The sequence below is a fragment of the Acanthochromis polyacanthus genome, chromosome 3 (genome assembly GCF_021347895.1).
Source record: "Acanthochromis polyacanthus isolate Apoly-LR-REF ecotype Palm Island chromosome 3, KAUST_Apoly_ChrSc, whole genome shotgun sequence".
In the NCBI taxonomy this organism is placed as follows: Eukaryota; Metazoa; Chordata; class Actinopteri; family Pomacentridae; genus Acanthochromis; species Acanthochromis polyacanthus.
In genome coordinates, this window is record NC_067115.1 from 1,697,733 (window position 1) to 1,818,156 (window position 120,424).

A 120,424-nucleotide genomic window follows, 5' to 3' on the forward strand; every position below is an offset into this window, starting at 1 on the left:
CAGGAGGTCTGATCCCACAGAAGAGCTGCTGAAAACCTCCCAGCTGCTGATCAGAACATCACAGAACATCTCAGGTGTGTTTCCTTGCAGAGGAGATGCAGCAGGATGGAAGGAGGTGATGTTCTGCTGGGGAAGATGGAGTCCTGCATTCATGTGGACGTTCCTTTGACCGTGCCCATCTTCATGGCAGCTTCATTTCCTGATGGATCTACTGATGGTTAGAGGAACATGACCAAGAGTTCAAGGTGTTGACTCGGCCTCCAGATTCCAGAAACGTCCAGACCTTAAGGGTTCTGCTGTGAAGGTCTTGGAGCCTGAAACCACTCTATTTCTCTACAAGGACTTACTGTCAGCAGTGATGCAGCATCTAGAGAATGTGTTACTCAATGAGGAAGGAATGTCTGAACCACAGGAGACAGTAAACACCACATCTCTATGCAGAGCATCTTTATTAACATGAAGGAGGAAATGTGGAGATGCTCTGAGAACAGATGAAATGTAACAATGGACAGTAACAAAGCAGTGCAAGAAGTGAATACAATCACAGCAATGCAATAAATAGCAAATATTGAAATGTGTACAGGACGGTTGTACTTTTGTTTAACTGCCAATAGTACAGGTTGATAATGATCTGTACATTTTCCTTCATCTTTGGTTTCAGTCAGCTGCACATTAATGGTAGAAATGTGTTTTCTGCTGTCAAACGTGACCATCAGAGTCTGTCGGCACCATCCGATGAGCCTCCAGTTTGTCATAAACTGTTGTCAGATTGGAGAGATCCACAGGTTCTGGTGAATCCGGTAAATTTCCTCCCTGTAGAAGCAAAAACACCAAAAGTAAGCAGTGGAGAGAAGAATTTAAGTGGGAGTGGAACCAGAATTAGGGAGCGTCTGAAAGCAGCCAGAGGGAGGAACTGATCCGTCTGGAGCTTCAGATCATCTCCACCCTGGAGGTCCTGGAACCTGATACAGGCTGCTTCTGGTATTCAGACAGAACTCAGAGCCAAGGGCAGCACATTCTCCACTTATCTTTGAACTGCCTGTATCTGAACCTTCATGTGTTTCTGAGTGAAGCTTCTTCTGTTTTCACAATAAATAACAGTTTCCAGTGATAAGGTGTAGTTTGGTTCAGAGGTGTGGCTCCATCAACAAAGTCCCTGCAGACTCGATGAACTGATGTTGTGGGAGGACAGATGAATAAACATCTCTGCTGTAGAACCATCATTACCACAGAATTCTACTTTAGAGTCTAAACATCACCAACCTGACTGCGTCTGTCAGGACAGACGTTTACTTCAGTGTACTCCACGTCTGGATTCGTGCCCTCCGGATCTGCAAAGACACAAATTTTAAGGTTAATATTAATTTATAAATAAGCCAAATATTATTATTTCCAAATCAGGATTACAAAGAGCTTCATCAGAACAAATCAGACGAGAAGGATCAATAAAATGTTCCAGAGATTTAAAACATTCAGACTTCCTGTTCTAACATTCAACCAGAGCAGCACCAGCTTTGTTCTGAAGAGCTGAGGGTTCAACTGGACAGATACTGTCGGCCAAAACCCTTAAACACGATGAAAAATAGACTGAGTTCAGTCCAGAATCTGACCAGGAGTCAGCGTAATGAAATTGTAGGAACACTTGAGTCTTTGTTTGTCGCTCAGCAAAGTTCTCAACCAGCTCTAAAAGCTCTGTGCTGCTTCTTGGGGTCAACAAGAGAACAGAACTCTCTAACAGTCCACATTAGGAGGAAACAATGCATGCTTTGTTTGAGCTGCTTGAACAGGAAAGGGTGTAGTTTGGCAGATAAAGGGGAATTCTGGTTCATTCCAGCTGCTATTTTCTCCATAACTGTGTCTCTATGGGTCGTCCTAATTCTGTACTCAAACTCTCCGATGTAAAGATTCAGAGAATGTGAACGAAGTTTAGACCAACAGTGCAGCCTGAGCTCCAAGCAGATCTCCACAAGAATCTGATTTTTACATGAATCATTTTAAATGTTTGATTTTGTGGCAGAACAAAGACATTCCAAGTGACTAACTTCTGTAATTTCCTTTAGTCAGACTCTAAACCCACAGTTTGAAATGATTCTTCTAAAAATGTGGTTTCTTTGAAGAGCTGCAGGGAAAGTAAGCATGACGCACGGAAACACGTCAGAGTGAACAACTTCAGATAACTGTCAAATTAGAACATAAAAGTTATTATCATGGCAAGAGAACCAATGAATAGAGCATGAGCAGTAGAAAGTGAATAGAAAAGGTCCCAGGATGGAGCCCTGAGGAACTCCACAGGACAGAAGACAACAATCACACTGCAGTCGATTAAAGAAATAAATACAATTAACATTATTGTAGAGCTGCACCAGATCAATCACCCCACATCCTGAGATGCTCTACTGAGATACTTGTTTGTCTGATACCTTCATCATGTGGTCAGTTCTTACTAAGATCTACTTTAAGCTGCACCACATTCAGACTCCTACAATTCATCCTTTCTTACTCCAGAGAGCCTTTCTCAGTCAACTTACATTTACAAGACAACTTTTTCACCTTAAAAATAAAAGTGTTTCCTCTTGTGACTTTTCAAACCATAAAAAATATGTATTTAGCTGCAAAAACGAGATACAGGCGTATAGAGGATAAGCTCCAGTTTAATATCCTGTTACCATCTGATCTGAGGCTGAAACTGTTAAGTATTAGCCAGCAGTAAAACACTTCCCTGGGAAACTCTGCTCATGCACAAATGTCTCTATGGTAACTTAATGCAGCAAACACTTCAGTTAGCGTCATGACAACAAAGGTATCTAATGACTCCCACACATATCACAGTTACACAGGTAGACTGGAATTAGGGAAGCTGGAACCTGATAAATGATGAACAGTTAAATGTCAACGCCAAACAAGAAGCTCTGTGTTCCTCTGCAAACTTCCTCTTTGCTGCATTATTGATCTCCTGTTCAGTTTTTCTCTGTTGGTCACAGCTGAGTCCATCATGGAGAATCAGGACTCTGGTGCAACTGATTTATCATTTTGGCAAATTTTTGAGCTAGACTTGTAGAACAAAGTGAATGTAGCTGAAATAGCACAATTTCAAGCTTTAATTTGGTTCATTTTCGAATCAAATAACAGAATTTACTGCTGATTTAGAATTCATTTAGGTTATTGAGTCTGCAGATAGTCACTCAGAGCTCTGTGGAACATTCAGTTCATCTACAGATAATGTGCTGATTTGTTTCCACTACGTCCATCTGACTTGTTGAAGACAAAGTGTGATTTCAAAGGTTATACTCACAACACCATCTGTTTCCTGAGAGGTCAATATTTGCCTGGAAAGTCCGGTATGGTTCTGGGAAATCAGCTGGTCAGCATCCCATCATTTCCTCCCTCTGCCACTGCTCTGGTCATTTGTCCAGATACGATTTCTGTTCCTGTCGGTCTGAAATGGCCTCAGTGCCTCTTTCCCTCCCTGCATCCTGTTTTCTACTCTCTAGAACAGTCTTTACCTTCATCATCATCATCAGCAGCTGCATGGACCGCAAGAAGGCCTGCATTTACGAAACTGATCTGAAGTAAACTTGAAGGGTCATTCTGGTTTATTTCAGACTCAAAAAATGTTCAAAATATTAATTTGACCAAAATGAAATAGTGTCCAAAATTAAATAAACTTGTGGAAAAAAACTTGAAATTTTGTTGAAAATGACATGAATGAATACAAAATGACTTAAAACGTTTCCAAAATGACTCAAACTGTATCACAAATAGGCATAAAACCTGTCTAAGGTTTCAAAAGTGTTCAAAAGTGTCCAGAACTGACTACCAAACGACCTCACCTGGAGTAGAGGGACCGGGGCTCCCACCTGGAACCAGGCCCAAGAGGGGAGCTCGAGTGTCTGGTGTCTGAGCTTTGCCCTGTGGGGCTCAGACAGACACAGCCTGAAACGACAACATGTTGGACCACCGCCCAGTGGACCCACTACCCACAGGGCTGGAAACTGGGTTTAGTTACTCTGTCAACTGGGCAGTGGACAGGAGTGGACATTAAGGCGTGCAGCCATCTGGAGGCATAGAATAAATGCAGCGATGTGGATGGAACCTGATGTGCTGCAGGAGGTGGAACGGTGCTGACTAGATACCATTCTGGAACCGAACTCCTGGAGAGGAATTGGGCTCACCTTCTTTTCCAGAGTTGCCCAGAGTGAGAGCTGCTGGATACTCACAAGATCCCAACTGAGCATTGCTTTGTTGGAGTTCTCCTTGGACAACCAGAAGGTCGCCTCTCTGCAAGTGGGCGTCATGGAGGGAAAACTCTGACTGTTGTTGCAACGAACAGCCGCTCAGAGGACCCGGCCTTCTTGGAGTCTCTGGTGGTGTCCTGGAAAGGGTCTGCAAGGGGAACTCATCGTTCTCCTCAAGAACTTCAACATTCACATATGCAACAATGAAGAAACCTGGAGGGGGTTGATATGGAAGAACCACCTGCCTGTTCTGAACCCGAGTGGTGCTTTGTTATTGGACTTCTGCGTTAGTCATCAATATGGCCATGTTCAAGCATAAGATAGCTCATTAATGTACTTGGTACCAGAGCACTTTAGGCCACAGTCTTGATCAGCTTTGAAGTCGTGTCATCGGACCTGTGGCTGAATGTCTCGAACACTCAGGTTAAGAGAGGAGCAGAGTTGAGTTGGATCTGATGGAAGGCTGCTGGTGAGGGTGAGCTGGGAACGTCTGGAGTTTCTCCTGTAGCCCGGGGAGGTTGGAGACATGGAATCTGAGTGGGCCATGTTCAAAGCCTTCATTGCAGAAGAAGCTGATAGGAGCAGTGGCCAGAATTTCACTGGTGCCTGTTGTGGAGGTTACCTGAAAACCTGCTGATGGATGCGAAAATCATTTCTCCACTTATCAGTCTTTTCTATCCAGATTGAGTCCATCTACTTTCACTGATTCCAAGCAGTATGATGTTATAAGCTTTCATTTCTGCTGCTATCTGTGCAGCCTTTCCACTTTGGTACATAGTCCTTACGTTCCATGTTCCAATGGTGGTGTTTCTGGATAGGGAGAGGCAGTTCTGTCGTGTGGCTTCCGAACTTCCTTGACTTTCACCACTTGACGTCATCCTTCTTCAGAGTGAAGAACCTTCCACATCCAGATACGGAATCTCTTGGTCTCTCGTTGGTGTTTCTGTAGCTGGGCGTGTTTTCTGTGGTGAGATAGCTGGCCTTACTCCCAAACCCAACCTGGAGGACCAGGGTGGATTGCCTCGAATGGCTAACGGTTATTCACCAAACCGGGTGTTAGAATCAGAGTTTTCCTTCTCCTAGATGAGCGGCTATCGAAAGCTAATGAGCCCCGTCTACCCATCGCCCCTGTAGTTTAGCCTGGAGCCGAATGGTATCCAGTTTCCATGTATCGCCACGGGGAGGCACTACATAGGACTTGTTGTGGAGAGGCTACATACTGGCAGAGAGAGACTTACGCACTCGGCTCTCCTTTTCACTAAGCTGAGCTAGCTAGCCAACGGTGGAGCTGAAAGCAAGCTACACACTAGACGCATCACACAACATTGATACACCATCAGGCTGATTAAGGAAGTCTTGTAGGAGTATCTGGATTGGGGATCTCTTGAAGCAGCAGACAGGTACTGGTTGGCCAAAACGGCACCAGCTGTGGCAGTGGTGGAAGCAAAAATTCAGATGTGGGATCAGTTTGGAGAAGGTACAGAAAAGGACTTTTGGTTGGTCTCAAGGAGGTTCTGGCAAACATGTCAGGAAGAGAAGGCAGGGCTTGGTCCAGGCTGTGTATAGCCAACCTGGGAACACTGTTGAGTGGTGGAAAGAGCTCTGCGAAGAACTATTCAACTCGGTCAACACGTCCTCTGCTGAGGAGCAGAGCCGGAAGAATCTGGGGAATATCCGTCTGTACTTGTGGTAGAAGTTGCCGAGGTAGTTAAGAAACTCTTCCATGGCAAAGTGCCAGGTGTGCATGAGATTCGCCCCAAGAAGCTGAAGGCTCTGAACATTATTGGACTCTTTGACCGACAAGTCTCTTCATTTTTGTGTGGACATCGAGTATGATACCTGTAGAGTAGCAGACCAGGGAGGTGGTTCATTTTTAAAAATAGGGGGACTGCACACCACTCAGCCTCCCCAGGAAAGTTTAGTACATGGAGCCTTCTTCCTAGTTTCCTAGTATGTACACCTGGGAGAAGAACCCAGGGTCCACCCAAAGACTCTCATATCTCATCTGGCCAGGGAATGCCTCAGGATCCTCCAGAAGGAAATGGAAAGCATGGAAAGCATTACCAGGGGGAGGGACGTCTAGAATGACCTGCTTTATCTTCTGCCTCCATTACACAACCCCGGAGAAGTGGGAAAAAATGGATGGATAAATGAACATAGGACAAAGTAAAAATGGGTAAATCCATGTATCTGGTTTGTTATTTCTATCTGTACTAGAATGTGATGACAAAAGCTGCAGATTTCACTCTTTAGAGTCTTCATACGTGTAATTCTTTAAAATGGATTTCCTGTTTTGCTTGAATAAGAAATGACGATGTGGTGAATACCTGAGAAAACAAAAACTATTTTCATGTCTGAAATGGAGATCTTTGGAAAACACCTGAGAAAACCAGAGGCATTAAACTCTCAAATATCCTTTTGTCAGCAGAACAATGAACCTGAACACGTCTGTCCGCTCTAAGTAACGTGGAAATCACCTTCAGTTCACTGATCTGATTACAGCGGATCAGATGACATAAACAGATCCTATCTGACGCATATCAAGTTATGGGAAATTATCTTTTACACCAGAAGAACACTGCAGAGAAAGTTTACTGTTCTCTCTCTCTGACAACCCAGAATCACCAGATCAGCACAAAAGTCAGATCTGATCAGTCGTTCAGCCATGAAGCAGCAGCAGCAGCGTCTGTTGTGATGAGGATCACCCAAATTAAAAAAGTTTATTTTTCTCAGTTTTTCTTGGATAATTACCCTCTGACTTTGCTCCTTTTTGTTTCTGACAGTGGTAAAAACATGAAACATAAAAATCTGTTGTCAAGCAGTGGAAGTAAAACAACAAAACAATCACCTGCCTTGTCTTTCTGCGGATGTCCACTCCTTTGTCTTGAAGCACTTCCACCAGATTAAAAATGCAGCGACTGCAAGAAGTGCAACACATCCAACGACGACTCCAATAATCCAACCTATCAAACAAAACTTGCATATCAAGCAAACACACCAAAAAATGTTTTAGTGATAAAAATCAGAGTTAGAACTGATCTTACGATGTCTTTGGTTGTCGTCTGAGCCGCTGTCGATTTGAGGACAAAATGTCTTAACGTCCACTAGAAGAGTCTTGTTCTCTGCAGGGTTTCCAGCCACACATCTGTAAGAGGATCTGAGGTCCTGCTTGGTCACAGTGAGAGGCAGAGGTCCAGCAGATCTGCTCTGGTCCACCACCTCCTGGTCTTTGTACCACCACAGTGTGATCTCTGCAGCTTTGTCCACAGCACACAGCAGATAGCAGCTGTCAGAGCTCACATTCAGTGTTTGGACAGCAGGAGGCGCTACAGGGTCTGCAGAGGACCAGATGGACACTGGAAATTAGACAAGAGTTCACAACAAGAACCTGCATCTTCCGTTTTTGACAGAAATTCGACTTAAATGACAAACGTGTCAAATTCTGACGATAATGACCCAAAAAAAGACCTTAAAACATAAAACTAGTGTCCACTGTGACACAAGAATTGTCCAAAGTGGCTCAAAATTTGTCAAAAGTAATCAAACTTTGTCCTAAATGACTCAGATTCTGTCCATATATAATCTAAATTTGCTAACTAAAAATTCCTAAATGACAAAGTTTTTCAATTATGACTTCATCTGACTGATATAACAAATGTGTCAAAAAAAGAATCAAATTTTGTCTGTAATAATGCAAAAAATTAAGATAAATGAAATAATGACTCAGTAGGAACTATCTGGATAAAGTTGTCTGGAGCACCATTTATCGTACCCAAAGAAACCATTTTTAAACGGTTCTTGGGAGACTTTGGTGATCTTTAAAGAACCATTTACAGAAACAATTCTTGAAGGAATGTCTTGCTAAAAGGTCTTTGTAGAACTAAAGTAACGTTTTTGTTTTTAAGTGGTGTCACTGCCAAGAACTGTTTTTGGTTCCAGTTAGGAGCTTTATTTTTCTGACTTCAGAGACTTTCTTTGTCTTCCTGTTGATCTCAGAGGACGTCAACCAGATATTGTTGCTCTGAAGGTGATCAGGAGGCTTCAAAGTGAGTTCAGACACAAAGAAAAGGAAATTTTTTGCAAAAACAGGACTGAAGTCAGCATTAAGGAGCTCTAGTGGTTCAGTCTGGGTCCTTTCAGACATCAGACTTTATTTATTTGGTATCTGGGACCCAAAGGTAAGTTCTGGAAAATATTTTGGCCGATTTTTGAGAATTTTAGATATTTTCAGAGTGGAGAATTTTTATTTTTACCCTAAAAAATGCAGTCTAGTGTCTCCATAAAGTCCCTGTCAGTGTATATCTATGGATGGATCCATGTTTCTACTAAAATACAGTCTTTGGTCCACATTTCTCCAACTGTTGAGGCTCTAACATCAGTAGAATCTGATGGGTTAAAGTTGGACCAGACAAAGTTCCAGTTTTTAGATATTTAGACTAAATGTTGACGTTGTCTCATTGGTAGGAACCAGAACCTGGAGTTCATGGAGGTCTAGATGGTTATTATAATGATGTGGCTCAGGTTGACGTCAGAGACAGGTGTGAGGAGGCGTTAAAGGAAAACAGAAGAGCAGCTGCTGTGCAGATAATGATGGATGAACCAGGAGGTAGAGCAGAACAAGGGGAAAGCTGAAAGACAAGTTCTGCCTCATAAACCACCTGGAAACAGATGAATGTAGACAGAAGAGATGAGACATCGTTGTTCTAGACAAAAACATTTACAACCACATCAGAAACCAGGTGCACCGTTAAAAAACCTTCTGACCAGCTGCATCCTGTCTTTATATCCACATTTATCCATCTAACACACTTAAATTACCTAAATCTTATTCTGTTTACATCCTAAACATGTTCATACTGTACATGTATCTCAGCACATTCACACTGCCTTAAAGCTGTTAACTACACATCTAACACTGCACTGCTGCTACTGCTGCTCTGGTTGGAACATCAACTGCAATTTGTTCAATCTAATCTAATTTAGTCTAATCTAATCTAATGCATCTGACCTTCTATCATGCTGATGTTTCAGTTTCAGGAAGTTACAGAAACTGATGTAAACAGTGACTAAGGATGTAAGACAGGAGTGTCAAACTCCATTCCTGGAGGGCCACTATCCTGCATGTTTTAGATGTTTCCCTCTTCCAACACACCTGATTCAAATGATCAGGCTCGTTACCAGGCTTCTGCTGAGCTTGATGATAAGCTGATCATTTGAATCAGGTGTGTTGGAAGAGGGAAACATCTAAAACATGCAGGATAGTGGCCCTCCAGGAACTGAGTTTGACACCCCTGATGTAAGACCTTTAAATCCATTTTTCCTTCCTGTTTCTATAAACTGTTGTCTCATGCTAAAAACTGATCATCAGCTGATGTCTCCATGTGGTGATTTCACGAGTTTTCCTCAATCACAAGGATAAAGGCCACAGTCTGTCCCACTTTAACTCACTGTGGTTCATTTTTAGAAGCAGAACAACATGAGGGAGGAGACAGAATCATGCTGAATGTCTCAACAACTCGTCAACTTTGTTCTATTTTTGTTTTTGTTGTTTTCTGTGACATTTGTCCCATTTCAGGTCTTTCTGGGACAGTTTTGTCTCTTTTCTGTTGCTTTGCGTCTCGTTTTTGTGTCTCTTTTTTCTTGTTTTGGTTGCAGCTTTATCTCCTCATCCTGTAGATTTTTCTCTATCTCCATGTTTCTTCTCTACTCTGTTCATCATCAGTAGAAAGATGTTTCTCCATGCTGGATGGATCTCCAACTACTTCCTCCTCTGTTCTCTGTTCCTGAGCCGTGCTGACTTTATTTATTCATACAAACAGTACATTTAGGGCAGTTTTTTAACAGAGAGATTTGGAATCAAGCGCTTTTTGCTGAAATATCATGATTTTTAGTGTAAATGTGGCTAATTTTCCTGATGGAACTGAATGATTCATGATTGGTTGTTTCTGGTTCTGATCAATGATTTTTTTTGGCGATGTATAAAACATTTAACACTCATTTAAAACCTGCTGGTGGGTTTTTAGATATTTAAGGGTTCAAAGTTTATTATGCTGCACATCTTTTTAACAGAAAACAGCAGTTAAAGAGTTAAAATCAACTCTTCTGCTTTTATTCTCAGTGTCCAGGCTGTGGAGGGACTTTCAAAATAAAAGGAAGAACATCAGTTTTCTACCTTTGACCTCCAGCTTGTTTCAGAATGTTTTCATACTGGAAGCTGTGGAACTTGTGGAATATAAACATGGAGCTCTGATGTAAACTCTGAATCCTGTTCATGTTGAGAAGCTCGTCAGCAGATGTGATGTTCAGCAGAGACTCAGTACTTCCTGTTATTTCCCTTCAGTCTAAACAGTCGTTTCCATCCAGGAAAGCAGATTCAAACCTTCAGGAGAAGTTGTGTCTCTAATTCTGGCTGCATTGACTGAATTCTAAGAAGATTTGTGATGTTTAAAGGTTTAAAAAAACTGAATTTGTTGACCAGTAGATACAACTGGGAGATAGATCTTCTTACATAATCAGTTATTGCAGCGATGTGGAAAGAAGCTGAACCCAGACATGTGGAATCCTGATCTGTGGAGAAATACTGTGTTTGGTTGCAAAATGTTTTGGGTTTTACAGACTTCCACCTTCAGTCTGTCTCACGCTGCACAGCTGATGTCAACATAAACCAGATTAAGGCTCCTTCATGATGAAGTAAACAGCTCTGCAGGTTAAACAGTGTTTATCTGTTCAGGGTTTATCCAGAGTGTTGGTCCACAAACATCTCAGAATCCTTTAAAGACTGTTTTCATTCTTTTTCAGCTTCTCAGTCTCAGTTCAGACGTTCTTCTCCCCAGCAGTGTTTTCCAGTTTCCTCCTGGAGGGTCCTGAGGTGTTTCCAGGCCAGATGAGATATAAAATCCTTCCAGAGACTTCATGTGGACCTCCCAGCTGGATGGAGTGCTCCAGATGTTTAGCCACCTCCACTGGGTTGTTTTTGAGGTTTCTTCATTCTGCTGGTCTTTAGACTCACACTTGAGTTTCAAAACATGTTTTTTTCATTCCATTGTGTGAAGAAATAAATGAAGCAATCAGCTAACTGCAGACTGTGGTCGACTGTGAGGTAAACAAGATAATTAACCATTGTTGATTCATCTATTTACAGACTGCTGATGTTTAGTTTGTCTCTCTCTCAGCAACAACAAAACCTGAACCCTGAATAAAACACGACGTAGACTGATTTCACCGTAAACTCTGACAGATTCTAGAGGAAGTAAAAGATCTACAGCTGGTCCCACAATACAAACACACATATACAAATCTACAAACATGTAAATACAGACGCACATACATGTACATTCACAGACACATAAATACAAACATACATATATTTACATTATTGCTTTTTAATTTAAAAAAATATGCTTAACTTGGATATACATATATGTTTCATAAACTCTGCAAAAAATAAGTTAAACAAAATTATTTTTATTTTTACATTTTAACATACTACATGATCATATAAACAACATTATTAATTACAATTATTAACACATATTTTAATTATTTAGATTTTTCTTCAGAGTGAAGTTTTTAAAAATATTTAATTTGCTTTTTCTATTTTTTAAAATAATATTCTCTTATGGTTTCTGACTTAACATTTCTAGAGTTTGCATTTCAGGATCCCTTTAACTTAAATTTAATTAGAGAATAAAGTTTTACAGTTTTAATAAAACTCAGAGCAGCAGTCTGAGCTGATTAGTGGTGACGGAATGTAAATGATTAAAATATGACATGAAATATAAAAGTCTTTTTACCTTCTGGCATCCAATTATTGGAAAAAATTAAATTCTATGTTATTAATTTCATTTTATGAAGCTGATATTTTGCATAATTTCCAGACAGAACAGAAAGTCAACTAAGTTATTGATGTCGATGCTGGAAAAGTGCTTCTTTTCTCCCATAAAGTTGTGAAACCAGCTGTGATGTGAGTCTCAGTGTGAAGGGCTGATGTAGGACTGTCTCAGGTGTGTCTCAGGTGTTAATCACTCGCTGGTCGTCTTCATGGTAAAAACATGTGAAGGTTTAACACGTGATGCTGCTCATCAGTGACCTCACATGACCTGTGGTTTGGTCACTGGAAAGGACTGATGATGTCACTGATAGTTACAGGAAGTTATTAGAACAACATTCCTGCCAACACACACTGATCAATATATTAGAAGAAGAAAACCATCTTACCGTAAACTGTGAGGTTATAAATAGATATATTGGAAACTTCTCCTTCTTTAGATTCAATCTTATAAATCCCAGAGTCTCTCCTCTGCAGGTCTGTGAGAGTGAAGAGTCCTGAGGATTTATTCCACTGAAGTCTGTTTTTATAAATGTTCTTTTCTATGATGAGTTTTCCTTCTATCACCTGAGCAATAACTTCTCCATAATACAGAAATCCTCTCTCCAGTGGAGGATCAGGCAGAGTGATGTTTCCTCCTTTAGTTCCTGACAGATTCTTCTTCTCTTCTTCAGCATCACATAAACTGATCACTGTAAAACATAAAGACACATCAGTCAGCTTCAGTTTGATCTTATCTACGCACTATAAACTCATTACACAGGTCATCTCAAGGCAACTGTACACAGTAAAGTCAGGACATTACAGGATTTTATTCCAGACAGTCACCAAATGATCCAAACATCAGCTGAACTGACAACCAGTGAGGAAGAAAAACTCCAGTTTAACCATCAGAACCCTCAAAAAGGTGTTTGAAATGAAGATTATATTCTTTAAAAATGTCAGAATGACACCATTTATCAGCTAGAAACTGTCAGAGTTTCAAAATTCCCACAGTCTGTGAACACATCATGATACTCTGGCAGGAAAAACATCCAAATCTCAGCTTATAAAAATGACTTCTAATGGCAACACCAGATCCTTTAAATATAATAAAAAAAAATCTCAGATCTCCTGAGTCCAACTGGTTCTCAAACATTCAGAGAGTTTTCAGATGAACTGCAGGCAGCGTTTCCAGAGCAGGTAGACAAACTAAACTAAATAGTTAAATATCTGGAGTTTGTAGCATCACCTTTTTATTCTTCCACTGTTGATAACAGCTGAGGAAACGTTATAAATGTTGTAGATTCCAGGTTTATTTGAATTTCTGTAGAATATTTGAAAAATCTGAGCTTTATTGTGCAACATTAAAAGTGTGACATGAACATTTTATTTTAACGGATCACATAAATAGATCCTCCAGAGTTCCTGTGTTGGTCTTTAAAGTGAAGTCAGGGAAGATCTCCATGATGACCTCATGATCTGATCAGAACGTTCTTCCTCTCCAGCAGCACATTAGTCTCTGCTTCATGATTCAATCAGCTGCTGATCTGAGCAACAGGATTCCATCTCCTGGTTGGTGTCAGATTTCAAACAACAGCTTGTAACTCTGCAGAGTCATCCAGGTCATTATGGTCCTACTGAGATCAGGAAGAAGCAGCTGGACCTCTAGCTGGGTTCTTACAGATGTTTCACCTTCATCCTAGAGACTTCTCTGGACTGAAGCGAAGAAACCTCCTGGATGAAGGAGAAACATGTTCCAGGATCAAAGTCCAGCTGTTTCTCTCTGTGCAGCTTTAATGGACTTTTCCTTTAATACATTCAGAGGAAGATTTAAAACTCTGGATGCAGCAAACTCCACAAGGTTCCTCCTTAATGAATAGATGTTAATGTAAATGGGTTTCACTGACAGAGATCCTACAGCCGAGTTCTTCAGAGACAGAAATGATGTGGAGAAATCAAAACAAAATGGAAAAGAACATTAAAAACTATAAATGTAGAGAAAGTTCTAATGTGTTCCAGAGAGCTGGGTCATGTTTTAGTTAGAATAAAGAACCTTCAGTTTAGAGGACATCGTGATAGAACAGATCATCCTGCAGCAGTAAACAGCTCTCCTATTTATACTGATAACATGAAAACATTTACATGGAGGTTTATCAACAGCTGAAGGTCAGTCCTCCCCCCCCCACACTTCCTGTTTACGTTCTGCAGCTGCAAAAGTTTGGTACTTTTACGGCTGTTTTATTTTAATTTCAGTGAATCTTCAGTTTTTATTTCATCAGAAATTACTTTCACCCCCATTTATTGACGCTGATCCTGGATCTTCTGATTCTCATTAACTTTACAAAAAGTGAACAAACAAAGCAGCTGCTGCTTAAAATATATTTTTTAATATTGATACATTGATAAATAATAGAATAAATGTTTCAGAAATGAACTGTCTTCTCTTAAAATCTGCTCCACATTTGACCAGGGGAAAAAAAAATCAACCTATCGATCCATCCATCCATCCATCCATCCATCCATCCATCCACGAAGTCAGAGTTTTCAGAATCTCAGCTGAGGGAAAATGTTTTATCTGTAAAACTGTTGATCTGTACATTACTAAAACCACTGACTGAAGCAGTTTAGTTCCAGTATCACACACTGTATTCATCGCGTTACTATGGGAACCCCACATCTATTTAGTTGGTGATGCAGAAATTGCATAAATACGTTTTAATGTTTGGTCTGCAGCTGATAGATCACAAATAAGAATCAACCAGTAGCATTAGTTTAACTTTGATTTGGTTACATTTCATTAAATTAATATCCTGCTTTATGGGACAGTGTTAGACCTCAATGCACTTTATCCTGTTCAAATGTCTGACAGTTTTATTGTACAGCTGTCTGTAATCAGTAATCTGCTGCATTGATCGGTAAAATAAAAATTAACACACTTTTAACAGTTTCCTACCAGCATTCCCGTCGTCCATCATTTCCAGTAGCAGCTTTTTACCGTCATCATTTTTATGCTCCTCACTGTTCTCCATCAAAACAACTTGATGACTGAAGCAGCTGAACAGGAGCGGATCATTTTGTGTGGAAGACAAGTCAAATGATCGTTAAATGCTCCCGAAATAAATAAAAAAAAACAAAAAAAAACATATTTTTCAAGAACGGTGAGGATCGGAAAGGATGTAAATTCCCGTTTCATCCACATAGATCTTTGTCATGCAGCCAGGTGTTGCTAAAAACGAGACAGAAAACTAATTATTGTCTCACCAAGAACACCCACAACACAGGTTTGTTCTCAGAAACACTCACAGCCTCAGCAGCAGAACATCAGCTGGATCGGATAAAATAAATTGGAACAAACTGAGACCACGTTATCAACACTAGTCACAAAACAATAAAAACACGTTTAGTCCTCCGTCCTACCCGTCATTTCAGAGCACGTTAACCGCTGACAATATGAAATAAGATGGAAGTAAAGGGATCTGTTCTGACAATATTAACCCTTCGATGCGCAGTGTGGGTCAGGAGATGTCCACTTTCCTTTGGATTTGTGTCACTTTTGACCCATGTTGCGCATCAAAGGTGAAAAAAATGGAAGTAAAGGGTCTGCTGAGGGTCTCGGAGCAGACAGAGGTCCGCCAGTCAGTCACCTGGATTCTAGATCCTCCACTGGATGGTTTTAAACACGCCATGTATGTTTAGAAGAGAACAACCAGACTAGAAGTTCAATCCTGACAGAAACCAAAGTAGTACAGAAATAAATATAAATGACCTTACCGAGGAAAAAGAGGAGAATAAATGTGGTCCAGGACTTCATGACGGAGTTAAACAGTCATGGTGGAATAATTCTGATTCTGTCTCTTCACGATCTGTTGATACTGAACAGCTTCGAAACCAGTGATGCGAATAACGGCGTTATTTTTTTTAGTAACGAGTAATCTAACTAATTACTATTTTAATCAAGTAAAAACTAAAGCTGCTCACTGCAGATCCAACTTGGCTCTCAGCCAGCTGCGTTAGTGGTTTCTTTGCTGAGGAAAGGACAACAAAACTACACAAATGATGATGATTGGCTGAAATAGAGAGATAGCTTTCACGGTCAGCCAATCACAGGAAGAGTTCAGTTTAGACACAAAACACACCCAAACCAGCAGAGGAAAGCTGCAGGGGTGGAGGGGAAGTTGGTGCTTTCAAAGTAGAAGTATACAGACACTACTTTATTGTCCTTGAGGTAAAAGGCAAGAACGTACATGTGAAATGTTCATTATGTCCCTGAACAAAGTGTATGTCCACGTCCATTGTAAGCAACTCACATCTAATGAAACATTTAACGGCACACTTCTACAATACTAGTGTCCAAAAACACCGTTGTTGACCCTGTTGATGATGAGAGCAGGACAGGTGTGGATAACCTAAGCTCTGCTGAGAAAGAAGGACATGGAGCCACGCCGTCAAAGCAGCTAAAGCTGGATTTTTCTGCTCCAGCTTCACAAAAACTTAATGATTCCACCTCCTGTATTCATCTCATTATAATCCACTGTAGTAATATTAATAATGCAGGAGGATCCATTAAAGCAGCTTCTATGGAGAGAAACAGGAAATATAGAGAAGGATCAATGCAGACGATGCATTGATTCTGTTTCTAATACTTGTAAACACTTTTTTTTTAAATAAAATGTTGAATAAATGTTGGAATAAACTGAACTGTTTCTGGTTTACAAACCTAAGACAGGTTTTACATGTAGATGCATTTTAACGCAACACTGCAGATACAGGAAATAACATCCCATTCTGAGTACACTGAACTACTGATCTGTACGATAAAGATAAACTTTATTTATAAAACCTCTCATACTGGAAATGCAGCTCAAAATAATAATTATAATAAAAGAGAAGTGTTAATCACTGGGTACTTTATAAGTTGTAAAAATAAACTCCACTTCACGGAAATACTGACAAAAGATGAATATAAAATGAGAACACGTGATAAGAAGAGCTCAGAACCTTTAGGGAAGAGGAACTTAAAGTTAAATATAACTAAAAATGTAATAAATACTGTGAGAAAATGTATACAGAGATGCTGCAGCTAAATTCAGGTTAAAACTCCACTTCTGCTGCATGAAGCTCTTTGCAGTTCCTGTTTAATATTAGAGATAAAACTAATCGGCTTGTCAGTGGTTGGTTGAGAGAAAATAAACTTCCTGTTGACTTCCTGCTCAAAACCAAACAGACAGCAGCAGATACACAAATCTAGACCAGATGTTCTACAACATTAACTGTTAAATGGACATTAAGGTGTAAAAATGGAAACATTCATTAAACACAGACATCAATACCTCTGAATATGATCATAAATCAATGATTAATATTTACAGAGGTGGACAGAGTAGCCAAAAAATCGTACTCAAGTAAAAGTAATGTTACTTCAGAATAATATTGCTCAAGTAGAAGTAAAAAGTAGTCATTCAAAAATTAATCAAGTAAGAGTAAAAAGTATTTGGTGGAAAGACTACTCAAGTACTGAAAGTACTGAGTAACTGTTTGACTGGCTGTATGCTATGAAAAACCAAGATTTGGAAATTTGTGTTTCTTGTGCCTGAACTCGTCATTTTTAAAGATGTTATTTAATTTTGTTATTCTTTATTTTATTTTTTATTTTATTATTTGGAAATACCAGAATTTGCACATTATTTTAAATTTTGTCTGTCTGATCACATCATTTCTAAAGATATAAATCAGACATTACAGTCAAACAGTTACTCAGTACTTTCAGTACTTGAGTAGTCTTTCCACCAAATACTTTTTACTCTTACTTGAGTAATTTTTGAATGACTACTTTTTACTTCTACTTGAGCAATATTATTCTGAAGTAACATTACTCTTACTTGAGTACGATTTTTTGGCTACTCTGTCCACCTCTGATTATTTAGGATTTGACCCAATCTGTAAACCTGCATCAACCTTCACAGGGAAACTGCTTCATAACAGTTAATAAAGGTTGCAGAGTTTGAAAGAACATGATCACATTTCAACACAAAGAGGAAGAAGACGTTTGATGGATCGATTCATTCTCGTCTGGCTGCTCCTTCAGTCAATCAGAACTCTTTACAGAAGGAGGAGTTTTACAAACATCCTCCTGATGCTGCATGTCGACTGTCTACCCTTTGAAACCTATCCAAAATAACAAACCTGAATTTAGTTTGAAATCAACTAGAAATCTGAGTTTAACGACACAACGTTGAGCTGATGCAACACATTTCATCACAAACCATCAAAATACTATGCAGAACTTAAAATGTTGGTTTTAAAGCTGCAGTTCTTGTTTTATTTTGTGCAATAGATAATGAGAGTTTTGCAGATGCAACGGAAACAGATTTAATCTTCAACCTACACCACTGAAGGACGTAACCATGGTTACTACATCCTGCTTAGTTTTAGGGAGTGATGGCTTTGAGGAGATATGGACGAGTTCTCCAAACCTCACCAAAGTATGCACTAATGAACACCTGCTGGTTCTCAACCCAACCTCCACTCCTTCTATGCTCTGTTGAACTTCTTGACCTTTCTTGAAAGAAATAAACCATTATTGGACAAATTCTACTGTTGAAGACAATCTTCATCATCTCAGAAGTTAGAGCTCCACTGGACCAAGGCTCATTAAATGTCCAACACACTCACAACCATGCATTTAATTAAAGTTGTAGGAAAACAGTGCTGGACACGTCATCAACTCAGCCCTTTCTCGATGTTTTCCTTTCCTTTACTACTCCTCAATCAGAGTCTCTACCAGACTATAAACACCTTCCTCAAAAGAGAACCATGCCGGGTCCATTTCATTTCATTGTATCATCAACGACTGATCAGGAAAAGACCATTACACGTTCATTAAGTCTTACAGAATGGCAGCAAATGATGCCTGGAGAATCAGGATCCAACATTTCACCATTTTTTCACCAGTATCCACCATTTTTTTGACTTGATGAAGTAAAAAATAAAAACCCAACTATGGAAACAGGATGCTCGATACAACACAGAATCCACAATGAAGCAGATAAACAGAAACCACAAACAGACGACAAAGAACTCAATACACAAACCAGAGCTGAGGAAGACGAAGAGAAACATCCAGTTGAACATGAGGTAATCCAGCAGACATTTATACCCTGACAATGATTGGGGAGGAGATACAGGTGAGTCATCAGATAGATGGCCAATCAAAAGAGGAAGGAAACAGACAAAGACAGGAAGTACAAACAGAAGCGACACACAAGGGCAGGAAAAACTAAAACAGGAAGTAAGTGACAAAGACATGAAACCTTCATGTAGACAAACACAGGAGATGTAAAAAATGAAAAACAAAATAAAACTAGAAACTAAAACCAACAAGCCTGGACATGTGCAACACCCAGTGTCGTAGTGGTTAGCACTGTCGCCTCACAGCTAGAAGATCCCTGGATCGCGTCCTGGCCTTTCTGGGATCTTTCTGCATGGAGTTTGCATGTTCTCCCTGTGCATGGGTGGGTTCTCTACGGGTTCTCCAGATTCCTCTAACAACTGACTGATTATTCTAAATTGTGTGATTGTCTGTATATGTTGCTTCACCCTAAATCAGCTGGGATAGACCAACAGATGGATGTGCAACACCCAGTAGCTAAAAGACAAATATCTGTTTTTTATCATTTAAAACTCTTGTCTTTGAGAATTTAGACACTTTTATTACATTAATTATCCATCCATCCAGCCATCTATCCATAGGTTTGCCCTCAGATTGGACATACACTAAGTGAAGTAACTGTGAACCATTGCTCTTGTTCTTCTATAAATATTGATCTTCCTAATCCTTGGATGTTGATCAAACTGTGCAGAAGTTCTGTCAGCTCTTTGTGTTGACGGTTTTTAAACCATACAATTATATTTGTACCCAGAAAAGTTATTTTTTGGAGCAAACCGTTGTACTGACAGGAGATTCTGATGTGTTCATGACACAGGTAGAGTCTCTATCATCTGCAAACGGTGTTTCTGTTGCTGCTGCAGCTCAGGAAACCACATGTGTTCCTGTTCTGTTTAAATGTAGACTACAGAGCTGACAAGAAAACCCAGTTATAGCGTCGCTGTCCAGCCTTTAGTTTAGCTTTCTGGTCCACCACATCCTCCCGTACAGAGCAGCAGACCCAGTCAGCTCACGTCAGAACCGTCTTTCAATTCTATAGAAACCAACCACAGAGCAGAGCTTCTCATACAGAAGTTTTAACTGTTTACTGGCCTGTGATCCACCTGTGGAGGGAGTGGTGAGGTAAAAGCAGAAACCTCTAACGGGGTCAGTGTCTCTGTGGTACAATGTGCTGGTTTGAATGACATTTAATCGTTGCAACGAGTGTTTGACGACCAACAGACACGTGGAAGCAGGTTGTGTTTGTGAAAGAACAAACTGTTCCTGTGTGGTTGCTGCATTATTTCAACCAGTAAAGGAAAATTCTATTAAAGGACACACAATGGAAAGTGAAGAGGAGGATCAAAAGAACTTTCTAAACACACAAAACCTCCTTCCAGTCTTTTCTATTGCTGTGCTTTATGCAGCAGCTCAACTGATGTTCTTTCCGGTGTTTTATGGTGCTGGTGAGTTCAAGGCCTTGTTTTGGTGGAAAACTCCCTCTGGTGCTTCATCAAAGCTCTCTAATCTGTCAGAAGTTTCCTCTAACGGAAGAGATCAGGAAGAAAAATCAAGACCAAATAAATCCCCAGGAGGTTCTATGATATGACCAGATCCTAAGAGTTAGGTTTAGAGAATCTTAGTCAAGCTTCAGCTCATCTGAGACAGAAGAAATCCTCTACAAATATCTAAACTTCACACTGAAACCATCCTGTAGGAGCAGATTTGGAATTATTGTAATTATAGTGGTGTCAGTACTCATAATTGATTGTCAATTTTGCCTATAAAAGGTAGGAACCTTTGTGGCTAGGTAGAGTTTCCAGCCGGAAGGGACAAATCAGTTTTTGACCACGGAATACTGTATTTGGAGTGCTGTACACAGAATGCCGAACCGTGAAAGACAACTTATGAATGGGAGCTTGTGCACTTTGGAGTTTTTTGGAAAGCCAATAAAGACACTGTGTGGAAGGCAAGTTAAAACGAGTTGGACATTCATTTATTAGTACGGTTATTAAGCACGTCAATTACGTTTTTATGATTCCCGGTTGGGCGCTCTCAGTGGCTTAAAGCTTTGGCTTAGCCCCTTTACATCCATCAGCTGAAAGAACCAGGTCAAAAGAAGGAATCTGAGCAGCAACACTGCAGCTGTAGTTGCAGGTGGAGAGCTTCAAAAGTTTGTAGCGTGAGGCAACATGAGGAGGTTCAGCCTCTATAATTAAACCAAGTCAGTAATTACTCACAAAACCACAAAAAATGACAAAAATCCCCCAGCTCTGAGTCAATCCTGCTGTTTAAGTTAAAAGTAGTTTTTTTCCTCATCGTAAGGCATAAGGCTGGTGTGTCACTGTCTGAAAATCACAGTGACTAAGGTTTAAACTTAAAAACAGAGATCTTTGTGGATACTGGGTGATTCCAGCTTCTCGTTTCCCACCAAACAGCTGCACATCAGAGGGTTTTTACTCCCTTTTATTGCCCTTTTAGTCATTCTGTTCTTGCATTTCCTTGGAATAAAAAGTGCTGAACCCCTAAAGACTGAGTTAATGTCAGCAGCTACTCTGAGCTCTCAGCGAAAACATTTGCAAACGTTTGCTTTGTAAACTGAATGCTGCCAGCCTCTGAATTTTCATCTTTCCTGTGGGATCAGCCAGTGTGGTAAGAAGAGCATCCATCAGCAGAGCAGAGCATCAGAAGTGCAGCTCCATGATTCTAACCCTAACCCGTCTGAGCTGCTGCTGGAACTGATGGAGACTAGAAGCTTCTCTGTGCACGGAGACTGTGAGGCATTCAGGGAACATCTGGAAACTGCATATTCAGAAAACAACCTCAGTCAAATTGAACCTCCACAACTAACCTCTTCATTAATCTCAACATTCATTCTTTTTGATGAGAAAACTTCTGTAACTATTTTTATTTCTTATTTCAACAAATAAATCCGTGTAAAGATAAAATACAATCAATATTTTGTTCTCTTGTCACTAATTGTCTCAAATTTTAGAAATTAATTTGCATTAAACTTGAATTTAACATTAACGTCAATTAAACGATAACGACATGTTTGAATTGACAATAAATTTGTCTTTTACTGGTATTTGTCAGAAGTTTTTAATTTTTTTGAGATTTTTTTTATTTATTAACATTTTTGTGTAGCATTTTAAATCAGGATTGATGTGTTGTTCTCTGCTCACACTCACTACTGATGCTCCCACCTGCTGTAGGACGTCGGTTTATGCAAATTTCTTGGCTTCAATCCCATTCCGTTGAAATCTCCACCTATGATCAGACTTCCCCATTGTAAAGGCCAACGGTTTGTTAGAGACTTTTTCCTGTACTGACCTCTGATGAACCAGGATACTGAGTCAGCTTGGTGTTGTATATAGTAAAAACGCCTGCATGGTTCAGTGTTTTGTGCAGCTAAAACAACGTTAAAATAGTGTAAAAATATAAAGAAAATTCACACAATGAGAGGAAAGCTTTGATGCAGCCACAAAACCACTGGAATCTGCTGCCAGCTCCACCTGAAAGAGTTCTTTTGCACCGTTTTTTGTTAAATTCTGCTTCCTTTCATTCTTGAAATTCAATCTCCTGCCCTCAGCTAGTAACTAAAGCAGAACAGAACGAAGGTCTTAAAGGACCAGTGTGGGGATTTATGAGGAAATATTAGTCCGATGGGTGATCAAGAAGTTCTGAGACGACATCAGGTTTCACATTTTGTCACCATCTCCTTCAAAGTAGAGTTAATAGCAGTCCAGAGGATGAATGAGTCACGATGAAGGCCGTCCAGTTTCATGAAGATATAAAGACCTCATCCTCACTGAAGGATGCATCAGGTGGATCCTTCACCACCCAACAGATCCCAAGATTCATTGGTGACAGTTTGATCAACAGCTGGAGTTCTAACTGGTCACAGCTTCACTGAAAACATGGATTTATCAGCAGCTAGTTCCAGATATACACCAACCAGACAGAACATTCTGAGCCCTGAGGTGAACAGAAGAACTCTGATCATCTCTTCTTCATGACTCCTGGTAGTGGGTTGGATTTATCAGGCAGCAAATGAACAGAGTTGATGTTAGAAGCAGGAAAAATGTTGAAGCATGAGGACTAGAGGCAGTTAGACAAGACGACTGGGTCAGAACGTCTCCAGAACTGCAGCTCTTATGGGGTGTTCCTGATTTGTCTTCAGGATCATCAGAACTGGTCCAAGGAAGGAACAGTGGTGAACCAGAGACAGGGTCATGTAATCTCTGGTCAAAGAATCACAGATTTACAGTTTATCTGCCTGAAGACGCTCCTTAATGAGGGAATCAGAGAAGACAGAAGGAGGAGGAGCTGAGGCAGGAGTTGACTTGTAGAAACTCTTAGACACACATTCTGGTTGTTGTCTGAAGGAGGAACTTACCAAAGGTAGTGAGCAGTTAAACTGTCAAAAAGACCTCAGCTCATGAAAGTAAATATTTAGTTTTCATAAACCGTTGGGTGTTTGCAGAACTAAAGAGACGTAAAGCTGCTGGATGAATGAGATGGAAACATGTCAGCTCAGATCAGTTCAGTCTCTGAATGAAGCTCAGAGTTTGCTCAATAAAAGTTACTAAAAATTGTTCAAAATCAATCAAATTGTAAGAAAATCCTTGAAATTTATTCAAGACAACAAAAAAATTGTCCAAGATGTTGATCATGATGAAATATTCGCCCCTTAAAATGGGAAAAAAGTGCAAAATGTTCAATACTTTGATGGTCTAGTGTCTCCATAAAGTTCCTGTCAGTGTCTATCTATGGATGGATCCATGTTTCTACTAAAACAGTCTTTGGTCCACATTTCTCCAACTGTTGAGGCTCTAAGGCTACGTTCACACTGCAGGGCTTAATGCTCAATTCCCTTTTTTTTGTGAAATCCGATTTTTTTGCAAGTTCGTTCACATTTCCAATTAAATGCGACTTGTATGTGATCTCCTGTGTGAACCTCACACGACCCAAAAGGTTCCCGCATGCGCAGAAGAGGACACAACAACGACACGCAGAGAGCGTGTTCAGTGTTTACGAAGTAAACATGGACGCTAACAGTAGAGCATGTCTGGCCATTTTAAAGTTGTTGTCCAGCCGCAGCCAGCATATTTATAACTTAATTATTTTAAAGAGAAAAGGTCAAGAAGGAAGAGAGCCAGGATTTTGGCCCTGGTGTTTTGTGGGGCAGTGGCAGCAACATCTGTCCAGAGAACTGTGTGGGTGTGGAGTTGCAGCCAGGAGTGGTGGATAGTGATGTGAGAGGCTTCACAGATGCAGACTTCATTTAGAATTTTCCAATGATAAGGGCGACCTTTACCTACATATGTGAGCGCCTCTCTTTAACACTCTCAGGGCAACACACGCGTCTTCAGCAGCCCGAAGACGTGTTTTGCTTGAAAGCAGAATAGTGACGTTTGTCGTGTACCGATGACGTATAGGTCGGATAAATGTGACTGAAGCCGCATGGCAAAAGATCCGATACGTATCGGAATTAGGACCACATATCCAAGTGGCCTGGGTCGCATTTGAAAAAATCAGGTCTGTGTCGTTCAGACTGTCATGAAAAGATCAGATACAGGTCACATAGGGGCAAAAGAAATTGGATTTGGGTCATTTTAGCCTGCAGTGTGAACGTAGCCTAACATCAGCAGAATCTGATGTGTTAAAGTTTGACCAGACAAGGTTCCAGTTTTTAGATATTTTGACTTGAAATAATAATAAAAAAGTTGTTTTAAATTAATTTAAAACTGCCTTTTATGATTTTACACATGATATGAGTCCATTTGGACAATTCTGAGTCATTTTTGGCCATTTGAGTCATTTTGGTCATTCCTTGGTTGTTTTGCACATATTCTGGAGGATTTTTGTTGCATTGTGGATAAATTTAAAGTTATTTTGGGCACAGATGGAATATTTACGGATGGATCCATATTTCTACTCTAACATCAAAGACTCCAGCAGGTTTAAATAACATCACTGGACTCTAATCTGGAAAACAGTGGACAAAGTTAAAGCTTTTTTTTGTTTACTTTAATCATGAAAATGACTAAATCTAAATTTTATCTGTATTTTTTATTTTTATTTTCTACCTTTCTGGATGCTGGTTCAAAGAGGATCAAGTGTTTGTTCAAAAATCTAGAAAATGTCAGGAAGTTTCATGGTTTTGTTTGATGTTCTTTACAGAATCACACTCAGTGTTTCTCTGTTGGCTAATCTCAAAGCTTTTGTTTGCAGGAGGCTTTTATTTTACTGCTGGTGTTTGCTTTTCTCAGCAGACTGAAAGGTTCTCAGAAGACGCCATGGGACAGACCGGCTGGCGTCAACATGAGAATTTAGTTTCATCTTAATGAGCACTTTATGGCCCTAAGCAGCCACAGAGGAGACGCCATATGTGCAGATGGTGGAGTTCACTATGGAAACCACAAGGACACACTCTTAACCCTTATAGTGCAGCATGTCATGTGCATGAAAGAGTTAAAGAAGCTGAAGCCAGCAGATGGATCATGTTTGCAGTAGATACACTGCCATGGTGTAATAATATTCACATGCAGGCTGTCAGACTGGTTTACAGTATACACATGAGCTAAAAGGTTTGCATGATACCTGAGCCTGTTTTGCCTGCAGGTTCAATTCAAGGACATGTTTCTGCAGAACTACAGATGATAAAGTGTCTAAAGGTTTTCTGAATTTGTTTGACCTCTTTCTGTTTTGAACTGAGGCAGCAGAGATCAGACTTTCTGACTGGATGAAGGAAACAGATGAAGACCTCAGAGCTGATAAAAAAAAAAAAAGCAGGAACCAGACAAAGAACAATAAACCAGACAGGTGAGACAACCTGGACAGGACTCAGTGGATCATTGGAGGACATCTGGTGGAGAAAAGGTGAACTGCAGAGTCTCATCAGTCTGCTGTCAGAACTCAGAGTTAATTCAGGGAATGTGATTCAGAAAACATCTGATCTGAGAAACCACTTTAAGGGTTCAGCATCTCCAGAAATAAAACTCTCACAGCCATGAAACTTAGTGAGGACTCAGACATCCAGCAGGTGGCTTCAAACACTGTGTAGCACTTACAATGAAGACATGCTATCATCAGGAGGGCTAAGGGCTAGGCTAAGGGCTAGGCTAGGGAAAGGATGGACTCTGGGAGCTGTGAGGATTAATGAACACATGAGACAGAAATGATGTCACCGATAATATATTAAAAGATAATCAACAGAAAATACTTGAATGTACCAAGGATAAACAATGGTCAAAATAAACAAAACAATAACACAAAGTTCAGAAGATCAAACATCAGATTCACCTCTTATTCAAACATCCCAATCCATTCAATCAACTGCAGACGACAACAAAGCAGATTCACTTCAAACTATTTAAAGTGACGATGTGCTATAAAATGTCAGCGATGCAACAGCAGTTCTTGGTTCAGGTGAAAAGCTGAAAAGCGAGTGTGTTTACAGTGTTGCCAATGTGGTGCTAATGAAGGTAATTAATCCATAGAACAAGTCCTACCACTGGGGAAGGGATGGAGCTGTGAGGCTGGAGGTCTGCCAATGAGTGGTGAAGGGGTGAATCTTTTCAGAATGTTCTCAGTTCTTTCAAAGGGTAGATCGTCATCCATCCAAATTATCCATAGAAGCCTAACCTGTTCAGCAGACAGGCTTCATCATCATCATCATTAGTCTTAACACTCATCACGTCTTTCATTAGTTTCTCACCAACATTCAGCAAAATGTTTGCTTCATTGTGGTGACATCCAGAAATCCAACAGCATGGTTGTGGAGTTGGAGGCCTGTTAGCATTAGCATTAGCATTAGCTATGACACCAAACAGCTTCCAACATGCTTAACATGAGTTTGAACTCACTCTCCGTGATGCTCTGGTTTCCAGGCTGTTATAAATGAAGGGTTTTCCAGATGAGTGGTGTGGGGTGATCCTGATGTTCAAATGGCTGTTATGTGACTGAATGAAGCTGGATGTGCTTCAAACAGAGGAACAGGCTGGATTCTAGAGGCTGCAGGTGATTGGCTCAGGTGTTGTGAGTGACAGTGAGGAGGTCCAATAATATGGAAGTGACTGATTGGATGTGTCTGTTCATGTTGGGATTCCTGATGGTCAACAATGAACTACTGCAGAGGGAGTGCTACAGCTGACTGTGCTGCCCTCAAGTGGCCAAAAACGTTTTACTTTCAGTGTGAAGAGGCTCTTTGGTGGACAGAGAGATTTACATGGAACTGAAAAGTTCATAAAAAGGTTTAAACTTAAAACCTGTTCACAGCGAGTCAACAGGAAGAGAGTTTGTGTTCTCTGTTATATAATAAGTTATTCTTTTTATTCTTTGATGTATTTATTATTGTATTTAATATTAAATCTACCAACAACCCAGCAGAGAGTTTGTTTGCGTCTGATTGATGTGAAACTGCAGCAGAACCATTGAACCTGTAACATTAGTGACTCTGGTTTAATAAACTGACCTGTAGGGACAGTTTTCACTCACACTAACAAAGTTCAGTGTTTTTATGTTGGACACACTCAGATTTAACACATGTAGAAACACACAGCAAAGAACACGACGACAATAAAGATAAAATCAACAGTTAAAGTTCATTCCAGGGTTTATTATTCAGTTTCATCAGAAACATCTGTGTGGAGTTTGTTTCCTCTCATCCTCCCTGATCAGAATCACGTCTTTACTGTCTCTGTATGGTTTACCTCAGCAATAAGACGCTGTAGCTGGTGTAAACAGTTTAAAAATGCAAAAACAGGAAATAGAAATATTAATAGACTTAGTGAAAAAATAAATACTTATCAAATATACATTATACATAAAAATTATAAAAATCAGGAGATGCATTTGTTCTTTTTTTAAGTAATAATGATGAACATCATGTTAGTAAACAGTTTAAAGACATTTTAAAGACATTTGTTCTCCAATCAAAGAAGATGCCACTCAGTGAAGGACCGAGGATCCTGACCATCACTGTACACCAGAGAGCAGTGATTCTAACATCTCTGGGGGTCATCAGGTGGAAACCTTTCAACAGTGCTTCTCCGATTTAGTCCAACAACACCTTTAGGAAGCTAACCGGTGAACTCTGGTGTCCCAGTTAACTCTGCTCCTACACAATCCAAACAGCACCGCTCCAGATAGTGACCAGATGCTAGCAGTCAGATAGGGCAAGATGATGAATATCTAGTGCCAAATGCTAAAAAAAAATGACAAGGAAACTATACTTATAACCTCTCCAAATCCCTCTAGATGCTAATGTTAGCCATGTCCAAAGCAAACTTACCACTGACAAAGAAACTATACAAGCTAGCTCACCAAACTTGCTACATGCTAATGCTAATTGCTAAAATACAGCACTACTTCAGCCAAGCTCACCACTGACAGAGACTATACAAGCAGACTTCATCTAGGATGCCATTTCTAACTGCTCACTGCTAATGCTGCATAACAAGAAAAAACACAAAAGAAAAAGACAAAGAAACCGGCCACTAACTGACAACACAGACTCACCTGAGATGGTCCCAGAGGGACTCTAACAGGCCACGCCCCCACCTTATCTACACTTCCTCTTCCTGGATTCTGCCCACTGGGGGAGGGAAAAGAAGGCGGGGAAAGCAGAGTGAAGGAGAGGAGAACTGGTGAAAAGATGCTAAGTTTGGTTCTGAAGCAACAGAACTGAAGTCCAGAGGTAGAAATGTGTTGTTTGCTGTCAGACGTGACCTTCAGAGTCTGGATCTATCACGTGATAAACCAACAGCCGGTCAGCAGATCCTGGTGAATCCGGGAAATGTCCTCCCTGCAGAAGCAGAAACACAGTCAGCAGTGGAGAGACTCAGACGTGTTCAGAGGAACCATCCAGAGTTTGTGATCAGGAACTCTTCCCCCCTACAGGTCCCTGGACTGGAACCAGACACTTCCTGCTTCTAAATGTTCTTAGAAGGTCAACAATGAAACTCTTCAACACTGAGGCCACCTGCTGCTGCTGCTGTTCTGTGACACACTTAGAACCATGGAGACCAAGAACAGAAGGAAAAAGTGGACTTTGTGGAGTATTTTACAAAAACTGAGAACATCAACATGTCCAACATCTGTCCACAGATGTGACCAACACTGGACATAATCTGATCTTCTCATCCTGGAGATGTTTTTCTGTCTCCATGTTTCCTCTCTGCTCTGCTCATCATCAGTAGAAAGATGTTTCTCCATGATGGATGGATCTCCAACTACTTCCTCCTCTGTTCTCTGTTTCTGATCCGTGCTGCATTTATTTATTCATCAGTATCTTTGGTTTTCCTCTCAGTCTCTCTGTGGAAACACTGCCTGCAGTTCAACCTGAAATCTCTGCAGAATCTATCTGACATGTAGTTTTTTCTTACTAACACAACGTTCATGTTAATAAACATCACGTTAATGTAAAGAAAAGCACCAACCTGACTGTGTCTGTCAGCACAGATATTTACTCCAGCGTACTCCACTTCTGTTGTTGAGTCCAGAGAATCTGCAGAGATACAAAACTGAAGTTAAAATGACATTTAAAATCATGTTTCCACCAACATCCAGCTGTACAGGTGATGAATAAACTGTTTGACTGAGTCTGTCTGATACCATTAGTCCAATAAAAATAATCTACAATCACAGATGAATGCATTTAATGAGAGAAAAATCTGTTATCAATCATTAGAAACTAATCAAACACCTGCCTTTTCTCTCTGAGGTGCTGAAACACGTCAACCAGATTAAAAATGCAGCGACTGTAACAGTAAGCACAGCACATCCAGTGGAGACTCCAATGATCCAACCTGTAGAACAAAACCTGGAGGTCAAGAAAAACTCATTAAAAACACGTTTTAGTGATAAAAACCAGAGTTAGAACTGATCTTACCAGGTCTTTGGTTGTTCTCTGAGCTGCTGTTGAGGTCGATTTGACGACAAAACGTCTTAACGTCCACTAGAAGAGTCTTGTTCTCTGCAGGGTTTCCAGCCACACATCTGTAAGAGGATCTGAGGTCCTGCTTGGTCACAGTGAGAGGCAGAGGTCCAGCAGATCTGCTCTGGTCCACCACCTCCTGGTCTTTGTACCACCACAGTGTGATCTCTGCAGCTTTGTCCACAGCACACAGCAGATAGCAGCTGTCAGAGCTCACATTCAGTGTTTGGACAGCAGGAGGCGCTACAGGGTCTGCAGAGGACCAGATGGACACTGGAAATTAGACAAGAGTTCACAACAAGAACCTGCATCTGCTGGTTAAAAACAGGACTCAGAAAATCATGTTTTTACTGCAGTGATTTGTCCACAATGACTTAAAATGTTCAAAAAAATCTGACCTAAATTACAAAATGTGTCCTCAGTGACACAAAATTTGTCCATTTATGATCAGAATTTGTCCTAAATGATTAAAAGTTTTTCAATAATGACTCAAAATGTGACAAATATGTCAAAAACTGCTCAAATTCTGACTAGAATGATGCAAAAAATGACCTAAAACACACAATTAATGTTCACTGTGACACAAAAATCATCCAAAATGACTCAAAATTGATCAAAAATAATCAAACTTTTTCCTTAATGACTCAGATTTTGTTCATAATAATGAAAAAGTTGACATAAAGTAAAAAATGTGTCCATGATGACTCAGTAGGAACTGTGTGGAACAAGTTCTGTAAAGAAGCCGTTAGTTCAGCTGGACTGGACCAACATTTATTGAACCCAAAGGAACCATTTTTAAAGGTTCTTGAGGGACTGCAGCGTTCTTTAAAGAACCAGAAATGATTCTTGAAGGAACCTCTAGCTAGAAGGTCTAGATGGAACAGAAATGTTTTTTCTATTTTAAAAAGTTCATAAATGACTAAAAGTTTTTCAATAATGACTCAAAATTTGACTTCAATGACAAACGTGTCAAATTCTGCCTATAAGGACGCAGAAAAAGGACCTAAAACACAAAATTAGTGTCCACTGTGACACAAGAGCACATCTCAGGTGTTAATCACTCGCTGGTCGTCTTCATGGTAAAAACATGTGAAGGTTTAACACGTGATGCTGCTCATCAGTGACCTCACATGACCTGTGGTTTGGTCACTGGAAAGGAATGATGATGTCATCATGGAGCCACATGAGGACTGATGATGTCATCATGGAGCCACATGAGGACTGATGATGTCACTGATAGTTACAGGAAGTTATTAGAACAATATTCCTGCCAAAACGCACTGATCAATATATTAGAAGAAGAAAACCATCTTACCGTAAACTGTGAGGTTATAAATAGATATAGTGGAAACTTCTCCTTCTTTAGTTTCAGTCTTATAAATCCCAGAGTCTCTCCTCTGCAGGTCTGTGAGAGTGAAGAGTCCTGAGGATTTATTCCACTGAAGTCTGTGTTTATAAATGTTCTTTTCTATGATGAGTTTTCCTTCTATCACCTGAGCAATAACTTCTCCAAAATACAGAAATCCTCTCTCCAGTGGAGGATCAGGCAGAGTGATGTTTCCTCCTTTAGTTCCTGACAGATTCTTCTTCTCTTCTTCAGCATCACATAAACTGATCACTGTAGAACATGAAGACACATCAGTCAGCTTCATCTCAGCTGCTCTGAGAACCAGTCAGGAGGAAAAACAAAAAAATTATCCAGAATGTCATCATTTATCAGCTACAAACTGTCAGACTATCAACTTTCCCACAGTCTGTGAACACATCATGACACTCTGTCAGAAAAAAAACAACCAAACTTCAGCTTAAAACTAATTTCTCCTGACTTCAACTGGTTCTCCAGGACTCACTCAAACATTCAGAGTGTTCAGGTTTATAAATGTAGAAATGTTTCTTTGCTGCGTTTTAACAAATGTTTAACTGTGTTTTACAGACATTTCAGCCTCTCTGACTCCATCTAGTCCAGGTTGAATCATTTTAATATCCTGGCTTTAACAAACCCTCATCACCATAAAACTTCTTTAACTCATAAACATCTTCTAGATCCTCCACTGGATGCTCTGAAAACACAGCGTGTATATTTAGGAGAAAACAACCAAAGCAGAATTAAATCCTGACAGAAACAGAAATAACAGACATGAGCTTACCGAGGAGGAGGAGGATAAACCTGGTCAGCAGCTCCATGACAGTTAAACAGGAATGATGGAATAATTCTGCTTCTGTCTCTTCAGGATCTGCAAACGGTGCTTCTGTTGCTGCTGCAGCTCGATGAGGAAACCACGTTTCTTCCTGTTCTGATGAAATGAAGCTGATCAGTAAAAACAGCTGTAGTGTTGCTGTCCAGCTTTGACCACATCCCCCCTTACAGCTCACGTCTAAACCTTCTTTCATTTCCATGGAAACCGACCACAGAGCAGAGCTTCTCACACAGAGGTTTGAACCGTTTACTGGCCTCTGATCCTTGTGGCTTCACACTTGTTAAGCCGCATTTCATAATAACGGTGTATTTTGTAATAAACGTCCAAAATGTAATAACTTTGTCGTTTCATTTCGTAACAAACTGACCCAACGCATTTTGTAAAATTTTTGCCGCATTACGTAATAAGTTATTACATTTCGAGAAAATTACTACAAAATGCACTTGCAATCTTTTGATTTTCTGTAAAAAGTAATAGCATGGTGCATTATGTAATAAGGTGTTATTATTGTACGTTAAACAATAAACTAATAGATGAGTGACCTTTATTGATTGCATCTCTCTCTCTCTCTCTCTCTCTCTCTACCCCTCTCCCTCTTTCTCTCTTCCTCTTTCTCTGTCTCTCTCTCTCTCTCTCTCTCTCTCTCTCTACCCCTCTCCTTCTTTCTCTCTTCCTCTTTGTCTGTCTCTCTCTCTCCCTCTCTCTCTCACTCTTAGAAACCATAGAAACCGACCACAGAGCAGAGCTTCTCACACAGAGGTTTGAACCGTTTACTGGCCTCTGATCCTCCTGTGGACAGAGTTGTCAGCTAAAAGCAGAAACCTCTGAGGGTCAGTGTCTCTGTGGTAAAACGTGCTGCTTTGAATTATCCTCCTGCTCAGACACATCTCCTATTGTTAGGATGAAAAAAGGAGAAAAGCTGCTCATGGAAAAGACGTCTTTCAGCTTATAGGGACCTCACAATTCAGGAAGAAGACTTTAAGTGGCCCCACCTGGCCTCCTCTATGAAAAACTTCTGCAGGCGCCACTGCTTCTACTGCCACCTAGTGGCCAATTTGAGGTACTACTTCTCCTGAGAGAAAAGGCAAACTGATGGACTAAGTTAAAATACTGGCTAAAAACACATTAATAACCCACGGTTGTCTACCCGGGTTATATTTTGGACACGAGGATTTCCAGTTTTCCAGGTTCCAGTTTTTTACATATTTATTCATGTCAAAAATGAGTATGAGTCCATTTGGACCATATCTGGGTCATCTGAGACCATTTTTAAGTATTTTCTTAGTTGTTTTGGACATCTTTTGGAGGATTATTTGTGGCATTGCAGAAAAATTTCAAGTTATTTTGGACACAGACAGAATATTTATGGACATATTCATGTTTCCTCCCAAAAATCCAGTCTGTGGTCGACATTTCACCAATTTTTGAGGCTCTAATATCAGTAGAATCTGATGTGTGACAAGTTTGGCAAGACAAGATTCGACTATTTATTCTCTTCTGACCAAAAAAAATTGTCAAATGATTGAAAAATGATGAAAAATGATCTAAAATTACTCAAAAATTATCCAAAAAGGACTAAATGTTTGTCCAAAATTGGACACAAACTGCCCAATCTGACATGAAACTTGAAAACTTGAACAGAATGACTGTTGTCTTCATTTACCAACAAATATTGCTTCCTTGTGTGAAAAAAAATAAAAAGATTCAGCAAAAAAATCCCCCAAATTTCTGAAAATTTGCAAAACCTTCAGGAATAAAATTCCAATAATTCTTTAAAAGTTTCCTCCTAATGTTATATTTTCAAACAAATCCCCCAATTTTGGCAAGAAAATTCTTGTAAATATTTTTTTAAATGAGTAAAAATCTTCCAAAAAAATCTTAAAAATATCTAAAGTGATTCCATGTATATCAGTAAAACTTCTGATATTTTCTTTAAGAACATTCACATAAAAATCAACTAAAATCCAGTGAATTTTGCTGGATTTTAGTTGATCTTTATGTGATTGTTCTTAAGAAACACTTTTAACATTTCTGTTTTTCCACCAAAAAAATGTTCAAAAATTTCCCAAAAATGTTGAAAATATAAAAATGATAAATTTTTTCCACATTTTCAAACTTTAAAATGGGTCAGTTTTGACCCACAGGACGACATGAGGGTTAAAACTTGTCAAAATTGCTCAAAATGTTTTTCAAAAGAAGATAAAGATCATCCAAAATAACTAAAAACCGATAAAAAAGTCCTGACATTGGTCCAAAATGACTCCAAATGTGTGCAGAAAAAACAGAAGATGATGAAAAATGTTGAATTTTACCAAAATGTCTTGAAACGACTTAAAATCTGTCCAAAATAAGTTGATTTAAAATGAGCCAAAATTGTTTAGAAATGACACAAGTTAATAATTACTGGTGAATAGATGGACATTATTGAGTTTTGGTGGTCTAATGTCACCATAAAGTGAATATATATGGATGGATTCACATGTATATTTGGAATAACTCTAAAAGTGTCCTCAGATAATGTCCACATGGAGATATTTAGCATTTAGTCTAATATCTAAAAACTGGAACCTTGTCTGGTCAGACTTTAACCATCAGATTCTACTGATGTTAGAGCCTCAACAGTTGGAGAAATGTGGACCAAAGACTGGATTTTAGTAGAAACATGGATCCATACATAGATAGACACTGACAGGAACTTCATGGAGACACTAGAGCAACATAGTTGGAAAATTTTGTACTTTTTTTCATGTTCAAGGACCAGAAATTGACTTTTATCAAATTAGAATCTGCTGCTGTGTCCACTATAACTTCTCCTCTTCAAAATAACAAAACAATTGAACTTTATGGAGACACTTGACCAGCCAGGATGGAACATTTGCATTTTTTTCTCCCTTTTCGAGGTCAGATCATTAAAATGCTGCCCTCTGCTGGATCCATTCAATCATTCTGATGTGATGAAACTTTTCTGTCTTTTCTCAGCACATTTCACAGCTGCAGGAGTTTTATTTCTGGAGACACTGAACCATTAAAAGACTTCATTATATTTTATTTACTCGTTTGTTTATTTGGTGTTTTGAGGGTGAAAATAATAAAAAATCCCCAGACTGAAAACATCTAAATATTTTCCAGAACTTACCTTTGGGTCCCAGATACCAAATAAATAAATTCTGATGTCTGAAAGGATCCAGACTGAACCACTAGAGCTCCTTGATGCTGACCTCAGTCCTGCTTTGGTCTCGTTTCCTGAGGTCAGAGGTTACAGATGATTATTTTACAGTTTACAGTCCTACCTCGACTGTTTGGGAGAATAAATGTCGACACACCAGAAGTCTGGAGGTCAGATACAAAGAAAAAATATTTAAAGTCTCCTGATGTCCTGGTTGACTTCCTCTGAGATCAACAGGAAGACAAAGGAAGTCTCTGCAGTCAGAAAAATGACAGCTCCTGGCAGTAATACAACAGAATAAACATTATTTTAGTTCTACAAAGATCTTTTAGCGAGAGGTTCCTTCAAGAATCATTTCTGGTTCTTTAAAGAACACCACAGTCCCTCAAGAACCTTTAAAACTGGTTCCTTTAGGTGCAGTAAATGATGCTCCAGACAACTTTAGCAAACGGGTTCTTTATAGAACTTCTCCTAGACTGTTCCTGCTGAGTCACTATGGACACATTTTTTCATTTGTGTTCATTTTTGCATCATTTTGAACAAATTTTAGTCATTTTGGACAATTTTCCTGTCACAGTGGACCCTAGTTTTGTATTTTTAGGTCATTTTTTTGCATCATTATCGGCAGAATTTGACACTTTTGTCATTTAAGTCAAATTTTGAGTCTTTATTGAAAAACTTGTAGTCATTTCTGATTATTTAAGGACACACTTTGAATCATTTAGGTCACGTTTTCTTCAATTAGTTTGAACATTTTGAGTCATTGTGTTCAAATCACAGCAGCAGAAAACATGATTTTCTGAGCCCTGTTTTTAAACCAGCAGATGCAGGTTCTTGTTGTGAACTCTGGTCTAATTTCCAGTGTCCATCTGGTCCTCTGCAGACCCTGTAGCGCCTCCTGCTGTCCAAACACTGAATGTGAGCTCTGACAGCTGCTATCTGCTGTGTGCTGTGGACAAAGCTGCAGAGATCACACTGTGGTGGTACAAAGACCAGGAGGTGGTGGACCAGAGCAGATCTGCTGGATAGTTCTGGTCTGTTGTTTAATGATGGACTGATTTAAATGTTGAAGCATCTAAAACTTTGTGCTCAGTGATGTGAGGATTGTTCAGTAACATCTGTCCACATGTTTCTCAGTGATTAATGCTGCTGTTCTGTTTCTTTCTTTTCTATTTTTTATGTTTTTCAGTGTTTTTTCTTTATTCACAGAATTCAAGAGGCAAGAGTGAAAGTTTTTTTAAAATAATTTTTAAATGTCATTTAAACAATGTTCTGTTGTTTTACAGTTATTCCTAAATTATGATAATAACGAGTAAAATAACAAAAATATACATTTACATGTTCAGACTGCAACTGTAAATAATGCAGAGATTTTTAAAAAATTATATTTTTGTTAAAGTTCATTTGTTTGATTGCAAAATGACACATTTTTTTCTGTATTTATGCATCAAAAATATCATTATGTCACAGATATTTAGCATTGCTGCTAAAAGAAAATGTTAAATAAGTTGCAGTTTCTAACGGTGCTGCTGGCTCCCATTCTCTGCCATTTGGATGACAAGTTATCTGCTGCAGACATTGAAAACCTGTTTCAGCCACAACTTAGTCCACAAGGAAGCAACAGGAGGGTCCAGGAGGACACAGCAAGAAGTTTGAGGGCTGACTATCTTCTTGATCGTGAAGGTTAGTCAGTGTCCTTTTAATTGTCCAGTTCTCTACACAAATAATTATCACAGTTTCATTGTAGAAACAAGTTTCCATTGATCAGTTTCAATGCTTTGACAGAAAACAACAGCTCAGTAATCGGTAACCCCCCCCCCCCTCCCCCCACACACACACACACAGATTCACACATACACAACACACATTCATTCATAGAAACACACTACACATATATGCACACAAACAAACATTTTATAACATTTATTTCAAGTACAAATCAGAGACAAGCAGTCCTCAGGCTTTTTCAGTTGTTTCCACTTAGATGCAGTTCTGACACATGACCAGCAGATGTCACTCTTCTGATTGTGTCAAATGTTTTGAAGCAGATGTGTCAAAGTGGTTCACTGCTTCATGAAGCTTTGATTTCATCATCACTACTAACTGCTCACTGCTAATGCTGCATAACAAGAAAACACACACAAAAAAAGAAAAAGAACCAGCCACTACCTGACAACACAGACTCACCTGAGATGGCCACATGGTCCCAGAGGGACTCTAACAGGCCACGCCCCCACCTGATCTACACTTCCTCTTCCTGAATTCTGCCCATTGGAGGTGGGAAAAGAAGGCGGGGAAAGCAGAGTGAAGGAGAGGAGAGCTGGTGAAAAGATGCTAAGTTTGGTTCTGAAGCAACAGAACTGAAGTCCAGAGGTAGAAATGTGTTGTTTGCTGTCAGACGTGACCTTCAGAGTCTGGATCTATCACGTGAAAACCAACAGCCGGTCAGCAGATCCTGGTGAATCCGGGAAATGTCCTCCCTGCAGAAGCAGAAACACAGTCAGCAGTGGAGAGACTCAGACGTGTTCAGAGGAACCATCCAGAGTTTGTGATCAGGAACTCTTCCCCCCTACAGGTCCCTGGACTGGAACCAGACACTTCCTGCTTCTAAATGTTCTTAGAAGGTCAACAATGAAACTCTTCAACACTGAGGCCACCTGCTGCTGCTGCTGTGCCTGTGACACACTTAGAACCATGGAGACCAAGAACAGAAGGAAAAAGTGGACTTTGTGGAGGATTTGACAAAAACTGAGAACATCAACATGTCCAACATCTGTCCACAGATGTGACCAACACTGGACATAATCTGATCTCCTCATCCTGGAGATGTTTTTCTGTCTCCATGTTTCCTCTCTGCTCTGCTCATCATCAGTAGAAAGATGTTTCTCCATGATGGATGGATCTCCAACTACTTCCTCCTCTGTTCTCTGTTTCTGAGTCGTGCTGCATTTATTTTACTGATCAGGTGTCTTTTATTGTCTTCTTATACTCATTTTTAACAGATTCTGGGGCATCTGGACTCATATCTTCAACAATTCTGCACATATTTATGTTATTTTAGATGGTTTTATAGTCCTTTTATGTGAATTCTTGTAATTTCAGACAGTTTTTGAGTCATTTTTACACAGATTTTACACATGTTTATGCCATTTAGAATAAATTTTGAATATTTTGAATATTTTTTCAAACCACTACAGACAGGTTTGTGTAATTTCAGCCAGCTTTTGAGGCATTGTTGATGATTTTTACATTAATTTTGCATAAGTTTATGTCATTTAAGACAAATTTAAAGTCATTTTAATATAAATATTTCCATTTTTCTGCCTCTCCAGACTTTTCCTCTCTGCTCTGCTCATCATCAGTAGAAAGATGTTTCTCCATGATGGATGGATCTCCAACTACTTCCTCCTCTGTTCTCTGTTTCTGATCCGTGCTGCATTTATTTATTCATCAGTATCTTTGGTTTTCCTCTCAGTCTCTCTGTGGAAACACTGCCTGCAGTTCAACCTGAAATCTCTGCAGAATCTATCTGACATGTAGTTTTTTCTTACTAACACAACGTTCATGTTAATAAACATCACGTTAATGTAAAGAAAAGCACCAACCTGACTGTCTGTCAGCACAGATATTTACTCCAGCGTACTCCACTTCTGTTGTTGAGTCCAGAGAATCTGCAGAGATACAAAACTGAAGTTAAAATGACATTTAAAATCATGTTTCCACCAACATCCAGCTGTACAGGTGATGAATAAACTGTTTGACTGAGTCTGTCTGATACCATTAGTCCAATAAAAATAATCTACAATCACAGATGAATGCATTTAATGAGAGAAAAATCTGTTATCAATCATTAGAAACTAATCAAACACCTGCCTTTTCTCTCTGAGGTGCTGAAACACGTCAACCAGATTAAAAATGCAGCGACTGTAACAGTAAGCACAGCACATCCAGTGGAGACTCCAATGATCCAACCTGTAGAACAAAACCTGGAGGTCAAGAAAAACTCATTAAAAACACGTTTTAGTGATAAAAATCAGAGTAAGAACTGATCTTGCCATGTCTTTGGTTGTTCTCTGAGCTGCTGTTGGAGAATTTCTCTCCACAGACCTTCTGAAGATCCACTAGAAGAGTCTTGTTCTCTGCAGGGTTTCCAGCCACACATCTGTAAGAGGATCTGAGGTCCTGCTTGGTCACAGTGAGAGGCAGAGGTCCAGCAGATCTGCTCTGGTCCACCACCTCCTGGTCTTTGTACCACCACAGTGTGATCTCTGCAGCTTTGTCCACAGCACACAGCAGATAGCAGCTGTCAGAGCTCACATTCAGTGTTTGGACAGCAGGAGGCGCTACAGGGTCTGCAGAGGACCAGATGGACACTGGAAATTAGACAAGAGTTCACAACAAGAACCTGCATCTGCTGGTTAAAAACAGGACTCAGAAAATCATGTTTTCACTGCAGTGATTTGTCCACAATGACTCAAAATGTTCAAAGAAATCTGACCTAAATTACAAAATGTGTCCTCAGTGACACAAAATTTGTCCATTTATGATCAGAATTTGTCCTAAATGATTAAAAGTTTTTCAATAATGACTCAAAATGTGACAAATATGTCAAAAACTGCTCAAATTCTGACTATAATGATGCAAAAAATGACCTAAAACACACAATTAGTGTCCACTGTGACACAAAAATCATCCAAAATGACTCAAAATTGATCAAAAATAATCAAACTTTTTCCTTAATGACTCAGATTTTGTTCATAATAATGCAAAAGTTGACATAAAGTAAAAAATGTGTCCATGATGACTCAGTAGGAACTGTGTGGAACAAGTTCTGTAAAGAAGCCGTTAGTTCAGCTGGACTGGACCAACATTTATTGAACCCAAAGGAACCATTTTTAAAGGTTCTTGAGGGACTGCAGCGTTCTTTAAAGAACCAGAAATGATTCTTGAAGGAACCTCTAGCTAGAAGGTCTTGATGGAACAGAAAAGTTTTTTCTATTTAAAAAGTTCATAAATGACTAAAAGTTTTTCAATAATGACTCAAAATTTGACTTCAATGACAAACGTGTCAAATTCTGCCTATAAGGACGCAGAAAAAGGACATAAAACACAAAATTAGTGTCCACTGTGACACAAGAGCACATCTCAGGTGTTAATCACTCGCTGGTCGTCTTCATGGTAAAAACATGTGAAGGTTTAACACGTGATGCTGCTCATCAGTGACCTCACATGACCTGTGGTTTGGTCACTGGAAAGGACTGATGATGTCATCATGGAGCCACATGAGGACTGATGATGTCATCATGGAGCCACATGAGGACTGATGATGTCATCATGGAGCCACTTGAGGACTGATGATGTCATCATGGAGCCACATGAGGACTGATGATGTCACTGATAGTTACAGGAAGTTATTAGAACAATATTCCTGCCAACACACACTGATCAATATATTAGAAGAAGAAAACCATCTTACCGTAAACTGTGAGGTTATAAATAGATATAGTGGAAACTTCTCCTTCTTTAGATTCAATCTTATAAATCCCAGAGTCGTTCCTCTGCAGGTCTGTCAGAGTGAAGAGTCCTGAGGTTTGATTCCACTGAAGTCTGTTTTTATAAATGTTCTTTTCTATGATGAGTTTTCCTTCTATCACCTGAGCAATAACATTTTCTCCATATGACAGAAATCCTCTCTCCAGTAGAGGATCAGGCAGAGTGATGTTTCCTCCTTTAGTTCCTGACAGATTCTTCTTCTCTTCTTCAGCATCACATAAACTGATCACTGTAGAACATGAAGACACATCAGTCAGCTTCATCTCAGCTGCTCTGAGAACCAGTCAGGAGGAAAAACAAAAAAATTATCCAGAATGACATCATTTATCAGCTACAAACTGTCAGACTATCAACTTTCCCACAGTCTGTGAACACATCATGATATTCTACCTGGAAAAACCACCGAAATTCAGCTTAAAACTAGTTTCTCCTGAGTTCAACTGGTTCTCCAGGACTGACTCAAACATTCAGAGTGTTCAGGTTTATAAATGTAGAAATGTTTCTTTGCTGCGTTTTAACAAATGTTTAACTGTGTTTTACAGACATTTCAGCCTCTCTGACTCCATCTAGTCCAGGTTGAATCATTTTAATATCCTGGCTTTAACAAACCCTCATCACCATAAAACTTCTTTAACTCATAAACATCTTCTAGATCCTCCACTGGATGCTCTGAAAACACAGCGTGTATATTTAGGAGAAAACAACCAAAGCAGAATTAAATCCTGACAGAAACAGAAATAACAGACATGAGCTTACCGAGGAGGAGGAGGATAAACCTGGTCAGCAGCTCCATGACAGTTAAACAGGAATGATGGAATAATTCTGCTTCTGTCTCTTCAGGATCTGCAAACGGTGCTTCTGTTGCTGCTGCAGCTCGATGAGGAAACCACGTTTCTTCCTGTTCTGATGAAATGAAGCTGATCAGTAAAAACAGCTGTAGTGTTGCTGTCCAGCTTTGACCACATCCCCCCTTACAGCTCACGTCTAAACCTTCTTTCATTTCTATAGAAACCAACCACAGAGCAGAGCTTCTCACACAGAGGTTGTCAGGTAAAAGCAGAAACCTCTCTCTCTGTTTCGTGGTTCTGTGTACCTTTGTGTGGTCATTCGGTCTGGAAGCACTTGTGGTTGTGCTCCAGACAACTCTGACCTTTTGTTAGCAGCTTTTGTTTAGTGTGGAGACTGAGGCTCCACTTGTGTAGTTGCTAACTTTGCATAGAAACCACTATGTATGTTGAGCTGTTGTAAACTACGCTCATTATGCACGTCGTTCCAGAGGCACCAGTTTTGTTTAGTTTGTTTGTACACCATTTGTATTACTTTTTGTTCCTGGTGGTGGGTGTTGCTTCTGTAATTCTGTTTGGCTAGGGAGTTTAGTTGTTTTCTTTGTGTTTAGCTTAGTTGTAAACTCTGTTAGCCTTCGTTATGTTTTATTCTGTTCTTTGTTTTAGCAACATCCACCAGTCTTGTGTTTCGTTGTCACCTTTTTCGTTCCCTTTTACTACTAAGCAATAAATCCCTTCACCTAAACCAATAACATCTGGTTATTTTGTTACATCCAGCCAGCCCCTAGAGGTTGAATCGTAACAGTCAGTGTCTCTGTGGTAAAACGTGCTGGTTTGAATTATGGTTAATTGAATTACTATTATGGTTTGTTATTCAGGATCCAAAACTAAACATGGTAATATTGTGAATTTCACATTTTGAGACCTGAGAAGTCACTTTAAAATTAAATATCTCCAGAAATAAAACTCTCACAGCCATGAAACTCAATGAGGACACAGAAAGAACATTTTCCATCAGATCAGAATGACTGAATGGATCCAGAAGTGGACAAATTTTCACACACCCCATAGAACAAATCCTACCATTGGGGAAGGGATGGAGCTGTGAGGCTGGAGGTCTGCCAGTGAGTGGTGAAGGGGTGAATCTTTTCAGAATGGTTTCAGTTCTTTCAAAGGGTAGATCGCCATCCATCCAAATTATCCATAGAAGCCTAACCTGTTCAGCAGACAGGCTTCATCATCATCATCATCATCAGTCTTAACACTCATCACGTCTTTCATTAGTTTCTCACCAACGTTCAGCAAAATGTTTGCTTCATTGTGGTGACATCCAGAAATCCAACAGCATGGTTGTGGAGTTGGAGGCCTGTTAGCATTAGCATTAGCATTAGCATTAGCTATGACACCAAACAGCTTCCAACATGCTGAACATGAGTTTGAACTCACTTTCTGTGATGCTCTGATTTCCAGGCTGTTATAAATGAAGGGTTTTCCAGATGAGTGGTGTGGAGTGATCCTGATGTTCAAATGGCTGTTATGTGACTGAATGAAGCTGATGTGCTTCAGAGGAACAGGCTGGATTCTAGAGGCTGCAGGTGATTGGCTCAGGTGTTGTGAGTGACAGTGAGGAGGTCCAATAATATGGAAGTGACTGATTGGATGTGTCTGTTCATGTTGGGATTCCTGATGGTCAACAATGAACTACTGCAGAGGGAGTGCTACAGCTGACTGTGCTGCCCTCAAGTGGCCAAAAACGTTTTACTTTCAGTGTGAAGAGGCTCTTTGGTGGACAGAGAGGTTTACATGGAACTGAAAAGTCCATTAAAGGTTTAAACTTACAAGATGTTTACAGCGAGCCAACAGGAAGAGAGTTTGTGTTCTCTGTTCTATAATAAGTTATTCTTTTTATTCTTTGATGTATTTATTATTGTATTTAATATTAAATCTACCAACAACCCAGCAGAGAGTTTGTTTGCATCTGATTGATGTGAAACTGCAGCAGAACCATTGAATCTGTGTCAGGAAATCATTTCTGTATTTTCGCTGTTAGTTCGTACCAAAAAATTTCCCGACACAAAATCAAAACTCAGTGAGGCTTTAAAGTCTTTTTAATAGTTTACTTGCAGCAAGGAGTACAGACAATGGATTACATCTGCACTGAGGTATTCTTAGAGTCTTCACAAATGAATATACAAGAAATCTCCCTCCCCAGCGGCTCCCCCTCATTGCACTCCCCATTTCTTCCCTTTTTATCACAGGTAAGCTCAGCCTCCATCACCTCCACTTTTGTTCAAGGTCCTCTTTGGAATGAAAGCTCAGCTTGGTCCATCTCAAACACTCCACTCTTTAGTCAGTATAAAGGTGACAACAACAGTTATCACACAGTTCAACAGATAAGGCTAAAATAAAATGTCATTAATAAAATATAAATGTAGTAATATATAAACATGTCTGCATATTTCCTAACAATCTGTAACATTAGGGACAGTTTTCATTCACTCTAACAAAGTTCAGTGTTTTTATGTTGGACACACTCAGATTTAACACATGTAGAAACACAGCAAAGAACATGACTGTAATATCCTGACGTGCGCGGCATGCTTGTTTTGTTCATTACGGGACACCATAGTTGTGTCTATGTTTTATATCTCATGAGATCCAGACGTACGGTATGTGTACAGAGGTCGGACGCCGAATAAAGACGGCAGTTAGCAGCAGGAAATGAGTCGTATCATTTTATATTCAAAAGTCGGAGGGCAAACACAACCATAGATATAAATACAAACTAGATGCCTCGCCGGCCAATGAGCGATGCGTCAGTGCGCCGCCATCTTGGAACGGGAGCAAGCGGGAGTAAACAAACCAGCGATAAGCGTGTTTATCACACACCAATTGACAACAAATCTCAAAATGCCACAGTCTTGTGCGGCCTGTGGGTGTACAATACAACGCAACCCAAACACAAGGGCACAAGGAATCACATTCCACAAGTGAGTATGTCCTTTCCATTGAACTTTTCACAGATTTCACCAGATATTCACTAGACCACAATAAGCTTCAGCGTCCTGTTTTTGGGGACGTTTTGAGATGCGCTAAAGTATTTCGCTTAATTGACCGACGCTGCAAACTTGATTATACAAACACTATACACCGATGGAAAGCTTAGATTCTCATGAATCCGCCGGTATAAACCACTTTCAGATGTGATTACCACAGCGGGTGAGAAAAACACATTTGTCCGACAAACGACGAATATTCATCCATCCGTTCTCTATACACGGCTTCAACGTACACAGCGCGACTCACATTTCTGGGTTCATTATTACACACAGATGAAAAGATTCCACAAAAAACGGCCATAATCCAACCTTGGACATCAGATGACACAAGCCAGTAAACTATTTTATCCAAAACATGTCCTGAAGTCGGTATAAAATCCCCGAATCGGTCGTTTTCAAGGAAATGCACCTCGCGATGCGCGTCCAATATTCCCCGTATTTTTCGTAATTTTTTTATTTACAAATAAAATATTAGCGATTTTTTGTACTGAAAACGGCTGGAATTCACTGCAGCTTATAGGGTTAAATTCTAAAATCATAATTATTAGCTATACTACCAACAGCCTTGTATCTCTGGGTGTAAATTTGATAATTGTTCAAAGATGTTAATCCCATATGGAAATGCGGCACAAAAAAGGAATAATCAGTAGACTAAATAAATAAAACTTAGAAGCTGCTTATCATAGTGATGAGAGAAACCTGACATCACAACAGGTCAACACAACAAACAGTTGCAGGAAAAGGGTCCCTAAAACTTATTGTGCTGATTGACACCATCTCTTTGGGAGTGTAATCAAAAAACGACCTTGTAAGCTTTCAAATGAGCCATACCATGTCGAAATCTATGCATTACAAGGTAAGGTATGAGCGGAAAACTGTGTCTGTGTAATGGTCTCGCATATACCAGATGTTGGTTGTTTACAACTTCACTCCCACTCCAAGATGGCGGCCGGTAACGCATCGCCAGCCTATGCTGGACAGTGGCGTGAGGCATCTATGATTTCTATGAACACGACGACGACAATAAAGATAAAATCAACAGTTAAAGTTCATTCCAGAGTGTATTATTCAGTTTCATCAGAATCATCTGTGTGGAGTTTGTTTCCTCTCATCCTCCCTGATCAGAATCACGTCTTTACTGTCTCTGTATGGTTTACCTCAGCAATAAGACGCTGTAGCTGGTGTAAACAGTTTAAAAGAGCAAAAACAGGAAATAGAAATATTAATAGACTTAGTGAAAAAATAAATACTTATCAAATATACATTATATATAAAAATGATAAAAATCAGGAGATGCATTTGTTCTTTTTTAAGTAATAATGATGAACACCATGTTAGTAAACAGTTTCAACACATTTTAAAGACATTTGTTCTCCAATCAAAGAGGATGCCACTCAGTGAAGGACCTAGGATCCTGACCATCACTGTACACCAGAGAGCAGTGATTCTAACATCTCTGGGGGTCATCAGATGGAAACCTTTCAACAGTGCTTCTCCTATTTAGTCCTACAACATGAAGCTAACCGGTGAACTCTGGTGTCCCAGATTCACTCTGCTCCTACACAATCCAAACAGCACCGCCACGTTCAACTAACCCAGGCCCGTTTAGGAGATGCTCCAGGTAGGGACCAGTGCTGATGCTCGCAGTTAGCTAGTGCAAGATGCTAAATATCTAGTGCCAACTGCTGAAAAAAGTGACAAGGAAACTTTACTTATAACCTCTCCAAATCCCTCTAAATGCTAAGGCTAGCCATGTCCAAAGCAAACTTACCACTGACAAAGAAACTATACAAGCTAGCTCACCAAACTTGCTAGTGCTACATGCTAATGCTAAGATACATCACTACTTCAACCAAGCTCACCACTGACAGAGACTATACAAGCAGACTTCATCTAGGATGCCATTGCTAACTGCTCACTGCTAATGCTGAGTAACAACACAGAGTCAACTGAGATGGCCACATGGTCCCAGAGGGACTCTAACAGGCCACGCCCCCACCTTATCTACACTTCCTCTTCCTGGATCCTGCCCATTGGGGGAGGGAAAAGAAGGCGGGGAAAGCAGAGTGAAGGAGAGGAGAGCTGGTGAAAAGATGCTAAGTTTGGTTCTGAAGCAACAGAACTGAAGTCCAGAGGTAGAAATGTGTTGTTTGCTGTCAGACGTGACCTTCAGAGTCTGGATCTATCACGTGATAAACCAACAGCCGGTCAGCAGATCCTGGTGAATCCGGGAAATGTCCTCCCTGCAGAAGCAGAAACACAGTCAGCAGTGGAGAGACTCAGACGTGTTCAGAGGAACCATCCAGAGTTTGTGATCAGGAACTCTTCCCCCTACAGGTCCCTGGACTGGAACCAGACACTTCCTGCTTCTAAATGTTCTTAGAAGGTCAACAATGAAACTCTTCAACACTGAGGCCACCTGCTGCTGCTGCTGTTCTGTGACACACTTAGAACCACGGAGACCAAGAACAGAAGGAAAAAGTGGACTTTGTGGAGGATTTGACAAAAACTGAGAACATCAACATGTCCAACATCTGTCCACAGATGTGACCAACACTGGACATAATCTGATCTCCTCATCCTGTAGATGTTTTTCTGTCTCCATGTTTCCTCTCTGCTCTGCTCATCATCAGTAGAAAGATGTTTCTCCATGATGGATGGATCTCCAACTACTTCCTCCTCTGTTCTCTGTTTCTGAGCTGTGCTGCATTTATTTATTCATCAGTATCTTTGGTTTTCCTCTCAGTCTCTCTGTGGAAACACTGCCTGCAGTTCAACCTGAAATCTCTGCAGAATCTATCTGACATGTAGTTTTTTCTTACTAACACAACGTTCATGTTAATAAACATCACGTTAATGTAAAGAAAAGCACCAACCTGACTGTGTGTCAGCACAGATATTTACTCCAGCGTACTCCACTTCTGTTGTTGAGTCCAGAGAATCTGCAGAGATACAAAACTGAAGTTAAAATGACATTTAAAATCATGTTTCCACCAACATCCAGCTGTACAGGTGATGAATAAACTGTTTGACTGAGTCTGTCTGATACCATTAGTCCAATAAAAATAATCTACAATCACAGATGAATGCATTTAATGAGAGAAAAATCTGTTATCAATCATTAGAAACTAATCAAACACCTGCCTTTTCTCTCTGAGGTGCTGAAACACGTCAACCAGATTAAAAATGCAGCGACTGTAACAGTAAGCACAGCACATCCAGTGGAGACTCCAGTTATGATCCAACCTGTCAAACAAACACTGGAGGTCAAGAAAAACTCTTTTTTAAAAAAAACACATTTTAACAATAAAAATCAGAGTTAGAACTGATCTTACGATGTCTTGATTCTGTGTTGTTCTCTCCTGCAGTGAAGTTCTCTCCACAGACCTTCTGAAGATCCACTAGTAGAGTCTTGTTCTCTGCAGGGTTTCCAGCCACACATCTGTATGAAGAGTTGAAGTCCTGCTTGGTCACAGTGAGAGGCAGAGGTCCAGCAGATCTGCTCTGGTCCACCACCTCCTGGTCTTTGTACCACCACAGTGTGATCTCTGCAGCTTTGTCCACAGCACACAGCAGATAGCAGCTGTCAGAGCTCACATTCAGTGTTTGGACAGCAGGAGGCGCTACAGGATCTGCAGAGGACCAGATGGACACTGGAAATTAGACCAGAGTTCACAACAAGAACCTGCATCTTCTGGTTAAAAACAGGACTCATGCTAATCATCAGGTTTCCACTTTAAATTTTACAGTTTTCACTTCATGTCTTTCATTTAAAGGACATAATGTTGATTCAGCAGATCAGTGAAGACTGAAAGTGAAATGAAAATAGTATTAAACTCTGAGGTGTGATTGGTCTGAAGTCAGGGGTGAAAGTAGTTTTAAATTCTTGCTGGAACTATTACCATTATGCCCGTCGATGCTAACCGTTGTAAATCCTGTTGAAAGTTTTTCAGCCAATCACAAGAACATGTGGAAATTCAGGTGTAATTTATTCCCGGCGCAAGCGGCGCTTATTGACGTCTATTGACTAGTTGTGGAAGATGTCCCAGTGCAATAAATCAAGCACACCTATTTGCTATTGGCTGCTACTGTCCATAAGAATCGCTGTGTTATGGAAGTAGACACATATTCATGTCCTGCTGAGTGAACTGTGGTCGATAGCAGGCAGCCAGGCGGCGTACCCAATGACGTAAATATACCTAGACCGCTCACTGGCCGCTGAGAGGCGGCAAATAGGAGCTGACTTCCGGTAGTGGCAAGACGTGGTGTCAGATTGGAACGTCAGCACGGTATGTGAGTTTGTGTTTCGTGATTTACCAAGGTACAGTAAACTTCTGTGTCGGAATCAAGTCACAATGCTTGAAATACGTTGAGAACACCAGACCAGGAGGCCCTAGACCAGCACTGGCTGGGTTTTTCAGTGACTGCAGCTGAGCAGACTCTCCTCATAAAAAGGTAAGATCAGTCCGATTTCATTATCACATCCCTGCGTATATGCCTTAGAAGAGCCTGTATTGAGTCCATATTGACCAATTTGGAACCTTTAAAAACCTTTATTTTGACATTATGAACCTCTAAAAAAAAACCTATTTGCAGTACTCAAGGCTGTCAGGCTTGTGAATTTCCCATCCCTCTTTACACTAAAACATAATTTGGAATTTTTGACTACTGCATGTGCTGCTTTTCAAAGTCCAACTGAATCATTTGAATTGGAGAAAAATTGTTTAAAACACTAATTTTCTTATTGGGCATTGGTTCGAATATTTTCTAGAGCCCATGTAAGTGAAACACTAATGCTGCAGAAAGTATGACACATTCTTATTGACACAATCACTGCATCAGCATTTAGCACTCATTATCATTGTGTGGTGGTCTCTGTTTGTTGTAGCCTCATGTAGGCAGAACATGTGAAGAGGCTAAATATGAAGGATATTGGAATGGAGGCTCTGTGTTTGCTATTATACGAGTGTGACTGCCGTAGAAACATGCCTTGTGCTTTGCTTTTATCTTTTTCCATCAGTTGGTGTGATGAAACAACACAAAGCGTGTCATCAAATAGGCCAGAACTAGTCATCAAACACTGAAACAGTACTGTTTGAAAGGATGTCAAAGGCCGCGCCATTGCTTGTCTGTGAGGGCTAAACAACGCTGTGATTGCCGTGAAAACGTGCCTCGGACAGAGATTTTATTGTCTGCTAACAGTAAAAGCCATAACATCACACATATTGTCCCATCACTGATGACAAGCAGGCCTTGAAGTTGGTGTATTCACACAGGATCAAACAGCGCGCCACAGCTTCTTGCCACTACCGGAAGTCAGCGCCAATTTTCCACGGCGCCGCTGTTGTCCGCCAACCAGTGAGCGATCTAGGCATATTTATGTCATTGGGCGTACCCATAGATACCGGTGGAAGAGCAGCGTTCTGCCACCGGATCTGGTGGTGGAAGATCTTTTGCCGGTACGCAGTTCCGGACCGTTCCGGCTTACTATCACCCCTGTCTGAAGTTAGATTAGTAATTATAAGTAACAGATTAACACAGAATATAAAAGTTCTTTATCGTCTTTTCTTTTTGGTGTCTGAGATAGTTTCAGGAAGTTATTAGATCAATATTCCTGCCAACACACACTGATCAATATATTAGAAGAAATGTGACTCACCGTAAACGGTGACATTAAAGGATTTAGCAAATATTTTTCCTTCTATAGAGTCAATAATATAAATCCCAGAGTCTCTCCTCTGCAGGTCTGTCAGAGTGAAGAGTCCTGAGGATTTATTCCACTGAAGTCTGTTAGTATAAGATTCCTTGATTATGTAGAGTTTTCCATTATCCACCCTGGCAATGTCCTTTCCTCCATATAACAGATAGGCTCTCTCCAGTAGAGGATCAGGCAGAGTGATGTTTCCTCCTTTAGTTCCTGACAGATTCTTCTTCTCTTCTTCAGCACCACATAAACTGATCACTGTAGAACATAAAGTCACATCAGTCAGCTTCGGTTTGACTTCATTCATAATAAATAAATCATCTCAGGGCTTTACAGACTAAAGTCAGTCCAGAATTACATCCTAGACAGAACCAGATGATCCAAACATCAGCTGCACTGAGAACCAGTGAGGAGGAAAAACTCCAGTTTAACCATCAGAACTAAACTGTGGGTTTGAAACGAATTATATTCTTTAGAAATTGTCAGAATGACACCATTTATCAGCTAGAAACTCGCAGAGTTTCAACTTTTCAACAGTCTGTGAACACATCATAATACTCTGTGAGGAAAAACAGTCAAATCTCAGTTTAAAAGTCAGATCTCCTAAATTTCAAAATTAAAAGAGTTCAAAAAGTTTTCAGGTTGAACTGCAGGCAATGTTTCCACAGAGAGGCTGAGAGGAAAATCAAAGATACTGATGAATAAATAAATGCAGCACGACTCAGAAACAGAGAACAGAGGATCAGTTAGAATAAAGACCCTTCACTTTAGAGGACATCCTGCAGCAGGAAATTTGAACATTTAGGTGCAGGTTTATCAGGTCGCTGATATTTAGAAACTGCTGAAGGTCATTAATGTAAACCATCTGCAAAAATAATTTGCTCTTTATATTCTCTGTCCTGGTCGTCTTTAACTTTGGTACTTTTACGGCTGTTTTATTTTAATTTCAGTTTATCTTCAGTGAATCTTCAGTTTTATTTCATTCCAGCCTCAGAATCATTTACATCTTCTTAATATCTCTCTATAAGTATTCCTAAATTTGTGAACAGAAACCAGTGAGAAAAAAACAAAGTTAAACTCTTATACTGCATTTAAATCAACTGAAAATATCAACAATTCACTAACACTTGTTATTTTCACAGTTTGAATCATTTCTGAACGTGCACTATTCCACAGTTTGTCTAGATATTGTTTAGAACACAGATTTCTCCAGATGTTTGTCAGACAGTGATGAGAGGTTTTAGATCTGGAGCTGCTCTGTGAAACTAGAATAAATGTTTCATAAATGATGAACTAAAACACTTTTAGACTCAGTAGAAACTGTTTATAGACGACCAGTCCAAAGTTTGGACACAGCTTCTCATTCATTGGTGTTTATTTAATTATTTTATAGATTGTAGATTAATACTGAAGACATCGAAACTATGAAAGAATATGGAATTATGTTGTAAACAGAAAATAACAGTATATAACAAAATATAAATTATGCTGAGAACTATTTTATCTCACGTTCATGGAGTTTTTATTTTTATCATCATTATTATTATTATTATTATTATAGTGAAAGTCCGTTGCTCTCTGCCTCTGAATACACAGACAGTCGAACCATGGATCACAGGAGGGCTGGATGTTGATCAGTAGAATGTATAAAATGTATTTATACATACAGTATATTCACACTTATACAGTCAACTTCAGAACTACGAATATAGTTTTATAATCATGACCCTCCCCACCACCTGAAAAACCTGTTTGACTCATAAACATCTTCTAGATCCTCCACTGGATGATTTTAAAACACAGCATGTATATTTGGAAGGAAACAACCAAAGTAGAAGTTCAATCCTGACAGAAACAGGACAGAAGTGAAGACAGAAATAATAGAAATGAACTTACCGAGGAGAAGGACAATAAACCTGGTCCAGGACTCCATGACAGAACTTTTCAGTCATGATGGAATAATAATGCTTCTGTGTCTTCTGGATTAAAAGAGACAGAAACGGACGTTATATTCTTTACAAATACCAGAATGACATCATTTATCAGCTAGGAACTGTCAGAGTTTCAACTTCCCTACAGTCTGTGAACACATCATGATATTCTGGCAGGAAAAACAACCAAATCTCAGCTTATTATTCTTTTTTCCTGAGTTCAACTGGTTCTCCAGGACCAACAACATTCAGAGCGTTTTCAGATGAACTGCAGGCAGTGTTTCCAGAGCATGTAGACAAACTTAGTTAGAATAAAGAACCTTCAGTTTAGAGGACATCGTGATAGAACAGATCATCCTGCAGCAGTAAACAGCTCTTCTGTTTATACTGATAACATGAAAACATTTACAACAGCTGAAGGTCTGTTTTTTATATAAACCCCCCCCACCACACCACACACACACACACACACACACACACACACACACACACACACACACACACACACACGTTTGTACTTCTATCTTAGTGAGGACATCCATAGGCGTAATGCATTTCCTAGAGCCTTACCCTAACCTTAACCATCACAACTGATTGCCTAACCCTAATCCTTACCCTAACCCTAACCAAACCTCAATTCATACCTGTTCTCTAAAAACAAGTCTTCACCCTCAAACATGGCTGTTTCAAAGTGAGGACCGGCCAAAATGTCCTCACTTTGTAAAAATGTCCTCACTTTGATAGTTAAATGCAGAAAATGGTACTCACCATGTAGCAAGTACAAGAACACACACACACACACACACACACACACACACACACACACACACACACACACACACACACACACACACACACACACACACACACACACACACACACACACACACACACACACACACACACACACACACACACACACACACACACACACACACTTCCTGTTACGTCCTGCTGGATGCAAGTCTTTGGTACTTTTACAGCTGTTTTATTTTATTTTCAGTTTATCTTCCGTGAATTTTGAGTTTTAATTTCATGAGAAGCTCCTCTCAGCTCCTTTTATTGATGCTGATCCTGGATCTGCTGATTCTCATTTACTTTACAAAAAGTGAACAAACAAAGCAGCTGCTGCTTTTTTTAGGTCACAAGTTTATGAATCGACTCTTTCAAAGCATGAAAAGAGTTTCTTAGTTTAACATTTCGTTCCAGCCTCATTTACATCTTAATATCTCTCTATAAATGTTCCTAAATAGGACTGAACAGAAACATGTCAGAAATAATAAAGTTAAACTTTTTTACTGCATTTAAATCAACTAAAAACACCAACAATTCACTAACACTTGTTATTTTCACAGTTTTAATCATTTCTTCACGTGTACTATTCCACAGTTTATCAAGATAATGCTTAGAACACAGATTTCTCCAGATGTTTGTCAGACAGTGATGCGAGGTTTTAGATCTGGAGCTGCTCTACTGTGGTCCAGATGAAGAAAAAGGTGAAATTTAGAATAAATATAAAATAATTTGTAAAATTTATAAATTTATAAATAATAGAATAAATGTTTCAGAAATGATGAAATGTTTTTAAAAGAATCTTTAGGCCAAATAATAATCTCTTAAAATCTGCTCCACATTTGACCAGGGAAAAAATAAAAGATTCTATATATATGATCACACACTGTATTCATCGCGTTGCCATGGGAACCCCTTAGTTGGTAATGCAGAAATTGCATAAATACGTTTTAATGTTTGGTCTGCAGCTGATAGATCACAAATAAGAATCAACCAGTAGCATTAGTTTAACTTTGATTTGGTTAAATTTCATGAAATTAATATCCTGCTTTATGGGACAGTGTTAGACCTCAATGCACTTTATCCTGTTTGAATGTCTGACAGTTTTATTGTGCAGCTGTCTGTAATCAGTAATCTGCTGCATTGATCGGTAAAATAAAAATTAACACACTTTTAACAGTTTCCTACCAGCATTCCCGTCGTCCATCATTTCCAGTAGCAGCTTTTTACCGTCATTATTTTTATGCTCCTCACTGTTCTCCATCAAAACAACTTGATGACTGAAGCAGCTGAACAGGAGCGGATCATGTCTGGAAGACGAGTCAAATGATCGTTAAACGCTCCCGAAAAAACAAACAAACAAACAAAACATATTTTCCAAGAACGGTGAGAGGATTTGAAACGATGGAATCAGGGCCGGACTGGGAAAGAAATTCAGGCCGGGAGATTTCCAGTCAGTCAGGCCACTTCTGCCACCGCAAGGGTTGTGTCACGTGGGATAATGCACCAAAATTTTGTTTTTTTTTTTCTTCCAAAAATATGCCTTTTACAGTTATGTTATAGCAATTACAACACTACTAAACAGACAGTAAGTCTATTAAACACAACCATAACGACAGCTCCATACAGTCCAGTACTTTTCTCTTCTGTAATCTCTTCACCACCCTCACCAATTTTTCCAGTGTTTTCCTTTTCCTATTATTTATGTAACATGTGGAATTAAAAATATAAATATATATTATTTTGTCAGCAAATCATTTAGATGTCAGCTGGTCATAGTTAATAGTATATGCAAACACCAATGTTCATTTTATAACTGAAAATTGTAAGTCAACTGCCTATCCTACCTGAAGAGGGGGTCTCAAACGTTTTCAGGCTTCCTGCAACCACCTGACACCTGTGGAGCTTATTTGTTCCAGACATTTTTTATTATATTTTGGCCTTTGAAGTCAGATGATGCATTTGTGAGAAGAACCGACCGTTTGTAAACTTACTTGAAGTAAGAGTGCTCCATAATCTTCGCTCCTTCCACTCTCTGGCCTCACACCGCTCTACAGCCCGTTCTCGCCATAGATATATACAAACGCTGTTTGTATATATCTATGGTTTTCGCTATGAAGGGGCGGGCCATAAAGCAACTAACCAATCATGGCACGTTTCTTCTAAAAAAAATGTCACTTTGACCAATCCCTATCCTTCTGATTTTAGAGCTCAGAGCACGTGCTTTGTGTGAGTGACAGGAGGGTGGGCGTGTACTCTGTAAGGCTTCTAGCGCTGCTGTCTCTGGCCTGTCTGCCAAAAAGCCGATCAGCTTTTTTTCATTGGCCTGCCAGTCCGTGGCTGGCCTGTCCAGGCAGGCCAATAAGGAGGCAGGCCACCGGGAAAAGTCCCGCCTCTCCCGATTGCCAGTCCGGGCCTGGATATAAATCCAGAGATAGAGACCATAGTCTCACTCATCCTATCACTGATCAGTCCGATATACATCTCGCTTAATCCACATAGATCTTTGTCATGCAGCCAGGTGTTGTTAAAAACGAGACAGAAAACTAATTATTGTCTCACCAAGAACACCCACAACACAGGTTTGTTCTCAGAAACACTCACAGCCTCAGCAGCAGAACATCAGCTGGATCGGATAAAATAAATTGGAACAAACTGAGACCACGTTATCAACACTAGTCACAAAACAATAAAAACACGTTTAGTCCTCCGTCCTACCCGTCATTTCACAGCACGTTAACCGCTGACAATATGAAATAAGATGGAAGTAAAGGGATCTGTTCTGACAATATTAACCCTTCGATGCGCAGTGTGGGTCAGGAGATGTCCACTTTCCTTTGGATTTGTGTCACTTTTGACCCATGTTGCGCATCAAAGGTGAAAAAAATGGAAGTAAAGGGTCTGCTGAGGGTCTCGGAGCAGACGGAGGTCCGCCAGTCAGTCACCTGGATTCTAGATCCTCCACTGGATGGTTTTAAACACGCCATGTATGTTTAGAAGAGAACAACCAGACTAGAAGTTCAATCCTGACAGAAACCAAAGTTGTACAGAAATAAATATAAATGACCTTACCGAGGAAAAAGAGGAGAATAAATGTGGTCCAGGACTTCATGACGGAGTTAAACAGTCATGGTGGAATAATTCTGATTCTGTCTCTTCACGATCTGTTGATACTGAACAGCTTCGAAACCAGTGATGCGAATAACGGCGTTATATATATATATATATATATATTTAGTAACGAGTAATCTAACTAATTACTATTTTAATCAAGTAAAAACTAAAGCTGCTCACTGCAGATCTGATCTTCCGACTTGGCGTCCGTTAGTGGTTTCTTTGCTGAGGAAAGGACAACAAAACTACACAAGTGATGATGATTGGCTGAGGGAGAGAGAGCTTTCACGGTCAGCCAATCAGAAAACACACACCCAAACCAGCAGAGGAAAGCTGCAGGAGTGGAGGGGAAGTTGGTCCTTTCAAAGTAGAAGTATACAGACACTACTTTATTGTCCTTGAGGTAAAAGGCAAGAACGTACATGTGAAATGTTCATTATGTCCCTGAACAAAGTGTATTATAACACAACACTGCAGATACAAGAAATAACATCCCAGTCTGACTCTGAACTTCTGATCTGTACAATAAAGATAAACTTTATTTATAAAACCTCTCATACTGTAAATGCAGCTCAAAGTGATAATAATATTAATAGAGAAGTGTTAATCACTGGGTACTTTATAAGTTGTAAAAATAAACTCCACTTCACTGAAATACTAACAAAAGATGAATATAAAATGAGAGCACATGATAAGAAGAGCTCAGAACTTTTAAAGAAGAGGAACTTAAAGTTAAATATAAATAAAAATATAATAAATACTGAGAGAACATTTATACAGAGATGCTGCAGCTAAATTCAGGTTAAAGCTTCATTTGTGCTGCATGAAGCTCTTTACAGTTCCTGTTTAATAGAGAAATAAAACTGATTTAACCTACTTGTCAGTGGTTGGTTTAGAGACGAGAAAATAAACTTCCTGTAGACTTCCTGCTCAAAACCAAACAGACAGCAGCAGATACACAAATCTAGACCAGATGTTCTACAACATTAACTGTTAAATGGACATTAAGGTGTAAAAATGGAAACATTCATTAAACACAGGCCAGTGTTCCCGCCACACATGGTGTTCCCGGTCAAAATTGACCGGTCTGTTTTAACAGCTTTTAAACTAGCACAAAAATCATTTTTCACCAGCAAACTTTTATTCATCATTCTTTAACTGTGAACAAGTGACATTTAATATGAATTTATGGAAATAGACATAAAACAACTGCATTAAAAATTACAATTATGAACGTGTACTGTAAAAAAAATTTAAAACCAAAGATGAAACTCAACATGAAGTGCAGTGTTAGATGTGTAGTTAACAGCTTTAAGGCAGTGTGAATGTGCTGAGATACATGTACATTATGAACATGTTTAGGATGTAAACAGAATAAGATTTAGGTAATTTAAGTGTGTTAGATGGATAAATGTGGATATAAAGACGGGATGCAGCTGGTCAGAAGGTTTTTTAACGGTGCATCTGGTTTCTGATGTGGTTGTAAATGTTTTTGTCTAGAACAGCGATGTCTCATCTCTTCTGTCTACATTCATCCATTCATCTGTTTCCAGGTGGTTTATGAGGCAGAACTTGTCTTTCAGCTTTCCCCTTGTTCTGCTCTACCTCCTGGTTCATCCATCATTATCTGCACAGCAGCTGCTCTTCTGTTTTCTGTTAACGCCTCCTCACTCCTGTCTCTGACGTCAACCTGAACACATCATTATAATAACCATCTAGACCTCCATGAACTCCAGGTTCTGGTTCCTACCGATGAATTCACATCAACATTTAGGCGAAACATCTAAAAACTGGAACCTTGTCGAGACCAACTTTAACCCATCAGATTCTACTGATGTTAGAGCCTCAACAGTTGGAGAAATGTGGACCAGAGACTGTATTTTCAGTGTTTCCCCTGGGTTGAAATGGCTGTGAGGCGGTGGGGTGTAGGCAAGGGCCAATGGGGGTGGGGGGTGGGGTGCGCGGTTTGTCCTGGGCAGATGAGCGGCGGCAGGTGTTAGCCGACCAGCTATTCAATTCAATTCAATTCAATTCAATTCAATTTTATTTATATAGCGTCAATTACAGTCAAATCGTCTCAAGACGCTTTACAGAACCCATATGTCTGACCCCCAGAGCAAGCCCAAAGGAGACAGTGGCAGGAAAACACCCTTTTAACAGGGAAGAAACCTCGAGCAGAACCCGGCTCTATATAGGGGGGACCCATCTGCCTGCTGGCCGGGGGGTTGAGAGGGACAGAGGAGGGCAAGGGGGAGGGATGGGAGAAGAGGGAGGGGTGGGAAAGCAAGGAAAACACAACACACATTTGGATACATGTATGACAGGATATGTGACACAGACAAAGTATAAGCTAACATTGAAAACTGACTCATAGTTTACTCTGATGATGTACGGCTCTGACATTAAACATACTCCATATATAGCTAGCAGTAAAATTCAAACAGCATGTAAGTTAGCATAACAGTATAGTGAAGGCAATGCAGAGTTGACTGGTGGAAAAAGGGGAGTTGGAAGCAGAGGGCTGGAGGAAGGTCAGCAGCAGCATCCCACAGTGGACATGATGGAGACTGGACCAGCTGGTGGAACATCAACCGCAGATCTGAAGCATCCAGCTCTGGGACCAGGGACACTCGGAGAAATAGCACAGGGGGAAACAGAGTGAATGTACTGCAATAACGGTATACATATTAAATGTAAAGGTAGATAGAGAAGGGCTCAGTGCGTCAAGAAAAGTCCCCCAGCAGCCTATAGGCCTATAGCAGCATGACTAGAGGCAGAACGAAGGGACGTCCAAGAGGGAGTCAGCTGTACAATGAAGACACAAGCCGAACCTCTGTGGGTCACCCAGTCAGCCCCAACTATAAGATTTGTCAAAAAGGAACGCTTTAAGCCTGGTCTTAAAAATAGAGAGGGTGTCTGCCTCCCGAACCCAAACTGGGAGCAGGTTCCACAGGAGAGGAGCTGATAACTGAAGGCTCTGCCTCCCATTCTACTTTTAGAAATTCTAGGAACAACAAGTAAGCCTGCAGTTTGAGAGCGAAGAGTTCTACTAGGATAATAAGGTACTATCAGATCTTTAAGATATGATGGAGATTGGTTATTAAGAGCTTTATATGTCAGAAGAAGGATTTTAAATTCTATTCTGGATTTAACAGGAAGCCAGTGAAGAGAAGCAAGTATAGGGGAAATATGATCTCTTTTGCTAACTCCTGTCAGTACTCTCGCAGCAGCGTTTTGGATCAACTGTAGATGTTTGAGAGAGCTATTTGGACAACTCGATAATAAGGAATTGCAATAGTCAAGCCTGGAAGTAACAAAAGCATGAACTCGTTTTTCTGCATCACTCTGAGACAGAATGTTCCTGATTTTTACAATATTACGCAGGTGAAAAAAGGAAGTCCTACAGACTTGCTTTATGTGTGAGTTAAAGGACATGTCCTGGTCAAAAATAACTCCAAGATTCCTCACAGTAGTACTGGAGGCCAATGTGATGCCATCCAGAGTAACTATTTGCTTTGAAAGCGAGTTTCTAAGATGTTTGGGGCCAAATACAATGACTTCAGTTTTGTCTGAATTTAGCAGTAGGAAGTTAAAAGTCATCCAGGTTTTAATGTCCTTAAGACAATCTTGCAGTCTAGCTAACTGATCAGTTTCATCTGGCTTCATAGATAAATACAATTGTGTGTCATCTGCATAACAATGGAAGTTAATACAGTGCTTCCTAATAATATCGCCTAAAGGAAGCATGTATAATGTGAAAAGTATCGGTCCTAAGACAGAACCCTGAGGAACTCCGTGATTAACTTTAGTATGCTCAGAAGAGTTATTGTTGACATGCACAAACTGGAACCTATCTGATAAGTAGGATTTAAACCAGTCCAGTGCTGTCCCTTTAATGCCAGTTGAATATTCTAGACGCTGTAATAAAATGTTGTGGTCGATTGTGTCAAACGCTGCACTAAGATCTAACAAAACAAGTATAGAGACTAGTCCATTATCTGATGCTATGAGAAGGTCATTAGTAACTTTCACTAGAGCTGTTTCTGTGCTATGATGCACTCTGAAGCCTGACTGAAAAATTTCAAACAAATTATTCCTTTGTAAGTGTTCACATAATTGATTTGCAACTGTTCTTTCCAGAATTTTAGAGAGAAATGGTAGGTTGGATATCGGTCTATAGTTAGCTAACACATCTGGATCTAAAGTGGGCTTTTTAAGCAAAGGTTTGATGACAGCAACCTTAAAAGCCTGTGGTACATAGCCTGTTACTAGAGAGAGATTAATCAGATCTAACATTGAAGAATTAATTAAAGGTAAAATCTCCTTGAAGAGTCTAGTTGGGATAGGATCTAAAAGACATGTTGATGGTTTGGATGTAGAAACTGTTGAAATTAGTTCAGAGAGACATATAGGAGTGAAGAATTCTAAAGATTCATCAGGTCTAACAGCCAATTCAAAAGCATCTGTGACATTTGTAGGACGGGCCAGATTAATTTTATCTCTAATCATAACTATTTTATGCGTAAAGAAGCTCATGAAGTCGTTACTGGTTAAAGCTAAAGGAATACAAGGTTCAACAGAGCTCTGACTCTTTGTCAGCCTGGCTACAGTGCTAAAGAGAAACCTAAGGTTGTTCTTGTTCTCATCTATTAAAGATGAATAATAAGTTGTCCTGGCATTATGAAGAGCTTTTTTATAGATTACTAGACTATTTTTCCAAGCCACATACACTTCCTCTGAATTAGTGGAATACCACTTTCTTTCCAGCTTTAAAGTCCGTAGCTGGAATTATACCAAGGAGCAAGTCTTCTCTGAGACATAACTTTCTTTTTTATAGGAGCAACACTATCAAGAGTTGTACGCAGTGAGGCTGAAGCATTATTAACATAATAATCCACTTCTGTGGGGGTAAAATAATAATAATTGCCTTCTGATTTATCAGTAAATGTTGCTGAAATAAACAGTGAGGGTATTATTTCCTTAAATTTAGTTACTGAATTGTCAGACAAACACCTACTGTAATGATATTTGTTCTCAGCTGCTAAACAATCCTTTACTTTAAATTGAAATGTTATCATAAAATGGTCAGAAAGAAGAGGGTTCTGGGGAAATACTGTTAACTCTTCAATTTCTATGCCATAAGTCAGGACAAGGTCAAGAGTGTGATTAAAACTATGAGTTGGTTTATTTACATGTTGAGAAAACCCAATTGAGTCTAATAATGAATTAAAAGCTGTTGTAAGGCTGTCGCTGTCTACGTCAACATGAATGTTAAAGTCACCCACAATAATAACTTTGTCTGAACTGAGCACTAATTCAGATAAAAAGTCTGAGAATTGAGATAAAAACTCAGAATAAGGAGCAGGAGGACGATATATAACAACAAATAAAACTGGTTTCTGAGCTTTCAAATTTGAATGAGAGAGACTAAGAGTGAGATTTTCAAATGAGCTGTAATCAGGTTTCGGCCTCTGGTTCAATTTTAAACTAGAATGGTAGATTGCGAGCTGGGGAGACCGGAGGAGAGCAGCCGGCGGACCCGCACAGTTAAAAATGACCGGTGGCTTGGCGCTACAGGAGGACGACTCTTCAGTGATCTAATTCCTCCTCAGGTAATGTCTTGTTTTCAATGACCTCCTTATGTTATGAACATGCTGTTCCTACTGTTAGGTGACATTAAACACTCTTTGTCTGCTTCTTATCTGCAGGACGGTTGGTTTATTATCTCATCCTGCAGTTGTCAGAGATCCGTGCTGTAAAAATAGAAGGAAGAAAAACACTGCAGACAAAGAGGGCATGTAACTGAGTCCTGAACTCTAGTTTCCCTCAAAGGGTTTCATTTAAACTGGTTCTTCCAGGAGCAGGAGGACGATATATAACAACAAGTAAAACTGGTTTCTGAGCTTTCAAATTTGGATGAGAGAGACTAAGAGTGAGATTTTCAAATGAGCTGTAATCAGGTTTAGGCCTCTGGTTCAATTTTAAACTACAATGGTAGATTGCGAGCTGGGGAGACCGGAGGAGAGCAGCCGGCGGACCCGCACAGTTAAAAATGACCGGTGGCTTGGCGCTACAGGAGGACGACTCTTCAGTGATCTAATTCCTCCTCAGGTAATGTCTTGTTTTCAATGACCTCCTTATGTTATGAACATGCTGTTCCTACTGTTAGGTGACATTAAACACTCTTTGTCTGCTTCTTATCTGCAGGACGGTTGGTTTATTGTCTCATCCTGCAGTTGTCAGAGATCCGTGCTGTAAAAATAGAAGGAAGAAAAACACTGCAGACAAAGAGGGCATGTAACTGAGTCCTGAACTCTAGTTTCCCTCAAAGGGTTTCATTTAAACTGGTTCTTCCAGGAGCAGGAGGACGATATATAACAACAAGTAAAACTGGTTTCTGAGCTTTCAAATTTGGATGAGAGAGACTAAGAGTGAGATTTTCAAATGAGCTGTAATCAGGTTTAGGCCTCTGGTTCAATTTTAAACTACAATGGTAGATTGCGAGCTGGGGAGACCGGAGGAGAGCAGCCGGCGGACCCGCACAGTTAAAAATGACCGGTGGCTTGGTGCTTTCTGTTTTATTTTTTTTTGGGCGCGGACCAGTGAGGCGGCAATTTCTGCAAAATTGTAGTGAGGCGGCCTGCCTCGTCGGTCATATAGGAGGGGAAACACTGATTTTAGCAGAAATATGGATCCATCCATAGACAGACACTGACAGGAACTTTATAGAGACACTAGACTACATTTTTTTAGGGTATAAATAAAATTTCTCCACTCTTAAAACATCTAAATTTTCCAGAATTTACTTTTGGGTCCCAAATACCAAATAAATAAATTCTGTCTGAAAGGATCCAGACTGAACCACTAGAGCTCCTTGATGTTGACCTCAGTCCTGCTTTTGCAAAAATTCCCTTTTCTTTGTGTCTGAACTCACTTTGAAGCTTCCTGATCACCTTCAGAGCAACAATATCTGCTTGACTTCCTCTGAGATCAACAGGAAGACAAAGAAAGTCTCTGCAGTCAGAAAAATGACAGTTCCTGGCAGTGATATAACTCAAAAAACACTAGTTTAGTTCCACAAAGGCCTTCTAGCTAGAGGTTCCTTCAAGAATAATTTCTGGTTCTTTAAAGATCGCCACAGTCCCTCAAGAACCTTTAAAATGGTTCCTTTAGGTGGAGTAAATGATGCTCCAGACAACTTTAGCAAACGGGTTCTTTACAGAATCCCGAGGCGTTCCCTGGCCAGATAAGATATGAGAGTCCTTGGGTGAACCCTGGGGTCTTCTCCCAGGTGTACATGCTTGAAAACCTCAAAAGGAAGTTGTTTCCTTTCGATGCCAAGGAGCAGTCACTCTACTCTGAGCTCACTCCAGAAGTCCAAGCTTCTCACCGTATCTCTAAGGCTGAGCCCATCCACCCAACGGACTTTGTGCTGAGAGTGCAATCACAGTTCTTACTTTGGTTGTGTAGCGTATGAATGGTTCGTATCAACAATCCCTGTACCTCATGCTCCCTTCAAAAAACACAGAGTGAAAATTAGGAACACTCCCTGGTTCTCAGCTGAAATCTCAGCTGTACTGAGAGAGAGGAATAAGGCCTGGACACTCGCCTGGCGTACTGGTGAGGCTAGTCACTGGGTTGATTTTAGGTGCCTAAGAAATAAATGTACTGCCACAATTAGGAAGGCTAAAATGAATTTTTATCTGAATCTTGTTCCCAATCCCCACTCCAACCCCTCAAAATTCGGGAAGACAATAAATTGCCTTCAGCGGAAGTCTTCCCCTTCCTTATCTCCTCTCACCTTAGCTGATGGCACCTCTATAACTGACCTCAAAGACATCTGTGTGGCCTTTAATGATCATTTTAATGCAGCCAGTAATCTATTTGAACAAACCTACACCGGACCCCCTTCGACTATTATTGATCATTTCCCTCAGGCCGCTTCACAACCACAATTTACTCTGCAACCTATTTCATCAGATGTAGTCCTCAATGCCTGTTATCTTTGGAATCCAGATGTTCTACTGGGGATGATAAACTCCATCCCTGTCTTTTACAGCTTGCAGCCCTTATTTTAGCACCTTATGTTACATATATTTTTAATTTGTCTATTTTAACTGGCACTGTTCCTTTGGCTTGGAAGACTGCTTATGTCAGTCCTCTACACAAAGGCGGTGAAACATCAGTTATGGATAACTATAGGCCTATTTCTAAACTTTCGTGCCTTGCCAAGATATTTGAATCCTTAACAAATGAGCAGCTTAAATTATTTCTTTTAGTTTACACCAGTCTGGTTTTAGACAGAAACATAGCACAATCACTGCAGCCACCGTTGTTTTAAATGATTTTATATCAGCCCCGGATAACAGGAAACACTGTGCAGCTCTTTTTATTGAGCTTTCCAAAGCCTTTGATACGGTTAACCATGAAATGCTTTTAAGTAAGCTTGACACTCTTGGCTTTGATAAGAATGCTCAATGCTGGTTCAGGAGTTCTCTTACTGGCAGACAGCAGTGTGTAGCACTGGGAAATGTAAAATCAGATTTGATTGGACTTTCAAATGGTACAACATAATCTCACTATAACTTTGGTAATCAGGAAAGAACAAAATAAATCTCAGAAATATTAATTTGGCAAGTGTTCTTTTGTTTCAGTTCAGTTGAAGAGAATGTGGCTCTTCCTCTGTATTCCAGCAGGTCGTAAAGTTTATGACGTGTTATCTGATCTGTGGAATGCAGAGACGTCTCCGGCTGAGGGTCTCCTCAAGCTGAAAAGGGATTTTAGCATGAAAGTTCATTAACAAGACATCCATAACATATAATTGAGAATCCTTGTCCATCAGAAAGAAAAGGTTCCTCCAGGAGTTCAATGTTTACAGGAACTCCATCTTCCTGTGGATGAAAACATATAGAAATACACTGTCCCAATCTTCCTGTGGGAATGGGAAAAAGGAGTGTAGCATTAGGGAGCTCATCTGAGTTTGTCATGTCTCAGGAATTCCAGAGGCCTTTTGGAAAATGCCTACAAAATCAACAATAAATTCTGTTATTTGATTCGAAAATGAACCAAATCAAAGCTTGAAATTGTGATATTTCAGCTACATTCACATTGTTCTACAAGTCTAGCTCAAAAATTTGCTAAAATGATAAATCAGTTGCACCAAAGTCCTGATTCTCCATGACGGACTCAGCTGTGACCAACGGAGAAAAACTGAACAGGAGATCAATAATGCAGCAAAGAGGAAGTTTGCAGAGGAACACAGAGCTTCATGTTTGGCGTTGACAGTTATCAGGTTACAGCTTCCCTAATTCCAGTCTCGCTGTGTAACTGTGATACAGGCCCGGACTGGCAATCGGGAGAGGCGGGACTTTTCCCGGTGGCCTGCCTCCTTATTGGCCTGCCTGGACAGGCCAGCCACGGACTGGCAGGCCAATGATAAAAAGTTGATCGGCTTTTTGGCAGACAGGCCAGAGACAGCAGCGCCAGAAGCCTTACAGAGTACACGCCCACCCTCCTGTCACTCACACAAAGCAAGTGCTCTGAGCTCCAAATCAGAAGGATAGGGATTGGTCAAAGTGACATTTTTTAGAAGAAACGTGCCATGATTGGTTAGTTGCTTTATGGCCCGCCCCTTCATAACGAGAACGGGGAAGCATGCACTGCAGAGCGGTGATATGAGAGTGAGGCCAGAGAGTGGAAGGAGCGAAGATTATGGAGCACTCTTACTTCAAGTAAGTTTACAAACGGTCGGTTCTTCTCACAAATGCATCATCAGACTTCAAAGGCCAAAATATAATAAAAAATGTCTGACCCAAATAAGCTCCACAGGTGTCAGGTGGGTTGCAGGAAGCCTGAAAACGTTTGAGACCCCCTCTTCAGGTAGGATAGGCAGTTGACTTACAATTTTCAGTTATAAAATGAACATTGGTGTTTGCATATACTATTAGCTATGACCAGCTGACATCTAAATGATTTGCTGACAAAATAATATATATATTTTTAATTCCACATGTTATATAAATAATAGGAAAAGGAAAACATTGGAAAAATTGGTGAGGGTAGTGAAGAGATTACAGAAGAGAAAAGTACTGGACTGTATGGAGCTGTCGTTATGGTTGTGTTTAATAGACTTACTGTCTGTTTAGTAGTGTTGTAATTGCTATAACATAACTGTAAAAGGCATATTTTTGGAAGGAAAAAAAACAGAATTTTGGTGCATTATCCCATGTGAAACAACCCTTGCGGTGGCGGAAGTGGCCTGAATGATTGGAAATCTCCCGGCCTGAATTTCTTTCCCAGTCCGGCCCTGCTGTGATATGTACGGGAGTCATTAGATACCTTTGTTATCATGACACTAACTGAAGTGTTTGCTGCATCAAATTACCATAGAGACCTTTATGCATGAGCAGAGTTTCCCAGGGAAGTGTTTTACTGCTGGCTAATACTCAACAAACAGTTTCAGCCTCAGATCAGATGGTAACAGGATATTAAACTGGAGTTTATCCTCTATACGCCTGTGTCTCATTTTTACATATTTTTTTATGGTTGGAAAAGTCACAAGATTAAACACTGTTTTATTTTTAAGGTGTAAAATTAGTCTTGAAAATGTAAGTTGTCTGAGAAAGGCTCTCTGGAGTAAGAAAGGATGATTTATAAGAGTCTGAATGTGGCACGGCTTAAAGTACATCTTAGTAAGAACTGACCACATGATGAAGGTATCAGACAAACAAGTATCTCAGTAGAGCATCTCAGGATGTGGGGTGATTGATCTGGTGCAGCTCTACAATAATGTTAATTGTATTTATTTCTTCAATGGACTGCAGTGTGATTGTTGTCTTCTGTCCCGTGGAGTTCCTCAGGGCTCCATCCTGGGACCTTTTCTATTCACCTTCTACTGCTCATGCTGTCTTTATTGGTTCTCTTGTCATGATAATAACTTTTGTTCTAATTTGACAGTTATCTGAAGTTGTTCACTCTGACGTGTTTCCGTGCGTCATGCTAACTTTCCCTGCAGCTCTTCAAAGAAACCACATTTTTAGAAGAATCATTTCAAACTGTGGGTTTAGAGTCTGACTGAAGGAAAGTACAGAAGTTAGTCACTTGGAATGTCTTTGTTCTGCCACAAAATCAAGCATTTAAAATGATTCATGTAAAAATCAGGTTCCATTGGAGATCTGCTTGGAGCTCAGGCGGCACTGTTGGTCTAAACATCGTTCACATTCTCTGAATCTTTACATCGGAGAGTTTAAGTACAGAGTTAGGACGACCCATAGAGACACAGTTATGGAGAAAATAGCAGCTGGAATGAACCAGAATTCCCCTTTATCTGCCAAACTACACCCTTTCCTGTTCAAGCAGCTCAAACAAAGCATGCATTGTTTCCTCCTAATGTGGACTGTTAGAGAGTTCTGTTCTCTTGTTGACCCCAAGAAGCAGCACAGAGCTTTTAGAGCTGGTTGAGAACTTTGCTGAGCAACAAACAAAGACTCAAGTGTTCCTACAATTTCATTACGCTGACTCCTGGTCAGATTCTGGACTGAACTCAGTCTATTTTTCATCGTGTTTAAGGGTTTTGGCCGACAGTATCTGTCCAATCGACCTCTCACCTCTTCAGAACAAAGCTGGTGCTGCTCTGGTTGAATGTTAGAACAGGAAGTCTGAGTGTTTTAAATCTCTGGAACATTTTATTGATCCTTCTCGTCTGATTTGTTCTGATGAAGCTCTTTGTAATCCTGATTTTGAAATAATAATATTTGGCTTATTTATAAATTAATATTAACCTTAAAATTTGTGTCTTTGCAGATCCGGAGGGCACAAAGTCAGACGTGGAGTACTCTGAAGTAAACTTCTGTCCTGACAGACACAGTCAGGTTGGTGATGTTTAGACTCTAAAGTAGTATTCTGTGGTAATGATGGTTCTACAGCAGAGATGTTTGCTCATCTGTCCTCCCACAACATCATTCATCAAGTCTGCAGGGACTTTGTTGATGGAGCCACACCTCTGAACCAAACTACACCTTATCACTGGAAACTGTCTGTTATTTATTCTGAAAACAGAAGAAACTTCACTCAGAAACACATGAAGGTTCAGATACAGGCAGTTCAAAGATATGTGGAGAATGTGCTGCCCTTGGCTCTGAGTTCTGTCTGAATACCAGAAGCAGCCTGTATCAGGTTCCAGGACCTCCAGGGTGGAGATGATCTGAAGCTCCAGACGGATCAGTTCCTCCCTCTGGCTGCTTTCAGACGCTCCCTAATTCTGGTTCCACTCCCACTTAAATTCTTCTCTCCACTGCTTACTTTTGGTGTTTTTGCTTCTACAAGGAAGAAACTTACCGGATTCACCAGAACCTGTGGATCGCTCCAATCTGACAACAGTTTATGACAAACTGGAGGCTCATCGGATGGTGCCGACAGACTCTGATGGTCACGTTTGACAGCAGAAAACACATTTCTACCATTAATGTGCAGCTGACTGAAACCAAAGATGAAAGAAAATGTACAGATCATTGTCAACCTTTACTATTGGTAGTAAAAAATTTAACGTTCTTGAACGCATTTCAGTACTTGCCATTTATTGTATTTGTGTGATTGTATTTATTTCGTGCACTGCTTTGCTGCTGGATCTGTGGCTCAGGTTACTTCATGCCATTCTTGGTGTTAAAATATACTCTGTATGGAGACATGATGTTTACTGTCTCCTGTGGTTCAGACTTTCCTCCCTCATTGAGTAACACATTCTCTAGATGCTGCATCACTGCTGACAGTAAGTCCTTGTAGAGAAATTAGGGCTGCAGCTATCTATTTTTTAAGTTATTGAGTACTCTATTAATTATTCTTAATTAATTATGATTAATCGAGTAATCGGATTAAGCACTAGTCATGCTCATTACAGCATCAAAAGCAGAAACAAAGACTGTTCATCCTTGGCGGAATACTGCACTCTCTGAATGCTGGTATGGACTCACCTGCAGCTGGATGTCAAAGTCTTTCTAAGGCCCACCCCCACTCTGCTTCCCGTTGGCTCGTGATATTAGTTGGGTTGAGCTCAAAAGCTGCTTTCCCCTCATTCCATTAGTAGATGAACTCGACTGACAATGTAGTCCTTTCTTTTCTTTTTTTTTCCGAACCAAACACCGGCCTGCACGCCGGAAGTCCAATGCCTGAATACTTACAGAAAACATACAATTAAGGTATGTGTCCACTAGACGCGTTTTTCAAGCATGTAAACACACCGCATCTGAAAATCACAAGGATTGTGGACGATCACTAGTGGACCACAACATTGTCATATGACAGCACTGAGCTTCAGTGGTCACTACGTGGTCATGTGACCAAACCCATTGGCTCGGGCGCAAACTTCCTTGTTTATTTCAAAAACAGTTCAGCGAAAAGTATTTCTGAAAGCATCTGAGGCGAGGGATAAGCTGTGTAGCAGCTGAATCTGTCCTCGTTTTAGTTAAACGATGGCTCGTTTAGACGATCGTTTAGACTGTGGACTGGTTGGACACTGCTGCCATAAACAAAAAGTGGGCAGTCTTCCACTATTCACTAACGTAGCTGCAATAGGTGAAAAGAAAATAAGATGAATAAAAATAAAACACAATAAAAAACCTTTGGAAAATCAAGTAATCTCTAGGATTAAAACAAAACATTTAGAAGTCACAACAATAAATACAGCTAAGAAATAAGATACATAAAATAACGTGCAGGTATCACTACTTCTTATTGAGCTCAATTAATGAGACTCCAGGTTTCCCATCAACTTCTTCCATCTTCTTTCATCTCCTCTGCAGGTAAACAACTCCCCTGGATGTCCACATGATGGAGAAGGAAACTCCTCAGAGCAGGACACCTTCTTCCATGTGTCCATGGTCCAGCTGTGATGCTGTAGCAGCTTTCAGTGGTGGACAAGGAGTCAGCATGGACTCAGTCTGAGATGTTCTGAGATGTTCTGACTTCTCTCCATCAGCAGCTCTTCTGTGGGATCAGACCTCCTGCATGAGGGATCCTTTGGTGTCCATGTCTCTGGTTCTTTGGTTCTCCTTCTCTGGACACTTTTAATAACCGCTGTAGAACTCCTGCTGTTCTGGAGATGTTCTGATCCAGTTTGTTAAAATGAACAATGAACCAACTTCCAGAACTGAGCCTTTATGAGGAGATGATCTTTCAGCTGGTTTAATGTTGTGGACCATCCATTAATCTAAACTCAGGGCTAAATTTCAGATCCAGTTTTTTAGATTCTTCATCTGTTTTGTTGATTTTCATTTTTATAAAAAGATAATTCAGTAAAAATATCAGTATTCTCTCATATTTTTGTATATCAGAATCCTAGAGGATCATTAGAAGTCGGTGATAAGACTGAAGAGTCCAACATGACAGCAATAAAAGAACTAGAGAAGCTGAAACTTCTCCAACATTTCTGGGAGTTGGGCGTCGTCACAGCTGCAAACCAAGAACTACGTCAGTAATGTTTCAGACTGCTGTAAGTCTGGGTGTTTCTTCTATAAAATGTGGGTTTAAACTAAACGTTCCACTGAAACCTTCAAGTTTATTCCATCTGATTCAGAAGCTGCTCGTCTTTTCAACTTTAGGGACCAGAAATGGAAATAATCATCTTTTCTACATTCTGGTGGATCTTTAAGCACCACTTTGTTCCTTTTCTGCATCAAGTTATGATGGAAAAACTTTTTATTTATGCAGCGTATCTCTGCAGGATTCACATTTAAACACAAGTTCTCGTCTTCATTCAGGTTTTTCACTGTGGAGGACAAAAGAACTCCATATTTGTACCATAATCAGTACAGTTTGGACGATGTGTGGAGAATAACAAGTGAAAAGTACAGTTGTTTTTACCTTTACATGGTTGCTCAGTGGCCTGATGAGCACATTTAAACTGAATCTAAAGTCTTGAACTGATGGCTTTTATGATCAATGATTGCTAAAAGTCACTCATATGTGGCTTTGGAAAGTCGATCCGACGGTCAGAAAGTTCATGATTGTTTCTCGAATCCTGAAAATAAATTTTATACGGGTTTGATTAAGAAATGAGCGGCAGGAACTGGAAGTGACATTTCTGGAGTTACTCAGAGACCAAACAGAGAAACCAACAGGAGGACGACTCTTCAGTGATCTAATTCCTCCTCAGGTAATGTCTTGTTTTCAATGACCTCCTTATGTTGTGAACATGCTGTTCCTGTTTTTAGGTGACATTAAACACTCTTTGTCTGCTTCTTATCTGCAGGCCGGTTGGTTTATTATCTCATCCTGCAGGTGTCAGTGATGTGTGCTGTAAAAATAGAAGGAAGAAAAACACTGCAAACAAAGAGGGCTTGTAACTGAGTCCTGAACTCTAGTTTCCCTCAAAGGGTTTCATTTAAACTGGTTCTTCCAGGTCTAATGTATTCATAGTGCATATTTTAAAACTAGAATCATCGTCTTTGTCAAACAGTTTACATCCATGTTTGTGCTGATCTGACTTTTGGTTCTAAAATATCATCACTTCATCATTTTTATCTTCTCAGACGTTTGTGTGAATTTTTGTCAGAATCAGCAAATAGGTTATTGAGGTTTTGTTCAGTTTGTTTCCTGTTTTATTTTGAAAAGATCCCACCCTTGTGTTGTTTAACTTCCTCCTGCTGTCTGTTTTTCCCTCTTTTTTTATTTCCCTAATTTGTTTCATCTGCTTCTCGTCCGGTCGGGTGCTATGTCAACCGGGCAGTAGGCAGGAGCGGGCGCCTGGGCGTGCCGCCCCCTGGTGGTGTAGACTAGCTCTGGGGACGTGAAACGTCACCTCACTGGCAGGGAAGGAACCTGAGCTGGTGCGGGAGGTGGAGCGATACCGGCTAGATATAGTTGGGCTCGCCTCCACGCACAGCAAGGGTTCTGGTACCAGAATCCTGGAGAGGGGTTGGACTCTCTCCTACTCCGGAGTTGCCCAGGGTGAGAGGCGCCGGTGTGGGGATATTCACAAGCCCCCGGCTGAGCGCCGCTTTGTTGGAGTTCTCCCCGGAGAACGAGAGGGTCGCCTCTCTGCGACTTCGTGTTGTAGGGGGGAAAACTCTGACTGTTGTCTGTGCTTATACGCCGAACAGCAGTTCAGAATATTCGTCCTTCTTGGAGTCTCTGGGTGGGGTCCTGGAAGGGGTACCGCCCGGGGATTCCATAGTTCTTCTAGGAGACTTCAACGCTCACGTGGGCAACGACGGAGAAACCTGGAGGGGGGTGATTGGGAAGAACGGCCTGCCCGATCTGAACCCGAGTGGTGTTTCGTTATTGGACTTTTGTGCTAGTCACGGTTTGGCCATAACAAACACCATGTTCGAGCATAAGTTTGCTCATAAGTGTACTTGGTACCAGAGCACCTTAGGCCAAAGGTCGATGATCGACTTTATAGTCGTATCGTCAGACCTGCGGCCGTATGTCTTGGACACTCGGGTGAAGAGAGGTGCAGAGCTGTCAACTGATCACCACCTGGTGGTGAGTTGGATCCGATGGCGGGGAAGACTGCCGGACAGACCTGGTAAACCCAAACGTGTAGTGCGGGTGAACTGGAAATGTCTGACGGAGGACCCTGTCCGTAGGGTTTTCAACTCCCACCTCTGGAAGAGTTTCTCCTGCATCCTGGGGGAGGTTGGGGACATGGATTCTGAGTGGTCCATGTTCAAAGCCTCCATTGCAGAAGCAGCTGTTAGGAGCTGTGGTCTGAAGGTCACTGGTGCCTGTCGCGGCAGCAATCCAAGGACACGCTGGTGGACACCAGCGGTGAGGGAGGCCGTCAGGCTGAAAAAGGAGACTTTTCGAGCCTGGTTGGCTCGGGGGTCCCCTGAAGCAGCTGACAGGTACCGGCTGGCCAAAAGGGCGGCAGCTGCGGCAGTTGTGGAAGCTAAAACTCGGGTGTGGGAGGAGTTCGGGGAGGCCATGGAGAAGGACTTTCGGTCGGCCTCAGGGAAGTTCTGGCAAACCATTCGACGCCTCAGGAAGGGGAGGCAGGGCTTCGCTCAGGCTGTGTATGGTCGAGGTGGAGAACTGTTGACCCGTACTGGGGATATCGTCGCACGGTGGAAAGAGCACTTCGAGGAACTCCTGAACCCCGTAAACACGTCCTCTATGGAGGAGGCAGAGCCTGAAGACTCGGGGGTATCTGCGTCCATATCCGTGACAGAGGTCGCCGAGGTAGTTAAAAAGCTCCTCGGTGGCAAGGTGCCAGGTGTGGACAAGATTCGCCCTGAGATGCTGAAGGCTCTGGACATTGTTGGACTGTCTTGGGTGACACGTCTATACAATGTCGCGTGGGCATCGGGTACAGTACCTGGGGAGAGGCAGACCGGGGTGGTGGTCCCTATTTTCAAAAAGGGGGATTGGCGAGTGTGTGCCAACGACCGCGGTATCACACTTCTCAGCCTCCCCGGGAAAGTTTACTCTAGGGTGCTGGAAGGGAGGATCCGACCGATAGGCGAACCTCGGATTCAGTAGGAGCAATGCGGATTCCGTCCCGGTCGTGGAACAGCGGACCAGCACTTTACCCCTGCGGAGCTGCTGAGGGGGTCATGGGAGTATGACCTGCCAGTCTACATGTGTTTTGTGGATCTGGAGAAGGCCTATGACCGTGTCCTTCAAAGGGCTTTGTGGGGGGCACTGCGGGAGTATGGGGTACCGGGCTCGTTGCTACGAGCCGTTCGGTCCCTGTACGACCAAAGTGAGAGCTGTGTCCACATATTCGGCACTAAGTCAGACATGTTTCTGGTGTGTGTTGGACTCCGCCAAGGCTGCCCCTTGTCTCCAATCCTGTTTGTGGTTTTCATGGACAGGATTTCGAGGCGCAGTCATGGTGGGGAGGGTTTTCGGTTTGGGAGCCTCGGGATCACATCTCTGCTTTTTGAGGATGATGTGGTTTTATTGGCGTCCTCAGACCGTGACCTTCAGCACGCACTGGAGCGGTTTGCAGCCGAGTGTGAAGCGGCAGGGATACGGATCAGCACCTCCAAGTCCAAGGCCATGGTTCTCTGCCGGAAACCGGTGGATTGCTCCCTCCAGGTTGGGGGGAGTTGCTTCCCCAAGCGAAGGAGTTTAAATATCTTGGGATCTTGTTCACGAGTGATGGGAAATGGAGCGGGGCCTTCTTGGTGCGGCGTCAGCAGTACTGCGGGCGTTGTACCGGTCCGTCGTGGTGAAAAGGGAGCTGAGCCGTAAAGCGAAGCTCTCGATTTACCAGTCCATCTATGTTCCAACCCTCACCTATGGTCATGAGCTTTGGGTAGTGACTGAAAGAACAAGATTACGGATACAAGTGGCTGAAATGAGCTTCCTCCGTTGGGTGGCTGGGCTCAGCCTTAGAGATAGGGTGAGGAGCTCAGACATCCGGAGGGAGCTCGGAGTAGAGCCGCTGCTCCTTCACATCGAAAGGAGCCAGTTGAGGTGGTTTGGCCATCTAATTCGGATGCCTCCAGGGAGACTTCCTTTGGAGGTTTTCCGAGCACGTCCGCCTGGGAGGAGACCCCGGGGTAGACCCAGAACTCACTGGAGGGATTATATATCCCATCTGTCCTGGGAACGCCTCGGGATCCCCCAGGAAGAGCTGGAGAGCGCCGCTGGGGGGAGGGACGTCTGGAACGGCCTGCTTTGCCTGCTGTCTCCGTGACCCGGCCCCGGAGAAGCAGAGGAAAATGGATGGATGGATGCTTCGAGTCCCATCAGTCTGTTTTTATACAGTCCTGCTTCTTCATTAGGGTCCGAGCACCAACGGTGCCGAGAAACCCAAGGGTTTATTTACTATAATTAGATGAAAAAGGGCTGCACAGTAGGTAGTGGTTATCACTTTCGCCTTGCAGCAAGAAGATCCCGGTTCAAATCCCGGGGTGGGCCTGGGCTCTTTCTGCATGAAGCTTGCATGGTCTCCCTGTGCATGCGTGGGTTTTCTCCGGGTACTCCGGCTTCCTCCCACAGTCCAAAAACATGCTGAGGTTAATTGATTACTCTACATTGCCCGTAGGTGTGAATGTGAATGTGTGTCTGTATATGTAGAACTGCGACAGACTGGCGACCTGTCCAGTGTGTCCCCTGCCTTCACCCGAGTCAGCTGGGATAGACTCCAGCACCCCCCATGACCCTAGTGAAGATAAAGCGGTGTATAGAGAATGGATGGATAGATGAAAAAGTCAATCACGGCCACGCCCTAAACTCAACAGGAAGTCGGCCGTCTTGAATTAGCTGAGTTTTTTCTGATTAATAACTCATCAGGGGTAAGTCCGAGAGACCTCAAAGATGGCCAGTATGTGCAACAGACCTTCCTGATGAAAGTTATCAAAATGCTCTGCAAATTCAAAGGGCATGGCCATGGCGGCCCCCAAAATATTGATCCTACACCATCAAACAGGAAGTGGTGTCTAACTCGCCTGAACATGCTCCAATCTGCCTGAAATGTTTCATGTATGATCAGAGTCCTGCCCTGACCACATCCATGCAGTTATGTACATTTAGAGTCCCTATATTACCATAGTAGTGACATGACGGGTCCAAAAAATTTTGGTCACGTGATCTATGGGCGCCATTTTGTTTCCTCTTCATGAATGCTGTTAACGTTTACATCGCAGAGAGTAATTCTAGGTCTTTTTTCACTTCCTAAATACCTGAAAAATGACGGGCTGTTGTGCCTTTGGGTGCACAAATCGATCGGAGAAGGGATTCCACATGTTTAGATTTCCCAGGAGTAGTGAAAGAAGGAAACTGTGAGAAAATAAAGTCCGGAGAGTGGGATGGAAACCGACTTCATCATGGTTTTTGTGCCAGGTTAGTCCCATGTATGTACTTTCATGTTATGTTGTATGGGTGAATGACAGATAGAAAAGTTTGATGTGATTTTAGGCAGTTGTGGTTATTTTGACTTTGACCATTTTCATGCATGGAGATGTATTACTGGTAACTGTTGGTTACCCCGTTAAACTTCAGCGGCCCGTCTTGAGATGTGCAAACGTATTTTGCTAAATTGACCGAAGCTGCAAACTCGATGATAGAAACATTATACACCCATGGAAAGCTTAGATTCTCATGAATCCGCCGGTAAAAACCACTTTCAGATGTGATTACCACTGCGGGTAATATAAACACATTTGTCCAACAAACAACAAATAACGTTAACAGCACAACTCACCTTTGAAGGCTCATAACTAGTCACAGATGAAAATATTCCACAAAAAACGGCCATAATCCAACCTTGGACATCCAGACAAAACAAGCCAGTAAAATATTTTGTCCAAAACATGTCTTGAAATCAGTAAGCAATCCACAAATAGCTAGTTTTCGTGGATGTGCACCTCTCCCTGCGTGTCCCATATTTGGGATAGACTCCAGTAGAGTTCCTGTGTCCTCTAAATTGTAAAAAAAAAAAAACATTATTATTGATAAGCAATCATCCTTTTTTACTTTTGAACGATGACTAGAAAGCTGAGAATGTAAAAATCCAAATAAAACACATAGTGCGCTAAGCGAGTACACACACAGTCACAGGTGCATTAGTGTGTGGCACAGTGAATGGAAACAAAATGGCGTCAAATCCCCAGTTGTCACTACTCTGGTAATATCGGGACTCTATGTACATTCACAGTCATAGCGCCACCGTGTGGTATCAGGAAATAGACATTTTTTTACACTTCAATGTACTATTGTCAGTAGGTTGATCAGATTCACCTTAAATGTGTTGACATAAGCCTGAACACGTTGATGATGATTCCCAGAGAAAATGGTGATTCGTCATCAAAAGGCGTGTCTGTGGCGGCGCTGTGAATGTTGATGTTTTGCCATGAAAATTGAATTATTTATGTCTCAGCTCCACGTGGTCCAATCTGGACCAAACTTCATGTGATGACGACATACATATTGCACATCTCAGTGTTCACACCTAGATGATGCCACAGTGTGAAGATTTTGACGATTCTGCAGTCTGACTTCCTGTTTACCCGCCTAAATTCTTCACCTACTTCTGATTTGTGCGTTAAACATTTTAAAACCTTTCCTTCATTTCTTGCTTCAGTCTGACGTCATACTTTTGCTACATGTTGGGATTTTTGCTTAATCTTCTGTTGATTTATCTGATCTGTAGTTCTGGGATTTTTTCTATTTTTACCATCATAACAAAACAACTATGACAACAAAACACCCTGACACCACTTTAAGGATTCACTATCTCCAGAAATTAAACTTTCCCAGCCATGAAATGTGGTGAGGACTCAGAATGATTGAACAGAGGGCAGCATTTTAATTATTGTATAGGGCAAAAAATTCAATCCAGGCTGATCTAGAGTCTCCATAAAGTTCCTGTAAGAATATACCAATTTATGGATCGATATTTCTACTAAAATATAGTCTTTGGTGGCATTTCACAAGGAGATAACTTGAGTTTTGCCCAATATTATTTGAAATTTGTCCAAGATTACACAAAAATGCCTAAAATAAGTCAAAGATGGTCCTAAATGACTTAAAATGTGACCAAAGTTAATTAAAATCTGTCCACAATGACTCATAAATAGTCCAAAAATCCTCAAATTTTGTTCAAATTGACATAAAAATGGCCTAAAATGACTCCAAATTGTCCAAATTCACAATAATAAATAGTTATTGGCTACTAAAAATGGAAAAAGTGTAAAATTTTTAATCCAGGCTGGTCTAGTGTCTCCATAAAGTTCCTGTAAGCATATATTTACGGATGGATCCATATTTCTACTAAAATTCAGTCTTTGGTCCACATTTCTCCAACTGTTGAGGCTCTAACATCAGTAGAATCTGATGTGTTAAAGTTTGACCAGACAAGGCTCTGGTTTTTACTTATTTTGACTTGAAATCTGTTTAAAATGACTCAAAAATGATCCATAATGACCCAGAATTGTTCAAAATTATGTGAAACTTGTCCAAAATGATTAAAACTGTCCAAAATAAGATTAACAAAACCCTGGTCAGAATGACTCAAAATTGCCAAAAGTGAAAAAAATGTCCAAACGTCATGGACAGAGTTGTTAATTCAGGTGTGTTGCTTTTTCAACAGGTAGATCAGAAGAATGTTTCACAGCGTTCCACTAGATTCAGACTCGTAGCTTTACGTCATCTTGCAAACACACTAATAAATAAAAGCCTCTGGAAGTATTTAAACCTCCAAACTCCACCCAAGAATGTAAAACATGTGAACCACTCCTCCACTGAAGAACAACAAACAGCTTGTAAAAGGATAGATTTGCTCTATTTGTGTTATAATAAAGTGGAAAATGCATTTTAATCAAACACACAGATCTTTAAAGTGTCTGTTTGTGCACATTTGTTTTCATTTAGCCTTTTAAAGTCTTCCATGGCAGAGAATGAAGCCTCACAGAGTCTGGTTTCAGGAAGTTCCATCCAGGAATCATCCATCAGTTAAACCTCCAACTGGACTGAAGTTCTGCTTCCATCAGGAGTTTCTACAGCTTGTAGCGCAGCAGCCTCCAGTCTGTTGGTGTCTTCTGCCCCCTAGTGGTGCTGTTTGATCACTGCTTCCATCCTCTGGTGTTTCAGCTTCATCCTGTCTTCAGGTGACTCATCAGCTTCTTCTTTAGAGGCGAACATGACTAAAATCAAGTGTTTTGTTTGGAAATTTATGACAGAAATCAAACAATGAGGCGCTTCTTGGTAAAGTGGAAAAGTGAAGAGAGGTTTAAGACTGGCTAACGTTACCTACAAGGTCTAATAATGTTTGAAAGGAAACTTAAATGTTCAAAGAAAGTTTTTTTTTGATATTTATCATTTCAAATAGAAAGACAGAACGTTTAAACATTGACGAGATGCTCAAAAAACAAGAACGTTCTCAAACTAACGTTCAAAAAACAACGTCCAGATGTTGTCGCTGCCTTTTTTAATTTTATAAAATCTTCCTCCAAAGTGATTCGTGGAACATTTTGCCTGGAATGTTCTGGGGATGTTGCTGTTGAGAACGTTCTTCTATAAATGTTCCCACAATGTCTCATAATAAAGAAAAGAGGCTCAATGCAACATTTAGAAAACGCTTTTACCGCTTCTTTGGAGAACTTTATTCTGAATTTAAGAGGAACATTCTGGGAACTAAAACATTACGAGAACTATGCAGAACTTTAAGAGAATGTCTTCAGAACTAAAACCTCCACCTTGGTGTTATTTTGTTACAAAGAGAAGAAAAGTTTGACTCTAAACAAGCTCTGAAATCCTTATTTTTCTTACATATAAAACTTCCAGAAAGTCTAAAAAATGATTTGCAAAGCTTATTTTGTGACGTCCTACCTGTAAAGTCCCTCAGCCTGCAGGGGGCGCCAGTGGAGGAGGCTCTACTGCACATGTGCAATGAAAAAAAAAAAACGCTTTAAAGATCTGAAATGTGCTGGAAGTCGGTAACATTGCACCAAAATAATTCCCCTTCGTTGTTGTTGAGGGGCACCATCACTGCATCCTGGGCTTAGCTCCGCCCATTAGGAATCTGATTGGTTAAACACAAACAAGCCGGAGTGTTCTTTAGTCCGAGTATATTTTGGCAATTGAATTTTACTGTCAGGAATGGGGGTGGTAGAACCCAGGCGCAGATACCAACAGGCTAGCAACAGGAGTAGTGGTGAAAATAAAGTTTATTTAACCAAAATCCAGAGCTCTGTAGCAGGAAACAACACAAGGAACACGTACTCACTACTGTGATAATCCTCTCCAAGACACGTACTCAAAACAGGAAGGAAACAGCAGTGGCAAGTCCAAAAAAATGCAGAGTCTTAAAAGGGGTTGAGTCCATACAACAACAAAAAACCCAATAAAGTCAAAAGCAATAGAATCCAACAGGGGAAAATCTTCAAAAAGTCCTGAGTTGGGGAAAGCCATATACTGGAAGGTCTGAGCTGTGATGCTCCCACACACAAAGAGGGGAGCAGAGGATATTTAAACAGAAAGGGAAGGCAGGTGAATAGTGTTTGCTGATTGCTCCACAGCTGAGTCTCATCACACAATTAGCTGTCCTGCAGCAGGCGATCAGCTGGGAGCGAGAGAGGGAGACAGGGAAAAAAAACCAGGCAGGAGCTGCAACAGCATCCAGCCAGAGGCAGGAAACAAAAACCAGTCAGGAGCCGGACGGCTTCCTGACATTTCCGTTCTGAAACGGGTATTGAAAAACAACGAACGAGTGGTCATTTAATTTTCGTTTTAAAATACAAAAATAAAATTGAAATACAAGGTGTTTTTCATTTTCATGATCTAAAAGGGATATACAAAATTTTAAAAATGCTTTGGTTGGGGGCGCTGCTGAGCATTAATGGAGTAGGTTGAGAGTTTGGAAGCTCCTGCCATTTACGATTAAATTGTTATTCTTCTGTGCTTTTCATACACTTTATACAGTCTTGCCCTATTTCTTAATACTTTTCATTTGGAAGTGTATCACTGGACTGTATTAGATGACTGGAAAGAACTCTAAAACTCGCAATACTATTCAGACGCAGCTGAGGCCAAGTGCACAATCCGCATCCTCGTCCTCGAGTGAGCTGTCGGCCCCTACAGAGGCCGCCTCGACACAAGCCAGCCCTGATGTTGCTGCCCTTAAACTCGAGTTGCTGGCCTCGCTGAGTAAAGACATCGCTGATATTTTCAAAAAGGAGCTCCAAGATACTCTCGGGGATGCTCTGTCTACTATTAAGCTCGACCTGCAGGCAGTGAAGACACAGTTGGCGAATGACAAAGCTGCTACCGATGTTACCATGTCCGAGCTAAAAGGTACGGTCGGGGAGATGGAGCACGCTCTCACCGAGTGCTCCGATGATGTCGCCGAAATGAAAACTACCATCAAGTGCCTCATAGCAAGCGTTGCCAAGCTGGAAAATAAATGTGAAGACTTGGAGTCCAGGGCACAGCGTAACAACCAGAACTGAACTGAGGAGGATATGAAAGAAAGATCAGGGAATCCAAGGCCAACTACAGGAGACAATGGAGGACCAGCTGCAGAATAACAAGCTTTGAATGATTATAAATGCTTTAGCTTACAGGACGTTTAATCTCTGATGTTTATCTCAGAGCCCATCTTTAACTCTGACTGGACTTTGTGATGCTAACAAAAAATACCCCATTTAAAGTAAAACATCTTTTTTTCTGCATCCATGAATATTTTAACATGGTCTACATGTGCAGGATTCAGCAGCATCTAGTGGTGAGGATGCAGATCAGCACCAATCAGCAGCTTTTCCTTTCCAAGTGTGTAGGAGAACCTCCAGCAGCTGCTACTGGGACAGAAACATGGGAAGGCCCTCTGTAGTGGCAGCGTTTGGTTTGTCCATCCTGGGCTCCTGTAGGAACACTGCAGTGCAGCAGAAGAGGACGTGGTCACTATGGAGATATGAAATCTGAACCTGAGCTGGAGTGGAAGCTGACACATGATTAGGAGATGATGAAAACATATTTAGGGATTCTGTGTAATGAGGACAGGCTGATGTGCAACACAATGATGTGTAACAGAGTCAGAGGTTCTATGTAGAGGAACCATGTGTTCTAGTGACAGAGGGGTTAGTGCAGTAGAACAATGTAACACTGATAGAGGATATGTGCAGTAGAACCATGTGTAAATGTTCATTACTGCTTGGTAGCTTCTCTTTTGTCTATTTGTTTTGTTTTTTCTTTTTTCTGTGTCTTTGATCAGTTGTGGTTTTATGTGATTTGTAGTTTTTTTTAAATTTTTGACCTGCTAATGGGACTTGAGATGGAAATTAACCACACAGCTAAAATCTGCTGTATTTAAATGTAAATGTTTATTGATGCAAATTTTCCCATGTTAAAAATAAGTAAACAAACAAATAAAGGATATGACAGGTAAAATACTGCAGCAAATGATGAATACTACAGATAAAATATTGCAGAAAATGAAGGCTATTACAGGTTGAATACTGCAGTAAATGATGAAAACTGCAGGTAAAATATTACACAAATTGTTACTACAAGTACTGCAAAATATGATGAAAACTACAGCTGAAATATTACATTAAACGATGAATATTACAGGTAGATTGCTGCAGTAAACAGAAGGTATTGCAAGTAAAATACTGCAGCAAATGATCAATTTACAGGTAGAATATTGTATTGAGGGCTGCACAGTGCAGTAGTGGTTAGCACTTTCGCCTTGCAGCAAGAAGATCCTGGTTCAAATCCCGGCCTGGGATCTTTCTGCATGGAGTTTGCATGTTCTCCCTGTGCATGCGTGGGTTTTCTCCGGGTACTCCGGCTTCCTCCCACAGTCCAAAAACATGCTGAGGTTAATTGGTTACTCTAAATTGTCCGTAGGTGTGAATGTGAGTGTGATTGTGTGTCTGTATATGTAGCCCTGTGACAGACTGGTGACCTGTCCAGGGTGTCCCCTGCCTTCACCAGAGTCAGCTGGGATAGACTCCAGCACCCCCCATGACCCTAGTGAGGATAAAGCGGTGTATAGAGAATGGATGGATGGATGGATGGACCATTAACCAACAGTGAGACAGCAGGAGGGAAAATACTGTAATAACATTATTGATCTGTTTTGATTGATCACCTGTGATCAAAAGGAAACTTAACTACAGATAACAGTTAACTAATTTATGATGCCGACAAACCTGATTTAGCATCAGTGTTAGCACTAAGTCAGGAAACAACTTTAGAACACGATGTTATAACATGTTTCCATGAGAGGTTCCAGTCTGATGTTAACTTAGAGTAACTTCAGCTACAGTAATGTAGGTCACTGCTTTATATGTGATGTTGTCCAGATGGGGACAGAAAGCAACAAGCTACTAAGACTTTAACACTTCCTGTAGAGTTTGTCCTGAAACCAGCGGGTGATGTCATGGTAGCTACGCCCATCTTTCTGATACAGTCTGTCTATGAAAATAACCAACACCACGAAATTAAATTCAATTAAATGCAAAGATCACTCATATTTTCTGTCTACTTTTGATGTTGGAAGCCTAGGATCAGCTGATTTGATGCCAGAACCAGAAATCATAGGTTGGATCTCCATGTGGGACAGCCAATATTCTTGCTGTGTTCTCTGTGCAGCGTGTTCTCCACATCAGTTCTACGGTCCTTTATTCCCATTCTTCTTTTCACAGCATCAGACAGGTGGTTGTGTTCAGGTGATGGATGTTCAGACAGAGCTCAGCGCATGGACTCGTGTTCTTTTATTGCCTCATGTTTTATCATCTGCAGACTTTTTTTTACTTTGACGTTAACGCTGCAGCTCAATTCGTTGAATTAAAACCAGCTTTTGTGTGAAAATGAAGTTTTGGTCTCATCTGTATGTTTATTAGACAGGATGGAGATTTGGTGTGTTTTGATGAAGGGCTGAGTGATGTAACTATGGTAACAGGACTTTGTAGGTGCTTCAAAATCAGATCCTTTCTTGGTCAAACGGCATCACACTGGTGCTGGTCCGGTTATGTTCCTCCTCTGTCATAATCCGCTGTGTGAGTCTATGGAGAGCTGGTTGCTGCTGGGAGCTCAGCAGAGAGAAGCTCTTTGTTGGTGTGTTCAGTTCAGTTGGTAGCAGCTCATGGATCACTAAAAGTTCTGTCAGCACACATTACTTTGAGTAAAACTTCACAACGCTCCTTCCATGTGTTTGTCTAAAATCTCTTTTAAAAATCCACCTCCAGTTTTATTGTAGTTTCCCTGAACACTCTTATCTTCTTGCATGATGGTCATTAGTCTAAGTGAATGGTGGTTCTTTTCTCTTTAATTAGGGTTCTGTGTAGAACCCTCTTGAAAGCCACAAGTTCCTTCTTTTAGTTTTTTCTCCTGTATTTCAAATGGCAATTCTGAAGGCCAAAAAATAAATGAAATTGTATGAAAATTTGCACACACATCAGGTCTGGCAAAAAAATAGATTTTGATGGAACTTGCATAAATGTGGGTGAAAATGGCTCAATAGCGCCACCTGGAAAATTTCCAGTAGGCTCTATGACCAGGATGTGTCACCTACAGCTGCAAAATTTGATAGGCATAAGTAACTTGTCAAGTTGCACAGAAATGTAATTGACAACCATACCTGAAACACAACAGGAAGTTGGCCATTTTGAATTATATGATGTATTTCGAACGATTTTGGACCAATTTTTGCACATTTTTGAAAGCTAGAAATTCAAACAAGGTAACCCTGACAGAACTCAAATTTGGCCAGGATGTACTCCAGGCATGGATGATCAAATGTTATGAAAATGCTCCATAAGTCTGACAGTGTGGAAATGACAGCTGGCAGAATTTCAACAGCTCGCCATGACACAGGAAATGCTGTGGAACTGGCCTGTACATGCTCCAATCTGCCTCAAGCTTTACATGTATGATCAGAGTCCAGAACTGTTCACAATTATCGACCGAAATATACTCTCAGTCACAGCACCACCTAGTGGGCATGTTTGGACTTGCTGACCTGAAGGACGCGAGGACCCAAACAAATGCTAGCAGCTTTTATTTCCTTTGTGAGTTCTCATCTGTGATTCAATCTTCACAGTCTCATTTCAAAATATTTTGTTGTTTCATGACATCTGTTCTGTTGTAGAGACGCTGTGTGTTGGAACAAAGAGGAATGGGGAGAATTTCATCAAATATTACAGACTGTGTTTCTATTTAATTTTTTTGTATTTTCATACAGAAAAAGAGGAGAAGGTGAAGTCAGGGTGAGAATAAAGTCATGTGTTTCTGGAGCCACAAGGAAGTTTGTGCTCAGAAGAACACCAGGTCCTGTGAACGCAGCTCCACCTGAAACACTGTTCAACCAGTCACGCTGCATACTCTGACAGTGAAGGGATGAAGGTGTGGCAGTGCTCTGAACACTCTGATAACAGACAGGAAGCAGCGTCGGTTCACTTCATTCAATGAAGGATTTACGGGGAGACGATTCCAAACCTGCTGTGGACAGAAGAGAGCCGATTGGTGGCTGAGAGCTCAGTAAGTGAACTTCTGGTTGTTTTTATCAAGTTCTCAGTGATGTATTTGATTTAGTTGCAGTGATGTTGAATGTGTGATTGTTGGAGGTGTTTGTTGCTTTCAGAAGCAGGACGGTCACTGTGAGTGTTAAATTCTCCACATGATTTAATGGATGATTATTGCTGATACATTCAATGTCAGTGTCAGATTTATTTATATTGCACTTTTAAAGGCCTTTGGCCAACCAAAGTGCTTTACAGTAAAATAAATCATCAACAATATGAGAACAGTAAGAGCAAAACAATGAAATAGTAAAATAAAATAGATAACAGATCCATTAAAGGTGACTGCCCGGCCAAAGGCCAGGGTGAGCAAGTGAGTCTTAAGACGCGTTTTAAAAATGGACAGGCTATTGGCAGACCACACAGAGAGGGGTGATGCGTTCCACAGTGTGGGAGCCACAGCTGCAAAGGCTTGATCTCCTCTGGTTTTCATGAGGGATCGAGGAGGGTCCAGGACCAACTGGTCAGCTGATCTCAGGGCTCTGGAGGGTTGATGGGTCTTATAAATAAGCTAAATATTCTGAAGCCAGTCCATTCAAAGACTTAAAAACAAATGAAAGAATGCTAAAATCAATCCTGAACCTAACCAGAACCCAGTGAAGTGATGAAAGCATCGATGTTATGTGTTTCTCTGTTCTGGTTAGGAGACGAGCTGCTGCATTCTGAACAAGCTGCAAATGGTTGAGTTCTGACTGGTCAATGCCGACGTACAGGGAGCTACAATAGTCCAACACCATGTAATAAAAGCATGGATATCTTTTTCTAGATCAGCCTTTTTAGGTAGGGTTTTACTTTGGCTAGAACACAAAGCTGAAAGAAGCTAGCCTTGACCACTGAGCTGATCTATTTGTCTAATTTAAACTCCCCATCAAGAATAACACCAAGACTCCAAGCCTGCGATCGTATATAAGGTGCTAGTGAGCAGAGGGAGATGGCAAGGACCTGGACCAGGTCAGAGCGACCCAACAGGACAATCTCAGTTTTGTTTACATTAAATCTTGAGAAATTTAAGTTCATCCATGTTTTATATCCCTCATGCAATTAAAGACAGCATGAAGAGATTCCTTAGAAGCGACCTTTAATGGCAACTACACCTGCACATTGTCAGCAAAGCAGTGAAAAGGAATATCATGCTTCCTAAATATCGAACCTAGGGGTAGCATATAAAGGGAGAACAATAAAGGGCCCAGAACTGACCCCTGGGGGATCCTGCAGGTCAAAGGGGACACTGAGGAGCAAAACTGCCCCAAGTGCACACAGAAGGATCTATTTGCGAGGTAAGATTGAACCAGTCCAGGTGGTGCCTTCAGTGCCTACACAGCCCTCGAGGCGTGACAGGAGAATAGTGTGATCCACTGTGTCAAACGCTGTTGTTAGGTCTAGAAGAATTAAAAAGATACAATTACCAGAATCAAGGCTTAGAAGAAGATGTCACAGTGCTGATGAGGGAGGATGAGAAGCAGCTGGAGGACTGACCAGCTGCAGCCAATCCTCTCATCATCCCCCTATAAAGGCCGACGCTGCAGGCAGTTCAGCGCTGGATCATTGTTTGTTGGTCGTCCACCTCCCCCGAGACAGAACCGACAGAGCAGCCCGCGTCTTTCCCCCAGCGCAAGCCTTCCTCTTCCCCTGACTGCTCCGATCGGCCGGCCCGCTCCCAGAAGAGGTCGTGGCATCATCCCTGGCTGCTTCAGCCGCACCCCCCCAGGTGCCGTGCGCCGGCGCGTACCTCCCCATTGACTGCCGCCCCCCACAGGAGCCCACCTTCCTCCCCTCTGCCTCATGTGTGAGTTCTGGCCTTAGCTGGTGTTCTTGTTGTTTTTGAGAGTTTTGAAAGAATGAAACTCTGTTGTCTGCCAGTCTGCCTCGTGTCTGCTCTGTGTCGCTCTCAATCTGTGTTCATCAAAATTCACACTCTCCGTAATAGAGATTATTTAAAAATATTAATATGGAAGCAGAATTTCTCTGCTGTATGTGGTGGAGGCTGAGCTCAGTGGAGCTACTGTGGAGTTTAGAACAAACATTTTATCTGTATGTATTTATAGTCATAAATGTTATGAATCACTTATTTAGCTACTTATCTAGTTAGCACTCAAGTATTTTCCAGACCTAAGGACTGAGCTGACTTATGGAAGCAACATGAGAGTCTGTCAGGATCAAGTGACGCTTGAGGAGTTTATGCTTCCTCCAGGCAGTGAGGCTTCAGTGTCAGACCTAAAGGTTGACCTAGAATGTCATCAACAATGACACCATGTAGCAACCAATAATGTAATACCTTTCAAAACATAATAACATGATAATTTTGGCCATTTCAAATATAATAAAGCCAATAATACGAGAATTCCCCAATACTGTATTAAGGTTTTTGAACCAATAAAGTAATAACATTTTGCCAATAATGTAATAAGTTATTACGTTAAAAAAATCCATTGAAAATGTAAGAACTGCAGCTGGTGATGTAATAATACTTAAATAGGACTACATTTCTTCTCTTATATATAAGACAGCCAAGAAGTAAACAGAAGATGACTGTTCTATTAGTATTATGAAGCTCTACAAGGCTTCTGGTCTAAGTTTACACATAAAACAGTTATTTAAAGGATGAAAGCCTGGATTCTTCTCAGTAATGTACAAAGTTAAGGACATTTACTGGAAGAAGTAATCCCAAATTTAAGTTGGTGTTTTCCCCTTAGTTCAATATGCACATTATACTCTTCAGTGTTTTGGAGTTCAGCGCCATCATAGTGCAGGTCCAGTTATTTAAATACAGTTTGAAGTGAGGACTGAATCATTTTTCTTTGAAAAATGTTTGAAAAAAGTTTTAATGAAATGTTTTCAGAAAAAAAAATGTGGGAAATTCATCTGACAATGCAGCATCAAACTGATGCTGACATGGAATTACAAATTTACAAATCTAAGCAAATAACATTCTAAATAAAGATTTTGTACAATTAATAATTCTGAAATTGTCTCTTACAACCACAATTAAAAAGGTGATAGCTACATGGGACGTATCCTTGATGAATAAATATGATGACTGTGCCATCTACTATGCCTATTTTTAAAAGAAAAAAAGCACAAAAACTGCAGAAAATCTTTTATTTCAAAGAAATACAGTCCTATTTATATATTACTACATTATTGACTCCAGTTTTTACATTTCAACTGATTTTTTTTAAAAACATTTTTTTAATGTCAGGGCATTCATGTAATAATTTATTACATTACTGGGAAATTAGTGGTTGCTACTCACCACCAAGAGGCATTAATGATCACTGACCATCCATCTGCTGCTGGAGCATTCCATGTCAAGCCAACCAGGGGTTTCCTTCACAAATGTTTTGTTTGGAGGATTCTTGTCCCATGGGAAGCTTCACATACTTAAATGGTGGAGAAATCTCTGACAGGAATAATTCAGAGTCAGGTCTATTATGTACTCTGATTAGCAGTCATTCTGTTTATGATCGTCACATTTCAAATACAAGCCATCCAAATACTACTGAAATTGCTACAACACTGAGTAGCTGAGTCTTTTAAGTGTATAAAAACTGTTGTTTCAGAAAATATGGATGGAAAATATTCATTTAAGGTGTAAGAATTTTCATTTCAAACGTCCTGTAACAGAACACCTGAAACATAATTACACTTCAGGAGCTATGAATCAGCAGAAACAGAATAGAAATCATTGGATTGTTGCTGAACAAGTGATTGTGCTTCGTCAATGTGGTGAGTGGCTGAAATTTGCTGATTGAAGCTGGTAGCTGATGTAATGCAGGATCATGGATTGTGAGCAGGTTAGTTTCCATGCAGAACTCTGCCATGTAGAGAGGCAGTTCTTAGGAATCCAGAGTGAACACTGTCTGGGACTGAACCAGCTTCATACAAAGTGCAGGAAACAGAAGAAAGCTCAGTCAAATAAAATGTAGTTGTAAGCAGCTTTTGCCTTTAAAACAGCACCAGGTGCTCATCAGCTCTGTACCTTTGCTGACTTTGCGATCCGACAGCTCAGTGAGTGTTTTGTGTTTCAGCCTTTGACCTGCTAAGTGATGCTTGATTCTAGAGGAGGAAGATGGGAAGTCAGGAGGAGAATAAATCAATGTGTCTGTTGGAGCTCAGAATAACACTGTGATGGTAACTCAGATTGAAACACCGTCCAACCAGTCACACTGCATACTTTGAAACAAAGAGATGAATGTGTGGCAGCAGCCTGAACACTCTGAAGAACTACATTCATGTTTTATCAGATAATCACGTTTGTTGTATAATGTTATATTTCTGACTTTATGTGCAGCAACTGCACTCTGAGCCTCAAAACCTGTCAGTGGGTTTGAAAGGTGTGATAATTTGTAAAAGGTCACCACAATTACATCATTTATTATCCAGACACTGGAGAAAACTAAACAACCATTGGATTTTCAACTTTCCAATGACACCAATCGTTTCTGATTGATAGCAGAACTATGGATAGAGGGGAATTAGGAATGGAACGTAAAAATAAATTAATAATTAAAAAATAAAAGAATTGAATGATGCTTCTATAAAAGTGTGACTTTCTCCAAATTCAGGATCTACAGCAGGAGTCTGTTCCAGAAAATAAATTTAAGACTTTGAGTTTGTTGCTCTGAGATGAAGGAAATTCTGAATTTTCTAATCCAGGAAGAGGATCCAGTTGCCATGGTAGCAGACTGTGTGAACATCACCTGGTTGACAGAAGGTTTTTCCTTCAACAGACTCTGACTATCTCTTTGACTCCAGCTTTTTGGCCATCAGACCAGACGTCATGTTTGGCGGAAACCAAACACTGCACATCACCAAAAACACACCATCCCCACTGTGAAGCATGGTGGTGGCAGCATCATGCTGTGGGGATGTTTCTCAGCAACTGGACCTGGAAGGCTTGTAAAGATAGAGGACAGAATGAATGCTGCAAAATACACTGAAATCCTGGGGGACAATCTTTTTCAGTCTGCAAGAGAACTATGTCTTGGGAGAAGATTTATTTTCCAGCAAGACAATGATCCAAAACATACTGCAAAAGCTACACAGGAATGGTTAAAAAAGAACCAGGTAAATGTTCTGGAGTGGCCGAGTCAAAGCCCAGACCTCAATCCTACAGAGAATTTGTGGCTGGACTTGAAAAGGGCTGTTCATGCCCGATACCCGCACAACCTGACAGAGCTTGAGCAGTTTTGCAAAGAAGAATGGAGCAAAATTGCAGTGGGCAGATGTTCAGACTGATTGAGACCTATCCACACAGACTCACTGCTGTGATTGCAGCCAAAGGTGCATCTACTAAATACTGACTTGAAGGGGGTGAATAATTATTCAAACAATTATTTTCATTTATATAATTTTCTTTCATTAACATTACTTTATAGAAATCTGTTTTCACTTTGCCATTAAAGAGTTTTTCCAATAAATTTTTGTGTTAAAAAAGCTAAATTTTATTGACCATGATTGATTTATGAAAGCAATAAAATGGTAAAACATCAAAGGGGGTGAATACTTATGATAGGCACTGTAGATGTGGGTGAACATGAGGAAGAATCACAGCAACGTGTGATCATTAAAGGCCAGATCAGACTTTACTGTTCCTGTGGGGAGAAGTTGTCGTGTTTCTGCTCTGCTCTGGCTGTTTACTCCACAGGTGAAGGTAGAACGTCTCTAGAGCTGATGTGAATTCAGCAGCATCAAGGTAACATGATTGACTTTGGATGATGGGAGCAGCTGCCACTGCAGCCTCTGACTGGATATAGTGGACTTGGACAAAAAGAAACATGTCAGATGTTGAAAAGCTTTTCAGTTTTTAGATGGAGTGTTGAGATGAAGCAGCTGTCCCAAAGCCGGACAGGTTTCCTCCAATCAGAGCTGAGTGTGTTTGTCATGTGACTGAGAGGAAGGAGGAGAACGAATGTGTGACTCTCCCAGCAGGTTGTTGTTTGTCTGCTATGGATCAGTGTGAGGACAGAGAGGAGGGAGTCCCTCCCTCTACAAGATCTCTGTGTGGAGAAGATGAGAACCAGAGCAAAGCTCAGAGGTGAGATGAGCATCTCTAAGTGTCAGAGCTCAGCATCACATGACTGCTGGCATTATTCACACTCACAGCTCTGTGTGTTGAAGGCCAGAGCAGCAGAACACACACTCTGCTGGACCTGGACCTGGACCTGGATCCAGCTGTGTGTCCATGAAGAGTGACTGGTCAAAAGAGTTACCTCTTCATTTCAGACGATCTGCAGATGGAAGGTGAGACAGTAAAAGTGACAGAACGATGTTTCAGACTCAAAGTTGTTGTGTTTATTAACAGCTTGAAGATGTTTTTCTTCAGTTTTTATCTGTTTTGGTTTTGTTTCAGGATCCAGCAGCAGAGACCAGACTGTCCTGAACCCAGCTGTCTGTCCTTCAAGAGCGACCAGTCGAAGGATGAAGTCATTGACTTTAAAGACGTCCGTCCATTTGCTGATCAGATGTAAGCTGGAACTGACAGAAAGAGTCCCTTATTCTAGAACAGAACCAGTTTGTACGACGTGTTGTCTGACCTGCTCTTAAATCCAAAGTGTTTGTGTCTGTTGTGAACGTCCACGTCACAGCGAGTTGAGACATGATGAGGTTTAAATGTGGAGATAACTGGTTCCATTTTTAGAGTCTCCTGAAGACGTTGATGGTGTGGTAGCTGGTGTTTGTCTGTGTGGACAGACGTACTGAGATCTAACTGTTGATGTTGATCCACAGAGTGGAGCAGCAGAACTCAGAGGTTCCCAGAGCTCAGTCTGTCCAGCAGCATCACCTGGACTCCATATTCATGGTGAGTTCATGGACAACAAGTTGTTCTCCATGTGTTGTGTTCAGGCGTCTCCATGCTGCTCTTTGTAGACCAGTGGACTGTCAGTGTGTCCAACATGGATCTGATGTTTGGCTCCATGATTTGACTCTGATGGACTCATTGACACATTTCTGTGTTCCAGCTGCTGGAGGACAACATGGTGACTTTTGTGAAGAAGGAGCTGAAGAAGATGCAGAAGGTTGTGAGTCCAGATTACCCAGAATGCTCCTCAGAGAGTCAGAGGGAGGATGAGGAGGCGTTGGAGGGTGATGGTGAAGATCAGAGGAGCAGCAGAGAGATGTTTGAGCAGATCACAGTGTTGTTCCTGAGGAGGATGAAGCAGGAGAAGCTGGCTGACTGTCTGCAGAGCAGTAAGAGGATTTGTGTAAAGACTGAAGCTGCTGATCAACAGAACATTTACTAAAGTCTCAGAATATCTTCACACAATCAGTCTTTAGGGGACAAACTGTCACCTTCACTTTATTGCTACTTTGGTGCTTTAATATCCAGGTTACTTCTACTTCACTCTTTCTTTCTTGTGTTTTCATTCAGAACTTGCTGCATCAGTCTGTAGACGTAAACTTAAGTCTTCTCTGAAGAAGAAGTTCCAGAGAGTGTTTGAGGGCATCGCTAAAGCAGGACAGAAGACCCTCCTGAATGAGATCTACACAGAGCTGTACATCACAGAGGGAGGGACTGCAGAGGTCAATGATGAACATGAGGTCAGACAGATTGAAGCAGCATCCAGGAAAGCAGCCAGAGCAGAAACAAGCATCAGAGCAGAAGACATCTTTAAAGTCTCACCTGGAAGAGATGGACCAATCAGAACAGTGATGACACAGGGAGTGGCTGGCATCGGGAAAACAGTGTTAACACAGAAGTTCACTCTGGACTGGGCTGAAGACAAAAGCAACCAGGACATCCACTTCATGTTTCCACTGACTTTCAGAGAGCTGAATGTGCTGAAAAAGAGAAAGTTCAGCTTGACGGAACTTGTTCATCACTTCTTCAGTGAAACCAAAGCAGCAGGAATGTGCAGCTTTGAAGACTTCCAGGTTGTGTTGATCTTTGACGGTCTGGATGAGTGTCGTCTTCCTCTGGACTTCCACAACAATGAGGTCCTGACTGATGTTACAGAGTCCACCTCAGTGGATGTGCTGCTGACAAACCTGATCAGGGGGAAGCTGCTTCCCTCTGCTCGCCTCTGGATAACCACACGACCTGCAGCAGCCAATCAGATCCCTCCTGACTGTGTGGACATGGTGACGGAGGTCAGAGGGTTCACCGACCCACAGAAGGAGGAGTACTTCAGGAAGAGATCCAGAGATGAGGAGCAGGCCAGCAGCATCATCTCCCACATGAAGACATCACGAAGCCTCCACATCATGTGCCACATCCCAGTGTTCTGCTGGATCACTGCTACAGTTCTGGAGGAGCTGCTGAGAACCAGAGAGGGAGGAGATCTGCCCAGAACCCTGACTGAGATGTTCATCCACCACCTGGTGGTTCAGGCCAAAGTCAAGAAGGTCAAGTATAATGGAGGAGCTGAGACAGATCCACACTGGAATGAAGACAGCAGGAGGATGATTGAGTCTCTGGGAAAACTGGCTTTTGAGCAGCTGGAGAAAGGAAACCTGATCTTCTATGAGTCTGACCTGACAGAGTGTGGCATCGATGTGGAAGCAGCCTCAGTGTACTCAGGAGTGTTCACACAGATTTTTAGAGAGGAGAGAGGACTGTACCAGGACAAGGTGTTCTGCTTCGTCCATCTGAGTGTTCAGGAGTTTCTGGCTGCAGTCTACATGTTCCACTGTTACACCAACAGGAAGGAGAAGGTTCTGGAGGATTTTCTGGGAAAAGACTGGAAATACCATAACAATGACACTTTGGAAGTGTTCCTGATGCGGGTCATGTATAAATCCCTGAGAAGTAAAAATGGTCACCTGGACCTGTTTGTTCGCTTCCTTCATGGCCTCTGTCTGGAGTCCAACCAGAGACTCTTAGGAGGTCTGCTGGGTCGGACAGAGAACCATCCAGAAATGATCCAGAGAATCATCAACAACCTGAAGAAGATGAAGAGTTCTAAAATGTCTCCAGATCGAAGCATCAACATCTTCCACTGTCTGATGGAGATGAAGGATCTCTCAGTACATCAGGAGATCCAAGAGTTCCTGAAGTCAGAGAACAGATCAGAGAAGGAACTCTCTGAGATCCAGTGCTCAGCTCTGGCCTACATGCTGCAGATGTCAGAGGAGGTTCTGGATGAGGTGGACCTGGACAAGTACAGAACATCACAGGAGGGACGACTGAGACTGATTCCAGCTGTGAGGAACTGCAGAAAGGCTCGGTGAGTCCAGATGTGATGAACGTCTTCACCCTTTAGAGTTTTTTCAATAAAATATTCAGTTTTGATATCATTTTTTCAAAAGGTTGTAACTTGAAAATGGTTAGAGATAAAGGCAAACTGTAAATGAGAAAAATCATCAATATGACCCAAAGTTTGTGATGGGAATAAATTCACTCATCTAATTTCCATATTATGAGATCACCAGGCGGCGGACATATGGATTACATAACTTTATTGATGTTTGTCGGTCAAGATGGCATTGTTTGGCTCAGAATTTGTCAGATCTCTGTCTCCACTAGGGCTGAGTACCGCACTTCGGTTCTTTAATGGCACCGACCGAAATGTTTCGGTAGTAGTGAGTATCGAAATAAGCCTCGTCTTTCGGTTCCATGTTCCGGTACTTATCACGTGATTATGATAAAGCAAACCTGTGATTAGCTGTAACATTACACGTGCGGCAAGCCGGAAAAAACATGCTGCCCATTCACAGACAGGTTTCACGTTAGGTACATTGACTTTACTGCAGTTGAGTAGCGTGTCATCGAAGTGGGAAAAGATGCCTCTGAGGTCTAACACGTGGCTCTACTTTTGTAAAATGGACGCCAATAGTGTGCGGTGCAGTATATGCCAAAGCGGGTGGTAAAGTCCATCTAAGGCTAAATACCGGCATGAGACCGATAGTCGACAAGTACCTGAAGGGAAAGTTGAAAAGAACTTTGAAGAGAGAGTTCAAGAGGGCGTGAAACCATTAAGAGGTAAACGGGTGGGGTCCGCGCAGTCCGCCCAGGGGATTCAACTCAGTGGGCCAGGGGCGGCCTCTCGGTGCGGGAGGATCCCCTCGCGGGACCTCTCGCCGGGTGGGGGCTGTCCCCCGCCGGGCGCATTTCCTCCGCGGCGCTGCGCCGCGCCCGGCTCCGGGTCGGCCAGAAAAGGTCTGGGGGCGAAGGTGGCTCAGTATGTATTGAACTGTACATTGCTTGCAAATGTTGTTTTGCACTGGAAATCACTGGAAAATTAAACTCAAGATGTGAAAAGTAATGTGTAATGCAATTTTCATTCTGTTAGAGTATATATTGTAAAACTGGTATCGAAGAAAGCATCGTTTAGGAACCGGTATCGAAGTGAAGGTATCGGAATTGGTACCGGTATCGAAACTTTTAGATTGATGCCCAGCCCTAGTCTCCACGATACCCAATAGGCTCATCAAAATGTCTGATCCACTTGTGATACTCTTCCTCATCTCTCAAGCAAACCTAGCCATCATCATCGTCATTTAAGATGGGGCCCTGAATGCCACTGCGGCCTCTACCGCTATTATCAGTTCATTTTCTTCCACGTCTGCTGCTTTTCCGCATTTATTTGCACCCCCGCTATCCTCTTCACCATTAGCAGTGTTTTCACCACCCCTGCTACACCCACCACGTCCCCTCCTGCCACCCTGGACCCGGTAAAGCAAACCATCGGCTCCAGTATGTGCTGCTTGTGGACTGTCATGGCGCACCGACCCGCCGCCGTTACGAACAGACGCAACGTCACTTTCTGTCTCACTGGACGACTGAACATCTTCATCAGAGGGTGAATATTTCTCTTCAGAATCTGAATAAGCCATTACTTGACAAAGTATTTTGTCAGCGTGACCAGACCTCTCAGAATGGTGAGTTTTCTCGCTCTAAAATGCGCCGTCTCGAGCTCTGTTACATTCCGACTACAACTCTCATCTCTTCGGTTTTCAAACTCTGTAAACTCCTCAACTTTGAATGAAAACACGCCCACAAATGATGCTCAGATTGAAGTCCCAGATGTCCGCCATCTCCTGGTATAAAGTAGTAACTACATGAGGCACTATATTTGAAACTATGAGTTGTTATGTTCAGCAATGTTGGTTGTTGCAATATTGCGACTTTGATGCTTAAAGGGTTAAGATGTTCTCACTAAAACATGTCATTCTTCCTAATGTTCCGCTTGTTCATTAATGACTTGTTGTTGCATGCTGACATGTATTAAACATTACATGTCAGCTGTGTTTTGTCTCAGATGTTCTTCAGCTGCTTCAAATGCTGTGAAAATGTCTATTTATTTTTACAATTTTCAGTAAAGCAGTAGATCTGGAGTGTAGGACTAGATGTTGATATCCCTTCTTGCATATGTGAGTCACCAAAGACTCCTTGGGATGGTCAAGTGAGTGAGTTCATCCTCTGGGTTATCAAGTGGGTGCCCTTCATCTGTGTTTCGCTGATAGGCCTACGACACCTCTTCAGGGTTCAGCATTGAATCCCAGCATTCCAGGTCCCCCCCCCCCCCCCCCCCCACACACACACACACACACATGCAATCTACTCACTTGAAGGCCCAGGTGGAGTCCTTGCTCTTCATCCACAGCCTCTGACTTCCCTTTTCAGTGGCTCTGGAGAGGTCATTGATTGCCTGCTGGGCTTCGGCAGAAAAAGCATGTCGGGTCTTCACCATACCATTGGTTGAGATTCTTGGGTGATGGCAGAACATCATGGGTTGCCTTGATGGTGAAACTTGCTCTAAACATCTCCATATCCCACATCTCTTGCCAAAAGATCTTCCACTTTTCCACTCCTTCGCATGTCGTCCACTGCCCTTACTTCGCCTGTGCGATGGCTTTTGTGCAGGTGAAGCATTCGTTTTGTTCTTATATTATTTAAATTTATTTGTGATATGTCATGTATTTTTTATGTATTTTTAGTAGCATGTGTTCTGCTGGGCTGCACAGTGCAGTAGTGGTTAGCACTTTTGCCTTGCAGCAAGAAGATCACCGGTTTGCGTCCCGACTTTCTCTGGATCTTTCTGCATGGAGTTTGCATGTTCTCCCTGTGCATGCGTGGGTTTTCTCCGGGTACTCCGGCTTCCTCCCACAGTCCAAAAACATGCTGAGGTTAATTGGTTACTCTAAATTGTCCGTAGGTGTGAATGTGAGTGTGATTGTGTGTCTGTATATGTAGCCCTGTGACAGACTGGTGACCTGTCCAGGGTGTCCCCTGCCTTCACCTGAGTCAGCTGGGATAGACTCCAGCACCCCCCATGACCCTAGTGAGGATAAAGCGGTGCAAAGAGAATGGATGGATGTGTTCTGTTTTATTGTGTTGCAGTGCAACTTGATTTTTGCCTTGTCGAAGACAAATTTCTCCCACAGGAGACAAAGTAAATTTCAACTTGAACTTTTGTGTAAAATTCTGATCACATGAGGAGCTTCTGAAATCAGTCTTATCTAATCAGACAAATACATTTGACCTGATTTCTCTCTTCAGAGTTCAAAATAAGATCTGTATCACTTCCAAAAAACATTTAAGTCTGGGAGAATGAATTTGATAAATATATTGCTGTCACTTTTCAGAATGGGTTTTTAATGAGTTCCTTGTTTTTATTTCATAATTTTTCCTGTTTTTTTTTTTTTTGCTGACTCCATTTTTTTTGAAGTGTCATGTGTTCATTGAGTTTTTCTGCCTTTAAAAGACTGAGAAATTGTTTTTTAAACATGCTAGATAGAGAATAACAGTTTGTATCAGTTTGTCCAACAGTTTGTATCTAAAGCTGGTTAACTCGGACATCAGGCTCTGTAAACGACTGATCAGACAAAGACTGAGTCATGGAGCTTTTTATTGATGTGAACTCAGCTGTTGGTTCAAAAGAGGGAAGTGGTTCCAGAGTCCAGATGTGACATCTTTCCTGATGTTCAGTTCCTCACAGAGAAACTCTGGTGTTTTGTGTGTTGTTGCTGCAGAGAAGAGTGGAATCAGGAAATGCTCAGAGGTGTAAATATTTCAGAGCAGAATGCTACAAGTCAGACTGTTTCCAGAGATGTGATGGACACAAAGCTCAGAGTTGTGTTTTTAACGCTACAAACCCTGATAACATGTTTGCGAGACATTATGGTGGAAATAATTCAACTTCACTGGTTTGTTCTTTGTGTTTGTGCGCAACAAGTTTTTCAGAATCTCTCTAAAGAACGTTGAGGATAAAAGCTGACTCAGTGGTCTGTCATCACAGGAGAATATTTCCAGATGGTCATACACACGTGGACAAAATTGTTGGTACCCCTCAGTTAAAGAAGGAAAAACCCACAATTCTCACTGAAATCACTTGAAACTCACAAAAGTAACAATAAATAAAAATTTATTGAAAATTAAATAATCAAAATCAGCCATCACTTTTGAATTGTTGATTAACATAATTATTTAAAAAAACAAACTAATGAAATAGGGCTGGACAAAAATGATGGTACCCATAACTTAATATTTTGTTGCACAACCTTTTGAGGCAATCACTGCAATTAAACGATTTCTGTATTTGTCAATGAGCGTTCTGCAGCTGTCAACAGGTATTTTGGCCCACTCCTCATGAGCAAACAGCTCCAGTTGTCTCAGGTTTGATGGGTGTCTTCTCCAAATGGCATGTTTCAGCTCCTTCCACATATGTTCAATGGGATTCAGATCTGGGCTCATAGAAGGCCACTTTAGAATAGTCCAACGCTTTTCTCTCAGCCATTCTTGGGTGTTTTTGGCTGTGTGTTTTGGATCGTTGTCCTGTTGGAAGACCCATGACCTGCGACTGAGACCAAGCTTTCTGACACTAGGCAGCACATTTCTCTCCAGAATGCCTTGATAGTCTTCAGATTTCATCGTACCTTGCACACTTTCAAGACACCCTGTGCCAGATGCAGCAAAGCAGCCCCAAAACATTACTGAGCCTCCTCCATGTTTCACCGTAGGGACAGTGTTCTTTTCTTCGTATGCTTGGTTTTTGAGTCTATGAACATAGAGTTGATGTGCCTTACCAAAAAGCTCCAGTTTGGTCTCATCTGTCCAAAGGACATTCTCCCAGAAGCTTTGTGGCTTGTCAACATGCATTTTTGCAAATTCCAGTCTGGCTTTTTTATGAGTTTTTTTCAGCAGTGGTGTCCTCCTTGGTCGTCTCCCATGAAGTCCACTTTGGCTCAAACAACGACGAATGGTGCCATCTGACACTGATGTACCTTGGCCTTGGAGTTCACCTTTAATTTCTTTGGAGGTTGCTCTGGGCTCTTTGGATACAATTCCAACGATCCGTCTCTTCAATTTGTCATCAATTTTCCTCTTGCGGCCACGTCCAGGGAGGTTGGCTACTGTCCCGTGGGTCTTGAACTTCTGAATAATATGAGCCACTGTTGTCACAGGAACTTCAAGCTGTTTAGAGATGGTCTTATAGCCTTTACCTTTAAGATGTTTGTCTATCATTTTTTTTCGGATGTCCTGGGACAATTCTCTCCTTCGCTTTCTGTTGTCCATGTTCAGTGTGGTACACACCTTTTCACCAAACAGCAGGGTGACTACTTGTCTCCCTTTAAATAGGCAGACTGACTGATTATGAGTTTGGAAACACCTGTGATGTCAATTAAATGACACACCTGAGTTAATCATGTCACTCTGGTCAAATAGTTTTCAATCTTTTATAGAGGTACCATCATTTTTGTCCAGGCCTGTTTCATTAGTTTGTTTTTTTAAATAATTATGTTAATCAACAATTCAAAAGTAATGGCTGTTTTTGATTATTTAATTTTCAATAAATTTTTATTTATTGTTACTTTTGTGAGTTTCAAGTGATTTCAGTGAGAATTGTGGGTTTTTCCTTCTTTAACTGAGGGGTACCAACAATTTTGTCCACGTGTGTATGTGATGTTCTCCAGTGATGAGTTAATCAGTAAATGTTGAGTGATGGAGGTGAAGCTGACAGCAGCAGGTCCACAGCAGAGACATCATCATCTTTCTACTGGAACTGTTCACTGAGCACAACTCAGTCACTATATCCCAAGTCCCAGTGAAAACAGGACAGAAAATGTTCTCCTGATCCACATGTTCTCCTAAGAACTTTGTGGAGTCAGACATGGGATCAGATCACATTGACAGACTGTGGACAGTATGGAAGCCTGAATGGAAGTCCATCTTCTGTCCTCCATCTGCAGATGAAACCAAAGAAAGATTCAAAGTGTGCAGGTGTGAGAGAGGCTGATGAGAATTCAGTTTGATGTCAAACAGTCAGAGAAGATCTGCTGAAGCACTGATGTGAAGAAGTAAATGTCCAACAGGTCCAGTCAAGATGTTCTTCTATCAAATGCATGAAGGAAATATAAAATATTCTTTTTTCATAAAAACGTGTTTTGTCATTTATGTCTCATAACAGACTTTATAACTGTAGACTCTCAGAGTTCCACTGTGAAGTCGTGGCCTCAGCTCTGAAGTCCAACCCCTCCCATCTGATAGAACTGGACCTGAGCAGAAATGACCTGCAAGATTCAGGAGCAAAGCATCTTTGTGATGGACTGCAGAGTCCAAACTGTAAACTGGAGACTCTCAGGTCAGTTCACTGTTGATGGTTTATCAATATATTCAGTTTAAATCCTTGACTGAAGTTTGAAGTTTTTGTTGGTAAATTTTGAGTATTTTCCTGAAAACAGTGTGAAGATGTTTGAGATTGTTGAAGTGTGAATAAATGCCCTGATGAGCTGACTGCAGAGTTCCAGATGGAGGACAGAATCCACAGTCCTGCTGTGTGTCTGAATGTAAAGCTGATGTGAAAGTGATGTGAGGCTTCAGCACATCCAGTCAGTATGTTTGTGTTTCCACAGTGTTTGTGCTGAGCTGCAGTGGAGCCTCAGGAAGTCAAAGAGGAGTTTAGTTGTCAACAGTGTGGAAGTTGATTAGTGTGAGTCAGAAGCTGAAGCTTGATGTTAGTGTGAGCTGAGCTGATGAAGTGATTCCTTCCAGTGGAGTTGTGTTAGGAAGAGAGCAGTGGACAGTCAGTGTGGACAGCAGGAATCAGAATCCCTCTGTAATGTACAGATGACATGTGACTGTTGTTGAAGACACACTGGAAGATGTGAAGGAGACAAAGCTAGCAAGCTGATTTCCACAGAAGAAGAAGAAGGTGATGGAATAAATGAAAGAATGAAGAGATTTGATGTTGATCCTTTGATGAGAGAGTGGACTGAGGTCAGCAGATGTTACTGATGTGTGGACATGAATAGGTGGATGAATGTTGTGCTGACATGTGGATGATGTGTGTAGAAGGCTGACATGATGATGATCCACAATAAGAGAAGGACAAAGTCACCGTGCTGCTTTTAGAGAAAAGCTGATTGATGAGGACAAAGTAATGTTGATCTGCACATTCAGAACCTGAACACATCTGATGGATCATCAATGCTTTTATACACATCTTTGATTCTTTATTCAGACTGGAGGCCTGCAGTTTGTCAGAGATCAGCTGTGATTCTCTGGTCTCAGCTCTGAAGTCCAACCCCTCACATCTGGAACATCTGGACCTGAGCTACAACGACCTGAAGGATTCAGGAGTGAAACATCTGAGTGGTTTTGTGGAGAATCCAGACTGCATCCTGAAGACTCTGAGGTCAGACATCATGTTTTCTTTGTGTTCTGAGATGAATGTGATGTAAAGTTGTGGTGACTCTAAACTGCAGCCATCAGGCTGATGTTCTACTGATCCACACTGAGGATCTTCATGGGAACGTCTGTTTTCTTCTTGTCTGCTTTCGTCCTTTGACTGTGGCAGAGAAATGTTGAGCTGCACATTTCAAAGCTGAATAAAAACAGAAAAATCCTCCAGTGAATAACTGACAGTGAAACTCTGACACACGTGATCTTCAGCTCAGATCTGACCTCATGTTTTTCTACACTTCAGACTGACAGCAGGAACTAACATTTGTTTTTATTCCTGAAGCAGCTGTCAGTTTTTTTAATAGTTTAGTTGATTGAAGATTAAAAGCAGTGAAACTGTTGATCCCACTTTGTCAGAGTTCAAGGTGACGTCTTCAAATGTCTGGTTTTGTTCCAGCAACAGTCCAAAAGCACAAATATTCAGTTTAATGTGACAGAAAACAGAAACTCTTCCCAGTGGACAGACTGGAACCAGTTTGGTGTTTCTGCTATTTTTTTGTTCTGACTGAAACCATGACTGAAATGTTTTGGATCTTTTGTCCATGGACTCATCAAATAGTGGACGGATTGTTTGGGCTCTAATTAAAGCAGTGATGACAAACATGTTCTGCTGGAGTTTCTGCTGATTTTCTTCTTTTTCTGCTTTGAGTCATCTGAAAGTGAAGATGTTTGTGTTTGAGAAAAGAGTTTGAAGACGTCACCTGATCCTCTGAAAACTGTGATGGACACTTTCCACCATCAATGACAGATGGATGAAGAATGAAATGATGTGAATGTAGAGTCCTGATGGAAAGGTCTCCATGGTTCCAGAACATGAAGATATTTTACAGTCTGGAGCCTCATTTTGTCCACGTTTCCTTCTTGTGTGTTTGTGTGACTGTGAGCAGAAAGTGAAATAAATGTGCGAGTGTTTTTCCTTGTGTTTGTTGTTCAGCATGAGTTTGTGTGGATGGAGCCACTGGTGGAGCTGCAGAGTTTCAGAGCTGAAGTCACTCCGTCTTTATTGAAGCAGCAGCATGTTGTCATTAATATTAATGAGAGCTCTTCTTCACTGCTTCTGTTGGACTGTTTGAAGCTGCATCCTGTTGGCTTCAGCTGCTTGGAGTTTCCATTTTCTAAACTTCGACCTTATGAAGCTTCTTCAGCTCTGAACTCATGATGAAACTCTGAATGATTTCAAGCAAGAACTTTGTCTCCTCAACTCACATCTTTGATTCTTTATGTAGATTGGAGGGCTGCAGGTTGTCAGAGATCAGCTGTGATTCTCTGGCCTCAGCTCTGAAGTCCAACCCCTCACATCTGGAACATCTGGACGTGAGCTTCAACGTCTTGCAGGATTCAGGAGTGAAACATCTGAGTGGTTTTGTGGAGAGTCCAGACTGCATCCTGAAGACTCTGAGGTCAGACATCATGTTTTCAGTGATTCAAAGTTTCTCATAAAGTCACAAATTCTACATTCAGTCCAGAGTCAAAGCTAAAGTGTCCTTAAAGTTCTCTGTGCTGAGCTGATAGAAGTCAGTGAGTAGAAGAACTCTCCTCACCTGTCAGCACCTGTTGTGTGTCACATCACTGCAACACTTTAACTGGAAGCTCACCAGTGGCACAAACTCTCTCCTTCATCCTTTCCAGCATTTGGAGCTGTGATATCACTTAAGTTCAATTCAGTTCAATTCATATAGTGCCAATTACAGTTCAGATTGTCTTACAATGCCTTACAGAACCAATATGCTCGAACCCCCAGAGCAAGCCCCAAGGTGATAGTATCAAGAAAAACACCCTTTTAATGAGAAGAAACCTTGAGCAGAACCCAACTCTTTATATGCGGGGACCCACCTGATGTTGGCTTGCAAGTTGAGAGGGGGAGAAGAGGAAGGAGTGGGGGAGTGTGATAGGGAGAGAGAGGAGGAGGAGAGGGAGAAGGAGGGATGGGAGAAGAGAGGGTGGGGAACAAGGAACATATAACACACAGTTGGATACATGCATGATATGACAGCTGATACGTACAAAGTAGAAGCTAACATGTAAACTGATTCATAGTTTCCTGTTATGATGTACAGCTCTGTCATTAAATCTACTACATTTATGCCTGGTAGTCAAATTCAAACAGTATGTAGAAGAGCATATCAAGTATAGAGAGGGCGATGCAGAGTAGACTGGTGGAAATGAGCAGCTGGAAGCAGTGGACTGGAGGAAGGTCAGCAGCAGCATCCCACAGTGGACATGATGGAGACTAGACCAGTTGGTGGAACATCGACCGCAGATCTGAAGCATCCAGCTCTGGGACCAGGGACACTTGGAGAAAGGACCCAGGGAGAAACAGAGTTAGTGTAATGCAATAATGGTATATAATAAATACAAAGGGAGTTAGAGAAGGACTCAGTGCTTCCAGAGAGGTCCCCCAGCAGCCTATAGGCCTATAGCAGCATGACTAGGGGCAGAACTAAGGGATGTCCAAGAAGAAGACTCCAGCTGACCCTCTGAGGGTCACCAAGTCAGCCCTAACATTACTGAAGTAAAGACAGTGGCTTTATCTGCTGCTCAACCTTTAGATGCTTTTCACCTTTCTGTCCTGGAAGCAAATGTATTTGTCCTCTGTGGTCCAGCAGCTTCTCCTCTGGTAGAATAAATGAACAGATCTCATTGATGAAGCTGCACGTATGAAAAGAAGATTTGAAGGAGATTTAACGTTGACTTGATGCATAGAAATCCAGATTTCTGCAGCTCTGAACTGATGATGAAACTCTGAATGATTTCAAGCAGGAACTTTGTCTCCTCAACTCACATCTTTTATTCTGTATTCAGACTGGAGGGCTGCAGTTTGTCAGAGATCAGCTGTGATTATCTGGTCTCAGCTTTGAAGTCCAACCCCTCACATCTGGAACATCTGGACCTGAGCAGGAACATCCTGCAGGATTCATCAGTGAAACATCTGTTAGATCTTTTGGAAAGACCAAACTGCAGCCTGCAGACTGTGAGGTCAGTAGAAGGTTCCATTAGTTTTTTACTAAACACAGTCAGTATCAAAGCAAAGATCCAGTGTCTCCTGTAAACCTGCAGCTTCTCAGTGAAGCTGTGAGAGCAGAATGGAGACAGAAACAGTAGTAAATCCATGAGTGAAGAGTTTGTGCAGCAATGAAGCTTGATGACTGTCAGCAGTTTGTTTCCACTGTGGATGCAGTGAAATGTGCAGAGAAACACACCTGATGCTGACAGTGTGTGCAGGTGTGTGAGCTTGGAGCTCAGTGTGTTCACTCCAAAACGTTAACATGAAGCTGCTGCTCTGAACACGTCTGAAGTCCTGATGAGCTGCTCATCAAACTCATTCATCTCCTCTGGTCTTTGTTCTCTCTGCAGGTGGAGGTATTGATGATCAGGACGGTGTTTGTGGTGAGAGGATGAAGTGTGTCCTGATGATCCAGAGGTTGAAGCAGCAGCTGGTGTGCAGAGACTCTGATGGACCATGTTACTGGGAGGTGGACTGGGAACCAGTGTAAAGTGTGTTGTTCTCACTGTATAGTTTAGTGTTGCAGCTCCACACTGAATGATGGAGAAGTGCAGTTAATGTTGACATGATCTGTTGGAGGCTGATGTCAGGTTGCAGAGTGTGCAGGAAGTTTCAGGATGTTTGTGTCGGTGCAGGATTCTATTTCAGTTGACTTTCTATTTCCAGCTGCAGTCAAAGTTGTTGAGCTTCTCTACCTGCAGCACATTGAGCTGATGAGAACAAAGTGTCCTGGAAACATGTCAGCTGAAGCCCTGGAGCCCAGAGAGAGTTTAATGAAGCACATTGGAGTCATTTAGATCACATCATGTTGAGGCCACAAACTGAAGATAAATCCAGTTTAGTCCTCAAAGGTCCAGCAGCAGCTCGTTGAGCTCAGAGTTCAAATTTAATCTGAACATCCTTTGACCTTTCTGAGCTCCTGACTTCATTTTCTGTCATTAATTTCACATCAGATCATGTTTTTTTTCTAATGTAACTTCTGGAATTAGATGAGGAATCTGTCATTTCATGAAAAATCCTTCAAACCTCAGAACCAACATTATCTATTTAACTGTCACTAATTATATGTAATGTTAGAAATATATCAAAGCTAAATTTTACTGTCTCTATTAAATTAAAGGAGACGCTTGTGAAATGTGGATACATTTGATGTAAAATGTGTTTCAACAGTTCAATAGACTTCAGAGATGGAAACTCTAAGATTATTTAAAGTTCCAGGTTTGTAATGTTCTTTTACATGAGATGTTTGTTTTTATCATTTTATTCATATTTTCATGCGTTTCAAATATGTGAAAAATGAACAGTAAAATGTGTAAAAGTCCAGATAGTTTTTTTTCCAGAGTAAATGCTTGTATTGCTCTGGTCTCTCCAAGAAGAATCACTTTTATCTCCTGTGGAGGAATCCTTTGAGTTCTAAACGCTTCTTTGATGAACCCTTAGAAAGGTTCTTCAAAGAATCTTTTAAAGGTGTTTGGGTTCCAGTTCTACTCTCGTTGTTTTTAGTTATTTTATTCTCAAACCAAGGAAATAAATTGGACGGTATTGTCTTTAATAGTTTTTTTTGGAGGTCAATAAAACAATAATCACTTTTAAATGGAAGCAGAACGTCCACAAAACGGTTCTTTGAAGAACTTTTTCAGGGGTTCCTTCAGGAAGTGTTTGAAAGTGAGAAGGTTCCTCCTCAGTGGTGATGGAGAACCCCAGAAGGTTCTTCTTCCACAGAGTATTTAAATGAAAGCCAGAGTCAAAAGAAAAGCCCACAGTGAGGCAGCCTTTGTGTTCCACATCTCTGGAACGTTCTTCCTGAACACCTGAGGGCAGCAGAGAACGTGGAGATTTGAAGAGCCCCAGCTGCCTTTGAGTCTGGCTTTAATTGATGTTAGTTCTATTTTATTCTTTCATATGTTTCATTTATTTGTCTCTTTATTTCTACATCTGGTCTCTTTTTCCTCTTCTACCACTCATGTCTCCTCATTGCATTTATTTCTGACAGCGTTCGTTCACTCCCTGTTTTTATCCACTCCTTCATTTAGAAGCTTTATGGACGATTGTTTATTGTGGCTTCCTTTGATTCTATAAAGCTCTTTGTGTTCCATCCTGATTGTATTAAAGGTGTTCTACAAATACAGTCTGAATGAATTCATTTCTGTTGAAGCAAACAGTTTTATCATTTTTATAGATAGTTATCTAGTTAGCTCTAGATAGATAGTTACTAATTTGATTTTTATGTGAAAGAAATCCCCTCAGATTAAATTCTTCAGGTATTTGAACTCTCAGTGAGCTCTCCTGGACGGTGAAGCTCAACACCAGCCTTTGGGAGGAACTCATCCACCACTGGTTAGATGCTGGTTTGAATTTGGCTCCAAGACTTTCTGTATCAAAGAAAGTCAGTGGAATGCAACAAGGACTCAGAGCACAAAAGGTTCTTTCATGAAGACTTAAAACAAAGTCTTAAAACTGGGTTCTTTTATGACAGTTGAAAGAAACGTGTGGCTGAACTTTAAACTAGAGCTTTGTTTTCTGATGTTGTACTTAAAGTTGGACTCCTGAAGTAAACTTGAATAAAATATTTTCTGTCCAACTCTGAGCTTGGACTCTTAGTGTTTTTACTTGGCTCACTTCTGAAACACAAACTTGCCAAAGTTCCTTCTGGTCTCTACGTTACCAAGTCAACTCATCCATCAGATCATCACAGCTTCACATCCTGCTGCCTCCATCTTCCTCCTAAAGGCTACGCAGGGATCAGTTTCCTTCTGCTAGACGGCTACATTAACTAATTCCAACTGGTTTTCCATTTCCAGAGTGATTCTAAACTCATCTCCTTCCTACCAGCAACTTCCAGTGACCATCACAGTTCATTAGTTTGTTTATCTGCATTCATTCATTCATTGTCTGTTGTTTATTGTTTGTTCCTGGTATTAGTTCATGAATGTTTGTGTCTAAATATCCTGGGTTCTGCCGTGTATTTCTTTGTTTGGGGAACTGGAGGTCAATGAAATCAGAGTTTATGACTTTTGATGAGGAGACTGATCAGTACCAGTAGATGTGATGAATTATTGATGATTGAAGCTGGAATATTCTTGATAAAGGTCTATCTAAGTGGTGCCCTGATATACAAGTGCAGTTTAATCATAAAGTGTCATTTCTACAATTCTATGTGTTGCAGCCACAATTATTTACAGTCTTGGTCCCACCTATGAGGCTAATTTCTGCTGGTTTACTGCAGATGATTTGAAGAGACAAAAAAGTCCTGATTGCACAGACTGGGTTCAAATGAGTCTGTGTTCACCATCAGTTGTCATCGTTACACTAAAAGTCACAGCAAAGTGTTGTGTGTTGCTGTTCAGATGCCTCTACAGCCTGCAGGCGTTCAGACACTTCATGGGCAGCATCATTCCCACTCTGACATTTGTTGTGCAGACTGGAAGTGATGGAGCTCTCTGCAGCCGAGGGCCAGCGCTCCACCCAGGTGTCCCTCCACAACACAGACATGAATCTGACACACTCAGTGGAAACACGAGCAGGAAGTGAGGTCATGATTAGGCTTATTTCATCAAAACACTGTCAGAGTATGTTGCCTTCAGTGAGATGTAATGTCTGGATGTGGCCTTTAGGGGGCAGCAGAAACAATAATGCGAACACATGACAGATATGTGGGCTTCTAAGTTGATAGAAGTAACTTATGAGAGACTGTCACTAATTTCCACATGCAGCCTTTATGAAGCAATGCTATCATTGATCTGGAATCATGTTTCTGCTCATCTGTTGGATGCGAGTCTGATTCTGGTCTCTACCAGCTACTGAATGGAATATCCGTCTCTTCACTGCTAAATGTTTCACTTTATTCACTGGATAGAAGCAGGAGGAGCTCTGTGGCTTCTTAGAGCTTCTTTCCTGGAAACAACTGAGGCTGAAATGATGCCACAGAAGTGAACTTTCTGTTAAGCTCTGATGTTCATCAGAGCCCATCTTTAACTCTGACTGGACTTTGTGATGCTAAAAAAAATACCCCATTTAAAGTAAAACATCTTTTTTTCTGCCTCCATGAATATTTTAACATGGTCTACATGTGCAGGATTCAGCAGCATCTAGTGGTGAGGATGCAGATCAGCACCAATCAGCAGCTTTTCCTTTCCAAGTGTGTAGGAGAACCTCCAGCAGCTGCTACTGGGACAGAAACATGGGAAGGCCCTCTGTAGTGGCAGCGTTTGGTTTGTCCATCCTGGGCTCCTGTAGGAACACTGCAGTGCAGCAGAAGAGGACGTGGTCACTATGGAGATATGAAAGCTGAACCTGAGCTGGAGTGGAAGCTGACACATGATTAGGAGATGATGAAAACATATTTAGGGATTCTGTGTAATGAGGACAGGCTGATGTGCAACACAATGATGTGTAACAGAGTCAGAGGTTCTATGTAGAGGAACCATGTGTTCTAGTGACAGAGGGGTTAGTGCAGTAGAACAATGTAACACTGACAGAGGATATGTGCAGTAGAACCATGTGTAAATGTTCATTACTGCTTGGTAGCTTGTCACGGTCCTCCAGCTGTTGTCTGTTTGTGTGCATGATGTGTTGTTGTTTGTTCTTTTTCTACGTCTTTGTTCAGTTGTGGTTTTATGTGATTTGTGTTTTTTTGGTTTTTTTTTTAATTTTTGAATGGGACTCGAGATGGAAATGAACCACACGGCTAAAATCTGTCATCTTTAAATGTAAATGTGTGAACTGTCCCATTATAAAAATGAATAAAGAAGCAAACAAATGATGAACACTACAGGTCAAATACTGCAGTCCATGATGGAAACAACAGATAAAGTACAACAGTAAATGATGAATGTATCCTGTGAATTACTGCAGTAAATAACAATAAATATTACAGGTTTAATGCTGCAGTGAATGAAGAACATGACAGTTGGAATACTGCAAAAAAAAGATGAATATTACAGGTACATTTTGCAGTAAATCATGAATACTGCAGGTTGAATACTGCAGCAAACAGTGAATACGAAATGCTGCAAAATATGATGAATCTTACCGGTAGACTACTAAATGATGGATACTACACGTAAAATACTTTCAGTAAATGATGGACATTATCGGTGAAATATTGCAGTAAATGATGAATACTGCAGATTAAATATTGCAGTAAATGACGCATTAAATAAATAAACAGCTGATTGTCAGCACCTGTAGATTTATAAATGAAATATACATTAAATTATAGCTTTTAATGAAATAAAATGCAAATTGATTCACTCAGGAAGAGGATACATGTGTATCTGCTGCTGCTCCATCAGGTTTGTCCTGTAGAAAATGTGCTTAAATTTAATTATTACAGTTTATAGAACTGTGTCCATAAAATGCTGCTTTCTGCTGTAAATCCTTTTGTGTCATTGATAAATGAATCTTGTGTTAAAAAGTAAACAAATCCATGTATATGGTCCATGATGTAGCTTGTTGTTGTAAACTGTGTTTCCTGTGCATCTTTCCACACATATTAGTCCAGGAATGACTTCCCAGTCCAGCTTCATTTATTCTGATGGGTCAGGACACCAAGCTGGTGTGATCTTCATCCACGGCTGGATGTTCTGTCACGAGGAACTCCAGACAGAGTCCAGAAGAGTCCAGGTCTGGGATCCTAACGTGTTTTTCCAGACAGCACAACCTTCTGATCCTGTTGCTGGAGTTCAAGGATTTCAAACATCAGGAAACCAAAGATTTTGTTCCATGTGATTGATTTCAGATGTTCCTGATGTTCCACATTTCTACAGGACCTCATTGTTTCAGTTGATGTATTTTTATTTTGTATTTTGTAAAAAATAAAAAGCATTTGTTGAATTTTAATATGACGTAAAATCAAAGTTTTAGTGCTTAAATATCATGTTTTTATTAGTCCTTGTGATTAAACACTGGTCCCCCGGTAAAATGAGTCTAGAACCAGAGTCTCCACAAATTGAACACTTTGACTGTTTTTGGATTTTCCACAGCAGAAATGTAGCATGTATGAAAGGCTGTGGAATAAACTAAATTCTAATGTGATTCATGAAGCTGCTGCTGTGCCATCCTGCAGATCAGGATCAGCTGATCTCACATCTAACTGGAGAACAATAAATGAAAACAAACAGAGTCTGGAGGCTCCACAGCTTTCAGGTCAGAATCTTCACTCCGCTAAAACCCTGGATTTTACGCACATGAAGAAAAAACGCGACATGTGACTTTGGGGACAGTGTCGGTAAATTGATGACCCGGAAGTCCACCTGTTGTGTTTGAAAAAAGCAGGTGGACCAGCTGTTCTCCCTCACTCGTTAAAGTGATGCCAGAAGAGGACGGAGCTGCTGCTAAAAGCTGAACTTAGCAGGACGAAGGCTGGAAACGGAGCCTTCAGGTCTGTAGGAGGTCAGTGAAAATCAGCTGTTTGTATTTGGCTTTTAAAACAAACGTCGTGTTTAAAGCGTCAGTGAAAGTGTTCAGGTTGGTGGAAAGGTGGTGAAGGTGACCAGGTGTGAGTGAGGCCTGCTCAGGTGTGTTGGTTCAGCGTGTCGCGTTCACTTCCGGTTTAACTTCGCTGCGCTTCGACTTTCTGCAGACTTTTCTGATGTTTTTATTGGCTGAAGTCCGGTTTGAAAAGGAGTCCGTTTGGAGAGAATCTGCTCCATCACAGCTGTGGTTGATGTGAAACAGCTCAGCTAACCAGAGAATCTGACAGCAGCTCATTTCAGACAAACTTTAGTCCCTCCAGCAGCCTTACACACTGTGGGTAAAACACAGCATTACGGACACGGTCTTTGTTTTAATGCATCGATTTATGGTGCAAAGTTTACTCCAAGTGTCAGGAAAACAAATCAGGACAGCGTCAAACATGGCTCAGTCATGCTCAATTTTTTTCATCATTTTTTGTACTGGCTAGTTCAGAAATGCTGCTTGCATAACTGTTTAACAAACATCAGTTTATTTTACTAAACATTGTCTTTAGATTCTTGTCCATAATCTGAATGTTTCATGGAGGGGTTTGTTCGTTTCTCATTTACAGGCTGATTTCTAAATCATTTTGTTCAGAAACTCTTTAAATTTCTGGCTCTGTGCCTCTACTTACTGAACTTGAATTGTTTGTTTGAGTTTCTTAACTTCAAGAACTCAGAAATCAGTTTTTAGAAACAACTCAGTTCCTCTGAAAGTGGATTTGAGACTTGCTGAAATTGTTTACTTCATATTCAGTTTTCAAAATTCCTGCATTTCTTTATTAAATGTGCGACACACATCCAGGCCAGAAGAGCCGTTGGTGCATTTTCAGATGAACAGAATTCAACTTGACATTCAGAGATTCAAATTAAATCCAAGAATTCACGTCTGAATTCAGCTTCTAGTTTAAACCTGCTAGTTAAAGTCTGCTGTGTAAAATAAGGGAGTGGGACACGTCTCGCACTGAGGAAATCTGTGTTTTGGTCCTTTAGAAAGCAGATCAATGCTGTTAACATGACTCTGACCTGAGGAAGGATCCAAATACTGAACCAACTTCAGTTCTGATTGTTAGAACTAAAAAGCACCACAGTTGATGTGATGTCTGCATCTTGACTTAGCTTTAGGAGGTGCTGTAGAAGTGAAGGTGGATGGAACTGGACTGCTTCTTTTTCTCCTTCACCAACCAGGTGCAGACAGAAAAAAGGCAGCAGCAGAGGAAAAGTCATGTCCTGCATAAAAAGCGTCTATTTAAAGCTGCGGCTGTGGAAGGAGTGTTGGTGAGGCTCAGAATGTTTGGAGGACGTGGATGAAAACGCCCAGCTTAAACTGCTGTCAACAGGAGGTCAGTAGTTTGTTTGGTTTGATGAACAAAAGTTAGGAGGTTTCAGAGCAAACCAAGTGATGGCATTTAAACATGAATATTGAGTTATTTAAGCTTGGATCTAAGTGCAGAGAACAACATGGATGCAACACATTAGAAGTGGTCCAAACTCCATGTGCGGTTGTTTGTTTCCTTGGATGTAGTTTCAGAGTCTAACTGGAGACGAGGACGGACTAAAGACTGCTGTAGGGAAATGGTGGAGAGTGCTGTTCAAAGTGTCCACGTATGGACTGGATTTATTCACTTGTAGTGTTTTCTGCAGCATTTTGGGCTTTTTCCAGGTTGTTGCTGATGTATCTGACGGCTTTCATCCATCTGCATGTTTTTTAAGAGGATTTTTAAAAGGATTGAAAAAGTGTGAACCTCTCACCTGTCTGCACTGACTCACCACTGATTCTTTCTGTTTTTCAGGTAGAATCTACAAACTGTGAGTCGTTTTGTTTATTATTGGCCACTGTGGCCTTTCTATCTTTGTTTTCCGTTTTCTCTTTCCATTTCTCTTAAAGTCAGGATGTGATCAGGGAGCTGTTGTAACTTTTCCTTCCAGGTTGTTCATCTCCCCGTAGTTCAGTCGTTGGTTCCAACATTTGCGTCGTAGATGATCGATGTCCGGTAAGTCCTGTTTCCTTCCTTATTTTGCTGGGTTGTCTCTCCTCGGCCGCCGTGCCGACCTGTTCTGTCCTTCCAACATGGCCGCCGTGCCGTGTCTTTCCTGTCATGGCCGCCGTGCTGCTTCTTCAGCCCGTCTCTGTCCGTTTCATTTACGCCATGCGTCGTCCAGCATGGCCGCCGTTCCGTAGTTTGAAGCCATGCTGGAGAAGACATTTCATTTTGATCTACTCAAAGTAAGTGGTACCTGTCTTTAAATGTTGCTTCTGGTGTTGGGTTTTATCTGGATCTCTCTGTCCTTCATGGCCGGTTGCCAAACATCAGAACTGTGAAGACCGTCGTGTTAGTTTAGTCACGGCTGTCATGTTGTAGAAAAAGCCTTCAGTAATCCTGGTCTGTTATCTCCTGTCTGTCCAGCACCTACCTGTTGGTCCAGCTCCTGGCCCTGTTTATATCTGCACCTGTCTGTCTCGCATGACCACGCCCCCTCTAGTGGCCACACCCCTCTCCCTGTCTGCCATGTCATTCTAATCTCTAGGTAATTTACCTCATCAGGCCATGATTCCTTCATTCTAGCTTCAAGGTGAGTGCTAACCACTGAGTCACATCAAATGAGTTCAGAGATCCAAATATGTCCTCCTGTTACAAAATCCAGTCTGAATTGAATCTTCAGCAGATGAGGATCAGTGTCCAACCACCCTGATGTCTGACTGAAGGTGATCATCTAGTCAGCTTATCTTCACATCAGCACACAGTAAGTCATTATTTTTTTTGTTTTTCTGGGTCTTTGTCTTCTGTCTAATCTCTCTTTCAGCCACTGATTCTACGTATAAAAACACCAGGAGTCGTCCGTCTCTCTACCTCGCCATCAGAAGCCCTTTTTCACAGCTTTGCTGCTTCATTAGTCTAAAGTGGACACTCCTCAACGTTTGCCCAGAGGCTTTAGTTGTTCACACCAGAACCAGACTCTAATTCTCTAAATTCAGACGTGAAGCGACACATTCTGTCAGATTAACATGAAGAAGTGCACATCTGGAGAAAGGGCTGATGTTGTTAGATTGGATTTATATTAGTGCTCTAACCTTGCTTTAGGTATTTTTCCCTCCAGGTAGTGCTTTAAATGCTGCTAGTTTTCTTTATTGTATTAGAATAGAATATCCTTTATTAGTCCAGATGAGAAAAGTACAAGATCCTTCAGAGTTATTCGATAATGAGCCTGTCAGGAAGAACTCCAACAGCTACTGAATGTTCCTGTGGTCCCTTCAAGGCTACAGGAGTCCTACGAAGACAAGCCGTCCACCTGATGCCAGCCAGTCACTGCGGTTGAAAGCCAACACAGACTACATGGACTTCTACTGGACCACACGGAGGCCTTCAAACCGGACCAACAAGTTCAGAGACTCCCCGACTCGTGGTCTGAGGATGCCTTGGACCGACCGCCTGTCTGTGGTTGTTTGAGTGGTGAAAGGTTTGTGGATGCATTTTATTTTATAGGTTTGTGGATGCATTTGAACATGTCTCTGTTGAAACAGCAGCTTGACTCAATAACACCAGTAAAAACCAAGAGCTCCTTTTATTTGTGACTTCCACTAAAAAACAAACAAACTGATAAATAAGTTTGCCAGGGTTCTGACTGATAACTGATTATTAATAAATATTCCTTTCAACAATCCTTTTAGGTCTACAGTTCCTTTAAACAGACATCTTGGTTTATGTACACACGTGGACAAAATTGTTGGTACCCCTCAGTTAAAGAAGGAAAAACCCACAATTCTCACTGAAAGCACTTGAAACTCACAAAAGTAACAATAAATAAAAATTTATTGAAAATTAAATAATCAAAAACAGCCATTACTTTTGAATTGTTGATTAACATAATTATTTAAAAAAACAAACTAATGAAATAGGGCTGGACAAAAATGATGGTACCCATAACTTAATATTTGTTGCACAACCTTTTGAGGCAATCACTGCAATTAAACGATTTCTGTATTTGTCAATGAGCGTTCTGCAGCTGTCAACAGGTATTTTGGCCCACTCCTCATGAGCAAACAGCTCCAGTTGTCTCAGGTTTGATGGGTGTCTTCTCCAAATGGCATGTTTCAGCTCCTTCCACATATGTTCAATGGGATTCAGATCTGGGCTCATAGAAGGCCACTTTAGAATAGTCCAACGCTTTTCTCTCAGCCATTCTTGGGTGTTTTTGGCTGTGTGTTTTGGATCGTTGTCCTGTTGGAAGACCCATGACCTGCGACTGAGACCAAGCTTTCTGACACTAGGCAGCACATTTCTCTCCAGAATGCCTTGATAGTCTTCAGATTTCATCGTACCTTGCACACTTTCAAGACACCCTGTGCCAGATGCAGCAAAGCAGCCCCAAAACATTACTGAGCCTCCTCCATGTTTCACCATAGGGACAGTGTTCTTTTCTTCGTATGCTTGGTTTTTGAGTCTATGAACATAGAGTTGATGTGCCTTACCAAAAAGCTCCAGTTTGGTCTCATCTGTCCAAAGGACATTCTCCCAGAAGCTTTGTGGCTTGTCAACATGCATTTTTGCAAATTCCAGTCTGGCTTTTTTATGAGTTTTTTTCAGCAGTGGTGTCCTCCTTGGTCGTCTCCCATGAAGTCCACTTTGGTTCAAACAACGACGAATGGTGCGATCTGACACTGATGTACCTTGGCCTTGGAGTTCACCTTTAATTTCTTTGGAGGTTGCTCTGGGCTCTTTGGATACAATTCCAACGATCAGTCTCTTCAATTTGTCATCAATTTTCCTCTTGCGGCCACGTCCAGGGAGGTTGGCTACTGTCCCGTGGGTCTTGAACTTCTGAATAATATGAGCCACTGTTGTCACAGGAACTTCAAGCTGTTTAGAGATGGTCTTATAGCCTTTACCTTTAAGATGTTTGTCTATAATTTTTTTTCGGATGTCCTGGGACAATTCTCTCCTTCGCTTTCTGTTGTCCATGTTCAGTGTGGTACACACCTTTTCACCAAACAGCAGGGTGACTACTTGTCTCCCTTTAAATAGGCAGACTGACTGATTATGAGTTTGGAAACACCTGTGATGTCAATTAAATGACACACCTGAGTTAATCATGTCACTCTGGTCAAATAGTTTTCAATCTTTTATAGAGGTACCATCATTTTTGTCCAGGCCTGTTTCATTAGTTTGTTTATTTAAATAATTATGTTAATCAACAATTCAAAAGTAATGGCTGTTTTTGATTATTTAATTTTCAATAAATTTTTATTTATTGTTACTTTTGTGAATTTCAAGTGATTTCAGTGAGAATTGTGGGTTTTTCCTTCTTTAACTGAGGGGTACCAACAATTTTGTCCACGTGTGTACAAGTATTTTGGGTGGAATATGCCATTGAGCCCAATGTTCAAGGGTTCTTCTGGGAATATACCATTAAACTGAACTTAGGTAAATGTTCCAGGATGTTGGGTAGAATAAACCATCAGATCAACCTTTTAGGTCTACATTTTAGGTGGAATTTTCTTCCAAACCATCTTTTTGGTCTCCATGTAGGGATGTTTGGGATGGTATATTCTTCCAAACCAACTTCTCAGGTCTACATTTCAGGTGGAATATTCCTCATACTAACTTGGTTGTTAAACCAACATTTTAGGAGCATGTCCAGGGATTTAAGGTGGAATGTTCCTTTAGGTGGATGTGAGGACCTTGTAGGTGGAATACTTAAAGAAACCAACCTTTTAGGTCAACATTCAAAGATTTATGGTGGAATATTTCTAAAAACAACCTAAATTTCATGTTTTTATATTATCAAGCAAGAAACCTCAATCCAGACTCATGATTGAGATTTATGCTGTTATCTACTGTTTATTTGTCTAAACCTCACCTGTCTGCAATGACTCACCACTGATTCTTTCTGTTTTTCAGGTGGAATCTACAAACTGTGAGCTGTTTTGTTTATTATTGGCCACTGTGGCCTTTCTATCCTTTGTTTTCCGTTGCCTCTTTCCATTTCTCTTAAAGTCAGGATGTGATCAGGGAGCTGTTGTAACTTTTCCTTCCAGGTTGTTCGTCTCCCCGTAGTTCAGTCGTTGGTTCCAACATTTGCGTCGTAGATGATCGATGTCCGGTAAGTCCTGTTTCCTTCCTTATTTTGCTGGGTTGTCTCTCCTCGGCCGCCGTGCCGACCTGTTCTGTCCTTCCAACATGGCCGCCGTGCCGTTTCTTTCCTGTCATGGCCGCCATGCCGCTTCTTCCGCCCGTCTCTGTCCATTTCATTTACGCCATGCGTCGTCCAGCATGGCCGCCGTTCCGTAGTTTGAAGCCATGCTGGAGAAGACATTTCATTTTGATCTACTCAAAGTAAGTGGTACCTGTCTTTAAATGTTGCTTCTGGTGTTGGGTTTTATCTGGATCTCTCTGTCCTTCATGGCCGGTTGCCAAACATCAGAACTGTGAAGACCGTCGTGTTAGTTTAGTCACGGCTATCATGTTGTAGAAGAAGCCTTCAGTAATCCTGGTCTGTTATCTCCTGTCTGTCCAGCACCTACCTGTTGGTCCAGCTCCTGTCCCTGTTTCTATCTGCACCTGTCTGTCTAGCATGACCACGCCCCTCTCTAGTGGCCACACCCCTCTCCCTGTCTGCCTTGTCTTTCTAATCTCTAGGTAATTTACCTCATCAGGCCATGATTCCTTCATTCTAGCTTCAAGGTGAGTGCTAACCACTGAGTCAAATCAATTTAACAAATCAAATGAGTTCAGAGATCCAAATATGTCCTCTTGTTACAAAATCCAGTCTGAATTGAATCTCCAGCAGATGAGGATCAGTGTCCAACCACCCTGATGTCTGACTGAAGGTGATCATCTGGTCAGCTTATCTTCACATCAGCACACAGTAAGTCATTATTTGTTTGTTTTTCTGGGGTCTTTGTCTTCTGTCTAATCTCTCTTTCAGCCACTGATTCTATGTATAAAAACACCAGGAGTCGTCCGTCTCTCTACTTCGCCATCTGAAGCCCTTTTTCACAGCTTTGCTGCTTCATTAGTCTGAAGTGGACACTCCTCAATGTTTGCCCAGAGGCTTTAGTTGTTCACACCAGAACCAGACTCCATCCATCCATCCTCTATACACCGCTTTATCCTCACTAGGGTCATGGGGGGTGCTGGACTCTATCCCAGCTGACTCGGGTGAAGGCAGGGCACACCCTGGACAGGTCACCAGTCTGTCAGAACCAGACTCTAATTCTCTAAATTCAGACGTGAAGCGACGCATTCTGTCAGATTAACATGAAGAAGTGCACGTCTGAGAAAGGGCTCATGTCACCAGATTGGATTCATATTGGTGCTCTAACCTTGCTTTTATGTGTTTTCCCCTCCAGGTAGTGCTCTAAACGCTGCTAGTTTTCTCTATCGTATTAGAATAGAATATCATTTATTAGTTCCACAAGGAGAAATCTGCAGCAGAGTGACAGAAATAAAACACAACTATAAATTAAAGAGGTGAGGGATGCAGTATATACACTATCAATAAGGACACTAATAAAGGACACAAATGAATTAACTTTAGAACATTCAGTGTTGCAGTAGTTTGAGTTGAGTGTAACGACTGGAGGATGTAGTGAACGATCCATAAAACTAACAAGTATTTAAACTAATCCACCTTAAATATGGAGATGAGCTTCAGGAATAGAAAAGCAGGTTTTATGGAATTATGTTAATCAGACATTCATTTCAAAAATATTTAGGATAACTTACGGTTTTCTACAGTGTTTGACTTTGAGATTAGTTTCTTTCCTACATTTACCATTTATATATATATTGTCGTTTCTATTGACTGTATTATGTTCCTATTTGCTGCTGATGATCATAATGTTCTACCATTTATTGTAGTGTTTTTACAATGATCACCTTGTCCAGCTTTTTAAAAACAGTTTATTTCTGGTCTTATTTTACCTTTTCTTGTTTCATTCAGTTGATGTTCCTGAATCTGTTCTGTCAGTTGCTTATAAATGAATTTAAACTTGATTTGTTCAAAGTGCTGCATGGTGATTGACGTCAGGTTCAGTTAAAGTTGATTTAAATGTTTGTGCTTTTAGCTGTTTTTTCTCCATTTGTTGTAAACTTATAAAACATTGTTTAGTTAAATCACTGTTTTTCATACGGGACATTTTAAAACAGATGTTGTGATTTAAAGCAGAAAAATAACTTTAACGTGACTTTTTTTTTTGTTTCTACATAAATCTATTGGCCTAAATTAAACCTTAAGCTTAAGATGTCATATAGGCTGTAAATGGATGATTGTAAAGAAAACTATCAGTTATCCAGAGTCCAGATGAGCTGCTGTCCACACGGTCTCCACTTTAATGCTCGTCGTCCTCTGATGGCGTGTTGCAGTTGATCTGTGGCTGCTGTCGCTCTGCCAGCTTTAATTCCAACAGGCGGATCGAGTTCTCCTTCAGGGTTTTATTCTGGGAGGCCTCCCTGCAGGCGGCTGTAACAAACGCCTGTAAAGCGTAGCGTGGTTAGTACGGCTGTTTTCTACAGCGGGGCGTCGGTTGGGTTGTTGGAGGGACTAAACCTGACAGAGACGACTTAAAGCTCAGTGATGCTGAAGTTTGGCTTTATTTTCTGTTTTGTGGTGACGAGAACAGCAGCTCCACCTGGAGAAGCTCAGACATGTAGAAGAACGTCGTCCTGCTCTGATTAAACCTCAGGACTCTGAAATCAGTTACAGCACACAGTTTGAGCTGTTTTTATGTTTTTCTCTTTGGATTGGCTCTATAATGTTGTAGGTTCTTTAGCTGTGCTGTTTAAAATGTTTTGCTTGTAAATGTGGTTTTTATAAATGAACTGGATTTTATTTTTGCTTCCTGTGAAAACTCCTGACTTGTCTTTGAAAGATGCAGTGATTGGATGATCACAGCATGACTAATGATGGAAATACTGATTTAAATCTTTCTTTATTCCGT

The 120,424-nt window shown here is 41.0% G+C and overlaps 3 protein-coding genes across 23 annotated transcripts; 2 read left to right on the forward strand and 1 right to left on the reverse strand.

Annotated features, from left to right (window-relative positions):
• Window positions 1-432: 432 nt before the first annotated feature.
• Window positions 433-56,652, reverse strand: LOC127533053 (uncharacterized). 21 transcript variants are annotated; one of them, XM_051945117.1, is made up of 8 exons: window positions 56,392-56,652; window positions 54,508-54,629; window positions 52,493-52,575; window positions 50,552-50,854; window positions 30,087-30,383; window positions 29,905-30,003; window positions 29,635-29,702; window positions 28,846-29,000 (listed from the first exon to the last, which is right to left on the reverse strand). In XM_051945117.1, the coding sequence occupies exons 3-8, from the start codon at window positions 52,527-52,529 to the stop codon at window positions 28,914-28,916; spliced, it is 891 nt and encodes a 296-aa protein (XP_051801077.1). In that variant the 5' UTR covers window positions 52,530-52,575; window positions 54,508-54,629; window positions 56,392-56,652; the 3' UTR covers window positions 28,846-28,913. The 21 variants fall into 21 exon arrangements, 20 of the variants coding, with proteins under 20 accessions (XP_051801074.1, XP_051801073.1, XP_051801072.1 ...); XM_051945102.1 differs by lacking the exons at window positions 29,905-30,003; window positions 30,087-30,383; window positions 50,552-50,854; ... (1 more) ...; window positions 54,508-54,629; window positions 56,392-56,652 and adding exons at window positions 39,369-39,467; window positions 39,551-39,847; window positions 40,972-41,277; ... (1 more) ...; window positions 42,917-43,199; window positions 43,280-43,583; XM_051945103.1 differs by lacking the exons at window positions 50,552-50,854; window positions 52,493-52,575; window positions 54,508-54,629; window positions 56,392-56,652 and adding exons at window positions 40,972-41,277; window positions 41,805-41,951; window positions 42,917-43,199; window positions 43,280-43,569.
• Window positions 56,653-91,348: 34,696 nt separating this feature from the next.
• On the forward strand, window positions 91,349-92,780 carry LOC127533270 (uncharacterized). The gene is made up of 5 exons (XM_051945888.1): window positions 91,349-91,437; window positions 91,521-91,643; window positions 91,753-91,866; window positions 92,130-92,202; window positions 92,363-92,780. The coding sequence occupies exons 1-5, from the start codon at window positions 91,349-91,351 to the stop codon at window positions 92,642-92,644; spliced, it is 681 nt and encodes a 226-aa protein (XP_051801848.1). The 3' UTR covers window positions 92,645-92,780.
• Window positions 92,781-92,792: 12 nt separating this feature from the next.
• Window positions 92,793-105,518, forward strand: LOC127533272 (NLR family CARD domain-containing protein 3-like; the record flags this gene model as incomplete). The annotated part of the gene is made up of 7 exons (XM_051945889.1): window positions 92,793-94,559; window positions 100,436-100,563; window positions 100,751-100,924; window positions 101,804-101,977; window positions 103,251-103,424; window positions 104,827-104,995; window positions 105,444-105,518. Coding segments are annotated over 7 exons (2,661 nt in total), but the record flags the coding sequence as incomplete, so codon positions are not given.
• Window positions 105,519-120,424: the final 14,906 nt, after the last annotated feature.

Excerpts from the sequence above, each read along its gene's own strand:
- LOC127533270 (XM_051945888.1), top strand. The coding sequence starts at position 91,349 with ATGGATCAGTGTGAGGACAGAGAGGAGGGAGTCCCTCCCTCTACAAGA. Across the intron at positions 91,438-91,520 it reads AACCAGAGCAAAGCTCAGAG|GCCAGAGCAGCAGAACACAC; the intron begins GTGAGATGAGCA and ends TGTGTGTTGAAG. Across the intron at positions 91,867-92,129 it reads CGTCCATTTGCTGATCAGAT|AGTGGAGCAGCAGAACTCAG; the intron begins GTAAGCTGGAAC and ends GTTGATCCACAG.
- LOC127533053 (XM_051945102.1), bottom strand. The coding sequence starts at position 43,025 with ATGGATGGCGATCTACCCTTTGAAAGAACTGAAACCATTCTGAAAAGA. Across the intron at positions 39,468-39,550 it reads AGAGAACAACCAAAGACATG|GTTGGATCATTGGAGTCTCC; the intron begins GCAAGATCAGTT and ends TTTGTTCTACAG. Across the intron at positions 29,703-39,368 it reads CAGCACCTCAGAGAGAAAAG|ATTCTCTGGACTCAACAACA; the intron begins GCAGGTGTTTGA and ends GTATCTCTGCAG.